General features: G+C 42.0%; 1 protein-coding gene across 4 annotated transcripts; it reads left to right on the plus strand.

Moving 5' to 3' along the window:
* Window positions 1-8,686: 8,686 nt before the first annotated feature.
* On the plus strand, window positions 8,687-91,807 carry SMAD1 (SMAD family member 1). Of its 4 annotated transcripts, XM_070386603.1 has the most exons (8): window positions 8,687-8,966; window positions 39,406-39,625; window positions 43,912-44,488; window positions 71,721-71,978; window positions 74,712-74,828; window positions 80,002-80,223; window positions 85,906-86,162; window positions 90,454-91,807. In XM_070386603.1, exons 3-8 carry the CDS (start codon window positions 44,089-44,091, stop codon window positions 90,595-90,597), a joined length of 1,398 nt encoding a protein of 465 aa, XP_070242704.1. In that variant the 5' UTR covers window positions 8,687-8,966; window positions 39,406-39,625; window positions 43,912-44,088; the 3' UTR covers window positions 90,598-91,807. The 4 variants fall into 4 exon arrangements, with proteins under 4 accessions (XP_070242704.1, XP_070242703.1, XP_070242706.1 ...); XM_070386602.1 differs by lacking the exon at window positions 39,406-39,625; XM_070386605.1 differs by lacking the exons at window positions 8,687-8,966; window positions 39,406-39,625 and adding an exon at window positions 9,936-10,087.
* The last annotated feature ends 48,145 nt before the right edge of the window (window positions 91,808-139,952 follow it).

A 139,952-nucleotide genomic window follows, 5' to 3' on the forward strand; every position in this document is an offset into this window, starting at 1 on the left:
AGCAAAAACAGGACTTACCTAAGGAGTCTCCTCTTTTAAGGGAAACACCATCAGTTCCTCCTTATAATCAGGAGAAGAAAATGTTCCCCCGTACTGTTTTTCCAGGAATACATTTTGAAAGAAGAAATTATTTTAAGACATTTTTATACCTCAGTAGAGTTATACCTTAACTCAGAAAATCTGGTCTGTCTTTGTGACAGCTTGATATGATAGTTCTCTAAACACAAAACGCAGGAGCTGATTCTGCACGTGTGTGAGTCTTACCAGAACAGAATATTTTTACATAAAACTTTTTCAAGTTCCAGGACAGAAACTTATAAGTGTTTTATGACATCCTTAGTTTAATACCAAAGAAAAACTTTTACAATTTCTAGGAAAATAATAAAACCTAATATAAACGGATACACCTAACATCTTTACACGGAGAAGGCAATGGCAGCCCACTCCAGTACTCTTGCCTGGAAAATCCCATGGATGGAAGAGCCTGGTAGGCTGCAGTCCATGGGGTCGCTAAGAGTCAGACACGACTGAGCGACTTCACTTTCACTTTTCACTTTCATGCATTGGAGAAGAAAATGGCAACCCACTCCAGTGTTCTTGCCTGGAGAATCCCAGGGACGGGGGAGCCTGGTGGGCTGCCGTCTATGGGGTCGTACAGAGTCGGACACGACTGAAGCGACTTAGCAGCAGCAGCAGCAAGGTGTTCAAAGCAATGCCTGACAAACAGTAAACACTAAAGAAATGTTAGCTATTATTAGCATGATTAATATTCCCCACAAACGCTGTTGGATAGGCACTGTTATTACCAGCAGATGAGGGTAAGGGCATCTGTTTCATAGGACGTTGTGAGCCCACCAGGAGACGATGCCTTTCACGTGTTTAGCACTGTGCCAGGCAAACGCTCAATAAACTCCAGCTATGACGAGTTCAGTACAGAACAGCACTCAGATGAGACTCTTCAGTGAGATCTGTGCCAAAATAGTGTGAAGGAAAAGAGTAGTTACCTGGGGATGGGAGTGGGTGGGGGGGGTGGGAGAGAAGGTTAATGTTATTTATCTATCCCTATGATGTACTTATGGTGCCTTGTGATAGATAATTAAGCTGTCAGAGGATGAGTGATATTTGACATGCAATAGATATGAAACAAACATATGGACATGGCAAGAAGGAAAAGCAGCAAGAAGGCCTCAGGTTGCGGGCTTTGGCATAGTGAAGACAGAACTCAGGCTCAGGGAACCTGGAGTTGGCCCTGATTCTGCCACTTACTGGTTTTTGACTTTGGGCAAATTATTTAACTTTTCACTTCCCTCATTTGTTAAAGTGAGAACTCTGAACTCAATGCACTCATCCATCCCAACTTTTTGTTGCCTGTTAATTAACTCATTTATGTATTTGGCTGCACCAGGTCTCAGTTGTGGCATTCGAAGTCTCAGTTGTGTCATGTGGGATCTAGTTCCCTGACCAGGGACTGAAACCAGACCCCTTGCATTGGGAGCACAGAGTTTCAGCCGCTGGACTACCAGGGAAGTCCCATTTCAACTATAAGTAGGAATTTTGTTTGTTTAGTATCTAGGAGGTGATGTTGGACCATAAAGAGTAGGCCAGAGCTGCTGGTTCATACACCAAGTATGAATGCAGGACATAATATTTAGATGCGTTGGTGTAATACTGTTGCAAATGTGCCAGCATGTTGCTTGAGAGTATGAGTGAGACCGGGAAGGAAATGTGAGCCGGGGTCATGCTTTGAGAACCTTGGGTACCAGGCCTTGAAGTTAGAAGTGTATTGGAAGCACTGCTAAACTAAACCTTTTTTTAATATTTATTTATTTGGTTATACCAGGTCTTAGTTGCTCCATGGGGAATCTTTGATCTTTGTTGCAGCATTTGGGATATTTTTTTTTTTCTCAATATGGCATTAGAACTCTAGTTGCAGCATGTAGGATTTAGTTTCCAGACCAGGGATTGGACCTGAGCCCCCTGCATTGAGAGTGTGGAGTTTTAGCCAATGGATCATCAGGGAAGTCCTCATTGAACTTTTCTGAGCAGGAGAATGACATGCCCAGATCACTCCCCTTGGGAGATTATTTCAGCAAGGAGAATTCTTTAAGGATCACCTGAGGTATGCAGGAGGGTTGGGGCACCACTCTAGAGGTTTAGGCATGAGATCAAAGCAACTGGGGGCATGGGAAAGGAAGGATATGAGACAGTGTCAAGAAGGATGGGAGTATCACATGGAAGGGATGAACCCATGGAAATTCTCCCATATGATTTAATTGGCAAGGCATTGATGTGACAGTTCAGCAGTTTAGTGCAGAGCCATTCATTCTTGGCACGACGTAGGGATCAGAACATTTGTTAGGTGAATTTGGAAACAACAGTTTGAACGGTAGGTGGTAAACTCATAAACTCAGGGGATCAGCCTTTGTTAATAATGGTTGAATTAACAGGTCAGATAAGCAAAGAGAACCCTATCGATTTATTTTAGTTTAGGAATTTGGTAGTTTTAATATTCACTGTGAGTTTGGGGGCATAGCAATATTGAAATTCCTTGTGGTAGAAAAAGGGAGGAAGGTCTTCAAAGACCTATCACTAGACCCAAATGGAAATGTGGTCTCAGAGAATAATCCTAAGCAAGGATTCCAGAAGGCCCCACACACTTCAAAAACTATTGAAATTCTTCCAAAATTCTACTGTCCCCAGGATATTTATCATCAAATGTCCACATAGAACTTTTACAGAGTGTACAGACTGTTTTGAAACTCTTACAGCCAACAGCTTTTGGGAAATTCTTAGAAGTATCATTAGATCTGAAATTTAGAGCTGAGAGTGAGGACCATCATGAGAAAAAAAGCATTACTGTGAAGTATGCTGTCCTCTGGGCTTCCCAGGTGATGCTAGTAGTAAAGAAACTGACAGCCAACACAGATAGACGTAAGACACTCGTTCGATCCCTGGGTTAGGAAGATCCCTCGGAGGAGGGCATGGCAACCCACTCTAGTATTCTTCCCTGGAGAATCCCATGGACAGAGGAGCCTGGAGGCTGCAGTCCATAAGGTCACACGACTGAAGCAACTTAGCATGCATGCACGCACACACATGCTCTACTTTAAGAAAGATGCCCATTGGAATTTTCACGGCCATTCTATTACAGACTTATTTCTTCAGCAAATATTTGAGTGTCTACTGTGGTAGGTCTGTGCAAACTTCGGGGATGTAACGGAAAACAAACTAAATAGAGCTCCCACCTTCATATTACTTAGAAGGCTGTAGTCTTCCCATGAATATTCAACAACACGCCTAAATACATCTGTAACTACAAGCAGTTCAAAGTTCTCTGGAGGGAAGGGTATGATGCGAGAAGAAAGGGACATCAACATCCAAAATGTATGAATCTCGCCACCCCATTCTCACTGGAACCCCCCCCTTTACTTTTGCCTCCTGCTTTTTTCCTTCTAGTTTTACTGAGATGTGATTGATACCAGCACTGTATAAGCTTCAAGTGTATAGCATAATGACTTGAATGACATACATCATGAAATGATGACCGAAATAAGTTTAGTGAACATCCATCATCTCTCCTAGATATAAAATGAAGGGAACTTCCTTTATTAATGTGAAGAACACCACACCAGTGATTCTTGGCAGGCTCCTTCCCGGGAAACATTCACTTCAATTCACTTAAAAAGCACAAACTCTACATTGCATTTATTTTTTCTGTAGAACCATCTCCTAACATAAGCTTTTGGGTTCATAGTTTGCATATATAAAATTTGCAGCCAATTTTAAGGGCCCACCTTTTGGTAAGTGATTAATGATTGATGGACAAACTGCTTACATAGCAAAATGAATTTGTCTTCTGTCCCATGATACCTGCTTTTCTGTGAGGATCTGGTCCACCTCCCTAGCTCAGCCCATCCACTTTCTCTGATCATACTGCTGAATCTTGCCATTATCCCAGACTGTCCCAGCTCCATGATTTTAATCTCCAGCGTCCCATTCTCAGACTGTTCCTCAGCTTTGGGAGTGGTTCCCAGCTCCAGCAATGGTTAGCGCTCTCCCCAACCCCAGACCGTCATTCCTTTGATCTTCTCACCTTTCCATCATCATCACACTCTCCTGTGTCCTCTCCTCCCTCCTTATCATGGCTTTTCAGAGTCTCTCCCTTGCCTACCCCCTCCGCTTTCTGACCCTGGTTCCCTCCATCACATCCACCTGCAAAACCCCAGCTCTGCCCCCTTAGGCCGACCGAGGCTAGAGGGAAAGCCACAGCCATGCTGACTGGCCTTGCTTTAAATTCATGACCACTAACCTCAAACAGGCACTTAATAGCGCTGCCTGGCAAATTTGCTCTCAAACTCTTCCTCAGAAGAGAACCATCATCTCATGTCTGCTCCTCTCTCTTTCAACCTCCAGCATCTCTTCCGCCCTCACCAATTCTCAGAAAGTAGGGTCTGTGGCTATTTCACCAAGATAAGAGAAGCAGAGACAAGAGAACATCCCTGTGTTTCCAGCTCTGCAGTCACCAGCCCGTCTGTAGCTGGCTTCACACACTGCCTTCCTTCCCCTGCTAGCTTCTCCCCGCTTCAGCACGGAGGCTCCTGGCTCTTCCGTGAAAGGGGAAAGAAGACTCAGCGTCAGGGTCCTTTGCACTTAGAAACTCTCACTGCAAATCCCATGGTAGGCTCCCTCTTCCTTTAGGACTTTTTGACAGGAAGGTTTTTCCCCCTCCATGGACATAGCCGGGCTTCTCAGGTGGCGCTAATGGTAAAGAATCCGCCTGCCAAGCTAGGAGACAACGCAGGTTCGATCACTGAGTAGGGAAGATTTGCTGGAGGAGGCCATGGCAACCCACTCCAGTATTCTTGCTAGGAACATCCCATGGACAGAGAAGACTGGTAAGCATTCTTGCAGATTGATTCATTCACTCATTCCTTTCCCCAACAGTGTCAGGCTCTGCTCTAGGCACAGCGAGTACAGCGATGAATAGACACAAAATCCTGCAGTTTTGGTGAGGGAAATACTTAGGTAGTGATAAGTGAAGTGTCCTCGCCAAGCAGGGAACGAGGATACAAAGTGTATGCATTTGGTGGAGATGTGGTAGGGGTGGGGTGAGATTTTAAAGTTGACCAGGGTAGGCCCCATTGAAAGAGGAATGTTTAAGTGAAGATGGGAGAGAGGTGAGGGAGACTCTCGTGTGCGCATCTGAGGGAAGGGCTTTCTGGGGAGAAAGCAGCTCGTGCAAAGGTCCTGAGGTGTGAGTGTAGCCTGGTTGATTCCAAGACTTGTGAGAAGATCACGGTGACTCAAGGAAGGAGCAAGAGATAGAGCAGGAGCACAGGTAAGGAGAGTAAAGGGAGGCAGGAAGGAAAGTTCATGAAGGGCCTTCTCCACATTGTGAGAACTTTTGAGTGAAATCGGGAGTCAAGGGAACATTTGGGAGCATACAATGATATCAAGGCAACCCACATTCAAGTTTTCACAACTGTCTGAATAAGGTCCTTTTAAAAACAGTTCAATTTTCTATTTCCATTGAAAGAAATACCTGGCAACCTGGGGCAAAATCAAATTTCATAGCATGTGTGGACATGAGTTTGGGTAAACTCCGGGAGCTGGTGATGGACAGGGAGGTCTGGAGTCCTGCAGTCCATGGGGTCGCAAAGAGTCGGACATGACTGAGCGACTGAACTGAACTGAACCGTGCTATTAGTAATTATCATTTGGGGCTACTAGGCTGGAGAGGGCGATGGCACCCCACTTCAGTACTCTTGCCTGGAGGGCTGCGGTCCATGGGGTCACTTAGGGTCAGACACGACTGAGCGACTTCGCTTTCACTTTTCACTTTCATGCATTGGAGAAGGAAATGGCAACCCACTCCAGTGTTCTTGCCTGGAGAATCCCAGGGACGGGGGAGCCTGGTGGGCTGCCGTCTATGGGGTTGCACAGAGTCGGACATGACTGAATCGACTTAGCAGCAGCAGCAGGCTGTGCTGGGAAAGGTCATCTATAGGTTAAAAAAATTAACAGCTCTATGTCTTTTTAAAGCTTTCCCCCAGAATCCAGGATCCAAACATGGGTTAATCATCAGGTCTTTTTAAAAAACAGCTTTATTGAAATAAAATGGACATGTCATATAAGTTGCCCACTTAAAGTGTACTGTTCAACGAGCTTTAGTATATTTGTATAGAGTTGAGCAATGATGATCACAGTCTAATTTCATTTTATTTATTCATTTATTTTGGCTGCACTGGGTCTTAGTTGCAATATGTGTGCTAAGTCGATTCAGTTGTGTCTGACTCTGTGACCCTATGGACTGTAGCCCGCCAGGCTCCTGTGTCCATGGGATTCTCCAGGCAAGAATACTGGAGTGGGGTGTCATCCCTTCTTCCAGGGGATCTTCCCAACCCAGGGATGGAACCCATGTCTCCTGCATTGACAGGTGGATTCTTTACCTCTAGCGCCACCTGGGAAGCAGTTGCAGTATGCAGGATCTTCATTTGAGGCATGTCGGATCTAGTTCCCTGACCAGGGCTTGAACCCTGGTCCCCTGCTTTGCGAGCATGGAATAGCAGCCATTGGACCACCAGGGAAGACCCAGACTAATTTTAGAACATTTTTGTCACCCCCTAAAGAAACTCCATAACCTTTGGTTATCACACCCTACCCTCAGCCCTTCCATTCCCCCCAAACATAGGCAACTATCATTCTACCTTCCAACAGGTGTGCCTGTCCTGGATATTTTGTATAAATGGAAGGTTACAATCTGTGGTCTTTTGTGTCTGGCTTCTTTCACTTAGCATAGTGTTTTCAAGTTTCATCCATGTAGCTTGTGTCAGTGCTTCCTTCCTTTTTATGACTGATGGGGAAACAGTGGAAACAGTGTCAGACTTTATTTTGGGGGGCTTTAAAATCACTGCAGATGGTAATTGCAGCCATGAAATTAAAAGACGCTTACTTCTTGGAAGGAAAGTTATGACCAACCTAGATAGCATATTCAAAAGCAGAGACATTATTTTGCCAACAAAGGTCCGTCTAGTCAAGGCTATGGTTTTTCCAGCAGTCATGTATGGATGCGAAAGTTGGACTGTGAAGAAAGCTGAGCGCCAAAGAATTGATCCTTTTGAACTGTGGTGTTGGAGAAGACTCTTGAGAGTCCCTTGGACTGCAAGGAGATCCAACCAGTCCATTCTAAAGGAGATCAGTCCTGGGTGTTCTTTGGAAGGACTGATGCTGAAGCTGAAACTCCAATACTTTGGCCACCTCATGTGAAGAGCTGACTCATTGGAAAAGACTCTGATGCTGGGAGGGATTGGGGGCAGGAGGAGAAGGGGACGACAGAGGATGAGATAGCTGGATGGCATCACCAACGTGAAGGACATGAGTTTGGGTGAACTCTGGGAGTTGGTGATGGACAGGGAGACCAGGCATGCTGCAATTCATGGGGTTGCCAGAGTCGGACACGACTGAGCGATTGAACTGAACTGAATGTTCCATTATATGGATGTAGCATACTCTCTTTATCAAAGGAGGGTTTGAGCAGAGGAATGACCTGATCAGAGTGGCATTTAACACGGCTCACTCCACCTATTGTTTCACGGAGTAGACAATGAAGAATTGTGTCAAATGTTGATTTTAGGGAAACTAAGACAAGCCCCAAGAATTGATCTATAACTGCTCAAATCATTTAATGAACAAATTAGCATAAATAGTGTGACTGTGTATAAACAGGGTTTACATATTTTGAGGGACTTGTTGCATTTCCTTTGAATAATTAAACATGGAATGCAGAAATAATAAAATAGCTAGTAAGAATTTTAAATGAATGTGCACATGTAAAAGTACATGAACAATTGGAGAGTACCATTAATTTTCTAAAAATACTGGTGGTAATGGTTCTTTTGGTACACGTGAAGTTTATTCCTCAGAATAATTATTCGCCTCTAAACATAACTCAGCATTATGGTAATTATCCAAGATTTCGTGCCAGCTTACAGAGAGCTGGCCAAGAGAAAAATTAAATCTTACAAAAAGACACTGTCAATGTCTATGCAGATCAGGTTGCTGGGAGTTCGTTTTATTTGGGGAAGTTCATGTCATTTGAAAGACTTAGAAACTGGATGGAAAAATTGTAAAGTTCTATTGTGGCATTTGTCATCTGGAGCAACGAGGTAACCAACTGGCATCATTAGATCCCGAACTGGCATAAAACACACGTATTGATTGATTCAAGGTTTGGTATAAACACAGGCAATAGTCATTAGGTTATCCAGTTCTGGGTACGAGCAACTTCTGGGGCTTGCAAATCACTGAGTAAGTGAGGGGCAAGGAAAATTAGACAGTAAAAAGGCGAAGCTCGAAAGGTAATTGTCAAAATGCACTCCGCGTTTCCATTGCGGTTCGGTGGGCACGGTGGGAGTGTGGATGAACATTTTGGAAATAAACACTGAAAGCGAAACTTCACCGGCAGGTAAGGCGCAAGTCCGCTCCCCCTGGACTCAAGGAGGCAGGGGCAGTAGTGTTTTCTCCTTGGAACAAGCGGGGCGTGGGGCTGGAGGCGGGGAGGCGGCGCGGGCCCAACGCTCGCGCCGGCAGGGCCGGGAATTTGGAGAGGATCCCTGGTCGGGCGGCGGCGGCGCGCGGGTGCGCGTGTGAGCGAGCGAGCAGGCGGGCGGGCGAGTGCGCAGAGTATTGGCAGCCGAGGAGTGGAGGCTGGGCGGCTCCGACTCCCTGACGCCAGCGCGACCAGATCAATCCAGGCTCCGGGAGCGAGCGAGCGGGCGAGCGAGCGAGCGAGCGGGCGGGCGGGAGGAGGAAGGAGAGGCCGAGCCGCTGAGCCCGGGCCGAGGCTCGGGGAGGGACCCTGCGAGCGCAGCGCGGCGCAGCGCCCGGCCACCCGGACCGGGGCCGCGGGGGACCCGGCTCGCCCGGCCAACTCGTGCGCCCGCGCGGATGGGCGCGCAGCCAACTCGGTAAAACGAAACAGACCCGAACCCAACTTTCCTCTCCGTCGCGTCCCCGCCCTCCCCTCGGCGCCCCGGTTTTCCAGCGCCGCCGCCGCCGCCTCGGGCTGGGGCGGGCCGGGTGGCCGCGACGGAGCGCGGGGCCGGTAGCGCGGGGCCGGTGGCGCGGGCTGCGGCGGGGAGGGGGTCTCTTCCCCGCGTGGGGCGGATCGGGGGACCCCCACCCCCGCCCATGATGGCGCCTCCCGGCCGCTCTAAAGAAGCAAACCTGCCACCTTTTGCCCTCGGCGCCGGACCAGCCGGGCAGGGCTCGGGCCGCGGTGCCCCTCGCGTCTTTGTTGGGTCTGCGGTGGGGAACCGGGCTCCCGGGCTCCCGGGCTCCCGGCCCTGGCTGCGCCCGGCCCTCCGCTGCCACCCTCCCCCTCCGCCCGTTTCCCTTTCCCTTCCTGCAGCCGGGCCTGGGCGGTCGGCGCGGCCCGCGGGCCCATTGTGTCCCGCGCCGGCCCGGGCGACCCCTGCGGGAGTCGGAGGGCGGCCGCCGGTGCTGCCCTTTCCGCGGAGCCGGGCTCGCGCCAGGGGGACACCCGGTGCCCTGGGTCCCTCCGCGTGCGGGGCGGGTTCCCTCCTCTGCCCCCACCAGCCTCTTGGGGGTCGAGGTCAAGGAAAGTTCGCACCGAAATTCCCTCTAATTTATTCAAAGGTCTGGCGGCGGCGGCGTGTTAATTTTTTTTTTTTCTCTTCCGCCTACCCCCCCTCCCCCCCGCCGAGTCGCAGTGTCGTCTCATTCCTTTCCCTTTCCCGGATTCGATTGCCTCACTGCATGTGTGTTTGTGAGTTCGCGGTGCAACAACTGTTCATTTACTCTGCGCTCGGTCTTTGTTAAGTGTTTCTCGGGGTTGTTGCTGCGGGAAGGTGGGGGTGGTGGGTGTGAAAGAGATGTGGGCTTGTTTTTCTAGTTGATTAATATATATATATATTTATATATGAAGGCTTCCAGGGAGAGCGTTTTCTTGATGTACTTTGGGAAGGGCGGGGGAACCGATGCCTGCAGGATCTTACAACTACAGTAGCTGCGGCTTTTGTTTATTTTGCGGCGCGGACGTTGTTTCCATGCACTTGCAAGATTGCCGGTAAGGCACTTCCCTTTCTGAAAATCCGGGCGCGTCTCCCAACCATCTCCCGAGAAAGCATCGTTGTCGTAAGGGCTGTGACAACCGGCCGCTTGTTTGTTTCCCCTGAGGGTCTCTTGCCGTTGTAGCTGAAGTTTCTTGAGTAGGTGGAATGACACAGAAGTTGCCTGATTTCTCGGTGTGCTGTTCTGCTGCTGAAACTTTGAGCACGCCGCTCAATCGCAGAATGCCTTGATTTCAGAACATTTCTCGCTCTCGTGGCCTGCCGTGGATAGCGTGCTTACATTCAGGAACACAATGAGAAAACTGTTGTCTGCGCTGTGTTGATTTTTCTTGTTTCTGATTACCGCCTGATGCTTTATTGGAGGTAGGAGAGCTGTACTGGAGCCACAATTGAAAAAGAATCAGGCCCGAATCAATGTTCACGGCCCCGCGATTTTTCAGTGGTATAAATATTTTGCATCAGTGTTATTCTGTTGGAGGGGCCAGGCCTGAATATGCTGTAACTGATTTAAGTGTTTGTGCTCTCCTCTCCCTCTGTCCTTCCCATTTGCAGTTATTTGATATTTCTGTGCAGGTGGTGTACATTTGTGCACTATTGCAATTCTTTAGGAAACTGTAACCAGGGTTTGGGAGATGGTTTTCTAGAGGTGGGTGATGCCAAAGCCTCTGGAGGATCCGGGCAGGATCGGGTTTCTTCTGAGGGTAGGGATTTGTCCTTGATTTAGTTTTGACCGCTCCAGCCATAGGTATGTAACGAAATACAATTTTCCTTTTTCAGTGTCCTTTGGTGTTATACCCCTGAAGAGCTGATGACCTTTGCATTTTAGAGAAGTGACAATTTTTAGGCCATTTAAAATGTTAACTTATACCTCTTGGAATTCAGTTTTCTACTGAGCTCAATGAAGCATTAAAAGGAAGTGTCTCATTTTTCCAAATACATTTATTAGTTGAAAACTAAATTGCAGTTTGTAATTTTGATTTCTAGTAATTCTGGGTTTAATAACTTGGTTAGATTGGAAAAAGAATAAACTTGAGTGTAATTAGATGAGTATATTTAAGCTGCAGTCGCCGCCATAATCAAGGCCAAGTTGTGTGTGTATAAAAGATCTCATTTGTGTAGTCTTACAAGGCTAATGGAGGCATCATTGAGGCTTTATAAATAATGTAAGTTGTGTATAATGTAGAGTCTCCAGAGACGGCACAGAAAGCATCATTACCAGCCTTTTCAACCTGCTTGAGATCTTAAATTGATTTACAGCACTGAACTGGTGCAAAATGATACATCAGGATGACATGGGGTCAGCCTGTAAAAGTCTATGATGTCAGCCTATTAGTTCAGTCATCATAATTAAACCATATTACAGGGGCAGCTGAGCAGGAGTCTGGCGTTATCCTTCAGATATGGGTGGTACATGGATTCTGTTTATAGCGGAAATGCGGAACTGCTGAGGAACTCATATTTCTGGAAGAGAAGAAAGGCTTCCAGAACTCTGAGTTTCTGAAAAGAATTGAAGATAAATTAAGGGATGTTAAGTCTGCGTTAAGTAGCTTTCCATTTGGTAGTGGACAAGCAGATGCTTTGGGGATGCTGATAAGGACCTTTGCAGCTTTGATCCCTGCACTGAATCATGCTTCATGTGATCTTGAATTTAACTTGGCCTTAGGGACCTTCTAAAATATCAGAGGACCACATACTTCGCATCTCTGATCCTTAACATGGAGTTGCACTATACTGATGTATCTGCTGATACGTTATTTCTTGAACTAATCAGTTACCAGGTCTCTATTGAAAACAGACACTAATATTTGAATTGAACATATGAACAGTTCAGGAAAAAAAGATCCTTATTTTTTGCTTAAATTTCTGGCACTCCTTATTCAGTGTATCTGTCATCTGGGGATGACAATCTGGTAGCCATATTGTGCTGTCCAATCTGGTAGCCATAACCACATGTGGGTATTTAAATTGAAATTAATTACAATGAAATAAAAATTCATCTTCCCAGCAGCACTAGCCACATTTCAAATGCTCAGCTAATGTGGCTTGTGGCTACCACATTGCACAAGGTATGCACAGAATGTTCGAATCGTCACAGATGGACAGTGTTGGGCACTGCTCCTCTAGAACCTTCGCCTCTCCTCATCCTTGCTTTCTACTCATCTTTCAGCTGCTACTCTGCCTGTTACGTCTATGGATGAGTTTGTGGGGTCAGAGACAAAGAGCTACATCACTTAATTTTGCTGTTTACTAGTTGCTTTTGTTAAAAAAAGCTTGGAAGTAACCATCGAAGCTGCTGCCTAAAATGAGGTTGACTTTTCTGTGGATCCTATTTATCATTGGTGTCATGGACTCTGATTTGGAGCTTTGGGTAGGAGAAATAATAGTAGCTGATTTCCGCCCCCCACCCCCCGGGTTTTTACCATATCCTTGTCTTTAACGCTCATATCTCATTTAAGCCTCAAAACTTGCCTAAATACTGTTGTCACATTTTACAGGTAAGGAAACTGAGTTCAGAGCAATTCATTGTCTTGCCTCAGGCTACGTACCTAGTGGTTATATTCTTCGCAGTGATATGAACAAGGCAGCCTCACTCTAGAGTCTGTCTTTTTTTAACTGTTCTCCCCCTTTTTACTTACTTTTTTAAATGGGAGGGTAATTGCTTTACAGTGTTGTGTTAGTTTGCTGTACAACAATGTGAATCAGCTTTAAGTATATATGGAATCTTTTCTCATAGCTCAGTGGGTAAAGAATCTGAAAGGCAGGAGACCGGGGTTTGATTCCTGAGTCGGGAAGATCCCCTGGAGAAGGAAATGGCAGTCCAGTATTCCTTCCTGGAGAATCCCATGGACAGAGGATTCTGGCAGGCTACAGTCCATGGGGTTGCAAGAATCAGACATGACTTAGCACCTAAACCACCACCATAATATATGCTTCTGTCTTGAGTCTCCCCCCACCCACCCATAGAGCCTCGCTTTTAAATATATTAATATATCTAGAGTACCTAACGCAACATTGTTCTGCTGGGCTTTATTATTCTGGTATAGACATAGCTTTACTGTTATTTTTACGCTTTTAGGCAAATTTGCCTTCTCTTATTGTGCTCTACTGGGTCATCTTCTGTTGTCTTTTAAGTGCTTAAGAAAGGAAATATAATGATCCTACGTATCTAAGCAGAACATAATTGGAGGAATAATTCTGGCATAAAAGTAATGCATTTCAAAGCCAAATTAGTTTTATCTCTGCTTTTCTGGAAACCGGTCACTTTCTTTTCCCTTGCTTTTTTCTTATATAAAAGCACAAACTGATGGTGCTAAAAAAATGTTCCAGTAGTTCTGTTTATCTCATTAAAATTAATCTCCCTTCAGTTGGTAAACACTGCATCTTGAGATGCAAATCGTTCACTGCAAATTCTTTGGAAAACTTTTTTCTTTACATTTAATGTCTACTTTAGTGTAGTCTTGTAGTTTAGCCATTGTTAAATTTGGGTAGGGGGGCAGGGCCATCAGGGCTGTTTAAGAAATCTGATGAAACCCTGGATCCTCTGTCTCACTTGCATCCTCTAATCCAAACATGCTTATTTGCTCTGGTAAGCTTGTGTGTACACAAAAGTACCCCAATTGCGTGATATTTCAGGTGAAGGACATCCATGGGCCTGCCTTGCCAAGTGTGCTCATAAACACAGGATTTGTAATTTCCTTTACAAAGAGTAGAGATACTGAGTGTTAAAAACTGCTCGGATGACTTTCTGCTCCAGTTGGTTCCTATCGAGTTGAGTTGAGCGATCGGGCGTCAGGGAGGGACGGCGGACTTGCCTGAAGTCACCAGCCAGTGATTGGAGGAGGGAAGCCCATGCTTGGATCACTCTCACTGTCAAGTTCCCAGGTGTTTGTTTTTTATCCACCATGCCTGCAGTGTTCCTGGGCTTCCCTGGTGGCTAAGATGGTAAAGAATCCGCCTGCAGTGCAGGAGACGCTTTATTCCTGGGTTGGGAAGATCCCCTGGAGGAGGGAATGGCAACCCATTCCAGTATTCTTGCCTGGAGGATCCCATAGACAGAGGAACCTGGTGGGCTACAGTCCACAGGGCCGCAAAGGGTCGGACACAACTGACCAGCTAACACTTTCACAGTGCTCCTGGGGCTTTTGGTCTGATTATATACAGCGTTAATTGGGGAGGGGAGGGAAGAAGCATTATTTGGCACGATACTGACTTTGTGTGCCCAACATTGTTTGAGATGATAAGGGATAAAGTCTGATAGCCTCACAGAGACTTTTTTACACATTAAAATTGATTTTTTTTTGAGAGAAGGAAAAGAAAATGCCTCATTTAATCAATGAAACCTTTCTAGAAAATGGGAGATCCAAGATACAAAGCTCAAATGAAATCAGGCAATTCTGCTATATGAATCTCTTTCAGCTCTCAAAAAAAAAAAAAAAAATCACATTTCCCACCAAAAGCTCAAGATTGAGGTATTTAGGGAAGGAGCTGGGGGGTACTAGGGAGAGAATTGGAAGGTCTAAGGAGAAAAGGGATATTTAAATATAAAAATGTAGAGAAATTTGCCATTAGTTATAAAATGACATTGAGGTTGATGAAGTATTCTCTGTTGTACTTCTGTTTGTGGTTTTTCTTTTCTTTTTGAATCGCTGTTATCGGTTTATCGTAAAAGGGTATGTAAGTCAGGAACAGCCAGATGGAAGAGATGCACAGGACAGTACCAGAAAAAGTGCTCCATGCCCTCTGCAGGCACCCCACTCTCATAGCATCTTTTTTTTTTTTTTTTTTTTTACCAAGGCTTGCTTATTTATTTGGCAGCATCAGATCTTAGTTGCCACACGTGGGATCTTAGTTGCCACACATGGGATCTTTGTTGTGGCACATGGACTCTCTAGCTGTGGCTTGCGGGCTTAGTTGCTCTGTGGCTTGTGGGATCTTAGTTCCCCAACCAGGAATTGAACCCGCGTCCCCTGCATTGTAAGATGGACTCTTAACCACTGGACCCCTGGGGAAATTCCCTTTAAAAGCGTCTTAATGTGTATTCACCAGCCTGGAGGCTCTGGTCTTAACATTTTGGTACCAAGATGAGCAGGACATGCTTTAATAGCAAATAGAGGCATCTCCGTTTTGCCTTGAACTGAAATCTCTTGACTCTTTATATCCGTTTTCTGTTATTACCTCGTAGTGCAGCTATTCCAGCTAATCTGGTGATCTGTCATCTGATTTGCTCCAAAAATACCTGAAGTATTTTTAATACTTCTTCTGGAGTTACTTTCTTTAAAAAGAAAACAAAAAAAGCTAAGCTAAGTTGCATGAATGTATTTACTTAAAATCTAAGTCTAATCTTCACTTTGTTGTTCATTATTTTTTTTTTACATTTTAATAATCATGTTATTAGTAACAGAAGAATCTCCACTAGTATTTACATAGTGCAAAAAAAGCTGTTATTACCCCTAAAATGTGATATAGCAGTCATCCTTCATAACAGCAAAAGAACAATAGGAAAATCCCTTCATGTTATAATTGACACTCATTTTGCTAGTTTTAAATTAGAACATTACAATGAAGACCTTAAATTATAAATTGATGTGGTATGTTTAGAAATTAAATTACAAAATAATACAAATCCTTTTAAAGTATAATGTGCCAACAAAGTTTAATTAGGATTCAGGTTTCAGATTAGGCAAACAGTTTGATTCTGTGAAGTATATAAAGTTTGGAAAGAAGAAGGTAGGAGGAAGATAAATTATTTCACAACCTTTTTTTTAAAGATCAAAAAAAGATACAGTGTTTAAACAGATAAGTTAATGTTCTACCTTATTGGCTGCAACATATAGAAAATACTTACTTTTTTTTTTTTTTAAGCAAACTGTGTTCATTATTAAGATAGTGTCAGTTTTAAAGACATACTGCTGATCCTAGGCAAAAAAGTAACATTTACAGCTATTGCTGGCTGACTTGCAGAAGTAGCAGGCCCTGTAGAACATTCATTTGCATAATGAAAACTGTCTTTCAGACGGGAAAAACCAATCTTTAATAAACGGTTCAACTCCAGTAACTGCATCAGGTTTCTAGGCAGATACTGGAAAGTGCAGTATTTGAGCAGTTTAACTTAACATCTTTGTGATTTTTTAATAAGCTAAAATGAGAACTTTAGGGAAGATTCTCTCTTGAAGATAAAGCTTCAGACTACGGTTTGAGGGAGTCCCTGCCTGGCAATTCTCCCAAATCTCTGCTTGGTTTGTGTGCTCAGATAGGAGCCTTATTTAGAACCCAGGTCTATGGTGCGTGGATTGATTACTTAACTAATTTTCTTGAGACAGACAAGCCTGTGTTTCAAGGAACACATACAACATACACAACAGTTATGCATTTATATGCTTTTAACCTCATAATGAAAATACAATTTCACTAATGTCATGTTTACGAAAAGGATGGAGGAGTCTAGCTTTTGATTCAAAAATATATGCATACTTATTTAATGCTTTTTTTGTAGTTTCCTTTTAATTTTAGGGCAGCTATATTGTATTTTTTCCTACAATCTCAAATAGTTAGGGTATAGTTACTCAAAGTATTCATTCATTTTACCTCTCTTTGTCTATCTTTTGTGGTTTCTTTGCGGTGTGCTTTTGCAAAGTTGAAGTATTTCAGACCTCTATAGTTTTTTTTTTTTTTTTTTTTTTTCGAATACCACAAGAGAAAAAGGGAACTAATTATCTTTCAAGTATTATAATTAGGCATTAAATTAAGTCATTATTTAGTTAGCTAAATGCAAGATCTTTTTGTTTTTTTTCAACTGAAAGAGAACATGTCTTTTTAATGGAGGATAAGGGTATGAAATGTCTCCTTACTTGATAATTTTGATGTAGTAATGAGCATATGCTTCACTTAGTCAGCAAATCTATATTAGTTCAGAGTGGCTCAGTAATTAGTGAGAAGACAGAAAAAAGTGAAAAATTGGATGCAACACTGCAAGAGTTGTTACATAGTGTTAATAATATAGGGGTAAGTTGTACAGAGAGCACACATGAGGTCTTCTGTGGTGTGGAAGGACCTGTAGGTTTGCATGGGCCAAAGGATGAGACCTGGGGGCAGAGGAGCGGCTTGGAAGACTGGAGGGAACATAAGCGTTAAGAGAACTTTCTGCCGTGATAGAAATGTTCTGTAACTAACGCTGTTGAGCATTTAAAATATGGCTAGTGCAACTGGGGACTACATTTTTAATTTTCGTTAACTTATGTTTAAATAGCTACCTAATTAACAGTGAGCTCTTTTTTTGGACAGCACAGATCTGGAGGCTAGCATGCAGCTCCAGAGGGTATTCCTACAGGGGGTATTCCTGACAGGGTCCTACAGGGCAGCGGTCCCCAACCATTTTGGCACCAGGGACCAGTTTCATCCAAGACAGTTTTTCCACAGACAGAGGTGGGGGTGGGGAATGGTTTGGGGATGCTTCAAGCACGTTACATTTATTATGCACTATCAGCGTGATGTGCACCTTCTGTTATCATTACATTGTGATATATAGTGAAGTAGTTATACAACTCACCATAGTGCAGAATCAGATCATCAGGCATTAGCTTCTCACAAGGAGCGTGTAGCCGAGATCCCTCACATGCCCAGTTCTCAGTAGGGTTCGCGCTCCTTTGAGAATCTAGTGCCGCCCGCTAATCTGACGGGAGGCGGAGCTCAGGCCGCAACTGGAATGCTGGGGAGCAGCTGTAAATACACATGAAGCTTCCCTCGTTCACCCGCTGCTCGCCGCTCACGTCCTGCTCTGTGGCCCAGTTCTTCACTGTGGGTTGCTGTGCCTGGAGTAGGGACCCCTGCTGTAGAGTGAGGTAGGAGAGGTGCTCCCCAAGGGGGAATTGGATGGGGATTTGAGGACCTCAGCATGCCTGAATAAGGAAGCATTGGGAAGTCACTGAAGGTGTTTGAACATGCAGTTTGCGCTGGAGAGGGTAAAGCCCATGTGCCAGCAGATTGATAAGAAAGCACTTTGAGTTGTCTCTCTGATGGAGTGGGTTTTGTGAGTGAAAAAAACACTTGGTAGTTATTTGACTATAGAGTAATGGGAAAGAGAGATGTCAGAGATTATGCTTAAGTTTCCAATCTGTGCGTGCATAGATACTTAGTCGTGTCCAGCTCTTTGACTCCATGAACTGTGGCCCTTTGGGCTCCTCTGTCCATGGGATTCTTCAGGCAAGAATACTGGAGTGGGTTGCTGTTTCCTTCTCCAGGGGATCTTCCTGACCCAGGGATCTAACCTGTGTCTTCTGCGTTAGCAGGCAGATTCTTTACCATTGGGTCAACTGGGAAGCCCTTCCAACCTGAGTGGGTAGAAAATTAATAAAGCTTTTACTTAAGAACAGAAAAGAACTGGTTGTGGAAGGAAGGTTGTATGAATGATAAATTAGAACTGACAGGTTGAATGTAACGTGGTGTACCCAAGTATTCTGCAGGCAAGTTAGAGACACATAGCCAAGCTAAAGTCTACGGAGGGGCTCGGAGCTCTCTGTGGGCTCCACGTAGTAAGCTGCTGGGAAGGACAGGGGAACATCTAGGAATGGATGGGCATTTGGGGAGGGTCACGAATGGAGACACTCTTCCGCTGATGCCCGCAGTTAAGAACTAGTAGAAAGGAGAGGGATGTTTGAAGTAGACCAAAGAAGGAACTGGAAGAAAGGTGTGGGGTCAGAGGAGTTAAGCCAGGAAGCCAAAAGGAGAGAGAACCTAGAGGAATCTCTGGGGCGCGTGTTGTATGGTTCAGGGTGAAGGAGAGGAGGTCAGCATTCATCAAGTGAATGCAGCTGAGGTGAAGAGTGCGTATATTAAGAGAAATAGTCTTGTACGCCCTCGAGTGACTTACGTTTCAAAATTGATGAGACTTCTTCATATTTGAAGTGGAAACAGTGTCAGATTTTATTTTTTGGGGGCTCCAAAATCACTGCAGATGGTGACTGCAGCCATGAAATTAAAAGACGCTTACTCCTTGGAAGGAAAGTCATGACCAACCTAGACAGCATATTGAAAAGCAGAGACATTACTTTGCCAACAAAGGTCCATCTAGTCAAGGCTATGGTTTTTCCTGTGGTCATGTATGGATGTGAGAGTTGGACTGTGAAGAAGGCTGAGTGCCGAAGAATTGACGCTTTTGAACTGTGGTGTTGGAGGAGATTCTTGAGAGTCCCTTGGACTGCAAGGAGATACAACCAGTCCATTCTGAAGGAGATCAGCTCTGGGATTTCTTTGGAAGGAATGATGCTGAAGCTGAAACTCCAGTACTTTGGCCATCTCATGTGAAGAGTTGACTCATTGGAAAAGACTCTGATGCTGGGAGGGATTGGGGGCAGGAGGAGAAGGGGACGACAGAGGATGAGATGGCTGGATGGCATCACTGACTCGATGGACAGGGAGGCCTGGCGTGCTGTGATTCATGGGGTCGAAAAGAGTCGGACACGACTGAGCGACTGCACTGAACTGAACTTCATATTTGAAGGTTGAGGGAAAGAAGTTAATGGACAAAGAACCAGCACAGATGATGGAGTTAGTGATCTGGAGACGGTGACGAAACCACAGTCATGGTAAGGAGGGAGACTGCGGAAGAGTCAGATTGGGGTCCATAGAAGAGAGGGAAGCAGATGGCGGCGCTCATGCCAGCTTGCGCTGGTTTCCCCAGTAGTGGAGGAGATAGGTCAGTCCCTCCACTGGGATAGTGAGCGGGCGTGGAGGATCAGAAAACGGTACTGAAAGTGTGAGAATAATGGAGACATTTGGGAATAACCGTCATCGGTGGCATGCTAGGAAGTCTATGGAGAACTTAAAGTTTGAACAGCCCGGGGAAGCCTGGGGTAAAGCTTGATGTGGCTGTAGAGCGGACTAGTAATTGTTGCTTTTTCATGTTGATACAACTTGGTGGCCTGAAAGTAAGGTTGAAGAGGAATGCTGGCAGAGATGACTCTGGCCTAGGGAGAGCAAACAGGTTAGGAAATGAGGCGTTGGAGTCAGGTCGCCTGGGTTTAAGTCCATGCTCCTAGCATTTACTTACCTTTTTTTTTTTTTTTTTAAGCTTTGAGAAAGCTACCATTAACTTTTGAATGTCAAGTTTCCTCATCTGAAAAACAGAGACAGTAGTCGCAGCCTCAGGATTGATATAGTAAGATGAGTTATCCTTCCATATTTCATCCAAGATGCTGCTAGTCATAAGATGTTATTTCATATGCTGCTGAGGAAAAAACCATCATGTGGGGACCACATACCATTGATTGTAAATTTTCTGGTTTGAAGCGGGTGCATCTTGCCGTCAGTGACGTAAAGAATACATGAAGGACTTAGCCTGGGACCTGGCACGTAGTGAGCATTCAGAAAATGTTAGTGTTCATTTGTAAGAGGCAATGTGATTTTGGAGTCTAGAATGTTAACGAGAGCAATATCGAATCCAGTCTAGATAAGGGGTCACAGGTTCTAAGGCATCTAATGCATTAAATGAATTGAAAAGGGTTAAGCAATGAGAATCCCAATAAATGAAATTGTAAAATATCAGGTTTGGGAATTTGTAGAGCACGTGTTTCCCTGACAATTCCAGATAAATCTTTTTAAGAAAAGTATAGTAATTGAATTAAGCAAAGAATCTCCTTTGATGATTATTAAAAGCTGTTTAAGTTGCCCAGAGCTTTTAAAAGTATTCTGAATTTATCTTTGTGCTTTTCTTACAGTGTTCATCAGTGTTAAAAAAATTTTTTTTTGAATCAGAGAATACATACTCAGTGCAGAAAACTTCTGGCATGGATTCTTGTCATAATGTCAGAATGGAAGGAGGGGATTGATTCTTGATAGTCATTGATTAAGTGAATTGATTGTCATTTTCAAAAGATAGTGGAAGGGTAGTATTAATAGCTACCTATAGAGCTCTTCTTTCTCATCATGGCTTCAAAGGCAGAAACCATAAAGGAAAAGTTTATACATTGAACATCTGTGTGACCAAGCACACATTCATGAATGAGCACACACAAAAACACAACCTTTCAAATCTGCAGCAAGTTACTTTTCTTTGTAAGAAACGTTTTAAATCAATAGGAAATAGACCCCTGCAGAAAATTGGTACATGTATCCAGAGAGTATCATACCAAGTCAAGTCAGACAGACAAAGACAAATATCATAGGATGTTATTTATATGTGGAATCTAAGAACATAATACAGTGGCCTTAACTGCAGAAGAGAAACAGACTCACAGACAGAAAATAAACTTATGGTTTCCAAAGGGGAAAGTGAGGGAGGGATAAATTAGCGATTTGGGGTTAACAGATACACACTACTGTATATAAAATAATCAGCAGGGGCCCACTGTATAGCACGGGGAGCTGTATTTAATATCTTGGTATAGTTCGTACTGGTTTGTTGCTGTTCAGTCTCTAAATCATGTCTGACACTTGTGACCCCATGGACGGCAGCACACCAGGCTTCCCCGTCCTTCACTATCTCCCAGAGTTTGCTCAGATTCACATCCATTGAGTTGGTGATACTATCTAACCATCTCAACCTCTGCTGTCCTCTTTGCCAGTGAGTTGGCTCTTAGCAGACTGTAGTCGGCCAGGCTTCTCTGTCCGTGGAATTCTCCGGGCAAAAGTACTCCGGGCAAAAGGGAGTGGGTAGCCATTCCCTTCTCCAGGGGATCTTCCCGATCCAGGGATTGAACCCAGGTCTCCTGCATTGCAGGTGGATTCATTACCATCTGAGCCACCGGGGAAGCCCAGTTTATAATGGAAAAGAATCTAAAAAGAATATAATCAAAATAATTCTGCTGTACACCTGAAACACTATTAACTAACTATGCCTCAATAAAAAGATAAATAAATTCTGATAAAGTTGGTAAAGGGCATGAGCAAGCAATTCACAGACAAATGCAAACTAATAGCATGAGATGTTCTGCTGTGTCCTGGATGAGACTCTTCATTGGAATGGGGACAGCGTCTTCTCTTTTACTTGACGGTATCATTCTTGTGGACCAGGAAGGATCAGTCTGGGGAAACTGCGCTTTTCTCACTGAAGGAAAGGAAGCCAAAATTTTCCTGCCCCCTGAGAGAAGCAGGAGTACAAAGAGGTACCTGATAAATCTAGGTTGGCGTTTTAAGAGACAAGTCAGCTCCATCCCATTTCCTTAATGTTGCCCCACGCCCCTCATGACTTCGGGCTCGGAGTCTCCTTGTTAGCACGTGAGGTGTTCCCAGCACTTCGGGGCTGCCAGTTCCAGGCAGTTTCTCAGTCAGCTGGCATGATCAGTGCACCTTAAGGATGCCAGTGCTTCATAGAGCATAGCGAGATGGGCCTTTCTCTCCCCGCTGAGTCGTGGTATTAGATTTGATTCATTACAGTGTCTTCTTTTTCATGAGAGACACAGCGATGGTCTTGAAACATGGTTGTGATTATTGAGCTAGACTGGCTCATAAGGTATTAAAAATAACAAGTTCCCTCACATAGTAAAGCCTTGTATAAAGTGAAAAAAATTTCAAGTTAGGCATCAGCATTTAATTGTCTCTTAAAGGTAATACTGTAAGTCTCCTACATACAAACAGGTTCTGAGAGCCCATTCGTAAGTCCAGCTTGTTGGTAAGTCGGACAAAGTTAGCCTAGGTAGACCCAACTGACACAATCGGCTGTATAGTAGTACTGTACTGTAATAGATTTATAATACCTTTCACATAAATAATACATTAAAAACATAATAAAGGAACCATTTTTAATCTTAGAGTACTTTGAAAAGTCCAGTAGTAAGGTACAACAGCTGACATGCAGGGGAACACTTGCATCTTGAATGTCCGCAGCTTGAAGGTTCGTGTGTAGGGGACTTACTATAGTTAAGATTGTGGGTGTAAGAAAGGCTTTTCATGTGACACCAGTTGGTGGTGGGGTCTTTACCTAACTGAAGTACACTCAGTCTTATCTCAGCATTCAGTTTTTACCCGGCCGCTGGACAGAAGAGAATTTGTTGGCATCTTCTGCCCCACCATCTCCTTTCTTTTAAAATGATCTGCAAATATTTCAGCATTTGGCAGGGGGCGGGGAGGCTTTTGAATCTCACCTACAGGCTTACCCCTGGGCCTGTTGCCTTTCCTCTTCATTCCTAAGTCCTTTTGGGGGTTGGTGACTCAGAGCAGGGGGCTTGAATAGGTAAGCATTAGGCAGGCACATCCCTCAGACTCTTTAAACGAAGTTGGGAAGAGCCATGCCGGCACCGAGACTTTTGATTTTATCAAAGTGTGTCTTTAATTTTATGGGAAGCCTTGCAAAGGGAGTGGTAACGCTGCAGTGAGTGTCTCTGTAGGAATTACACCTTCAGCCCTCTGCCGTCCCATCTGTTAGAGCTTCCTGTTGTGCTGTGTCCGTTGCTGGCTTTGCAGTCTGGTATAATTAATAACAACCTCTTTCTTTCCCCAGTGTTCGTGTTGTGTGCTCAGGACTTCTATTCAGTTTGTTCAAGCTCGAGAGAACGTTTGATTCGTTTCAAATGGTCGTCTGTTAAACTGTGAACAAAATTAACTTGATTATCGTTGAAATGATCAGCATTCAAACCGTGTTGATAGCGTTTATTTGCATGGAAACGCTGAAGACTTCTGTCTTGTCACGCTGTGCGCGCTGAGATATTGATCTGTAGTCCAGGAAAGCCTCCTTTAAAAATAGGTGCACCCTCACTGAATGGTTCTGCTTTTTGTTGAGCCGGTGTTAATCGATTCTGCAAGTATTTCACACGTCCAGCACTGAGTTCTGTCTCGGGGAGGGAGAGAGCAGCATCTCAGTCAGTGTTTTCCCTGCAGAAGCAGTCTTAACTACCGATAAGAGGAGACTATGATTCTTTGGTGGCTCAGAGGGTAAAGAGTCTGCCTGCAATGCAGGAGACCCAGGTTCCATCCCTGGGTTGGGAAGATCCCCTCGAGAAGAAAATGGCAACCCACTCCCGTATTCTTGCCTGGGAAATCCCATGGATGGAGGAACCTGGCGGACTACAGTCCATAGGGTTGCAATGAGTCAGACACGACTGAGCGACTTCACTTTCACTTCATGATCATACAAAAAGTTGAATAACAAGCCATCATTATTCATGTTATTGTATCTTTGAGGGTGTAACTCCAGTAATTGGGAAGGCCTTTTAGAATCAAGGGATTGGAAAGAAATTGGATGCAGTTGATAGAACTCCTGTGTCCTGCCCACTTCCAGCTTAGTGGATGGATTCTTTCAGCAAGTTTTTGAGAGTCTTTTATTTGTACTTCTGTTGTTAGTGTCTCTCTTAGCTTGATAAAGTTGACATAAGGAGTCATAAATGTAGGATTTGCACCAAGAGCTTGTAACTTTGGGGAAAACATAAACCTTGTGTAGTTCGCTTCTGTTTTAATAACTTTTATTAGTGTTATCTTAAAGAGAATGGCCACCCACTCCAGTATTCTCACCTGGAGAATTCCATGGACAGAGGAGCCTGGCGGGCTACAGCTCATGTGGGTTGCAAAGAGTTGGACACGATGGAGCGACTGACAGTTTCACTTCACTTTCATTCAGCTTATAGACTGTGTTCCTTGAGGGTATGTGGACCGTGTCTTTATGATTTTTGTGTTAGCCCAGTGATTCTCACTTTGCATATCAGAATCCTGTGAAGGACAGCCACTGCACAAACACCAGGGCCCATCCCAGGGGGTCTGATTTGGGGGTTAGGGTAGGGAGGGTTTAAAAAAAGCATCACAGATGAGTTTCAACTTAAAGCAGCATTAAGAATTGTCGGCTTGACACATGGTAGTTTTGAGTGAATTTTTTCATTTTGATGTCTTTAAATACGTGTCAGGAAATAGGACCTGTGGCGTGTTGTAGGTCCCTTGTGAGTACGAACGATGTCTTGATACCCAGCAGTGCTAGGTGCCGGGTAATACCTATCCTTGGTGCTCCATGCTCCCCAGGCAGTTCTGAGGGTTACTGTTTTCCACCCCCTTTTTTCCTCTGAGGAGAAAAGAGAATTATGTGTCTTTGAAAGCTTCCCCTTTTCCCTTCTTGAAGGAATCAGCAATTCCTTGTGTGCTGGAGTCTAGAGGTGAGGGCTCATAAAGACAGCGGTTGGGACCCGAGGCCCCAGGAGCTCACAAAGAGGAGAGGAGTGTTAGAGGAGAGCAGAGGCCGTCCGCGGAGTTAGTCTGGAGGAGAGCGGAGGCCGTCCGCGGAGTCCGTCCGGAGGAGAGCGGAGGGCGTCCGCGGAGGCCGTCCGCAGGAGAGCCGAGGCCGCACGAGCGCTTGGGCGTTCACAGCTGTGGGGAGGGCAGGGCTGTTACCACCAGCGTCTCATGGGCAGAGGCCAGGGATGTGGCCCGAGGGTGAGAAACCCTGGACCAGGGGAGAACCAAGGGGACCAGGAGGCCGATGGGACCCAGAAGTGGTTGTGTCCCTGACCGCTGTTGCTGCCACACCTGTCTGCTGTTGGCTGTGTCCTTATCCCCTCCCCCAGATCCTCCAGAGTTGAGAGTGCGGTGTTTTGCCCCTCTCTCTAGATAGCATTGTGACTGCCATCTGTGTATGAGCCATTAAAATGAATATCTTAGTATTTTCTAGAATAAAATGTGATAGTTGGCAGAGTCCTTTAATTATTTTCCATCTCTACATTTACTTGAATGGAACAGTGTTAACCTCATGAAAAAAAAAAGAGCCAGTAACTTTTGTTCTGTTTTGTGTATATTTTCAGTAAAGGACCTGAAGTAAAACTGGAAGAAAGCATTAAAAAAAAAAATTTAGTCAATCTCTGAGAAAATCAGAATGAAAGACTTTACAATCTTAACAGAGGCTGGCTACTAAAAACTTATTTTTTTAATGTTATTTCTTAGTAAGTTAAAGTTGCTCAGTCCTGTCCAACTCTTTATGACCCCACGGACTATACAATCCTGGAATGAATGGGTAGCCTTTCCCTTCTCCAGGCGATCTTCCCAACCCAAGGATTAAACCCAGGTCTCCTGCATTGCAGGCGAATCCTTTACCAGCTGAGCTACCAAGGAAGCCTAAGATTACTGGAATGGGTAGCCTGTCCGTTCTTCAGCAGATCTTCCCGACCCAGGAATCAAACCAGGGTCTCCTGCATTGTAGGTAGATTCTTTACCCGCTGAGCTACCAGGGAAGCCCAAGTTATTTCTTAGAGCATCATTTATAAAGGAAAGGTTTGAAATAGCCCAAGTGTTTCCCTTTTAGGAGTGGATAAGAAAATACAGCCTGTACTTCTTCTTTTTTAAAAAAGAAAAAACCTTGAAAAGTTCTGGAGATGATGATTGTGATGGTTGCATAATGGTGTGAACATACTTAATGCTACTAAAGTGCACATTTAAAATGGTTAAAATGAAAATGTATGTTTCGTATATTTTCACACAATAAAAAAGTGCCATATGAAAGAGAAAAAAAAGACTACACAGTAATTGGTAAAAATAAACTAGATTTAAAAAAGAGAATAATCAGTGAGAATGTAAAGAAAATGAATTTCTTAAGAGGAGTTTAATTGTAATGTTCCGCAGACTCATCACAAGAAAAGAATATTAATACTCAAACACATAACGTGGGCTGTTAGTGTGAAGTAATAGTGCTAATTGCCTTGTGTCTTTGTTGAGTTACAACTTCTTATCCCTATTTTAGGCTCTTTAGATGAAAATGGACTTCATCTCGTACTTGCTGCCCTGGTAAAACTCTTGGTTTTTCCATGTTCTAGGAAAGTGGCAAGATACCAAGAAGGAAGACAACACCAAAAACAAAAGTTGGGGTGGGAAGGAGCTAGAGGGATTAAAATAAAACTGTAAGCAAATCCTTGCTTGTCTCATGCATCCTTTATGCATGAGACAAAGGAGGAGGTTATTCAGGAGAAGCAGGATGGTGGAGGGGGTGCCTTGGCAAGCCCTTAACCTTTCTGCACTTTGGTTTCATCATCTCTGAAACAGTGTTTACGTCATGGGATTCCTGTAAGGATTAAGAGAGTTAATAGGTATAAGTGCTTGGAACACTGCTTGGTGCTTCATTGTGGTGGTGGTGGTGGTGGTGGTGGTGATAGCAGAAGGCTTTTCTTGCTCTCTCTGAATACTTGAGCTGTGTTGGAAATTGACGGCGACCATGGATACACTCTTGCCTGATGTTTCCCATAGAACCACTGGCTTGACAGCCCTTTGAAGTGGGTGGTGAGAGTTTATGGAGTCCTCGAACTGGGATATTTCAGATATTCTGTAAAGACTGCTGCCAGTAGGATGAATTTCGAGAGGAGGACTAGAGTGATTTCTGTGACGGAATAGGTTTTTAAGTTTTTATAATAAAACCATAGTTAACTCTCTCATCTATATATTTTCCACAGCAATATTAGAATTTTGAACGGGCATTTCTTTAGAATTTGCTATGTTCTCAAGAGTATAGAATAGTGTTATGATTAGTGTAATAAGCAGAATATGCTAAGGAATGAAAAACTTCTTAGACAAAAGTATAATACATATTTGAGAAGTAATGGTTAATTTTTATTAAGGCTGCTTTGGATTATCCATTCTGTAGTTCATCCCCACTAATGCACGTGGTTGATAGCTTAAACTCGTTTGGATTTCTGCATCAGGATAGGTAACAGAAAGCCTGGGGTGCACAGGAGATGGAGTCGTGGTGAAGAAATGGCACAGGTTTTTGTCCACCCTCCCTTAGATAATCACAGAGCCTGAAGACGTCCTGTGACTCTCACCGCAGTCAGCCTGATGGCGTGGCTCTTCCACCCTCCACGCCTCCCCTCCACTTAGCAACTGTGAGCTTGGTGGTGCTGGGAACTGTAGCCTGCCCAGTTTTCTTCTACTGTACCTTTATGTAAGCCCTTACAAAATTTTTCAGTTAAATAGTGAATTAGTGGAGAGTAAAGTTGCTTAGAAAGTTGAACATACGGAGGAGGAGAACTTGCATTCGGAAGCCTTCCAAGTGCACTTTGTTTACTGGGCTTTTCCATCCCCACTGGTAAATACCTGACTCTGGGGAGGCTAACAGGTAGAACTGGACTAAACAACTGACCTGAGGCGAAAGAGGTCTAGGTTTGGGGTACAGGTCTCACCTCATTCTGTAGGTGACCCCTGCTCGTACCCACGGCATCATTTCCCTAACCCGATGAAAGACAAGCGCTTCTGCTGCTTTTTTGCCCTTAGCTGGAGGGAGCTCTTGCTGAAGGGTAAAGCGGGCGGCCGCTCTTTGCTCAGTTTCTCCTCCTGAAGGCCTGTTAGTCCAGCTTGGGTTTTTGGCAGGTTGAAAACAAGATGTCATTGATTGTGAAGCGGAGTGAAATCTGGCTGATCTCCATGTTTGTTTCAGCGGTTATGTAAACTTAGATTTTGAGGAGTTATTTTATTCTTCCAAATAACAGATTAACATACTGGGAAAGGACAGGACCGAATTGCTTTTGAGGTATCTGATTAATACAGAACATTTCTTTGGTAAAAAAAATTCATGCATTGAAAAATGTGAAGGATATTTGAATTATTAATGGAAGGGGACTGGAATGGGGAGGAAACTTATTTTTTGTTATAATATGCCATTTTGTAAAATTGAGTTTTTTGATCATGTGGTTGAACTGCTTAATAAAACAGTACATTCCCATCAAATATCCTGTTCATCCAGAATTAGGTCATATATCCCAAATCCATATATAGGAATACATTTCTGTGAAAATCCTAGTTCAGTGATAATTCTGTTCTATACAGAAACACTTTCAATGTTTTTTTTTTTCTTTATAAAAATATAAATCTTGCCACCTGTTAGTCATAATATTGTCTTCTGGGGCCATGTAGAACAAATCTCTTAACCTGCTTTCAGTTTTTATTTGTTTTTATTATTGGGGTTTTAAAATTGGAAACAGTTATTGGTTGTAAGTAAAAATGGTCTGCTCACCTCCTCTCCTCTCCACCAGCTCACTCCGTAAAGTAACTGCTTGTTCAGATTTGTTTCTTTCCTGGCTTTTCAAGGTACACGTATATTTCACATGTACAGGTTTTGTTTCTATTCGAGTTTTTAAAATGAGATTGTACTGTGTGTAGTGTTCTGCAGCTTTTTTTTTAACTGAACAATTAGCATGTGGTTTTTTTTTTCCATGTTAGACATGAAAGGCTGTCCTCCCCCTACTTTTTTAACGGTTAATATCATTGTCGGGTGTACTATAAGTTACTCATTCCCTTATTGTTAGACCTCTGGGTTATTTAGTACGTGAGTGGTCTTGAACGTAGATCATGCTCATCTGAGGATGCCGCTTCCCTGGGAGCTGTTTCTCTGGCTGTTCCCTCATAACCCTCATACCACAGGGTCTACAGGAGTGGGGGTCTCCGCACTGCCCCCTTCAGACGGTTCTTCCAGCATCCTCCATAGAAACACCCAGCTTTGACTGTCACGTCAGACTGTGCCACGCTTCCCCTCCTTATTATTCACTCCCCATCCTCCACCCTCATCACTGCAGGATTTCTGTTCTTATTCCCAACATTGGGGCTACCTCAGTGGCTCAGACAGTAAAGAATCTGCCTGCGGTGTGGGAGACACAGGAGACATGGGCTTGATCCCTGGGTCAGGAAGATCCCCTGGAGAAGGAAGTGGCAACCCACTCCAGTATTCTTGCCTGGAGAATCCCATGGACAGAGGAGCCTGGTGGGCTACAGTCCATGGAGTCACACAGAGTCAGACACGACTGAGCGACACACACACACACACACACACACTCTCTCTCTCTCTCTCTCTCCCCATCTCTCCCCGTCTCCCCTTCCTTTCTACCTCCCATGATCATTCTTGAGAGAAGCCTGCTGGGCTTCAGTTCCTGGGGTCGCAGAATCAGACATGACTGACTCACACACACCTACTCCCTTTCTACCTCCCATTATCATTCTTGAGCTACTTCTTTGGTGACCTTTGACTCCACCTCAGGTACGCCATCTCATAGGGCTGTGATACGGGATTTTAACAGGTCCCAGAATTAAAAATTAAACAGACATCACCAACTTTGTGGTTAAGTATTTTCTTCATAAAATGTATTTGTTCATAGCCATAACTTCAGAATGTGTTAGTCATTCAGTCATATGACTCCATGGACTGTATAGCTCTCCAGGCTCCCCGGTCCATGGGATTTCCCAGGCAAGAATACTGGAGTCGGTTGCCATTTCCTCTTCCAGGGGATCTTCATGACCCAGGGATTGAACCCCAACCTTCTGCATCCCAGGCAGATTCTTTACCATTTGAGCCACCACAGCAGCTAAGGTCTGACCATTTCTGCTGGACTGATCCAAACCTTTATCATCTTGAACTGCAACAACTGCTGTAGCTTCCTCACTGGTCTCCGTACTCCCTCCTACTCTGCCACGCCTCTTCCTCCTGCTCCCCCACCTTTCAGCCTGTTCTCAGCCCAGCCACACCATAGTCACCCCAGGAAGCTGGCGGTGGGACCACACTGGCATCTCTGCTCCCAGCGCAGTTGAGAGGGAAAAAAGCTCCAGAGTCCTGTGGCTTTGCTGTCTGCTCCTCTCCCTTCCCTCTCTCCACCTGGGCCATGCTGGACTCTGTGCTGCCCTGGGATCATTTCAGGCACATTCTTGCCTCTTGGCCTCTGCTCTTCCTTGCCCCCCCTCTGCTTGCCATGTACATCCTCAGACTGGCTCCATCCCGCACCTTTTTAGGCTTCTGTTGGAAGATCACCTTCTCAGTGAGGTGACCTGACCACTAGAATGTAGGTCTCAGGAAGGCATGAACTTTTTTATTTAAACTGTTTTTTTCCCTCTTATTCAGTGCTGTGTCCCCGTGCTTAGAATAGTGTCTAATAAAGGGGGCCCGGTTTGATTCCTGGCCAGGGAACCAGATCCTGTATGCCGCAACTAAGACCTGGAGCAACCAAATAAATATTAAAAAAAAAAAAAAAAAGAATAGTATCTAATACATTCTGGGAGTTTGTCAAATGAGCTAAATGACTGCAGTGGTTATCAGCTTTTCTTTTTATCATTTTCTTTGTACAAAGTTCAAACTTCACTGGACAGACAAAAACTAAGACACAAACTTTTGTTTGTGTAAACAGAATATTGAAATTAGCTTACTGTGAACCCACTCTGTAAATGTGTTACATTTCTCAGCATGTTAGAATTTTCAGATCAATTTTATGTATTCCTATTTAAGGCTGGTAACAAACCCAGTGGGGTAGGTGGTGAAATCAAAATTTCACGGAAAAGCAAATTGAGGCTCAGAGGTGTTTTATTCAAAGAGCAGCTGCTAAGTGGAAAGCTTCCCTTTAGACCTGCCTTTTTTCATTCCAAGTGAAGCTCCTGTTTTCTCACTTAGAAACGTCTTAAAATGACAGAAACGTGGTGAGGATCTGATCTGAAAGTCTGGAGACTGGGTCTTGATTTCTCCCGCTGGATTTTGGCCCTGCCTTTTGCTTCTGCTTCGCAAGCACATGAAATCAGTGGTTCGCTTTAAAATTCCTGACTATGACAGAGCAACAAGTTTTATTTCTCTCACCTGTGGAGGAAGTGGCCTCCACCCAGTTTTACTGAATTAGGAGGGAAGTGATTTTTTCAAGTGATAAAAAGAAATAAAATTCCACGTTCTTCCCAGAGGAGGAGTTAACAATTGGGAGAGTGGCGTGAGACCACATGTTGGTTTGTAAAAGGATATAACTTGTAAAGATGTTTCCTTTGATGCCTGTGATGAATATGGATGTGTTTCCCTTTTAGAGGGTTCTGATTAAATGACTCAATTAAGAGCAGAGCTGGAGGATCTAAATATAGGGAGAGGGCTCAGGCGGCCCTGCCTTGCGTATGTCACTCACCCCTACAGATGTGCGTGTTTGTGGTCATAAACAGCACCTGTGAGATCGCTGGAGAAGGAGCAACGTTCCAAAACCTGAAATACAGCAGGGTTGGTTTTTTTTTTTTTTTTTTTTAAGTACAAAGGATAGTTTTTTTCCTCCTCTGGCCTATTCCGTTTTCATCTGTGAATTTAGTATTTGAATTCCTTACTGTTTTAACCTGATGAATAGACTTCAGTATCTGTTCTGGTTTAAATTGTAGATCTACCGCTTACTAGAAAACGATCTGGAAAAAGTTACTTAACCCCTGACCCTTAGGTTTATTAGTAAAATGGAGATAATGATATGCATCTTGAAAAGTTGGTATAAAAGGTCAACATGAGTGTAAAAACTACCAATACAATCCTTCCATAGGGTAATAGCCCAACTAAAATAGTTTCTTCCATTTGTTAATGATTGAATCATTCATAACTGGTCACTTAATGGAAATTTACCACATTTAGCACTCTTTGCAAGCTGTAAAATTGCTCTTTTATGATAACTTAAAACACTCAAAAGAATTTTTTTCTAAGAGACAACTACTGCAGACCTTTTCCTCTTATAGACAGACAGTGAAGTTTGAAAATGCCTCTGCTCTTCCGTCTCCAGTGTTTGAGGCGTAAGCAGTTGCAAGCCAGTAACTCTACAGTTCTTGAGTTGAGGTGACTACAGATGAGATTTATCAGAGTGAGGTCTTTCAGTTCAGTTCAGTCGCTCAGTCGTGTCCGACTCTCTGCGACGCCATGAATTGCAGCACGCCAGGCCTCCCTGTCCATCACCAACTCCCGGAGTTCACCCAGACTCATGTCCGTCGAGTCGGTGATGCCATCCAGCCATCTCATCCTCTGTCATCCCCTTCTCCTCCTGTCCCCAATCCCTCCCAGCATCAGAGTCTTTTTCCAATGAGTCAACTCTTCTCATGATGTGGCCAAAGTATTGGAATTTCAGCTTTAGCATCAGTCCTTCCAATGAACATCCAGGACTGATCTCCTTTAGAATGGGCTAGTTGGATCTCCTTGCAGTCCAAGGGACTCTCAAGAGTCTTCTCCAACACCACAGTTCAAAAGCATCAGTTCTTCAGCGCTTTCTTCACAGTCTGACTCTCACATCCGTACATGACTACTGGAAAAACCATAGCCTTGACTAGACAGACCTTAGGACCTGGATATCTTGAAAGGCTTACCACGTACAGAAGGACAGTTTTCCATTATAAGCATAAATTTGAGGAGGGGAATTCAGGGGGATTAAAGAATGCTGTACAACTTTTAGAAACTTCGCTTTAACTCATATGGTAAGGAATCTGCTTGCAATGCAGGAGACCCGGGTTCAATCCCTAGGTCAGGAAGATCTTCTTGAGAAGGGAATGACAACCTACTCCAGTATACAACTTTTAGAGGAAGTGGCAAGGAGATGTAGAAATAAGCCAGGTTTCTTGGTTGAAGTTGAGGACAGTAAGGAAACTCTGCTTTAAGCATCTGCCTAACTAAACAAGTATCATCTAGTGAAACAAAACCAAACTGACACTATTCTGCAGGGATTATCTGTGACTAAGAAAAATTGACTAGGTGCCCTATTGGCAGCCTGAATTTGTCAGGATAGAAGCACTTGTGTATGCAGAGCAGAACCAGAAAGAGTTCTTGAAGAATTTTCCAACACAATGAACATACATTGAATAGCATACTTAGTGCAATTGAATATGTAAACTACAGCACTGTCATTAGAGACACATCTAAGTGTGACATCCATAAGTCCTTGATTCCTTTTCATTGAGAGGATGCTGCTGCTGCTGCTAAGTCACTTCAGTCGTGTCCGACTCTATGCGACCCCATAGACGGCAGCCCACCAGGTTCCGCCATCCCTGAGATTCTCCAGGCAAGAACACTGGAGTGGGTTGCCATTTCCTTCTCCACTTTTGAAATCATTTGGCTGAAATATTACAGCCTGCAGTGAACTTCCAAGTGGCAGGTGGTAAGTGCATCCTTTTCTTTTTGATTCCTATGATTCCCGCTCACTTAACACTCAACACTCCATTGAGAGAGACCACATCTCAGCAGCTCTTGCTGGCTTGTCCTTCAGATCACACCTAAGGGACTGGAAGAGAGGCTGTTGGTGCCTGTGTTTTAAAGGCACCAGTACCTGCATGATTGCATGATGAAAATTAGCTTTCAAGAGCTGGTCCTCTCTTCCACCTTCACCCCCTAGTTTCTCCAGATTTGGAAAATTAATCTCTGAAAAAAATTTTAATGAAAAAGAGGCAGACTAGCTATTCTGTGTCATCAGTCTCACATTTAGAAAGTGGGGAAGGGTTTGGAAGTAACTGAAACGGGCTGAATAAGAAACTCAGGAAAGTTGAAGTCTGTCTTCTGGGTGTTTGGGCTTCCCTGGAGGCTCAGCTGGTAAAGAATCCGCCTGCAATGCAGGAGACCTGGGTTCCATCCCTGGGTTGGAAAGATGCCCTGGAGAAGGGAAAGACTACCCACTCCAGTATCCTGGCCTGGAGAATTCCATGGACTGTATAGTCTGTGGGGTCGCAAAGAGTCGGCCACGGCTAAGCAACCTTCACTTTTCTGGGTGTTTGTGCCAATAGGGCATTGCTGCTGCTCCAAGACCAGCAGGATTCCTCTGTGAGCTGCAGTGGGCATTCATGTTGCTTTCTTGTATAGGAGCTATAAATACGTATATTTATAGCTTATAGATATATACACACCCACATATATATACACACTCGTATATGTATTTCCCCCCTAAGGACTCAGTCAAGGTAGAGTTCCTTTTAGCCCAACTTCTGAGCAAAGAAGTAGGTGGTTTAAAAAGTGCTTTCAAGTCTGTCGAAGAGATAGGTTTTAGTCATCTAAACAAGAACATTTCTTGTTCTAGATTTTTTTCCCTTCCTTTTGATTAGTGGCAAGCTTTATTTAGCTGCGTTTGACCTGTTTGGAATTGGGAAATGTTGAATGAAAGTTGAGGGCTAACTTCTTGTTTGATATAAGAAAAAGAAATGCAGAGGGACTTACAGGACAAGTATCTCAAAAACCACGTGAGTTCCTAGTTGGAATAACCGGGAAAAGGAAACATTTGAACAGATGATTTGTTGAAATCAGATCACAGATCATTGTTACTTTGGGGTCTTTCTGAGACTGAGATAGCTAGAGAAAACCCGTCTCTCTCTCTCTTTTTCCTGATTGGGATGTCATTGTACTTGTGTAGAACTTTATTTTCCTCCCCCTTGCCTTAAGAGTAGATGATGGTGTAGCATTTTCCTTAAGGAGCTGTGTGATCGATGCTCCATGATGCTTTTATTCAGAGCTGTTTGGAGTTGGTGCTGCTCCGGTTGTATCCTGTCTGTTCCCAGAGTACTCTCTCTGCCTGTCTTCATTACTGGTTTTCCTGGTCCCCTTCCTAGGGTTGATTTTCCAGCTGGAAATGTGAGTGTGTGTGTGGCTTCAGCCTTCCTGTTCAGGCAGTCTGTGGGGTGTCTTTGGTTCTGCTTTGAAGTAATAGGTATTTTAGCTTTATCCAAAGCTTGTAGTTTCCCAATTCTTCATAACTTTTCATTAATTCTGTAGCCTAATTTTATTTAGGCCTGTTTGGTATGGTTCTCCCCTTCTTTCTGTGAATTCTCCATCATACTCTTCCCAGCAAAGCTCATGACAGTTCTTGGATTCTTGGCTTAAATGGGTTGCTCGTTATGTTTTAAAATATATGCTAGCATTGAGTCTCTGGAATATTTTTCTTTGCGGGCCTTCATCTTTTTAAGCATTTTCAACCCAAATCTGTAGTGTCCAGTCTGTGATTCTGTGGTTTCTATGAGTGTCAGGAATGTTTGGGTGTCTGTTTTATCCTTCTTGGGAATCATCATTTGTTTTGAGGAGTCTGCTCTTGGTTAGGAGTATATATGGAGAAGGAAATGGCAACCCACTCCAGTATTCCTGCCTGGAAAATCCCATGGACAGAGGAGCCTGGTAGTATATGGTCCTATGGGGTCGCAAAGAGCCAGACGTGACTGAGCAGGAAGTATGTCATTGACATTAGTACCTAAATGAAATAAAGCAGGTTAAAAAAAATAGTCCATTTTGGAGTAATGAAAAGTTACATTACAGATTTCCTGGTATGTTCACTTTTTGACCCTTTTTGATGTTTTAATTCAAGTATCTCAGGAGGTAAAAGTTCTCATCGGACCTTGAATCCTATCTAAAATTGGATGTTAGGATAGAAAACACCTTTCTACAGTACTAATTAATATTGCCGCCAGTCACTTTATGCAATACACCTCTGAGGTACTTCCCATTTCCATGGCATTCTAGTGAGGTGTATGGTGAAATAATTTAGACATGAGAACTACTAAACTACAGGAATCATATAGTTTGCTTATGATTTCTCAAAAGCCCCTCAGTCGCTCTTTGAGAACTGGAGTCTTTTTCTGTTTCTTCACAAGATCATCAGTTTAAGAAGAGCTGGTGGTATAAGTCAGGAAATACACATGCAGTTTATTTAGTTACTTGGAAGTACTTTCTCTAGCAAAATGGATCAGACTTTTTCAGAGAAAGATAATCTTTACAAAGTTGTCTTCTTTCTCAAGTAACTTATCCAACGGTTAAACAGTTCTAAAGCGAAGTTAATCAATATCCCATACTTTTAGTTCCTTGATTCTTTTGATTTTTATGCCTTGATGTTTTACCATTAGAGTTAAGACAGTAATGAACCAAAGAACAAGAGGTTGGGGGCTGGGGTGAGTCTCTTGCTTCACTGACAATAGACCATTTATCTACTTTTTTTAAGGTACCTGGAAGGAGTCTTTGATACTTTCCCCCAGTGGCTTTTGGAGCCCATATTTTATGCTGATTTTGTTGAACAATTCAGTTATTCCTCAGTATTTAAAGGGATCATTTATTTTGTCTAGTTCACTGAATTCATGCCAGTGCACAGATTGTAACAGCACTAGTCTGAAGCTGCAGAGGGCGACTGGCCATCATCTGTCCCCTCTTGTGCTTTTCTTGATTTGTAGTGCTTGGTAGCTTGTAGTGCTTGGTAGCCCCCAACCCCTACCCCACCCCACCCCCATGTCTTTTTATCGTATCTTCAGATACAAATTAGAATAATTTTCCTTTAAAACTTTCAGTGGGAATCTGGGATCTGAGGTATTGCATGGCAGAGAGTGTATTTTGTTGATATTCACACAGTTGGATAATTACATGTTTCTTCACTAGATGAGGCAGAGATGAAGAAAATGCTCCTTGTGCAATTGGCTAATGAGGGTTCCTTTGAATGTAGAGCAAGTTCACACAGCAGTTAAAGTTATTTTACAGCTTTTTGCTTTTTTTCTTTTCATGTTAAGGAATACCACATAAGTTGCAGAATTCGATAGCCATGTCAAAAGGAGCATTATAAGCGTATTTTTCGCATTTGGTTCTGGTAGTGCCAATAGAAATCCTTTCCATGAGTGAGACTCCATAGGGAAAGGTACTGACTTTAGAAGCCTGTCTTAAACTGCATTTTTATTACGTCCTAAATCGGGTCACACTGTAAGTCTAATCTGATTTATAAGTAGACTTTGTATGTGGCTTGAATTAATGAATTGAGGTGGGTTTTTTTGTGTGTCATTTGCAAATATTTTTGTATAGAGGCTTTTTAAATTTTTTAAAGTTACAGATTTTCATTAAAGAATGTCTGAAAAGTTTTAACAAGTAGGAACGAGAGAGACTTAACCTTCCAAACCCAGCCACTGTTAAATAATATATTTACATAGTTGTTCAAGCTATATACACAGTTTTGTATTCTGCTTAGGGTTTTTTCCAAGTTATCATTTTTATGAACATAATTTTTAAGGACTACATAATATTCTTTTGAGTGGGCTATACTACAGCTTCCTTAACTATTTTCCAATTTTTAGATATTCATTTTTTTTCCTTACAGTAAAGAATACTCTGATGAAAATCATCGTGCAAAAACAGTTTTACATTTTCAGTGCAGAATATTTCCTTAGTGTTCATTTCTAGAAGTGAAGCTACTGGAACAAATCTCACCCTTTTTTTAAGACTTCTTGGGGGTTCTTTACCAGTTGAAGTGCTTTTTCTTCTTTGTCAGTGTGAAATGTTTGTATTTGGAGAAGAGGGAAGGAAATCTCTGTTTGCTGACTCATGTTTTTATTTTGCGCTTTAAACTGATAAGGCCACTTAGCTCTTGACATAAACTAAAGCAGGAAGTACCAAAAGGGGCAGAAAAAAATGAGTTGTCTTGCCAAGGCCATCGTGTCATGGACTCTTGAGTTCCTGATGGGAGGTGGGTTACTTGTTTCACTTGAATATAAAAAAAAGTGCTTAACCCAAGGAGGCAAAAATCAGTCATCAACCTGTGTTTTGTTTCATATGCACATTTACATGCAAGAGTTTATGATCTTGTCATTTTTTAATTTCTTAATATTTTTAGTGGCATCAACCCCCCGCCCCCAACAATTGGCCCCAACAGTGTTTGGAGGCAGTAGCAGGGTTTGTTGTTGTTGTTGTTACTTTACAGGGAGGCCTGGTGTGCTGCAGTTCATGGGGTCACAGAGAGTCGAACACAGCTGAGTGAGTGACCTGATTAACAATGTTGTGATTCAGTTTTTTGATGTTGTTTTTGTTCCCTGGGCGGAGAGGCCTTCTATATTGAGGATGTCACCTTAGCTGTCTTTCTAAAACATGAATCTAAACACACTGGTGCTCTGATTTAAAACCTTCCGTTTGCCCACGGGATAATAGGTATCACAGGCCCTTCACAGTCTTGCCCCGCCCTTATCAGCCTTGTATCATCTACATCATCCTTGAACCCTAGCATTTCCCTGATGTCTGTTAGAACTACCAATTTAGAAAAGTGGTTTAAAAATTGAGGCTCTAGAGCCAGAAACATGGGTTCCCTCTCTGGCCCCACCACTTAAAACCGTGCACATAAACCTTGAACAAATTAATTAACTTTTCTGTATTTCACTTTCCTTACCTGTATAGTAAGGAACGGAGAAGGCAATGGCACCCCACTCCAGTACTCTTGCTTGGAAAATCCCATGGACGGAGGAGCCTGGTAAGCTGCAGTCCATGGGGTCGCTAAGAGTCGGACACGACTGAGCGACTTCACTTTCTCTTCTCACTTTCATGCACTGGAGAAGGAAATGGCAACCCACTCCAGTGTTCTTGCCTGGAGAATCCCAGGGACGGGGGAGCCTGGTGGGCTGTCGTCTATGGGGTCGCACAGAGTCGGACACGACTGACGTGACTTAGCATACCATAGCATAGTAAGGAAAACAGAATGCTCCTTAAAGAGGCTTTGTCACAAAGTTTAAACTAGGTAATAAAGGGAACAGTGTCTCTCATGTAATGATGACTCCAAATATTAGTTCTATTGTTTTGCAAAATTCTGCTCATCCTGTAATGATATTTCTTCTTTGGAAAAACTTCCTGAAATCCCTGGAATTAATTGTTCCTTCCTTTTCTTCTCTCCTTTTCTGCTTTTATGTATAGTCGTGCATCGTTTTTCCCTGCGGTAGAGCTTTTGTGACACAGCGTGGTGGTTGGTTCTTGGTTGGCACATGCGCAGTACAGGGGCCGCCTCTTCTGTTCCTGCACTCAGAGTTCACCTTGTTCTACTCGTGGAACTCCTTTCCTGCTGAGACCTGCACTTGCCTCAAGACTGCTCAGCACAGTCCTTGAACTTGGCATACGGGGAGCCAGTTCGCTAACCGTGAGTTCACTGTTAACACAGTGGCTCTTCAGGATGGAGCATCTTTGTCTCTGGCCTCAGTGGGGTAGCCAAAGTACTTAGCAGGCACTCAGTGCAACTTCGTTGAATGAATGTCGATTCCAGTAGTTAAAGCAAAGGTCTGAAATTGTGGTCCTCAACCCCCACCTCCACCGCCACACACACACCTTCTATGATAAATCCATCAGTTCTAGAGTTTAAAATAGCCCCAAGTGATTTTGATAGAAACTCACCCCCTCAATTTGAAAACTATTGACTGAAATATAAAAACGCAGCTTTTGGAGTTGAAGAAGAGGACATACAGGGTAAGGAGAAATGTATTCTGTTGATAAATTGTTACTAGAGGACAAGGAAAAAAAGTTGTCTTTCTCGTTCTTTTGCACAATTAACCTTTAGTAAAAGTAAACAATTATTTCAGGAGGTACACTCTGACCAAGTGTGACTCTTGATGATAGCATAGTGTTTTGTTTTCTCTTTTATTGTTAGACAAAAATAATGCCACTTTCAAAGAACTGATAAATCTGAGTAAAACTCTTTACAGAAGGGAACAACTGAGTCCCTGTAGCCTATTAAGTAAAGCTCCACCCTTGGCCTTCTAATTCCTTCAGGGAGCTAAATCATTCATCAAACATTTATTGAGACTCTGATGTGTGCCAGGTATAGGGCTCTGCTCCAAAGACAGAAGACAGTCAGATAGAATTCCTTTTTCCTCCAGTGAGGAAGTAACTGTTGGCATGTGCAGTTTGCTGTGACAGCAGTCCATCATAAATATCCCTTTCAGTTCTCAGAATCAGTAATGCTTTCCCCCTTTTATTCCTGTTACGGGTAATCTGTGCCTTTTCTTTTATTGATTAGTTTTGCTAGAGGAATATCTGGTTTTATTAGTATTTTCAAAGAGCCAACTTTGATTTTATTTTCCTATTTTATATATATAGATATATTTAATTTTTGCTCTCATTTCCTTTTACTGTCTTTGGGTTTAATTTGCTGTTCCTTTCTTTTTCTTTTGGTAGATACATAGAAAATTAGTTTTCAGCTGCTTTTATTTTCTAATATATGCACTTAAGATTATAAACTTCCCTCTAAGCATGGATTGAGCCACATCCTACAAGTTTGATGTGTCAGATTTTTATAATCATCCCATTTAAAATACTTTCTAATTTCCCCTATATTTTCTTCTGTGACTCACAGGTCAAAGAAGTGTAATTCTTTTCAATAACAGTATTTGGGCATTTATTCTTAGTTGTATGATGATCAAAGAGCATATTCTGTATAGTTTTATCCCTTTGATATTTGTTGAGATTTGCGTAACGGCCCATTATATGGTCATGTGTTTTTTAAAGTGCTATGTGTGGTGCAGTTGCTGGGTGCATACATGAATTGAGTCAAGTTTTTAAACATACAATCTCCTATATCTGTCAATTTTCATTGGCTTGTTTTGTCATTTACTATGTTGATCTCCCACCAAGACTGTTTGTCATTTTAACTATGTCAGTTTCTATTTTATGTATTTTGAAACCGTTACTGCTTGGATTAAAAAATTAGGATTGTGATATATTCATGGTAGAGCACCTCTTTTAACATTATGAAATGTCCCTCTTTTATCCTTGGTGATACTTCTTTCTTTGAAGTCTCTTTTGTCTGATTTGATAGCTCTGTGAACTTTTTTGTTTAGAATATGCACAGTACAGTTCTTTCCATTCTTTTTCTTTCAACTTTTCTCTGCCCTTGTATTTGATATGTGTCTCTTGTAAGTACACTATATATTTTCATTTGGCTCATTTAGTCTCTTGATTTGTAAGTAATTCTTGAGACGTTGAGGATTATATCTGAATCTTACTGTTTTCTATTTGACCCACCTATTATGTACTCCTTTTTGTTCTGAGGTTTTTTTGGTTAATCATATCTTTAAATAGAATTCCATATTTTTAATTCCTCTATTACCTTTTTATTGCTTTTAAATTATTCTTTCAGTGGTTGCTTTATTATGATAGGAATTCATAATTTATATCAGTACTAATAGTTTAATGTTTTAGCATTGCCTGGGTAGTATAAGGACCTTAGAACTCTAAATTCATGGATCCCTTCTGCTTTTTTGTTATGCATTTTAATTCTGTATTTTAAACACCACAAGATGTTCCTCTAATTGTTTTGTAAAGTCAGTACCCTTATGGAACTCTTCGTTCTTTCCCGCAATTTCTTGCTTTTCCCTTGTGCTTGAGAATTCCTCCTGGAAGCCAGTTATTTCAGATTTTGTTTGTTGTAAAGCACTTTTATTTCACAATCATTTTTGAATGATTTTTTCCCCACTAAGTGTAGCGTTCTGAGTTACCAGCTATTTATTGCATTCGGCATGCTAAAGATACCATTTTACTGTAGTTTTGTTTTCATTGTTCCCGTTGAAATGTCAGCTGTCATGCTTATTGTACTCATTTGAAAGTATTGTGTCTTTTTAAAGATTTTTGTTGTAGGTTTTCAGCAATTATACCATAATATGACACATTAAAACTTGTGGATTTCTTTCTATTTCTCCTTCTTGGGACTTATAAGGCTTCGTGAATCTGTGGCTAGATGTCTGTTGCCAGTTTTGGAAAGCCTTTGGCCAGTAACTTTCAATATGCATATGTCCTCTCTCACAGTTTTTCTCTCCTCATTTTCTTTCATCTTGATCTAGTCTAGTACTAAGATGATCCTAGGCTGTGTTTCTAAACACTGTCCATTTCAGTTTAGCCCTTGCACTAGGGCATACCTCTCCAAGGGTCTCAGCGGAAAACCTGGCATGTTTACCAGAATTTCTCCTTCTTGGCAGGCCCTCAACTCTGTTTTTTTTTTTTGGAGGGGGGCTCTCCTCAACACTATGAGACTCCTGAAATCTCTGCTTGGTCTTTTAGCTTCTTTCTACTTGGCTTCTTACAACGTAGCTTTGGCAAATGCCTTGAGAAGAAAAGCAGTGAAGAATGTTCAGCTTATCACTTCATCACTTTTCACATCTTTCCATATGTGGCCCCTCGTGTCCTGAGTACTTTGATTGCTCATTGATGCCTTTAAAAAGTTGGGCTTCACCCCCACCTCGATTTATTCATTTGTATTTTATTCACCTTTTATAGTTGTTTGGGGAGGAGGTTGATTGGATACCTGCTACTCAATCTTAGCTGGAGTTGGTGCAAAGTTATCTTTAATCTTTTTCGCCATTTGCATTTTTATCTAGTGAAGAGTAACTGGAAGGTTTAAATGAAACAACTTGACTAAAGTATTTAGTACAGTACGTGCTCATGTGCTTCATTCATTTCATGTCAATAAAAAGCATATTTGAAAAAGCAGGGAATGAATTTCCTACCTTAATTGCCTGATAGTCCAAAGGCATAGACTTATTTACTGAATAAAGACCCTAAAATGTTGCTACATTTATCTAGTATAAATAGAATGAACTACCTTTTCTTTTAGCATGAGATACTTGAGCAAAAGAAAAACAGATGTTAAGGCTGTTACAGTTTTACTTTGTCTTGTCGCTTTTAGTTTTTGTTGATTGAGGTGTACTTTGAAATAAATATTTTAGAGCCCATGAGTGACTATAAATATAGAATATCACAGTATCTGTTGAGAACTTGAATTTTTTTTGCACTAAGGGGAATATTGCTTCTACCTCATAACTCATATAAAGAGTAGCATACTTCTTTTTAAATTGCATCTCAGTTTATTCATCTATAAAATCGCAATGATTGTATTACCTAGTTGAAATAATTATTTAAAGGGTTAAATACTGTGCTAGTCTGCTGCCATAACAAGATACCACTGATGGAGTGGCTTAAACAATAGAAATGTATTTCTTACAGTTCTGGAGTCTGTGAAGTCCAAGATGAAGGGTCCAGATAGTGTGGTTTCTGATGAGAGCTATCATCCAGGCTTGTAGGCAGTGGCCTTCTCTCTGTGTCTGCAGGTGGCCTTTCCTCAGTGGGTGCACACGTAGGGCAGGAGAGAAATCTCTCCCTTCTTCTTATGAGGCCACTAATCCTCTCATGTTAGGACCCCACCTTCATGACCACATTTGACCTTAATTACTTCCTTAAAGGCTCCAGGTTCCATCTCCAAATACAGTCACACTGAGGCTTCAATATGAGTTTGGGGGTGGGGGGTGCATAATTCATTCCATAGGACACTAATACATAAAATCACTTAAAAAAATACCTGACCCATGGTAATTGTTTAATAAATTGTGATTTTATGGTACAGATGATTTTAAACACCTTTTCCCCTTTTTTCTTTTCTAGGTGCTCGCTTTGGGTTCCTTTTGGAAACACCAGGAATGGTCATTTCTACTTTTCAGGACCTCCGCACAAAGAAGCTAAGGAGAATCTTATGTAGATAAAGTGAAGCCTCTTTCACTGTCCTTTCACATTGGGGACGTCTATATTTCTCCCTCCTCAAGGAGCGTGCGTAGCGCCATCATGAATGTGACAAGTTTATTTTCCTTCACAAGTCCAGCTGTGAAGAGACTTCTTGGCTGGAAACAGGGTGACGAGGAAGAAAAATGGGCAGAGAAGGCCGTTGATGCTTTGGTGAAAAAACTGAAGAAAAAGAAGGGTGCCATGGAGGAACTGGAAAAGGCCTTGAGCTGCCCGGGCCAGCCCAGCAACTGCGTCACCATCCCCCGCTCCCTGGACGGCAGACTGCAGGTCTCCCACCGGAAGGGGCTGCCTCACGTCATCTACTGCCGCGTGTGGCGCTGGCCCGACCTTCAGAGCCACCATGAACTGAAACCATTGGAGTGCTGCGAGTTTCCCTTCGGCTCCAAGCAGAAGGAGGTGTGCATCAACCCCTACCACTATAAGCGAGTAGAAAGCCCCGGTGAGTGAGTCCTTTCCTGTAGACGCATTTAGCAGATTTGTGTTGTTTCTCGAAATCGTCCCTTTCCATGTTTTTTTTGTCGTTGTTGTAATTTCTAAGTATTAGGGGGAAAGTCGTGTCAGTCAGTCCTTGAAAGGGTCGTACGTTCTAACGGCATAGTCTCTAGTTAACTTTATTTCTTAGGAGCAGGGCTGTGAAAACTGTCATGGAGGCATTAATGCATCTACCTTTTCATAAATTGTTTTTTTGCTGAATTTATTTTTTGTTTCCCTTTGGTTCTGTGCATTTCTCGAGACAGAGTTAGCTATGATTTTTATTGCAAGGGAAGAAAATCGAGAAAGAAGCATGATGTTGCTGTCTACATACTTGAGGATGGTTGCCAGTGACTTATATCACTTTATCCTTAAAAATAGCATTTTTTATCATCTCCAGTAGAATTTTGCTATGGCATACTCCCTGTGGAGGATATGAAGGAATTATGTTCTGCTGTGGAATCATTTGATACTATTACTTTATATGAGATACTCCTGGTTTTTACATGTGTGACCTTGGAGGGGGTGGAGGAAGCATAATAAAAGATATACTTTTAACATTTACTTGGTTTTGACTTAAATTAGAGTCCACATTCTAGACAGTGGCATCAGCTGGAAAATGATTAGGCAATCTCAGGCACTTAAATATCTCAGCGTCAGATTGGAATCAAATTTGTTGATGGATTAGTTATTAATAGCTGATGGTTACCAGGTGTTCCCAAATGAGGCTGTGTGTTAGATTCATGTGGCTCTCTCCCAGAAATTCTTATTCTGGCAGAGCCCAGTGATCCGTGTTTGGTTTTTTTTTTTTTTGACCCATGTTTAACATGTACTCCAGATAGCGTTGATAGGGGCTATTGGATTGGTATTTGGGAACTATGCTATATCCCATAATAACCTGGTTGTCAAATAAAAAGCATTCTGGTTTCTTATGGAATATTTATGCCATTTAAAAAGGGAATAATAAACATCTTTGTATCCACCACCCAGTTGCCTTCAGTAACTACTGTTCTGAATTTGATGGTCAGATTTGATGAACATCATTCCCAGGCATGCTTTTTACTGTTGTTTTATATGTATGAATCCTTGACAGGATGTACTGTTATTTTGTATATTTAAAGATATTGTACAGTGATATTAGAGTATCCTTCTACAACTTGCTGTATTCATTCAACATCATGGTTTTGTGATTTCTGTATTACATACTTTAGGGTTACTTTGTCAAGGCCTGTGAAAAATCCTCAGGAGGTTTTATTTGAATTTCATTGATTTCATTTGGGGAAGGATTGACATAGTTGTGCTCTTGAGCACAATATTTTTCTAAATTTATTTAGATTTTTAAGTTTTCTCCTTGAAAGTTCTTGCACATCTTTTCTTAGATTTATCAGTATTTCTAGATGACCAGGTTTTATTGTATCCTTTTAAAAGTTACATTTTGTTACAGTGTTCATGGCTAGAACTGTATTTGATTTTTTCCAACAATCTTGATGAATTCTCCTTGTTGTAATATAGACATTCTTTTACTGCTTGTTATATCCACCATGATGTAAATTTTAATGTATAATATATACAACAGGGGTCATTCAGGTACATGGCTTTTTGATTCCCATAGTAACTTTAAGAGGTACAGAGGGAAGATTCTAATCCCACTTTACAAACGGTGAAACTGAGGTCCCTATAAATTAAGTGACCTTTGTGTCAGACAACTGAGAACTGTATTGAGAAAACATTGTGGATCATTTTTCTCCAGACCTCTCCCTCGATCCTATGACATTTCATCCTGTGCAGCAGCAGTTGCCTCCCGACTGGTGCCCCCTGCAGGGGGACTAGTGCACTACAGAGAGTGTTCTTTGGGATGCATGCTCTAGCCATCTTCCTGCTTCCCATTCCTTTACACACAGCTTTGTGTTCTGGTCCTCGCCTACCTTGCCAGCTTCTTCTCCCACCTTGATTCTTTCATGTACTTCCCTGGTGACGTAAGTGATAAAGAACCTGCCTGTCAATGCAGGAGATGCAAGAAACACAGGTTTGGTCCCTGTGTTGGGAAGACCCTGTGGAGAAGGAAATGGCAACTGGCTCTAGTATTCTTCTTGCCTAGAGAATCCCATGGACAGAGGATCCTAGGGGGCCACAGTCCATGGGGTCACAAAGAGCTGAGTGTGACTGAGCACACACACGCTTCGTGTGGTTGAGTCACGTGGGGACACTTGAATGCACTCCTCCTACATGCCTCATTTCCTCTCCTTCTCCTTGGTCTTCTTGCAGGATAGTAAATCAGGCTCCAAGATGGCAGGAACCACGTGTGTAATTAACATCTTTCCTTTTAATAGTGAGCACAATTCAGTACATGTCTGATGTTAAAGGCAAACACTATTTTTAATTTCTCTGTTGGGCCATTTTTTTCTTTTTTGACAGATGAGTTTTTGGTTTGTTTGTACCCTCTGACCATTATCTTCCCTTTTGTTTCATTTCATTGCCATTACTATCTGACATTAGATGGATATTAAAACATATTAAAAGTTAATACGGAAATGATTTTGTTACTCTTAATAATTTAAAGACCCTGATGCTGGGAAAGATTAAGGGGATGACAGAGGATGAGATGGTTGGATGGCATCACCGACTCAATGGACATGGGTTTGGGTGGACTCTGGGAGTTGGTGATGGACAGGGAGGCCTGGCGTGCTGCGGTTCGTGGGGTCGCAGAGTCGGACACAACTGAGCGACTGAACTGAATAATTTACATGTAAAAGACTTGACAGGTAGGAGTTGGAAAACCAGCTAAAATAAGGCATTTTGACACTTTATGGATATCACTTCATCCTCCCCTCCCCTTTAGCCAAGAATCTGGGGAGCCATATGTAGACCAGTTCTCAAAACTACAAGGCCAAGATCTGGTGAATTTGAACATGTCAGGATTTTCCTTATATTTTTCATACTGTGAAGAGGATTGAGAACAAATGGACTTTTTCAGAGACCACCATGAAGCAATCCCTGCACTTTGTGGGGGAAAAGCCCCACTAAATCAAAGTGTGGGGGGGCCTCAGCCCCACACACTCCCAGTTACACAGGCATGCGGCAGGGCACACTCCTGGCTGTTTCTGCGAACTGGGAAACAAGGCAGAGTTCTAAGCTGCAGAGGCACAGCTCAGCACTGCATTCCTTTAAACCTTCTTTTTACCTCTGAACTGTTTTACTTCAGATACAGTATTTCAAAGAGCAGTTCAGCAGTTGAAGCATAAGTTAATCAGGTCTCCCAAATTTGTTGTTTTGTGCCAAGGCCCCTGTTGAGACCCCAGGAGGAAAACCCAGGAGAAACTGCAAGTGTCTGGAAGGTTTAGAGCAGAGGTGTTTCAAAGTGTGTGGTCCCCAGACTAGCAGCATTGGCATCACCTGGGAACTTGGTTGAAATGCATATTTTTAGATCCTTGCACAGACCTACTGAATCAAACTCTGGGGATGGGGCCAGCAGTCTGTGTTTGGACAGGCTCTCCAGGTTATCCTGATTCAGGCTTAAAGTGTGAGAACCACTGGTTTCCAGGCAAGTCATCAAGTCCAGTTGACAAGATGAGGTCTCTTATTGAAAAGAGATGCTAATGAGTTAAGAGTTTGAAATCCCTCTTTATTTAGAAAGTTGCATTTTGTTACGGGTATAAAATTGACTTGCTTGCTCTAGAATGTCCCTTCCTGCTGATATTTATAAAGATTAGAATCCTGATACAGTGAGTCTTTAGCGGGGTGGGAGAGTAGACGGGGAGAAAGGAATGCTTTGTTATTTGACCCATAGACATTTTCTAATTGTTCTTTTGGGTATCTTTTACTATCTCTGTTTCTTTGGCCAAAAAGAATTTTAATGGATTTAAGTAACTGCTGTTTTTCTTTAACCTATGCCATTTGTTTTGATTTTTTTAGACGCAAAAGAGTCTAAAAATTGTAGTGGTCTGGGGAAGAAACCAAAAGTTATAGGAACACTTGTATTCATCACAGTTAACAATGGGATTTACCTGTGGCTGATTTATTTTGTGGTTTGACAGAAAACAGCAAAATTCTGTAACGCAATTATCCTTCAATAATAAATAAATAAATTAAAAAAAAAAAAAAACAATGGGATAGGGTGTGAGAGGCAAGAACCTTTGGGGCTTTCCTGGTGGTTCAGATGGTAAAGAATCTGTCTGCAATGCAGGATACCCAGGTTCATTCCCTGGGTTTGGGAAGATCCCCTGGAGGAGGCATGGCAACCCACTCCAGTATTCTTGCCTGGAGAATCCCATGGGCAGAGGAGCCTGGCGGGCTAGCAGTCCATGGTGTCACAAAGAGTTGGACACAGCTGAGCAACTAATTTCTTTTGTTCTTTTTTTGTAAGTACTTACCAGAGCTAGCACCAAGGTCCAGAGTAACTTGGCCATTAATGAAACATGCATCTTTGGGAAAAGTATTGATAGAAAGCAATAAGACTTGTCTGCAAGTGTGTGGACAGTTATAGGAAAGAGGAAGTTCTTGCGGCTTCTGAAGACTCTGACCCTGCTGATGATGTAACAGGCGGCTGTTTACTTGGACCTTCGGTAGTCTTTAGAGTCCAGGCTACTTATTAGTGGTTGGGTTAAATGGCGGTCTTCTTTTTCTTGACCAAAGAAAATGCTGACGTGATGAAGTCAGTCGTCTCGCTGTGAAGTGAAAAGCCATTCCGTTGCTCTCTGCCGCCATTAAAATGCCTTCGTGGAGATTTCCTGTCATTTTTTTTTTTCCTTTTTTAATGTTTTTCATGTGATTCCTGAGAATTATCTTCTGTACTTTGAACTTCAAAGGCCATATCGAATCTGAGCTTGAAATTCTGACATTTCAATTTTGATTTGGATCTCTCAAGTAACACCCTGGTGTTCGCTTCCTGGTTGGTGCTTCTTTCATTTTCAGCATCATAGCTCCCAGCCGTTTAAAATTCACCTAAAATCCTCTTCAGAATTCACCTAAAATCTTCTTCATCTGTTGACTGACTGCAACGTTTGCCCCTTTGGCTGCCTCAGTCACCGGTAGTTCCTAGCTCCGTAAATTTTGCCTTAAAATCTTAGAAATGGACAGTGCATCGGTGGTTACTGGGATCTGAAGGGGAGTGGGCGTGGCTGTAAGAGGCAGCGTGGGGGAGGCGCCCTTGGGTGGATGGAAGGGTTCTGTGTCTTGGCTGTGTCTATGTCAGTGTCGTGACTGATCCTGTTCTAGTTTTGCAGGCTGTTACCATTGGAGGGTACTGGGTACAGGGTAGACAGGAGTTCTCTGTTACTTCTCACAGCTGCATGTGAACCTGCCATTATCTGAATCTAAACACGGTGATCCCTGAAAGCAGCAGCTAGTCTTGAATGAGTCACCTGAGCGCCCCTCCTCAAGACAAATGGTTGTGTCTGGCAGGCAGCAGAGGTGCTCCGCGAGTACTTTCATTTTGTCACACAGAATATTAAAAAGATGTATACTGAAGGCTCAAGATTTAATAAAATTAATATTCAAAAATAGAATCAAAAATTTTAATGCATTTCTTCATGTTGTTAATGTGATTTTTCTTGAGCCAATGATGACAAAAACCTCTATGTAATTAAAGTGCCTTTTTTTACAGTCTTGTATTAGTATATCCATTTGGAGGATGGGGAAGGGTAGGGGGGAAGTATTGACTCTTCCTCCAAGTTTATCTGAGTGATGTGGATATCTAGGAGTCTGGTAACTGAAGCTGTAAGCCAGATACCAAGATACAGCAGTTAGAAGCAGAAGCAGTTAGAAGCAGTTGTGAAGATTTGGGATTAACTATCAATAATATCAACTATAAAAATTAAAGCTTTATGACCTGTGCATTGTAGTCAGTGTTCTCCAGAGAATCAGAACCAATAGGATAGATATAGATCCTATGTATTTATAAGATCCTATTAAATTTAAAAGTTTATTAATTATCCTACTAATAAGTCTACTATTGGTGCTTCCCTGGTGGTCCAGTGGTTAGGATTCAGTACTTTGTGATGAGGGCCTGGGTTCAGTCCCTGGTTGGGGAACCTAAGATCCCATAAGCTGCATGGCATGCCCCCCTCCAAATAGATTTTTAAAGGTTTAAAAAGAAGTCTAATATCTGTTATAGATTTATTATGGACGTTGGCTCACATGAGCGTGGAGGCCAAGAAGTCCCACAGTCCACTGTCTGCAAGCTGAGGAGCCAGGCAGGCGCTTAGTGAAATCCCAGTTTTAGTCCAGCAGCCTGGGAACCAGGACCACTAGTATCCGAGGGCAGGAGAAGACAGGTGCTCCAGGCTTTTTGCTGGCAATCAGCATTTGGGTGCAGCCCACTCACATTGGCAAGGGTGGTCTTCCTTACTCTGTCTGTCATTTCAAATGCCTCTGTCCTCTGGAGACAGCCTCAAAGACACAGCAAGAAGTACTGTTTCACCAGTTCTCTGATCATCCTTTAGCTCAAAGTAACACACAAAATTAACCATCAACACCCCAAAAAAAAAAAAAAAAACTCAAATAGAAGCAATATTGTAACTAATTCAATAAAGACTTTTAAAATGGTCCTTGTAAAAAAAAAAGAAAGGAAATTTCTTTTCACTCAAACATCTACAATTCATGTACAACTCCCCAGGAACTGAGTCTGCCCCAGAAAGACCGTAAAGAATCTGCCAGCAGTGCAGGAGAGCCAGGTTCAATCCCTGGGTCCCCGGAGAAGAGAATGGCAACCCACTCCAGTATTCTTGCCTAGAGAATCCCATGGGCAGAGAAGCCTGGAAGGCTACAGTCCGTGGGCTGCAAAGAGTCAGAGACGACTGAGCGATTAAAACACACACACACACAGGAAAGACAGGCACGTGCGTACAGCACAGTGTGCTAAATTGAATGATGCAAGTGTGTATGGGGGACACAACCAACTCTTACAAGCCTGAGGTGGCCATAGAGCTCAGCTCACCTGACTCTAATGCGTCGGACATTGTGTTCCAGTCTGCGTGGTGGTTCAGATATATGTGTATTAACGTGTGTCTGTGTATATTTCATTGTACAAAGGATTTAAATCAGTTTACGAGGAGACTTATAGAACAGTAGAGAGTATTACTAATAAAGTAGGCTAGGGGGAAAAAAACTTCATAAGGTCAAGACTAAGGAAAATCAACACATGTGTGTTCCAGGGGTGGCTGTGATACAGATGTGCTGCCGTGCAGAGTTACTGTGTGTGTGCAGTCCTAGGCTGGATGCTTTGCTCCTACTTTGGGTGTGGGAGAGAGATGTGTATGACCCTGAGATGAAGGAAAAGTGCGTTAAAGGTTGTAGAGCATTTGTGCCTGAGGGTGGATGGTGGGTGAGAGCCACTGAGGCAGTTTGCAGAGACTTCCTGCTGGAGGGGATCCTTGAGGCAAGAACGGTGTCCTCAGACTTTGCAGTTCCTTTTCCATCTAGTCTCTATTCTCAGGGCTCTATTCTCCCATCTGTGTGGAAGTTTTGTTTCGCAAAAGCATTTCGCTACCACTGCTTCCATCCAAGCTCAAGGCACAGCCAAGTGGACATGGACTTTAGATGGCAAACTTTTTTCCCCTATATTATCATTGGCATATGGCTTGTGTCTGATAATTTCATCACTGTCATCTGCAGTTTTATTAGAAACGGATGAAGTAATGTAATCGTGTGTAGGACTTTATACCCAGATCTCTTAGTGGGTTCCTTTATCTTAAATCCAAGACAAAATATGAAGTTTATTATTTTGCTCTTTTCTTCTTTCCTTGAGCAGCTGTTCTTAGTGCGTAATTTGGGGCACTGGCTTTGTGTTATTTATGAATGGATGAACTCATGGTAAGCATTAGCAGTTACTATGTATTATTTGTATATAAAATATAAAAGTACATAAATTACATAAGTTGAAGCAGATATCTAGATAATTATTATGTGACTTGTTTCTGGGTAGAGTTTTTTTATTGCCAGATCTTTCCCAACTTGAAATTTTAAGACTGTGATCCACAGATTATACAAAGCATCTTGCTCATACTTTGGTTTTCCTGGCCATTATCCTCTACTTCATTCCTTTTCTGTCTGTGCAACAATTAGGTGGGCTAGAGGAGATACATTCAGACCTTTTGGATTCACTCAAGGTTCATCACCGTTGCATTGTTGCTCCTACAGTGTAGGAAACTAGCCAGCCAGCAGCTATGAAAAACCAAGCACACTCTCAAAGAACCAAGGCTGATGGAAAAGCAATTTTGAAAACCACAGAGAAACAGTTGTAATAAAGTAGTTCCCTGATTGCAGTTGTGAGGTAGTAACGTTTTCAATCAAAAGGAAAAGCCTAGCTCATAACTTCCAAGACTAGCTTGGGGTGAACTGACGTTGAGACCTGTGAGTAGTGTGTTGGGGCTTTTGATCCCCACGTGTGGCTCCTCCTCAAACAGCAATTTCTTGTGGGCCTGGGAGTGTTCTGTGTGGTTGTGGTGGGGACGCTGCAGGTGACTTGCCCTCGGTTGCTGTAGCGCCTTAGGCTCTTGATGGACCCTTGAAAAGTGAGAGAAATGAGGGGGAAGATTGGCTTTTGTAATGATCTCAGGCTGATTCTCTTGGTTTTACTTTCAGCCTCCTTGGTATTAGATGTTCAAAGCTTCAAAGAAAAGACTGGACATTTCTTTCTCCTGAAACTGTCCCATCTCTTTGCCTTTTTCTACTCTCAAATGCAGTGATTTCTCAAATGGCCCAGCATCATGCCTGACAACCCTGAGTTAGCCAAATCATCAGACCTCAGCCCTGATATTTGGAAAAACGAGATTTGTTTGGGGAGGAGATAGGGAAGGAAAGAGTGGAGGTTTACAGAGCAGGGCTAAGGGACTTCTGGCAGCTGGAGGCTACCCTGACTACTGTGTTAAAAATCTCAAGAGGGCCTGGAGAAAAGGAGAACTAAAAAACAAATTTTGTTAATTTGCTAGCGTGGCACTGTTAGATGCTGGTCTCGGGACTGGTTTGAAAGGCTGCACACTTGCTTCCCCTGCGTTTAGTCTGGTCTAGGCACTCACGACGTCGACAGCAGTTCTTCCCTGTGGGTGAAGATGTGTTAAGGGCCTGAAACTGTCCGTTAAACCCATTTCACCTTCCTAATTACCAGTGCCCTCAACTGAGCTTCTCCATTGTCGTGAGCTTCAGCACCGAAGCCTGCCCTTGAACATTCCATTCAGTCTGCTCGTCATGACACTGGTACGGGCCACATGGGTTGTATAACTAGAAGTAATGTTCGCCTCTCTGAGAAAGGAAGAAATCTGGAACCAGAAACTTTGTTTAAATAGAGATTTAGATCCACAACGGACTGTTTGGCATTTTTCTCCCCTGGTTAGTTCTTTATTTTTCTTTTCTTTTCTTTTTTTTTTTGTTTTTAGCTTTGCTTTATTAGCTATGTGAGGAGTAGACTTTTTTTTTAATTAAAAGTTTTTTTTAAAATTATTTATTTATTTTTGACCTCACCAGTGGGCATGTAGGATCTTAGTTCCCTGTGTGCATGCTAAGTCGCTTCCGTCATGTCCAACCCTTTGCAGCCCTATGGACTGTAGTCCGCCAGGCTCCTGTGTCCATGGGATTTTCCAGGCAAGAATACTGGAGTGGGTTGCCAGTCCTTCCTCCAAGGAATCTGCCCAACCCAGGGATCAAACCCCCATCTCTTAAGTCTCCTGCATTGGCAGGTGGGTTTTTTACCACTAGCACCACCTGAGAAGCCCTCAAACCCATTCCTTGCATTGGAAGCACAGTCTTTCCACCACGTAAGTTCTGACCTCTGCCCCCACCCATTCTTTAAATGCTTGTTTTTATGCTCTGGAATCCATTTAGCAGACCTCACAATGCAAGATGAGGTTTACATCCTACTACATCATGATGTCATTTCCAAAGCAGCTCTCTGAGATGCTGCTGTTCTCAGGTCCCTGCTGTCTCTCACAAAGCAGCCGTTTCTTATCTGAGTTAAGGGTATGGCTCACATGGTCACACATCACCCGACCACCTGCCCACTTGCCTGGGTGGGATCTTCAGTCAGGAAAAGGCAAAAGGAGAGACTGTGACTCTTGAGTATTATTTGGGCGGCTTTCTGTAAACTGAAGGTAAACATACATATGACAACAGAGTGAAATTAATTGCCTTGTGTGTTTTTTCCTGTATGTTTCCCTATAATTCCATCTAGCTAGCTCTGTAGCAGACTCAGCAGTATTTTTTCTGTAATGGTGTTGTTTCTTCAAGCATGTAAAAAATGTCTCCAGGGTATGGTGCTGTATTGGACAGGTTTTTTGTTTGTTTGTTTAAAGAAAACATTAAAAACACTTTTTTTTAATTGTAGGAAAATTGCTTTACAGTGTTGTGTTGGTTTCTGGACAGGTATTTAGGTACAGTGGTCAAGTTAGGAAAGAGTTGTGGGCAAGTGCTTTTGAAACATCTAACTACAGCTTTTCAATAGGAAAAAGAACAGCTGATGTTAAAATGAATTATTTTTCAAAGAGAAGACCGATGGGAACATGTCCTAAGGACTCGGGTCAGCTTGAATTGGCTGTTCCTGGCTAAAGCAGATAGTACAACCAACAAGATAATTAAGGTCAGAAATGAATTATCAGCCACTGGAGGAAAAAAACAGGGATCCAAGCTGATAATGACTGAGGGAGAGGGCTTCCCAGGTGGCTCAGTGGTGAAGAATCCGCCTGCCAATGCAGGAGATGCAGCAGACGCAGTTTCGCTCTCTGGGTCAGGAAGATCCCCTAGAGGAGGAAAGGGCAACCTACTCCAGTATTCTTGCCTGGGAAATCTCACGGACAGAGGAGCCTGGCAGGCTACAGTCCCTGGGGTTACAAAGAGTTGGACACGACTCAGTGACTAAACAACAATAAATGAGAGAGGAGGGCTGTTGCTGACAGGAGAACGCTGACTGGTAGATGTGGAGTTCTCTAGGAAATTCAGGACAAATGGGAACTGTTAAAGGAGATACTTCTCTGTAGTTGTAAGGTTAAAACGTGGTGGGGTAGAAACTCGGGTCAGAAGGCTTGGACTAAAATTTGGCACTTGGTAATTTTGACCTTGGGCTGGTTCCTTCTCCTCTTTGAGCTTGTGTTTGCTAACCTGTGAAATGGGGAGTGATAATATCTACCTTCCAAGGTCATGCTGAGGATTAAATCATGCACGTGAACAGGCTTTCTGCACTCTGGGAACGTTAAATGTGGCTGAAACAGTGATACAAAGAGCATAACTTCTGTGCACATCTTCTTCAGAAGAAGAACAAAATTCGTAATGTTACGTTTTTCACCAAACACATTCTTCAGAAAACTATAGTACAGTTGATTAATGAACAACTCGGAGTTTAGAGCCCTCCACACTGTGGAAAATCCATGTATGAATTTAAAGTCAGGCCTCCATGTCCACGGTTTTGCAATATGGGATTCAACCACCTGAAGATCATGTAGTACATATTTGAAGTAAAGTGAAGTCGCTCAGTCGTGTCCGACTCTTCTCGACCCCATGGACTGTAGCCTATCAGGCTCTTCCGTCCATGGGATTTTCCAGGCAAGAGTGCTGGAGTGGATTGCCATTTCCTTCTCCAGGGGATCTTCCCAACCCAGGAATCGAACCCATGTCTCCCGCATTGCAGGCAGACGCTTTACCGTCTGAGCCACCAGGGAAGCCTTTGCGGAGAGAGGGGGAGGTATTCCATGATTGTGGATCTGTGCAGTTCAGATCTGTGTTATTCCAGGGGCAATATTTATGGTATTAATAACAGCAATAAAAATTAAAACAGCTGCTTTTTATGTGCCAAGCACCATGCTCATGGACTCACGTGCATGCTCATTTCCTCCTGACCTCAGCTGTAAGAGGTGCAGAGAGATGCCAAGCAGCTGGGCCTCTGAGCTGCTGTTGTGTCACGTGGCTTTAAGGGGCGAGGCGGCATTCAAACTTCAACTTTGTAGTTGAAGTCTAACCACAAAGTCCATGCTGCCACTCAGCACACTGCTGCTTCCCTAAAGGAGTCATTCCCCACACTCAGCCAGTTTTCTTTCTTTGACAAAGGAGAAAGGTATCCAAAATTTTCAGTGGCAGAGGATTTAATCCAAAATATGTGCACCAGCTGCTTGAGTTTGGGATTGATAGATCAAATCAGTCAGTTCTAAAGGAAATCAACCCTGAATATTCATTAGAAGAACTGATACTGAAGCTCAAATACTTTGGCCACCTGATGGGAAGAGCTGATTCACTGGAGAAGACCCTGATGCTGGGAAAGATTGAAGGCAGGAGGAGAAGGGGACGACAGAGAATGAGATGGTTGGATGGCATCACCGACTCATGGACGTGAGTTTGAGTAAGCTCTGGGAGATGGTGAAGGACAGGGAAGCCTGGCATGCTGCAGTCCATGGGATCAAAAAGAGTCAGACACGACTGAGTGACTAAACAAAAAATGGTAAACTGAGAGTCTACACCTGTGCTTCAGATGTTTCTGGAGGTTTTATTGGTATTTATTTCCCATCAGTCAGTCTTCATCATTAGATAACAAGTGTCTGTTTCCTGGAATATATTTAACAATCAAATTTGATCTCAGAATAAGAACTGATTGCATGCTGCTGCAATTACAAATGACTGCCTGCTGTGACACCTGGGGAATGACCATTTCCATATCAATAGCAGCCGATAGATGCTCAGGCCCACTAGGCCAGGGCTGACCAGAGCCCAGGAACTTGTTAAAACTGACCTGAGCAACATCAAGAGACTACCTGTCTCCACTCCTGCCTGGTTGTATATTCATGGGCAAGTTAGGTAGTCTCTACCTCAGTATTCACCCTAGGTCAGCGTTGTTATGAGGATTGTTACTGTTCTTCAGTCGCTAAATTGTGTCCGACTCTTTGTGACCCCATGGACTGTGGCACTCCAGGCTTCCCTGTCCTTCACTATCTCCCGGAGTTTGCTCAGACTCATGTCCATTGAGTCAGTGATGCCATCCAACCATCTCATCCTCCACCTCCCCCTTCTCCTCTTGCCCTCACTCTTTCCCAGCATAGATTAGTTAACATTTGATACAGTACTTGACATAAGTCAGCACAATATACATGTTTAAATACAAAGAAACCTGTGAGAAGTACTAATGTTCCCATTTTACTAGTAAGAAATGAGGTGTAAAGAGTGAATTCCCCATCAATTGGCTCCGAAGTAATTGAACAAGACTTCCATCCAGAAGTCCAAAGCTAAAGCTTGCTTCTAACTCTTTTAACTTCCTGTGAACCTTATGAAGGACCTTTTCCTCTCCTGATATTTTAAGCTGACACCCTGACTTTTTTTTTTTATCTCTAACAAGCTATGAAGTCTCTGATAACATAGCACCTTCCTTCTGTGGGAGTTAAGCAAATAAATATTGGGCAGAGGAAAGGAACCTGGAATAAGGATGGAAGCAGAACTGGAGAGAGCCGGCCACGTTCGGCCTCCCAGAACGGGGTCTCTAGCCCTGGAGGGAAACGGAGGCTCCTGCGCCTGAATTCACCCCGCCAGGACCCTGGGCTTCTTGATCTGAAGCCATTGCCTTTTCTGTGGCTCTAAGCCTTCTGACCAAAAAACCTGGACACTGAATTTTCTTGTCAGCTTAGTATAAAGCCATGCTGGTCTTCTCTGTATCATTCTAACTTAATCTACATACCCGAGAATTGAGGCTGATGCTGTATCAAGTTTTAGAGGTGGAAGGGATGCTGCTTAGACATCTAACAAGGTGAGAAAATTGAAGTCCAAGTTCCACAGCTAGAGACGGAGACAGGACAGGAAGCATGGGGCTGCATTGCCAATAAATACGGTAACCCCTCACCTTCCCCACCCAGGCTGCGTTCACTCAAACCCCAGAAGGTCGTATCTGTTGTGTGGGGGTGAGGTAGAGGAATCTTCCTCGAAACAACTGTCTTCCTAATTGAGGACTGTGCTTCGAGCAAGGTCTATATTAGTCAGCTTATAATAACTAATCCAAAAATAGTAATATAGTTCACAAACATAAATTAATTGAAAAAAAATTTTATTAGGGACCTATTATATACCAGGCGCTGGACGATACAGAAGAAAAAAAGCTCAATTCTCTCCCGAAGGGGCTGGTGGTCTGAGTGAGGTAAAGTCAAATTAGCAGTAAAATGTTGCTGATGGCATGATAGTCTAAGCCGCAGTGGGGCACAAAGGAAAGAGAAATTCGTTTCTTCTGGGGGTGGGTAGAAAGAATAGGAAAGATACCCTAAAGGAAATGACTCTGAACCTGAGATTTGGGAGTATATCAAGTGAGTGAAAGTACAGGAGTATGAAACCAGCAGATGGAAACTGCTGGAAGCTTGGGGTGCTGGGTAAGGAGCAGGGTGAGAGAGTTATCCCACAGGGTAGGTTGGAGCCTGTATCTGCAGTAGGTCATGGAGTCTTAGAGGACATCCTGTGGGCACATAATCTTGCAGATGTGTTTCAAGGGGATCCCCTTTGGTATTTGGAAAGAGGGAATCCCCTATTACTTAGGAAGTTGGGTTCTCAGAAGTTGATTTCAATTTAGGCCCTTTTAAACACATTATCGACTGGGGAATTTTTGCAGAAACTTAACTCCTATGGCACTAATACGTGTCTGGTCAATAATGTGTTAAGTAAATTTAACCTTTTTTCACAGATACTTTTGTTGAATACAGTTCATTTCTTTGTTTATATTTAAGTTTTGTTCACATGTTCATCTTCTGTTCATGTATGTGTACTCAAGAGTGAGTCAGTTCTAATGAGGTAGATGAAACTGGAGGCTCTTATACAGAGTGAAGTAAGTCAGAAAGAAAAACACCAATACAGTTTATTAATGCATATATATGGAATTTAGAAAGATGGTAATGACGACCCTATGTGCAAGACAGCAAAAGAGACATAGATATAAAGAACAGACTTTTGGACTCTGTGGGAGAAGCTGAGGGTGGGATGATTTGAGAGAATAGCATTGAAACATGTATATTACCATGTGTGAAATAGATCACCAGTCCAACTTTGGTGTATGAAACAGGGCACTCAAGGCTGACGCACTGGGACAACCCTGAGGGATGGGATGAGGAGAGAGGTGGGAGGGGGGTTTGGGACAGGGGGACACATGTACACCCATAGCTGATTCAAGTCAGTGTAGGGCAAAAACCAGCATGATATTGTAAAGCAGTTAGCCTCCAATTAAATTAATAAAAAAAAGAGTAATTGATACATTCCTCAAAAGTAAATACTACAAAGTGAGAGGAAGTGAAGTCGCTCAGTGGTGTCTGACTCTTTGTGACCGCATGAACTGTAGCCTACCAGGCTCCTCCATCCGTGGGATTTTCCAGGCAAGGGTACTGGAGTAGGTTGCCATTTCCTTCTCCAGGGGATCTTCCCAACCCAGGGATCGAACCTGGGTCTCGCGCATTGCAGGCAGACGTTTTACCATCTGAGCCACCAAGGAAGCAAATACTGTAAAGTTGCTATCTTTAGACAAAAATCATCTTAACTTTTAAAAAGGTGTTCCCTCCAAACACTAAGCAGAAGAATGAAAAGAGTATGTTAAATACACAATCTCTTTCCAGTCTTACAGTACTGAGTACAGTCGTCTGGTGGTTATTATGAGTAGACCTTGATTCAAACCCTGGCCCTCCACTTAGCAGCTGTGTGACCTCAGACGTTGTCACAGAGCTGGGCTGAGCCTGCTTCTGCGTCTGCCATGAGAATTCGGGATCTGTTATAAACTCCGGGTGGGCAGGGGCAGTGACTGTCCCACTGATGTCAGCATCTGCCATGTCCCCCCAAGCCTGGCCCCGGGGTTCTCTGAGTGTATATGGAGTGCCCAGTGAACATTAGCTAATGTTGCTTCACACCCTGCCTTCTGCCTCGTCACTACCAGTAAGCACACAAGATAAAGTGCCCCCGTTCAGGGACTTGGGGTTCTATTTGCGTTAAAATTTAACCTCAATTAAGTGTCCTGAGAATCTTTTCTCCAGTGTAGACCTCATATCCTGAGGTCAGGAATTTTATTTCATAATTGCATATACTATTAACTTTTAAGTAGTTTTACCCTCTCCACCACTCTCTTCTGGAAATGTTTCTATTTAGGAGGTCACGAACACACACCGAATCGAGGGACATGTGCTTGGTACAGTTATGATACTGGGCACAGCTGCTCTGGCAGGTTGACTACCCTCTCTCTCCTCACCACCCCCCACCTATTTTCAGATGAGAATTGAGGCCGCGGGACCCGATCTCAGGGACCTAAGCTCCCATTAGCCCTGGACCACCATCCTGCTCTCGGGTGACCTCACTGACTGTCCTGAGCGAGGTGTGGTCTGGCACTTGGGCACCATGATGCTCCAGATAAGCACAGCAGCAGCAGCAGACTTGCCCACTTCAGGGCTAGAAGGGCCGTCAGACCCCTTGCTCAGCAGAGTGAGGAAAATTGAGACCCTGGGAAATTAACTGACTTTCTCAGTCACAAAACTAATAATTATCATCATCAGGCTAGAACTTGGGCATCTCCACTGTACCCTAAACTCTTTTCCACGTCTTCAGAACTAAAGAGTGTTATGTACTGCTGGGTCGCAGCCAGCTTATTTGCCATCATGTCTGTGTGGACAGAGGCAACAGCCTGGCAGCTTTGTTATCAGAACTCTCGTGTGTGTGAAAAAAAAATTTTTGTCCATGAACATTTGGCATATCGTAGCCTCATCTACCTTCATCTGGTTACAAGACTGCTTTATGCAGATGACTTAGTGATAGAATTTCAAAATCTGAAAAACGTTCACCGATCTGGAGGGTATACAAGAATACTTTGCACAGCCCAGCCCCCGTCTCCGGGTTAGCTGTTTCTTGCTTCTTTTTCATTCCTTTTCCCTGTGCCCTGGTAATGCAGAAAAGCTGAGTCCAGTGGCAGAATACCAATGGCTGCTTAAACTCGGTTCCGGAAACAAAAATACATCCTGAGCCTTTCTTAGTTTGGTTTCCCTATTGACTAGAAAAGGGATTTTATTTCTTTTTTTAACTGAATGGTGCCCGTGGGTTTAGTTGCTACGTTGTATCCGGCTCTTGCAACCCCATGGACTGTAGCCCACCTGGCTTCTCTGTCCATGGGGATTTCCCAGGCAAGAATACTGGAGTGGGTTTCCATTTCTTTCTCCAGGGGATCTTCCTGACCCAGGGATTGAACCCACATCTCCTGCCACTAGGGAAACCCCAACTGAAATAGATGCATAAATACTTCAAAAGGCAGAAATTTGACTTTTTTCCTCGTGAGCGATTAGGAAAAGATACGTACGCAGTTACTAGGAGTTTTTGAGTAGGTGGAGGGAGGTGTCGTGAAATTATCTAGGAGCCTTCCCCCTCACCCCCCAAACTAGAATCCACCTGAAGAGATAGTGTGAAAACAGCTCAAGTTTTTTGTTTATTTTAACCAAGGTTGAAAAGTTGAAAGTTAAGTCGCTCAGTCGTGTCCGACTCTTTGTGACCCCGTGGACTGTAGCCCACCAGGCTCCTCCGTCCATAGGATTCTCCAGGGTTGCTGCTGCTGCTGCTGCTGCTGCTAAATCACTTCAGTTGTGTCCGACTCTGTGCAACCCCATAGATGGCAGCCCACCAGGCTCCGCCGTCCCTGGGATTCTTCAGGCAAGAACGCTGGACTGGGTTGCCATTTCCCTCTCCAATGCATGAAAGTGAAAAGTGAGAGTAAAGTCGCTCAGTCGTGTCCGACTCTGTGTGACCCCATAGACGGCAGCCCACCAGGCTCCCCCGTCCCTGGGAGTCTCCAGACAAGAACGCTGGAGTGGGTTGCCATTTCCTTCTCCAATGCATGAAAGTGAAGTCCCTCAGTCGTGTCTGACTCTTCGTGACCCCACGGACTGCAGCCTACCAGGCTCCTCCGTCCATTAGGACTCCTAAAATACAAGGATGATACAACACATTCGGAATTTTAAATGATTCAATTCAAAAAGAAATTTATGGGTGTAAAGAAAGTGTTTAAACATTGGGTCCCTCTTTTGGAGGAGATTCTCACAATTCAAATGAACCAGTAGGAACAGTCCTTAAAGGGAAGCTGCAAACGTAAGTCATTCTCTCAAGTTGCCAGGTAGGAGTAGTTTCATCAGTGTGCCGAGGAAAAGGGTTCCCAGAAGAGTCAGTGCTCCCCTGTTTCTCTTTTCCCTAAACTAGAAACAGACTAAAACATGGAAAGAAATACTAAGAGGAGGATACTCCTCACCCTCTCTCCCTTCCAGTTTCTGGCCTGAGTCACTTGTAGAGTTTGCACATCTCACTCCTCTCGCCTGGCTCATCAGCCTCTCACCCAGGAAATAAGTATTTCATAGAGGTTTGTTTACACGTAGATCATTGGCCTGAGTATTTTTTATTTTCTCTTCCCCCAGTAGCAAACATAGCTTCATATTGAAATATTGCTGAAATGAAAGGAAGAGGAACTGGGGGTTGGGTAGACTCTGGGACAGAGCATGCGTCTCCTTGTCCTTCAGGAGTCAGCCCAGGCGAGGCGCCTGGGCCTTGTTTTAGAGCAGCTTGTGTGTGTGGACATAACCCTGCCTAGCTCGCTTCCCCCCATTCCTTCTCTTTCACATTAATACTTCATTCCAGGTCTAGCAGCTGTTTCAGACCCCCATACCATTCCTAAATGTAATCAGTTATTAATAGTTTGGATGACCATAAGATTTTCTGTCCAAACCAGAACACTTTTGAGAGTGAAAGTTGCTTCAGTCGTGTCCGACTCTTTGCACCCCCATGGACTGTAGCCTGCCAGGCTCCTCTGTCCATGGGGATTCTCCAGCAAGAATACTGGAGTGGGTTGCCATTTCCCCACCCAGGGATTGAACGCGGGTTTCCTGTTTCCTGCATTGACAGGTGGGTTCTTTACCACCAGCGCCACCTGGGAAGCCCTTTTGGGAGTGACATTGGGTCACCTATTAATAATTCCATCAGAAAACAACTACAGGCTGGGACTGTCCCAGGCAAGCCAAAATATACAGATACTTTATTTATAATCTTCAAGCTATACGAATCAGATTTGATAGTGATTCACCTATTAGCATCATCAAGGAGTTAGAAGTGTTTCATAATTGAACTTATTTGACTAGACTGGAGTTTTCTCCTGTCAGTTGCGTGACCTTAATTTGTCCAGAAACACTTCTAGAATTTATTCTACTCACTTATCCCTTAAACATCCCTTAAACCGACTATATCAGACAGAATTTAACATTCTTGGAAAGTTGGTCATCAAGACAGCAGAACCTCGGGTTGAGAGTGCCCGTTGCCTTTGTTTGAATCCCAACTCTCCACCCTTTCTCTGGGACCTTAGGTAAGTTATCCCTCCAGCTTTCTTATTTGCAGGGTGTGATAATGTGCTCAGCATGGTTCCAGGCTTAAATAATTAAGTATTAATTAAGTAAGGTTAAGTAAGGAAAAAGTGGAAGACATTAAAAGATACAAATAGAAAAATCATCATATTACAGCAATATAGAACTATGTTTAGAGTTTCCTTTTTAAAATACACAGAAGACAAATAATTACACCACTTAGAGAAGTACAGTAAATATAATAAATAACAAAAAATAACATGAGTTGATACCAAGCATGAGTCTTATCAATAAACATAAATAGGCTTAATCACCTATTAAAATTAAGAGATTTTTAAGTTGGTTCAGAAAGCAAAACTTTATGCTGTTTTCAAGAGACCATCTCTCCCCCCCAAGAAAAAGTGATTAAAAAGCTAAAAATCAAGGAATTGGTAAAGATATATCAGGCACCTGTAAACAACAAGTGGAGGATTGTGATTCTGATATTACACAAAATAGAATTCAGAAGACCAGAAGGCACTGACCCAGGGAGACACTTCAGCACGTTATTGACTGGGGCGTTTTTGCAGAAACTAACAGGGTGGGTGATTGTTTTGTAAGTGAATATTGAAACACCCTCATTTGAGTAAATAACAACTTTTTTTGCACATAATGTGTTTATTTGAAACTTTGTATGTCTCACTAAAGCATTCTAATACTTCACTGGAGTGTGATAGCAATATAGTTGCCATCTCCGTGGAGAAGAACAGAATGTCTCTTACAAATATACCATGATCACTGCACTTTCCCTTAGAAGAGCAGACTCCACTTTTTCGCAGCATTTTTCTTTTCATCCTCTGGGCATTATTTCCTCTAGAACATGTTCTTTCATTTTACTCGATAGTCAACAAGGTGGATTTCTTCAGGGGCTCTTTCAGAAATGAGAAATTTTGTGATGTGTCATTTTTTAATATTTTATGGTAATAAACTTGCATTTATCATATACACAGGATTGGGACAAAGACCTAACAGTGAAATGTGAATGATTATGACAATCATAAGTTGTATAATGAATGCTGGATCGATCTTAAGCTGTAAAACTTAGTGATACATATGGTCAATGATGTGTTAAAGTGAACATATATGCACCAAATATCACAGCAACCTCCTGTATAAAGTACAGTATGGCAGGAAAAACAAACAGAAACACACCCAATAATAGGAACTTTAATACACCAGTCTAAATATATGACAGGTTATATGGGAAAAACCTAAGTAATCAAGCAGCCAGAGATTGGAAAACTGCCCACAGGCCAAGTCATATCTGCTAGCTGTTTGTATAAGTAGAGCTTTTTAACACAGCCACACCCAGCCGCTCTCCAGTCGCGGTGCCCAAGCTTCTCGTGGCCGTGACCGCTTTTGTTGCGGGGCTCAGGCTCTAGGGCTCACGGGCTTCAGTAGTTGTGACACATGGGTATGGTTGCTCTGCAGCATGGGGAATCCTTCTAGATCAGGGCTTGAACCTGTGTCTTCTGCATTGGCAGGCGGATTCTTTACCACTGGGCCACCAAAGAAGCCCATTTCCATTACTTTTGAACATAGTATTGGCACTACTGATCAGTTCAGTTAGGCACAGGAAAATAATTTGAAAGGAAGAAGTAAAATTAGCTGTGGGAGACACGATTATTTGCTGGAGAACTAACTCTACAGTGAGTCAATGATAAAAATAGCTGAGACAACAAGGGAGACAGTAACATAGAAAATAGAAACATCAATAACTAATATATAAATAATTACCAGATAGAAGGTATAAGTGAAAGTGAAAGGTATAAGGTAAATGTGAAAACTCCATTTAAAATAGCAACAGAAAAGATAAAATACTTAATAAACTTAACGAGAAATGTTTAAATCCTAATACAGTGTTATAGGTTAAATTCTGTCCCCTGCAAAATGTATCTGTTGAAGCCTCAGTCAGAAGTACCTAAGAATGTGACTGTATGTGGAAATAGGGCCTTTAAAAAGTTAAAATGAGGCTGTTGGGCTGGACTCAAAACCAATTGGTATCCTTATAAGAAGAGGAGATGGGGAGATACATAAAGAGAGATACCAGGGAGGTAATATGGAAGAACCACAGCAAGTGGCCATCTGCAAGCCAAGAAGACAGGCTTCAGAAGAAACCAACTTGCCAAACACCTTACTCTTGGACTTCCAGCCACCAGAACTTTGAGTAAATAAATTTCTGTGATTTAAGCCCCACGGTCTGTGGTACTTTGTTATGGGCAGGCCTCGCAAACTAGTACAGATCGTAGCTATGGAACGATCCTGAAAGATGCAAAAGTAGACTTGACCTTCCCAGTTCTTGAATAAAATATTTTAACATTATAAGATATTAATTCTTACTAAGTTAATGTTTAAATACAATGTGATCCCAGTAAAAGGATCAGTAATCTTTTTTTTCTGGAGGTCGACAAGGTGACCGTCAAAGTTCATATGAAAAAGTAAGCATGTGAGTAAAACTGTGAAGTGGACTGTGAGAGGGGACTAGCCCTACAGATATTAGCATACACTATAAAGTCCCTACGGGGCTTCCCAGGGGGCTCAGTGGTTAAGAATCCGCCTGCAGTGCAGGTGATGCAAGAGACGCGGGTTCAATCCCTGGGTTGGGAAGATCCCTTGGAAGAGGAGATGGCAACCCACTCCAGTACTCCTGCCTGTAAAATCCCATGGATAGAGGAGCCTCGCAGGCTACAGTCTGTGGGGGTCGCATAGCATTGAATACGACTGAGCACGCATGCACACATAAAGTCTCTATAATTAAACCAGAGTGACACAGGGCAATGGACTAGAATGGAATGGGATGGAACATCTGAAAAATAGACCCTAACATATGTGGAAGCTTATGAGAAAGGTGGCATCTCTGACCACTAGGACAGAGGTGGGCTTTTTAATAAATGGTCTTGGGGCAGCTGGCTAGCCGTTTGGAAAGATAAAATTAGATCTACTCCTTATGGTATAAATAAACTGAACTCCAGATGAATCAGAGATTTAAATAAAATACGATACCTTACATGCATTGGAAGAATGCTTGGATGAATTCCTCCTTACAACCTGGGTGTAGAAGAAGACTCTATGACTCAAAATCCACATGCAATTAAAAAAAATTTTGACTACCAAAAAATAAACTTGCACATAAGCAAAGTCAAGAGGCAAAGTGACAGACTGTGATAAGCTATTTGGAACATAATATATCATGGGCTGATATCTCTAATATATATAAGATATATAGATAAGATACAATATTTTATATATAGATAATGTATCTTATATAAGATATTATATCTTATATAGATAATATATAATATCTATAATATGGATAAGATATATTTGCCTATATATTTATATGATTTACTTATTTTAATGAAAAATGGAAAGACCAAAAGTGAGCAAAAGGTACAAGCAGACAGTTCACAAAAGAAGACTAAAATAGGTCTTCTGAAGTACGTAAGAAGATGATCAACATGAAAAGACATCTATAGAAATGTAAAAGGGCACTAAAATGCCTACCATTTTTCACGCATCCAATTGTCAAAAAAATAAAACATTTGACAGAATAGTCTGTTCGGGAGACTTTGGGGGAAAAATCACTTTCGTTTATTGCCTGTAGCTATGCAAAATGGCACAACCCCTCTGCATGGAGACTTGATGATAACAGAATTATGCCTGTATTTACCCTTTCACGCAGTACTTCCGCCTCGAGGATACACCTTCAGCAGTATTGCCGTATATGCATGGGGTTAGTCATTGCAGTATTGTATATAATGGTTAAAATATTGCAGACTACCTAAATGCCCAGATATTGGAGATAGGTTGAATAAACTATGGTGCTGTTAGCTATAAAAGCAAGTTAGGAAGATCTCTATAGGTAGTATGAAGTTAATTCTAGAATATGCTAAGAGCCATGTCATTGGTAAAGATGCTGGGAAAGATTGAAGGCCAAAGGAGAAGACGATGAGATGGTTAGATTGCATCACAGGCTCAGTGGATGTGAATCTGAGCAAACTCCAGGAGATGGTGAAGGACAGGGAGGCCAAGCACAGTCCATGGGGTCTCAAAGAGCAGGACACGACTTAGTGACCAAACAACAAACAGTTGAAGAAAGCAAAGTGCAGGGGCTGCCTTTCTTTTTATTCATAAAGATGAAATAAGAAAGCAAACATTTATCTGCTTAATTTCCTCAAGAAGATGCACAGGAACCAGAAAAAAAAAAAAAAGAAATTGATTATCCTCTGAGGAAATTAGATGGGCAGACTGAGTAAATAAATTGTAATACATACATATAATGAGGTGTTACACGCAACATTGGATAAATCATACAAACATCATGTTGAACTAAAGCCAGACACAAGGGTGTATATGATTCCATTTATATGAAGATTTATACATTTTACTATAGATGTGTGATACCTCCATACCTTTTTTAAGTTTATTAAAATATACCTTGTACCTACATCAGGAGTGGCAAAATCATCTCACCTTTTGTCAGAGGTGAGAAAAAAGGTATTGATCTTGTCAAGTTCATCTGTAGAGTGCTGCTTTGTTGTAGCTGGTGGTTCACTTCCGAGGTCACGTACAAAAGCTGATTGATCTCGCCTGTGGTGTACACCAAGGGCAGCCCTGTGCTTTAGAGCCAGACCACTGCACACCGAACAACAGGTACACGGGGACACGTGCGCAGAGCATCCACCGGAGGTGCAGAAATACATTGCCTTCCCCTGCCTTCCCTTGCAGGCAACGGGGAAGAAAGAAATGCCCAGTCGTAAAACTGTTAGGCAACAGGAGTCACTGAAACAGGAGCCCAAGTAAGTGGGGAGGGAAGGGGGAGAGAAGAGAGACGGAGAATTGATTTTTCTGTTGCTGTCTGTGCTCCTGTTGGTAGGAGGGTTTAGAGGCCAGTATTTTCTAGCTTTTAAAGGTAAGCATCAGAATGGAGAAGTTATAGTAAGGTGACTATAAACACAAATTGGGAAGCAGTAATTCAAGTTGTAACAGCTGAAAGAAAAAGGGAAAAAAGTGTTTGGTTGTGTAGGTAATTTAAAGATATTGCACTGGTTCAGAGCATGTGTCTATTTTGGAATATATTGGGTTGACCAAAAAGTTCATCTTATGGAAAAACTCAAACGAACCTTCTAACCAACCCAGTAGATTTCTGTTGGTGTCGGGAAAGTGCTTGTGACTATTGGGAACTTTTTCTTCAACCAAAGTAGTTTACATTTCAAGTGATTACTGAAAGGTAAAAGGAAGAATTATGTTTTTTCGTTTTCTTTTTTTCTCTTTGTAGGTTTTTTTTTTTAATTGGAGTATAATTCATTTCAGTGTTGTGCTTGTTGCAGATATACAGCAAAGTGATTCTGCTGTATACATATATATATATATACACACATACATTCTTTTTCAGATTCTTTTCCATTATAAGTAACAATCATGCTTTTAATTTGGACAAACTCCATCACTGTGTGAAAAAGGAAATACATTTATTACACTAAAAAGATTTGTTTCTAAGGGATTAAGTTGTAGGGAAATCAGTGAATTTTATGGAGGATTATGGAGACATTTAAGATGCAGTATATGAGACATTTTAACACCTTCAGAAACCAATTTTTACTTAAACAATTTTTAGCTCATGAATCAGTTATGATCCAAGTGTTAAGAGCACTTTTTCCTGTAGAAATGATATAAGCCATGGATAGATTCACTGGAAGGCCCTCAAAAATCTGCTTAATTCCTAATGCCACTAAATACAGTTTCTTGGGGAAAATGTATTCTGAGTCCTAACTCCCAGTAACAATAACAGATTTTAAATCTCCTCCTTTCTCCTCTCATGCAGTTTACCAAATGGACTGTTTTTCTCCTTCTAACCAAGGCCACAAGAGCAGTAGGGATTCCAGGGACCTTTATTTTTCGGGAGGAGCCATCTGGTGACCCTGGCAAGAAGCTTAGGAACAACCCAGTTAGGGTTCTGGTAGCTGGCCCGCCCCTTCCCTTCTCATCGCCCTCGTCGTTGCTTTGCCTCTGGAGTTTTCTGGAGATTGAGAACAGCCCTGCTAATTATTGACTCCTTAGGTTCCTAACACACGGAGCTTTGGGGAGTGATTTGACTTGTTTGATTTCCTTCTCTACTAGGGCGTACATTTTTTTGACCTTTGTACTTTGAGTGTTCAGTTGGTAAGATGCTGATTGTATTGCTTCCTTTGCCTATCAGGTGGTGATAAGGGTTGCTGAGAAGTGGTAAATGCACTCAGATCCTTAGAGGAAAGTGTTCATCAAGTGTGACTACTGGGACACGCTATAAAGCCTGTCCCACAAAATATCGCATTTTTATCCAATTAATAATTTTCATGGCGTTTGGATTTTATACTGCTCATTGTATTTATCCTCTCAACCTTAGTTACTATCAGCACACTTGCTTTGGTTTAAAGTGAGCTAACGTGTCCATTTAAAACATCTGTGGAGATTCCTTAAAAAACTGGAAATAGAACTGCCTTATGATCCAGCAATCCCACTGCTGGGCATACACACTGAGGAAACCAGAAGGGAAAGAGACAGGTGTACCCCAATGTTCATCGCAGCACTGTTTATAATAGCCAGGACATGGAAACAACCTAGATGTCCATCAGCAGATGAATGGATAAGAAAGCTGTGGTACATATACACAATGGAGTATTACTCAGCCATTAAAAAGAATACATTTGAATCAGTTCTAATGAGGTGGATGAAACTGGAGCCTATTATACAGAGTGAAGTAAGCCAGAAGGACAAACACCAGTACAGTATACTAATGCATATATATGGAATTTAGAAAGATGGTAACGATAACCCTGTATACGAGACAGCAAAAGAGACACTGATGTATAGAACAGGCTTATGGACTCTGTGGGAGAGGGAGAGGGTGGGAAGATTTGGGAGAATGGCATTGAAACATGTGAAATGTCATGTATGAAACGAGATACCAGTCCAGGTTCAATGCACGATGCTGGATGCTTGGGGCTGGTGCACTGGGACGACCCAGAGGGATGGTATGGGGAGGGAGGAGGGAGGAGGGTTCAGGATGGGCAAAAAACAAAACAAAAACAAAAACAAAAACTTCTATTATGTATGGTTAAGAATTTGAAGAGAATGGAAAGAATGTTGTAAGAGAATGGGAATTCTATCCTTGAATAAAAATTATGCCAAAAGAAATATAAAAAAAAAATAAATAAATAAATAAATAAAACATCTGTGGTGAGTAGGGACCACCCTGGTGGTCCAGTGGCTGGGATTTTGCCTTCAAATGCAGGGGGCACGGGATCGCTCCCTGGTGAGGGAGCTGAGATCCCACGTGCCTCACAGCCAAAAAAATCAAAACATTAAACAGAAGCAATATTGTAACAAATTCAGTAAAGAATTTTAAAACATTTGTGGTGGATAATTCACAGCATTCAATAAATATTATTAACTCTTAAGTGTGAAATCTTTTCCGCCAGGGAGGTAAACTGGAATTGTCAATGGCAATGTATGTTCTTAGTTGTACCTTGGTTTTTAGTGGGTGAGAAAATTAAGAATCAGGGAACTTTAACATTTTTCACGTAAAAGAATGTGTTTTGCAGACTTTGCCTGGGCACTTGGTTGATGCTGCAGGTCTCGGGCTGGCCCGTCAATGATTCTGAGCAGACCATCATCATTTTTACGGCATTTGTTGCCAAGTGGGAAATGGCTTTTCATTTGAATGGTGCTTTTGAGTTGGCAGCACGACAAGGTTCAAATAACTTGTTGTGACTTACAGATTATGTTTCAACTTGGTTGTGTTTTAGTGTGACCTTATTAAAAGATTTTCATCATTCTCACTTTGGTCCCTCTTTTTTTTTTCCCTTTCCCCTTTTCCAGTTCTTCCTCCAGTACTGGTTCCAAGACACAGCGAATACAATCCTCAGCACAGCCTCTTAGCTCAGTTCCGCAACTTAGGGCAAAATGAGCCTCACATGCCACTCAACGCCACTTTCCCGGATTCTTTCCAGCAGCCCAACAGCCATCCGTTTCCTCATTCTCCCAACAGCAGTTACCCCAACTCTCCTGGAAGCAGCAGCAGCACGTACCCTCACTCTCCGACCAGCTCAGACCCAGGAAGCCCCTTTCAGATGCCAGGTAGGTTGCTGCATTCAGTAATGTCCTGTGGTCAGTGAGACGCGTCATCACAGTGCCATGGAGAAGCCGGGTTTCCTGGAATGGGGAGAGCTCGCAAGCCTTGGGACATGGCGCTGTGCTCTAAAACTCAGGATACAACTTTGAATGGAAGGAGACACCTCGTAGCCAAGCAAGGCGGTGTTTTATTTGTCCGGCACAGATGCTTGAATACGTTTTCGTGTTTGATTTTTGAAAGGTTTTGAAACAGCTGCATCCTTCTGGGAGTGGCATGGTCGTTCCAGCCTTTGCTCTTGATAAAAGCGAGCGGAAAAAAAATAGCACGCCGCACACATTTGCTGTTTTCATGCAAGGAAAAAAAAAAAAACCCTGTCATAAGTGCAGCCTCAGAAGAGATATTTCCTGGGGGATCTCACACACACACACCCCCACACACACTTAATTAAATTCGTTTAAGTGGTGATGTAATCCTGAGAAACATAGACTTGAACAACAAAGGACTTGCAACAGAAGTACCGGTAACCATCTGCTTGTTTAACTTAGCAAAGACAAAAGACCATTATCCTTCTGTAGGCTTCTCTGAGGGTGTAATGTCTGTCAATTAAATGATTAATTAGGACATTATATTTTTCGCGTTATAGGTTAATAAGCCAGCATCTCAGAACAATAAAAATGATTAGTGCCAGATTCCTAGCCAGTCAGCCTCACAGAGGGTACATTAAGCAAAGATACACTTGACATCTATTAACATTTCAAGAAGGGAAAATGAGTGGGCAAGCATGTTTAACATATTGAAATGTTTGGAGGCCAATTTGAATTCGATAGCAGAGCTAGTGTCTTCTCAAAAATTGAAAAGTGGCCCATACTTGATATTCTTATCTTTTATTTATGTCCTTAGTGCTTTTTTGCATTTTAAGCCTGTTTATATTGAACTGGCTTGTTTTTCAATCAGAAACTGTTTAAGATGAGGAGGATGGGAGACAGATTTATTTCAAAATCCAACTCATATCATCTGGTGATTTCCTGTCCCCTCCTGGACCCGTTGAGTTTGAGGAACAGGTTGGAGTCAAAGTTAGATGTTTTGGGTGGCTTTGAAGCAGTGGCAGACTCAGGGTAGCCCCAAGAGTGGAAAATACTGAAGATCATTGCTTGAATTTACACTGTCCCTGGCTGTCAGGGATTGAGGCACAGGCCGAGTAGAGAAATGTGGAGCAGAGAAAGCTGAAGGGGTGGGAGGAGGGCCTCACGGAGAGAGCAGAGCATCACCCATAGGATGTGGTCCTTCCCACCGGAGCTGAGGCCACAGGAGGGTGATGAAGTTTTCACCAGTCTGCTTGCAGAAATTTATTGGATTTGGTCTCAGAGGAGGCTCTTTGTCTTCGTTTTTGGCTGGAAATAAAACAGAGGCAGTGTTACAGCTGCAAGGAAGAAGCTGAATTTTAAAAAAGCGGTAGAAAGAGTAGAAAAGGCATCCGGATCAGGTCCCTGAGGTCCTGTCTCTGTGCTTGGTAGCAGCTGAGGGACGAGGGGGTGGGGGGGTGGGGGAGACGGTGGAAGTGGCCAGGGTATGATTCAGCTGGAGAGTCAGTCTGGGAAATCACTGAGAAACTCTGCAAGAGCCGTGTTAGCTTTTTCTATTTGACGGTTGCCCCGAGTGGTGTCATCCAGGCTACTGGTTAAGATGAAGCTGTGTTTCCTGCTCTGTCATATGTGCCAGATGGTACCATGGGCTCGCCGTGGCCCTTGAGAAACTCGTTTTTCCATCACAAAGAATTATTTGTGGGAAAACCATACCCTGTATTTTACTTAAGAAAGTACAAGACTGGGACTTCGCTGGTGGTCCAGTGGTTAAGACTCCTTCCAATGCAGGGGCTGTAGATTTCATACCTGGTCGGGGTGCTGAGGTCCCACATGCCTCGTGGCCAAAATAACCAAAACAGAAGCAATGTCATAACAAATTCAGTAAGGACTTAAAAATTGGTCCACGTCAAAAAAAAATTAAAAGTGAAAAATGCAAAAGCACAAGACTTGTGTTAGTGTTGTTTCAAAAATCACGATGTTTGCATCTTATTTGCCAGTTGATTGTGAACTTTTCCAGAAGAAATGTATACAAAAATTCTGAAATAGAAGATAGTTGTGACAAACTGATTTATTTCCTCTAATTCTGTTGCTAGAGACTATTTGAGTGGATAGGAAGTTAGGTGGTCCTAGCGGACTTCTTGAAGTCACGGGAAATTCAGAGTTTGAGTCAGTAAGTTGGCTGTCTTGAAACTCAGTTGGTAAATTCCTAAGAGCCCATAGATTTAATGCACGAGACCCTGAAGCTCCTTTTCTGAAGAAGTCCTTGTAGCTTTCAAAAGTTTTCCATCCACCAGGGAAATGACAAAATGCAGAGGTCCTTTGAAGGTGGGTCGTGTGCAAGCACATTTAAATACTCCTCTGATTGTTGTAAAAAGGAGTGATCCTGGGTAGGCAGACAGCTTCCAGAACTGGTATACGATGCTTTCCTCCCACTGAGTTTTCACTGCAGTCATAGAAGAATATGAGATGGTAGCCATCTTCACAAAGCATACCCCAAGCCCAGTGTTCAGTATCATCTAGTCTTCAGATGGGGACAGTGAAGTGGCCACTCAATCTCTTAAGAATTTCAGCATGGAAGAGAATATATGTTTTAAGCTTGTTTGCTTGTGTGTTTACTAAGGATAAACAAATCTTTTTTTTTTTTTAATTTTGTAGCAGATACACCCCCACCTGCTTACCTGCCCCCTGAAGACCCCATGACCCAGGATGGCTCTCAACCCATGGACACAAATATGATGGCACCTTCTCTGCCTTCAGAAATCAACAGAGGAGGTAGAATGAACTGCTGCTGCTTCTCTTTTTAGAGTCTGAAGTTCTCTGTCCAAATGTTGCTTTCTCTCACAAATTTTTTATTAGTCTTGAAAAAGATAGCTATTTGAAGCTATAAAATATATAAGGAGCACTTATAAGAGAATTTCAGTAGAAAGAATTCCTTGGATTAGAAATAAGCCTTTTATATGAAGAACAGACACACTGATTTAGCTAATGAAAGTCTAAATATAATTGTGCAGCCATCTGTTTAGAGCCTTAGTACTTAATACTTCCAAATTGGTGATAAAAGAATATCTTTAAGTGAAAGACAAAGGGATGTTGAGGGGAAAAAAAGTGAGTATAAAATTGAAGTAGAGTTTTCACTGGTGATTTCCAAAATGAAAAGATCATATAACAAGGCTTTCCAAAGGCTTCTTTTGTTGTCAGGATAAATATTCATAAGCCTCGTCTTCCTTCTGGCCCTCATCTAGAATAGTGGCAGCGGAACCAAACTAACAGCATTTGTTCCCTGCGCGCATGCTTCAATTAAGGCAAGTGGAAGGACTTCACAGGTGGCACAGTGGTAAAGAATCTGCCTACAATGGAGGAGACACGGGTTCAGTACCTGAGATCCCCTCGAGTAGGAAATGGCAACCCACTCCAGTATTCTTGCCTGGAGAATTCCATGGACAGAGGAGCCTGGCTGGCTACAGTCCGTGGTGTCACAAAGAGTCTGACATGACTTTGTGACTAAAAAACAACAACGCAAATTGAAGTTAAAATACAAGTTCATTACTAGGTATGTGTTATTTCATTCTTTCAGTTCAGTTCAGTTCAGTCGCTCAGTCATGTCCGACTCTGCAACACCATGAATCGCAGCACGCCAGGCCTCCCTGTCCATCACCAACTCCCGGAGTTCACTCAAACCCATGTGCATCGAGTTGTTGATCCCATCCAGCCATCTCATCCTCTGTCGTCCCCTTCTCCTCCTGCCCCCAGTCCCTCCCAGCATCAGGGTCTTTTCCAGTGAGTCAACCCTTCACATGAGGTGGCCAAAGTATTGGAGTTTCAGCTTTAGCATCAGTCCTTCCAACGAACACCCAGGACTGATGTCCATTAGAATGGACTGGCTGGGTCTCCTTGCAGTCCAAGGGACTCTCAAGAGTCTTCTCCAACACCACAGTTCAAAAGCATCAATTCTTTGGCGCTTGGCTTTCTTCACAGTCCAACTCTCACATCCATACATGACCACTGGAAAAACCATAGCCTTGACTAGACGGACCTTTGTTGGCAAAGTAATGTCTCTGCTTTTGAATATGCTATCTAGGCTGGTCATAACTTTTCTTCCAAGGAGTAAGTGTCTTTTAATTTCATGGCTGCAGTCACCATCTGCAGTGATTTTGGACCCCAAAAAAATAAAGTCTGACACTGTTTCCACTGTTTCCCCATCTACTTCCCATGAAGTGATGGGACCAGATGCCATGATCTTCATTTTCTGAATGTTGAGTTTTAAGCCAACTTTTTCACTCTCCTCTTTGACTTTCATCAAGAGGCTTTTTAGTTCCTCTTCACTTTCTGCCATAAGGGTGGTGTCATCTGCATATCTGAGGTTATTGATATTTCTCCCAGTAATCTTGATTCCAGCTTGTGCTTCTTCCAGCCTAGCGTTTCTCATGATGTACTCTGCATATAAGTTAAATAAGCAGGGTGACAGTATACAGCTTTGACATACTCCTTTTCCTATTTGGAACCAGTCTGTTGTTCCATGTCCAGTTCTAACTGTTGCTCCTGACCTACATACAGGTTTCTCAAGAGGCAGGTCAGGTGGTCTGGTATTCCCATCTCTTTCAGAATTTTCCACAGTTTATTGTGATCCACACAGTCAAAGGCTTTGGCATAGTCAATAAAGCAGAAATAGGTGCTTTTCTGGAACTCTCTTGCTTTTTCCATGATCCAGCGGATGTTGGCAATTTGATCTCCAGTTCCTCTGCCTTTTCTAAAACCAGCTTGAACATCTGGAAGTTCACAGTTCACATATTGCTGAAGCCTGGCTTGGAGAATTTTGAGCATTACTTTACTAGTGTGTGAGATGAGTGCAATTGTGTGGTAGTTTGAGCATTGCCTTTCTTTGGGATTGGACTGAAAACTGACCTTTTCCAGTCCTGTGGCCACTGCTGAGTTTTCCAAATTTGCTGGCATATTGAGTGCAGCACTTTCACAGCATCATCTTTCAGGATTTGAAATAGCTCAACTGGAATTCCATCACCTCCACTAGCTTTGTTTGTAATGATGCTTTCTAAGGCCCACTTAACTTCACATTCCAGAATGTCTGGCTTGTAGGTGAGGATCACACCATCGTGATTATCTGTGTTGTGAAGATCTTTTTTGTACAGTTCTTCTGTGTATTCTTGCCACCTCTTCTTAATATCTTCTGCTTCTGTTAGGTCCATACCATTTCTGTCCTTTATCGAGCCCATCTTTGCATGAAATGTTCCCTTGGTATCTCTAATTTTCTTGAAGAGATCTCTAGTCTTTCCCCTTCTGTTGTTTTCCTCTATTTCTTTGCATTGATCACTGAGGAAGGCTTTCTTATCTCTCCTTGCTATTCTTTGGAACTCTGTATTCAGATGCTTATATCTTTCCTTTTCTCCTTTGCTTTTTGCTTCTCTTCTTTTCACAGCTATTTATAAGGCCTCCCCAGACAGCCATTTTGCTTTTTTGCATTTCTTTTCCATGGGGATGGTCTTATCCCTGTCTCCTGTACAGTGTCACAAACCTCCGTCCATAGTTCATCAGGCACTCTGTCTATCAGATCTAGTCCCTTAAATCTGTTTCTCACTTCCACTGTATAATCATAAGGAATTTGATTTAGGTCATATGTGAATGGTCTAGTGGTTTTCCCTACTTTCTTCAATTTAAGTCTGAGTTTGGCAATAAGGTGTTGATGATCTGAGCCACAGTGAGCTCCCGGTCTTGTTTTTGCTGACTGTATAGAGCTTCTCCATCTTTGGCTGCAAAGAATACAATAAATCTGATTTTGGTGTTGACCATCTGGTGATGTCCATGTGTAGAGTCTTCTCTTGTGTTGTTGGAAGAGGGTGTTTGCTTTGACCAGTGAGAATTAGCACTTTTTAAAGTAAAGGACTGGAAATAACCTCAGACTTTGTCAGAAGTCGCTGATATTTTTTTTAAGGTTTTCGCAGTTGATGATGAATTCAGAGAACTTTACTTCAATGTTCAGTGGAAGTTAAATAAATTGGAAGTTACACCTTTTTAATGTGTAAACATTTCTTATATCTTTTTTATTGGCTATGTGTTTTTTTACTGACTCTGGATTTTGATAATCTGTAAAGCATCCTCTCAAACATATGAGCTGACCAAGATTCTGGTTGGGGAAAATAACTATCTCACACACCTTTGGAATGTGTATTTGGGGAACAGAAGGGAATGGGCATAGCCTGAAACGGTTACGAGCATGTGGACTAGCAGCCATGGTTGTTAAGCCAAAGTGTCTGATTTCAGAAAACAGACCTTTAATTGGCTTTCAGATTTTTCCTTTAAATGGCTAAAAATTGCTTCCCCATTAGAAAGTAAGTTTACCATTAATGTTTTTCTAAGGACTGCTGGCTTTGTTGAACCTTGGTGGTTTTCCTGGAGCAGGGGGTCAGCACACTGCAGCCCACAGGCCACGTCAGCCTGCTGCCTATTTTATAAATAAAGCTTTATTGGGACGTAGCCATGTTTATTCATTACATATTATCTGTGGATGTTTTTGCACAGCTAGGGCACAGTTGAATAGCGGCCATAGAGATTGTGTGGCCTCTAAGACCTTACTGGCCTTTTACAGAAAAAAATTGTCAGTCTCCAAGCTAGATGAATAGTACTTTGAATGATCCTGGTAGCTGATTAAAGCCTTCTCTTAATGACGTTGCAGCCTTCTTTAAGATTTGGCCCCTGTAAATCTGAAAGAACCTTGCTGATTGACATAATAGCTGATTGACATGGGATGACACTTAGCAATCATGGAAGATGGTGTTTGTTTTCAACTCACCTGCTTAAGTGTATAAAGCAGCGAATGTATGGATGGATTTTTTAATGATTATTTTTCTTAATTTCTTTACCGTATTCTAAAGTAAAGGGTGTTTTAATATTCATGGAGGTTGATGTTCAGAACACAGAGGTCGTTCTCCTTTAACAGAGTTCATGCTTCCAACATGGATTTTCTTTCTTTTTTTTTAAGTGATTGTATACTCCAGGCTTCATAAAAACTTCAGATCATTACATATTGGCACAGTGGAAATATATGGTTTGTATTCCTGGAATCTCTAAAAGCAGTGATATAAGAGGTTTTACTGCAGAAGGAACTTATCTTTAGAACCTTTTAGTTGCAAATGTTTAGAAGCATGTTCTGTTTGGAGATTTGTTAGTCTTAAGAGATTTGACTTAACAAGCTGCATCCTGTCAGTAAAGTTGGGTAATTTCCATTGTTGGCCCATTCTGGGAATGGAGAGACAAAACACACCTGCTCTGCATGACTTAAAGCAAATATAAGGAAGTTAGCATGAAATCTGGGTGAGAGAGATATGATTCATCCAGGAAGAATGGCCAGCTGGCAGGATTTCTTCCTGAGTTTGAGGACTGGAGCAAGGCTGTGAGAGTTACTGGCAACGTGAAGTCAAGTAACTTTTTATCAATAATTAGAAACTGATTTTTCATTGCTTTGGAAAAGCATCGGCATACTGAGGCATTGTCCAGAGTCATTCCTTTTTTGTGCCAGCACCTCTGGCATATTTCCTGTCCTCTATTGTTCTCTCCCCACTTGTTTTTTTCACTTGCCACTTGTTGCCTTTCTTTAGATGGTGAGCCAGGGTCAGTGGTGGGGTCATTTCCATTTTGGCAAATTATAGAGCCAGCAGTGTCCTGGGAGTGTCCAGCACATAACTGCTGGCGTGCTTAGCTGCCGTCTTGTTGATCCGATAGCCATCAGAGAAAATTATCTTCCAATGGAAGGTGAATGCCCCACTTAGCAAGGAGTCCCTGCTCCCGAGATCAGAGATAAACTCTGTACCTGATAATAGTGGTGGCTGTGTCACATCTTCATTCCATGACCCTGCGCCAACTTTACGCCGCAGTCTCAGTTTTCGAACGCCCGGGGCACTCCCCATGGGTGACTCTAAGCTTTCCTTTCTTACAGATGTTCAGGCGGTTGCCTATGAGGAGCCGAAACACTGGTGCTCTATTGTCTACTATGAGCTCAACAATCGTGTGGGCGAAGCGTTCCATGCCTCCTCCACGAGCGTGTTGGTGGATGGTTTCACCGATCCTTCCAACAACAAGAACCGCTTCTGCCTCGGGCTGCTCTCCAACGTTAACCGGAATTCCACCATCGAAAACACGAGGCGGCACATCGGGAAAGGTGAGCCTTCGCTGGAGCTTCTCTTGAACGGTCTGTCTGTCGCGTTCTACTTCCCCCAGAACTGACCGGCAGTCATTCTGGAGCCAACACCAGATAATATACGCCTGCTTCAGTTTGTAAATACTTTTTTCAATTTGTGTCGTCAGGAAGTTCTTCATTTCCCAGTCAGTGATTTTTGTGGTCTACGGACTCATAATTATTATTTAATTAGTTGAAATTGTGATTTGCTATTTGGGGATACTATTCTATCATATGTTTTGCTGCAGAATGAAATAGCTGTTAAAAATTCTTTACAACCTAAAACTAAAAGCAAATGCAAAGAAGTAAACGCTAATGTATTTCAAGTGGAATACATTAACTCACTGGGAAAAAAAACTTCAAGATAACTTATGAATATAGTAGTAATTCAGGAGACCTGGGTTCAATCCCAGGGTTGGGAAGATCCCCTGGAGTAGGAAATGGCAGCCCTCTCCAGTATTCTTGCCTGGGAAATCCCATGGACAAAAGAGCCTGGTGAGTTGCAGTCCATGGGGTTGCAAAGAGTCGGACACAACTGAGCGACTAACATGGCATTTGCATATCCTTGGCCTGGACCAGGTAAGGGAGAGTGCCAACAAACATATCCTGAACCCTTTTGAGTGCTCTTGATTATTTAGTGGCAGAATGAAGGAAACAGTTATGAAACTTTAAGATGTATTCATATTGTAAAATTAAGCAAATGACTAAATGTGGATGCTGTGGGGAACCTGGGTTTTCACTGTGGTATAAGAGACATACAGGTGTGGAGGAGGGTAACAATAAACCCTGTGGAAGTTTTAGTGTGAAGTTATGATTTTAGTAGTGTGTATGTGTGTGTGTGCATGCATGTTTGTGGTCTCCGGTATATGTGTGTGTATGAAGGCCTATGTATTGGGTTGGCCTAAAAGTGCGGATTTTTTTCCATGTTACAGAAAAAGCCGAACGAACTTTTGGACCAATCCAATAGATGTGTTTCTGCGTACATATAGTTTCTGATTATCTATTGGGTTCGATCTGTATGCATATAGTTTTCGATTCATATGCTGAAAGGGTCAAGAGGCAAAGATACCCAGCAGTAGTAAGCACATACAGTGATCAGATCATCATTTCTTGACGCCATGCTGCTAGAGAGGAACCCAGACTTTGGAGAAAGGGCTGACTTCAAGGCTGGAACAGGTGGGCACAAGATAAGCGTAGAATGTTTTGTTACGTCTGAAAGTAAAGAAATACTTATGCCCGATGGAGGCATGTCACAGGAGCCAACTTGGAGTGATTTCCACTGCCAGCTTGGATAATTGAAACACTGAAATAATTAAATACAGTGATGAGTTTTAAACCACTGGAGAACAATAGTAATTCATAAGTCCATACCGATAACAGGTAAGTAAATGAATGGCGAAGGCTGATGGCTAAATATAGTGTGAGTTGGTGGAAAGTCTCCATTTTGCAGCCCATCAGGCAAGAATCATCAATGGATGATAAGTATAGAGAGAATTTTTTAGTGAGAATCGGGCTATTTATATGATTTTTAAGTGTCTCCTCATAGACTGCCTGTTACTTACAAGGGAGAGTAAAAATCAGTTATTGTATCCTGGAGAAATTGGAGAACAACTTGACTAGGTGATCAAAATGACCATCACCAGTGAGAGACAGGTGGCTATCATTATGTCTGCAGCTGTGGTACCCTGATGAGGAGGTAACAGCACCTACAGAGAATCCCCATTGAGAATGCAAATCTGAATCTAATCACAGGGTACCTTCAGACAAACCACAGATGAGGCACATTCTATTAAAAAGGGTGAGGAGGGACTGTATTCTTCCAAAATATCAATGTCAAAAGACAAAAATGTGAAAATATTCCAAACTAAAAGAGGCTAATGAGATACCACAGCTCTGTAGTAATCTGACCCTGGACATAATCCTGTACCAGACAGGGGAAAAAAAATACTACAAAGATTATTATTGGGGTTAGCAGACAAAGTTAGAATTTGAGTGGTAGAAAGGATAGACGTGGTGTATCGATGTTAAGTGCACTGGCGTTGCTAACTGTACTGTGGCTTGTAAGAGAAAACTCCTGATTTTAGGAAATACACACTTAAGTATTTAGGGGTAAAGGACCATCGTGAAATGTTTCAAGAAGAAATTATATATGTCTTTTATATTTATAGATCAATAGAGAGAGCTGTCTATCCATCTGAGAGTCCTGTGTCAGAATATATACACATGTGTGTGTATGAGGGTGTGTGTGGAAGAATAGACGGAGGGCGGTACCCATGGTGAACATATGGAGCAAATTGTCACAACAGATGAATCTGGATAATGGTTCTATGGGTGTTCTTTGTTCTGCTTTTCTTTGTTGTTTGTTCTGTGCCTATATGTTTGAAATTATTTCCAGAGTAAAAACTTTTTAAATGACCTCTTGTGAAATTTAAACCAAATTAAAAGGTTATTTAATAGATCCTTAAAAGACATTGGAGATGCAGTTGAGCATTTAATCCTGGAAACAAGAATAACTCCTCATAAAGCAGGAATTGATAGATAGTTTCTTAGTATGGTTAAGGCAAAAAAAAAAAAAATCTAAACTACACATTTAATGATAGAATGCCAGAACTTAGGTTCATAGCATATAGATACCTTCCTGTGGTCTGTAAACCCCTGGAACTATATATAAACCCAGTTTTGCATACATTTGGGACAGAGGAACATATTTTTAATTCTGTTCTAAAGTTGACCGTTACTGCACAGTAGTAAAAAGCCATTGTACTCTGGAACATTGCTAATGACAATTCGGAAGAAAACACGGATTCTGGGGATGCTGCTAAAATTGTTCCAGATGCCTTGACTAGAAGCACTCAAATGAAGATTTATAAATAATGGAAATAAGCCAAAATTATCATTATTTGTAGATGAAATGATTAATTGATATTAAACGATAATATTCTTGGGATCGGCTCTTGAAGTGAAATTAGAAGGCCAAAAATTCTTCATGTATTTTGCCAAATTACTTTCCAGGAAATTTTTGTTAATTTTCAGTCATACCAAAAACTTATGAGTGTCCTTCCATTTTTACTCATTCAAAATTACTTACAGTGATTGTGTCTAGTAAAATGATAGGATTGTTTATCTAGAAACTACTAAAGAATCTATTTTTAGAAATTGTATGTCAGTTCTCTTTAATCTGGCAATAACTAGTTAGAAAAATATAATGGAGAGGAAAAAAAATCACATTTTCAGTAGCAACAGAATGCATAAATAACCTGAACCAGCGATATATGAGAATTATATAAAGAAAACCAGATTTAACTGAGAAAGAAAATTTGAATAAATAAATGGCAGTCAATGTTCCTAAAAGAGAAGACTTAATATGGTGAGAGCATTATAAGGATATTCTAATTTTTCCTAATTTAATTCATAGTTTAAAACAATCCATGTCAGAATTACAGTGTGATGTTTTTTGAAAGTTGGAAGATGTATATTCTGCATATTATCTGGAAGTATGCATTAAAGAGGCTTCCCTGGTGACTCAGATGGTAAAGAATCTGCCTGCAATTTCAGAGACTCGGGTTGGATCCCTGGGTATACGTTAGTGAAAATAGCTATATTTTTCATTGAAGGAGTAAAGAAAAGAATCTTGAGGTGGGGGTTAATAAAAGATTATGAAGCTACAGTTAAATCAATGTGTAGACAAAGCAATAGAATACAATAAATTCAGACTGGACTATATATAAAAGTTTAATGTGTGTTAAATGAAACAAAACAAATTGGTAGACTGTTTCAATGGTCCTGTAATAACAAAGTTAGCTTTGCAGGGAGGCTAAGAGTTCGAATCCTGACCTCATTCCACACATGCAGGTAGACTAATGAGTTGAATTATTTTATGGAAAGCTATTGAAAAGTTTGAAGAAAATAAACTGATCAGAGAGGCAGAGATTTGCTAAGCGTAAAAAGCAATAGAAGAGTTTCCAAGAGATTTGTCTGCTTAGAAATTTCAAACTTCTGTGGGTTAAAGAAAAACAGTAGCATGAACAAAAAAGACAAAGGACTAGCAGGGAAACAAATAGGAAATAAATTATTTATATCTTTCCTATGTGTGCAGCTCATAAAAAATACTAAAATACTGGAACTCCAATGGGATAAATAGGTAAGAAATATGAACAGTAAATCCACAAGAGAAACACAGATGGTGAGTAAGCAGAGCAGCACTATCGAGACTCAGTGCAAATTAAAACAATATTGTTTTCCAGCTATAAATTAGGGGAGTTTTGTTGTGTTTGAAACTCAGACTCAGTACTGGCATGGGTGAAATAAGAAAGGCGCACATCTACTGCTGGAGACTTGCAAATTGATAATTGCACTCTGGCAAAGTGAATCAAAAGCCTTCGATCCAATGACTTAACTTTCAGGAGTCTCTCTTAAGAATATTATCAAGAATTATGCGGCAACATTGATCATGGCATTGTTATAACAGAAAATTGGCATTGACAGAATGGTCCAGTAATGGGACAATCCTTTAAATAAATTGTTGTATTTATTCAGTCATGGAAATGTGTTAAATGTTTGCAAAGAAAGTTTGGTGATACCCAAGACCCACAATGATGTGTATTCATAGTTATTACCTCTGGGCCGCTAAAGGAGTGATCATGTGTTCTGCTTCCTTATATTTTGCTTCACTTTCTAAATTTTCTAAAATGAAAATTCCTCATTTTTATAATCAGGAAAAAGTAAAAAAACAAACACACACCCTCAAATTGTTTTCTCTACATCAGACAGAAAAATGGGCTTCTGCTCCAGCGGCGGTTTAATTGTTACAGGAACCTTAGCCATTGTGTATACTTATAAACACAGCACACAGTATTTTGGATGAGACAATAGCTTTAGCACTGACTAAGCCTTGCCAGAGTTACCTGCAAGGTCCATTGTTGAAGGCCACATGGGATGGGACTCTTGTTTGCTGGGTGGCCTGGAATGCTATGGGGCTTTGTCAGGGTGGGTTTTTTTTCCCCCCTTTCATTTTTTTTTTAAGGATTGGATAAGATCAATTTCCTACACTCCTGGCACTCAAGATCTCACCGGAAGAAGTTTGGAGCAGATGATAATTCAGCGAGATCATATTCTACACGGAATTATTTTTTCTGGGCTGTTTTCCCTGGACCTTTCCTTCTTTCCGCTCTCAGCAATACTTCCTCCACCTGTGGTTTTCTGGTTCCTTTACTCCTCTTGATCCTCCCTTTCCTTACCCTAAAAGTTTTTGAACAGCTTAGCTGCAAAATAAACACGAGAGAGCTTATGTGATGAATATGTGTAGGATCCCATAATCAAGTCCAGCTTTCTTATGCTATATTTTGTAAGTGAGACTGTGCTCTCAATCCATGGCCAAATAGGGCATTAAATGCTTTTGAAAATGAAATTGCTGTCCTCTGTTAACTGATTTTTAAGTTAACACACTTTGCTGTGTTATTAAATATTTTCTCGAAATTGTCTAGACAGGCATGTTGGCATACGGGCTTTATATTAACTGATATCGTTAACTAAGATTTTATCAATTGTGTAAGACTTAGGGAATGTTTATCTAATAACCGTGTAAATTTACATTCTGAAGCTACCGCGATGCTTGTCAGCTGTGAAAAACAATAATAACCACACTCTATGCTTGTCTTCCTGCAGGAGTTCATCTTTATTATGTCGGAGGCGAGGTATATGCCGAGTGCCTCAGTGACAGTAGTATTTTTGTGCAAAGTCGGAACTGCAACTACCATCACGGATTTCATCCCACTACCGTTTGCAAGATCCCGAGTGGGTGTAGTTTGAAAATTTTTAATAACCAAGAGTTTGCTCAGTTACTGGCACAGTCTGTGAACCACGGCTTCGAGACGGTCTATGAGCTCACAAAAATGTGCACTATTCGCATGAGCTTTGTGAAGGTAAGTGGTTCTGGTTCCTCTGGTCAGGGTTTAATGCACTTCTGCATTATATGTAGATCTGTATCCTCTTGATATATGTCTGTAGACACCAACTTATTATCTAGCCATTTTAACCTTTAATAAGAGGTTAACTATTGGGAAAATATCATTGGAATGTAGGAGTGTTTGTGTTAAATGTTAATAATAGCAGGTTTTTAAAAACTTTTCCTTATTTGAATAGTGCTATTTTATCTATTGTAATATTATTAGAATATGTTATATATATATAACATATATACTCTAAATGCATGGTTGTCTTATGAGATCAATCCTGTAAGCACAACCCTCTTTTTTTTAATTCTATATTTGTTAGTATTTTTGTGATGATAAACACTTGGTACTTTTGTTTCAACAGTAAGCAAGTGATTTTTTTGTAGAGTCAAAGGTTTTTTTGAAAGTGAAAGTTTGCCACACTAGGATTTATTTTTGATTGGTCCAGGATATTTTTTAGTGGTTCCAGCAAAGCTTGTGATTTTGTTATAATTCAAGAGTTTAATAAGGCCCTTGCCTTAGCACTAAGATTGTGCTGTTAGGTTTGAGGAGGGTCAAGGTTACAGACATTGTTCACTAGAAGTGACCTCTTTGCTGCCTCTTCTTCTGCCACTGAGAAGTAAAAATTTTAAGATGCCATCAAAGTATAAAAAATAGTTCAAATATACGATTAAATTTATAAGTCAGTAGGTGGCTCAGTAAAGAATCCATGTGCAACACAGGAGACGTAGGTTCGGTCCCTAGGTCAGGAAGATCCCCTGGAGAGGGAAATGACAACCCACCCCAGTGTTCTTGCTTGGAAAATCCCACGGACGGAGGAGCCTGCCAGGCTTCAGTCCATGGAGTCACAGGAGAGTCGGACACAACTTGGCAGCTAAACCACCACCAGCAACTTACTGTGGCTGACTTGTCTCTGAATTCTCAAACATAGACTTTCCTCCTCTGTTACCCTGAGTAGCAAAACTAATTATATATTTGGGCGAGGCAATCACCTTTCATGTCCTCTCCTCAGAAGCTCACTGAACTTGTTGTTAGACCTGTTCTGTGATGAATTTATTACAGAGGATAATTTCAGAACCTTACTTTGTTAATCATCCTTTACATCAAAGATAACTTTCCCTGAAAATCATTTTTTCCCTACTTCTCTGAGTCATGTTAGGAGAGTTTCACTGTGTTGTCTTAGTGTTTGTTTTCTTGAAACATAATTCAGCAGTTTCTTATAGCCAAGTCTGGTACCTTTCAAATATTAAAGGAGATTTTCTACCTTTTAGAGAGGTTTTCCTATATGCTGTATACCTAGGAGACCACAAAGAGCTTTCTCATCCATTATTAATATGCATGGTTTAATTTTTTTTTAACTTTTTAAAGGTTTTTTTTTTTTTTTTGAACCATTTTAAACATCTGTATTGAATTTGTTAGTATTACTTCTGTTTTATCATTTGGTTTTTTGGGTCACAAGTCATGTGGGATCTTGGCTCCCTGACTGGGGATCGAACCCATAGCCCCTGCATCGGAAGGCGAAGTCTTAACCACTGGACCACCAGTTGTAGTTCTTCAGTCACTAAGTTGTGTCCGACATTTTTCAGCCCCTTGGACTGCACCTCGGCAGGCTTCCCTGTCCTCCGTCTCCTGGAGTTTGCTCACACTCAAGTCCATTGAGTCGGTGATGCCATCCAGCCATCTCATCCTCTGTCATCCCCTTCTCCTCCTGCCTTCAGTCTTTCCCAACATCAGGGCCCAACAGGGAAGTCCCTGATTTCTGACTTAGCATTTTGACTAAAGTGAATTTAAAATTAGGATGATGACTTGCCAGCATTGTGTTTATTGTTTTTGTTGATAGGGAGGAAATATAATAAAACATGAAGATCCATGTTCTTACTCTGTCATGTGATTAAGGCCCAGAGATTCCTTCCTGACCCCCGTGTTCATTCTCTTTAAAATGGGTGGCTGTAGTTAGGGAACTGGGGTCCTTCGATGAGTCCATTATTACTATCAAAGGACCACTCTAAGAGAATTTACGACTGTAATGCTCCAATTGGCTTTCTTCTCAAACTTATCTCTTATTGATTACCCAATCAATTTTAATAATTTTACTTTTACAGATTTTTAATTATTTACTTTTACACAAGTGAAAACCACCTTTACACTAATAAAGAGTGTTTATAATCAAAGATATGCATTAAAAATAGATTAGCATTTCATTCATTCAGCAAACATTTTTTAGCACCATTCCAAAATAGCAATACAAAGATAATAAAACACCTAAAGTCTCTAGCTTCAAGATTCTGATGGCTTAGTCTATGTTTAATTATAATATAAATTGATAAATACTGGAATGAAGGGTTATACAAGCTATAAAGGACAAGGCTGAGAAGCTGGATTTGGAGAGTTAAACATTTTAACCTCTTGCTGACATGATAAAGGGCAGCTACTTACTACATTAGCAACAAAAAATGTGATCACTGTACAGCCTTGTTCTTTATTAGCATAAGCACTACATACTCTTCCCTCAGCATCTTGGAGAAAGGATAGAAACTATTTTAATAATGTTAAGAGCCAATTTTGCACTATTTTGTGAAGATGATCAATTTTGGCCTTTAAGCGTGTATTTTATAAATTATTTGCACAGTAAACTCCCCATATGTGAAAATTCTAAGTCATTTCATCTCAACAAGCATCTCTAAAGCTTCTGCTTTGTGCCGATCACTCTGCTAGATGTTTGAGAAGAAAAATAAGTGAGATCTGGTCTCTACCTTCAAAGAACTTACTGTCTAGTGCAGGAAACATGGACTTAACCTTTTCATTAAAGTTAGCAGTATGGTGATATGTTTACAGATGCATGGATGTTTATATCTATGCGGTTCATATATTTCAAGTTTCTTCTGAAAGTTCTGATATTCAGATATATTTCTTGAGATTTCTGAGATAGATAAAGAGAACCCAGCCTTCTCTGACATCTCTCAGGAAACAAGGGTTTATCAGTATCTCATATGCCCTCATCCACCACACCTGTAAGGATTTGATGTTTGCAATAGCAAAATTATTTTTCTCTTTTTCATAGAGACTTCTGTCAACTTTCATGTCCTAATTCAGTAATCCTGAAGGTCTCTGGCAAGCTACCCTTTTGTACAAATAATCCAAGTCACTGGTTGCTGCTGCTGCTGCTGCTAAGTCACTTCAGTCGTGTCCGACTCTGTGCGACCCCATAGACGGCAGCCCACCAGGCTCCCCCGTCCCTGGGATTCTCCAGGGAAGAACACTCGAGTGGGTTGCCATTTCCTTCTCCAGTGCATGAAAGTGAAGTCGCTCAGTCGTGTCTGACTCCGCGACCCCATGGACTGCAGCCCACCAGGCTCCTCTGTCCATGGGATTTGCCAGGCAAGAGTACTGGAGTGGGGTGCCACTGCCTTCTCCGAAGTCACTGGTTATGTGTTACTAATAGATTTTTGGATACTTATGTGCTCCTGCCAGATTTGCTTAGAGATCAAAAGGTCAGGAGCTCTGTGTTAGCAAAGGAACTGTCAGTGGCTGAATAGGGAGAAACAGAATGTCAGTTTGTCTTGCATGCCTTTTTTTCTTATTTTCTTGATGATAAGAGTTTAACAATCCCTGTCATCACAGTATGAGTAACATAATGGACAATGAAAATGAGAGCTACAGAGTGGCTATTACAGCAGCCTTGTAATGTACTTTGGGCTTCTGTGGTGGCTCAGGCTGTAGAGAATCTGTCTGCAGTGCAGGAGACATGGGTTCAATCCCCGGGTTGGAAAGATTCCCTGGAGAAGGGAATGGCAACCCACTCCAGTATTCTTACCTGGAGAATTCCATGGGCAGAAATGCCTGGCGGGCTGCAGTCCTTGGGATCACAGAGTCAGACACAATTGAGTTGGACACTTAATAATGTAGCTTAAAATTTTCATTCCCCGAGACTTGTACTCTTTTTTTTTTTTTTTGGCCATACTGAATAACATGCGGGATCATAAGTTCCCCAACCAGGGATCCAGCCCGAGCCCCCCACCATGGAAATGCGGAGTATTAACCACTGGACCACCAGGGAAGTCCCCTGAGACCAGTACTTCTTAATCTGGAATCCACATATGGTCTTTGGGGAGCTATAATTGTCTGGAAATCACGTGTACACATTTGTGTTGTGAAGAGAACCATATCTTTAATGGGAGCATCCGGTTGTGTGAGCTGTTTTTACTCCGTAAGTTGAACCACTGAGTCAAGCAGGTTCAATGACTCCCACTGTTGTTTCCAGGGCTGGGGAGCAGAATACCACCGCCAGGATGTTACCAGCACGCCCTGCTGGATCGAGATCCATCTGCACGGCCCCCTCCAGTGGCTGGATAAAGTTCTTACCCAGATGGGCTCACCTCATAACCCTATTTCATCTGTGTCTTAAACGCCTCAGGCTTCTGCCTCTGGAGAACTATTGAGCCTTGCATGTACTTGAAGGATGGACGAGTCAGACAACCATCTGAACTGACAAAGGAGCCTTGACAATACTTGACCTCTGTGACCAACTATCGGATTCAGAAATTGAAAACCCGGGCTAAACATACTGTTGATATCAAGAACCTGTTTAGTTTACATTGTAACATTGGATTGTAAAATCAACTAAAATGCATACTTTTTAGCAGGACTTTGTGTATAGTTAAAGGAGAGAAGGCCAAGCCAGGGACAAATCACCTATTGGAAAAACGATCCTAAGAGAGTCTTTTGTGTTTGGCACTTTAAGGTCATCGTTTGGCAGAAGTTAAGCATTAATAGTCTTTCTGACGTGTGTTTTTATCAGGTTTAGAGCCTGCGTAGAGTCTTCTCTTCGTGGGTTTTCATAATATTTTAAAACTATTCGTTTAGTAAAGGTTTTTGTTTGTTTTTTAAGTAAAGGTTAATCTTGGTGATATACATAGTAATCTTTCTAAAATCGTATGCTGACCATAATGCTGTCAGAATAATGTTAGACATAATGCTCTTTGCTAAATATATATGTACAGAATATTTGAAAGTTAAGAATTGATTAGACTAGTGGGTTTTAGGAGTATTGAAGGGGCGGGGGGAGAGGGAAATGCAAATGTAGAATATACTGTAAAAATTCAGTTTGTTGCTTTAAAGAAACAAACTAATGTCTGAATTTTGCTGTGTTTCAATTTTTTAGAGATTTTATCCTTTTTTTTTTTGCATCTTCTATCTCATCTTCTCCAAAAAAAAAAAAAGTTGTGCAGCTGGTTAATTCATGTAACTGTGAGAGCAAATGAATAATTCCTTCTGTTCTGAAATTGACTGCCTATGTATTTCAATACCAGTTGAATGGAGTTGCTTGAATTTAATAAGGAGTTTTTATGGAGTTTACAGTACAGAAATAGGCTTTAATTTTCAAGTGAATTATTTGCCAAACCTAGTAACTGTTAAATATTTGGAGGATTTAAAGAACATCCCTGTTTAAACCAATTTCAAACTTTGAAAAAAATTTTTTTGTACTATGTTTGGTTTTATTTTTCTTCTGCTAATCTTTTATATTCACTTACGCTCTCATACATTGAGTACTTTTATTCCAAAACTAGTGGGTTTTCTCTACTGGAAATTTTAAATAAACATGTCATTATTGCTTACTTTGATTAAAAATTTGTTGTTTCCTTTGTTCGCACATAAGATTTTAGGATTCATAAAATTCACTACTCTCTTGAGAGATTTTTCTCAAATATTCTTTGCCAAACATAACTAAATGACTAAAAAACTAAATTGCAGAGGCAGGGAGACTTAATCATGAAAAGAGCAGTGCATGTCTGCTCAGTCACTGAATCATGTCTGACTCTCTGCAACCCCATGGACTGTAGCCCGCCAGGCTCCTCTGTCCATGGGATTCTCCAGGCGAGCATACTGGAGTGGGTTGCCATTTCCTCCTCCAGGGGATCTTCCCAACCCAGGGATGGAACCCCAGTCTCCTAGGTCTCCTGCGTTGGCAGGCAGAATCTTAACCATTGTGCCACTTGGGAAGCCCAAAAAGAGCAGAGTCACTTTAAATCAGAAAAGAAAGGATATAAAGGAACTTTAAATGTGAAGAAAAAAACAGACTTGCTCAACTTGGAATTGCGGATCTAAATGCACAGCATTTTTTTATGTGAGGAATTTCAGCAGCAGCTGTTATTAGTGGGTACTTCTCAGTCAACCAGAAGTCCCAATTACTAAATTTCAGATGAGGATGCAAGGGTGACTATGAAAGGATGTGGGAGGAGGAAGGAAAACTGAAATTGCAACTGGACAGAATGATTGCCTCTGCCATCTCCTGGGGACTGGGCTGATCCCATTCTCTCTCTCGGCCCCACCCCACTACAAATGCTGAGTTGTGAAGGACACAAATGTGGGGAGACTCAGATTCTTCCCTGGCCAAACAGATCCCACTGCTTCTCCTGTACATTTGTATACCTCTTTCCCCGGGGTATTTATCAGCCTCATTTACTCCAAACTATGACCAAGCAGAAATTTCCGCTGCATCTTTCTGTCTCCAAACACATCATGGTGTAAGTGTAGAGAGTCAGATGGAAGACCTCCGTCATGACACACGTTCATACGTGCTTTGCTGGGTTGTTTCGTTGCTGTGAACCTCTGTGCCCTCATCTGTAAAATGGAGATAATGTTGTTGTGTCCTCACTGCAAAGGTGAGGAGAGGATCTTTTGGAAGAAAAATACGTGTGACTATACCTTGGAAACATAGCTGCCATGCAAGTATGTGGTCACTGTTTGCTTGGATCCTTTCTGTACTCTGTTTTCCCCCTTACCTACTAAGTCATTCCTGGCCCAGGTGATCTGGATACCCGATGGTGATTGGTATGCATTTGTGCTAAGTCCCTTCAGCAATGTCTGACTCTTTGTGACCCTATGGACCATAGCCTGCCAGGCTCCTCTGTCCATGGATTCTCCAGACAAGAATATGGGAGTGGGTTGCCATGCCCTCCTGCAGGGTATCTTCCCGACCCAGGGATCAAACCCGCATCTCTTACATCTTCTGCACTGGCAGGCGGGCTCTTTACCACTAGTGCCACTTGGGAAGCCCATGGTGATGAGTGAGCTATAATAAAGAGAAACTTCTCTGGTGGTCCGGTGGCTAAGAATCCACCTTGCAATGCGGGGGATGTGGGTTCAATCCTTGTTTGGGGAGTTAAGGTCTTCCTTGGTTGGGGAGCTAAGATCCTATATGCCATGGAGCAACAAAGCCTGCAAGCCACAACTAGAGATTGTGCACGCTGCAAGGAAAGATCCTGCATGATGCAACTAACACCTGACAAAGCCAAGTACATAATTAAAAAATGAAAAATGAACAAAGTTATCAGCCTTCAGCAATGAAGGGTAACTGGAAATTGTCTAAGAATAAAGAGCTCAGGTCAGGGTTTCTCACCTTGTTCTTCAGATCAGTCGCTCAGTCATGTCCGACTCTTTGCAACCCCTTGTTCTTAGTGGACAGCTATTTTTCACTTTCCTGTGTTCCTGGGGCTGCCTATTGGGACAGGTTTGCAAGTGGTGTCGCTATGCAGGCAGCCAGCTTGGAAATCTACCAGGTGAAACTCCCAGGTGTTCGAGGGCCCTAGGAGTTGGCAGTACGGAGCCTCTATCAGCGCTTCATGCTCAACTGCGATTATTTGTAGTTTTGGAAAAATCCTAGGACTATTTTCATCAGCCATGTGTGTGCTGAGTCATTTCAGTAGTGTCCAATTCTTTGTGACCCTATGGACTGTCGCCCACCAGGCTTCTCTTTGTCCCTGGGATTCTCCAGGCAAGACTCCTGGAGTGGGTTGCCTTTTCCTCTTCCAAGGGATCCTCCTGACCCAGGGATCAAACCCATGTGTCTTTACCACTAGGTGCCACCTGAGAAACCCTATGTCATCAGCCATAGGAGGCTTTTAAGTCTCCTGGAAGTTTTTCATTAAAGGAATAAAAAAGTCAAGCAACCGTTTATTTGGATTACGAGGAAAAAAATGTAAACTAGTTCAAACAAAAAATAACTAATGTGAAGTGTTTCATGGTAGCCGTGTTTTCTGCCCCTAAGAAACCACTAGATGGGATGATCAGAGGTGGGGGATCCTGGAGCCACTGCCTCACCCCACTACTTCACAGATTGGACTTCCAGCAAATTCTGAACTTCTCTGCACTTGGTTTCTCATCTTTAAAAATAGAGGCAATAAAGTCTACCTCACAGGTTATTGGGGCAATTTAGTCAACCTCTCATGAGTATTAGTATTACTGGTTAAATCTGGCTCAGAAGACAATCAGAAAGGAATTCAGTTCAACAAACATTTGATGAAGACCTACTTACCATTAAGCCATTTAATAGGGACAGTGGAAAATTCTGAATTTAAGGACTTTAGAGCCCAGCAAGGGAAATGGGAAGAGAAAAAACTAGCAATTCATGAGTATCGACTGAGCCAGGCTCTGTGTCTAGAGTTCCCATAGAATGCCTTCCATCCTCACAAGAACATGTGGTTTACTGTGTCCTTGACTCCTTAACTTTTTAAAAAATAAATAAATGAAGAAACTAGTTCAGATGTGAAATAACTTGTCCAAAGTCACCTAGGTAGGTATCGTTGTTGTTCAGTTGCTGAGTTGTGTCTGACTCTGTGACCCCATGGACTGCAGCAGGCCAGGCTTCTCTATCCTTCACTGTCTCCTGGAGTTTGCTCAAACTCACGTCCATTATGTCGATGATGCCACACAGTCATCTTATCCTCTGTCACCCCCTTCTCCTCCTGCCCTCAATCTTTTCCAACATCAGGATCTTATCCAATGAATTGATTCTTTGCATCAAGTGGTCAAAGTATTGGAGCTTCAGCTTCAGCATCAGTCCTAGCTAGGTAGCATAAGACTGATTTTAAAAATCTAGAGTTAGTTTCACTCCAGTCTGATTTTAAAATGTAGAGTTCGTTTTATTATATTCTTACTCTTGTCATTTTGCAACATGTAAACTTACTATAAAATAAGGCAAAATGAAAAAAGCACAGGGAGGCACAAAGAAAATTCAAAAAAAAAAAAAAGAGAGTTCAGACTTGGCTGAGTGGAGATCAATGAAGGTTTTACAGAAAAAGTTGTGTTTAAGGTTGAACCCGGAAGGCTGGAAGCATTTTGAAACTTTGAGGCAAGAGAACAGTCAGAGTAAAAGTCTGTATGATAGCTACCTGGTGTTTGAAACACACCAGCATCTATCTGTCCACCAATTTCTAAGACCGGCCTCCAACCCACAGGGTTATTGTGGGGTTTTCCATACAGTATAACGTGATATTCCTTCTGGCTACTATCACTTGGTCCAGGTGGGGGCCTGTTCAGGGACTGGAAGTAGGGAAGTGCCTGGCTGAAGCTATGGTAAATCTTAGCGGAGTGGCTTGCTGCCATCTCTTGTGCTATCTGAGCTGGAGATGAAAAATGAGAGAGACAGGGTTCTCAGGGAACCTGGGTTTCCAGGTCTAGGATTTCCCAAGTGCTGCCACAGGCCTGTTCTTGGCTCTCCGGGGACACACCAGAATTTGTAGAGAATCCCCTCTTCTGTTTCATGTACTTTTGATTTAGATTTTTGTTACCTGCCGACAAATGTGACTTAAGCAATTATTTGACTTTTTAAAGCTAGATCATTTTTATAAGTAATTTTGAAAGTGAAAGTTGCTCAGTCGTATCTGACTCTTTACAAGCCCATGGACTATGCTGCTGCTGCTGCTGCTAAGTCGCTTCAGTCGTGTCTGACTCTGTGCGACCCCAGAGACGGCCGCCCACCAGGCTCCCCCTCCCTGGGATTCTCCAGGCAAGAACACTGGAGTGGGTTGCCATTTCCTTCTCCAACGCATGAAAGTGAAAAGTGAAATCGAAGTCGTTCAGTCGTGTCCGACTCTCAAGTGACCCCGTAGACTGCAGCCTACCAGGCTCCTCCATCCATGGGATTTTCCAGGCAAGAGTACTGGAGTGGGGTGCCATTGCCTTCCCCCATGGACTATAGTCCAGGCCAAAACACTGGAGTGGGTAGCCTATCCCTTCTCCAGGGGATCTTTCTGACCTAGGAATCGACCCAGGAGACCCAGGGTCTCCTGCATTGCAGGTGGATTCTTTACCAACTGAGCTATCAGGGAAGCAAGGGTTAGTACAGGTGACTTTAAATTCTTATTTACTCAAGATTGTAAAAGTCCAACAAAAAGAAGAAAGTGAAAGTCACCTGTACTAACCCTTGATAAGTAAATTAAGTTTATCCTTGAACTAGGTGATTATGATAACTTAGCAGAGAGATATGCAGCAGGTGATGAGAAATTCAGGTCTGAAGGTTGATCTTCTTACAGAGATGATGATTGGCATTTATTAAGCAGTTACTGACACCAGACATTGTACTGGGTATTACAAGTGAATATATCATTATATTGGGAAAGGAGTACATCAAGGCTGTATATTGTCACTCTGCTTATTTAACTTCTATGCAGAGTACATCATATGAAATGCCGGGCTGGATAAAGCACAAGCTGGAATCAAGATTGCCAGGAGAAATATCAATAACCTCAGATATGCAGATGATACCACCCTTATGGCAGAACATGAAGAGGAACTAAAGAGCCTCTTGATGAAAGTGGAAGAGGAGAGTGAAAAAGCTGGCTTAAAACTCAACATTAAAAAACTGAGATCATGGCATTCAGTCCCATCATTTCATGGCAGATATATGGGGAAACAGTGAGAGACGTTATTTTCTTGGGCTCCAAAATCACTGCAGATGGTGACTGCAGCCATGAAATTAAAAGAGGCTTGCTCCTTGGAAGAAAAGCTATGACCAACATAGACAGCATATTAAAAAGCAGAGACATTACTTTGCTGACAGGGGTCTGTTTAGTCAAAGCTATGGTTTTTCCAGTAGTCATGTATGGATGTGAGAGTTGGACCGTAAAGAAGGCTGAGTGCTGAAGAATTGATGCTTTTGAACTGTGGTGTTGGAGAAGACTCTTGAGAGTTCCTTGGACTGCAAGGAGATCCAACCAGTCAATCCCAAAGGTAATCAGTCCTGAGTATTCACTGGAAGGACTGCTGCTGAAGCTGAAACTCCAATACTTTGGCTACTTGATGCGAAGAACTGACTAATTGGAAAAGACCCTGATGTTGGGAAAGATTGAAGGTAGGAGGAGAAGGGGACGCCAGAGGATGAGATGGTTGGATGGCATCACCGACTCAGTGGAGTTTGAGCAAGCTCTGAGAGATGTGAAGGACAGGAAATGCTGCAGTCCATGGGGTCGCAAGGACACAGACATGACTGAGCAACTAAACAATCCACTCTCAAGGAGCCTGCACTCTATGGAAGGAGGCAGAGAAGTGAGTTGACAATAACACAGTGATTGGACTGCGAGGGGTGGGGGTGGCACAGAGGGGACTAAACGGGGGTCAGAAGAGTAAGGAAAGACTTCTCAGAGGGCTTGGTGCCTCTGGGCTCAGTCGCAGTATGCTGACTGGGGATGATGCCAGCACGGGACGGGAGTTGGGGAAGACGCATACTGGCAGAAGGGGCAAGTTGAGGGAGAACTAGGCACATCTGGGGGCAGAAAATGCAGGGGAGCTGGACTATAGGGCAGTTTGCAATGATGAAGAAAAGAAAGGGAAAAGGGGGCCAGTCATTAAAGATCTTGTTTATGTTACACTAAAAAAATGAGATGTTTTGCCCCTAGGATTTTAGCTCCTAGAGACCTCAACCTGCACGTGGTTCAACAGTCCAAGGTCCAGGAGAGAATTTATAGTGAAGCACACACACAAGAGGCTACTCCGGTGGTTCAGTGGTAAAGCATGCAGGAGACGTGAGAGACACGGAAGATCCCCTGGAGGAGCAAAAGTTTACCCTCTCCAGAATTCTTGCCTGGAAAATCCCATGGACAGAAGAGCCTGGCAGGCTGCAGTCCATGGGGTCCCAAAGAGTCAGACATGACTGAGCGATTGAACACAGACCTACACACGAGGATGAGAAAGGAACTAAAAGTACGAAAGAATCACTGAAGCCAAACAGAGACTGTCAACAAGAGGGTTTAATGAACAACACGAAGAGAACAGATAGAGAATGGTGAGAACTTAAGGTTTACAGTTGTTTCTCAGTCCCTGGTGACCTTAGAAGTTTCGGCAAGGAGGGTTCATAAAGCCAATAGATAAGAGTTAGAGAGTCTAGACTGAAAAAGTGGAGGCAAAGAGTATTGATTGTAGAAAAGTTGAGTGGTGAGTGGGAGACAAGGAGAAGTGAATATGGTGAGTGGAGACAGGAGGAAGTGAGGAAGGCTGTGTTAGAACGGAGAGCTATTAGGTGCCCGTGAGATGATGTCTGCCCCCACTGAGATCGTCCCCTAAGGCTGGACTGAGGAAGCATGGAAAGGTCTAAACATGCTCTGAAGAGAGGATTCAATCAGCAATAAGTTGAACCCCGGGGAGAGAATCAGTGGCACAGCTGAGGTGGGGATGTGAACTGGAAGTAGATCCCATCTTCATGGTTCCATAAGGCTCTGGAATTGGGGGCGGGATTAGGGAAAATGAGCATGGTCACCTTCCCACATTTCCAACAGCTGAAGGAGGAGTAAGGTAGAAAGGATGACAGAGGATGAGATGGTTGGATGGCATCACCTACTCAATGGACATGAGTTTGAGTAAACTCTGGGAATTGGCGATAGCCAGGGAGGCCTGGCATGCTGCAGTCTACAGGGTCGCAAAGAGTCGGACACGACTGAGAGACTGAACTGAACTGAACTGAAGGTAGAAAAGCTGCTTGCCCACTGCCATTTCTAGGGAGCATGAGTGTGGAACCTTCAAGTAAATTCTGGACCGGTACAATACCAGCTGAATCATTTACAACCATAGGTATTTCTTAAGAGAATATGTTGGATGTATTGCCTGCATTTGATCTACAGTGTTTTCTAACACTAGCAGAATTTATTAGAGGAACAATTTGCCTAGTGCCTTGCAAATTACTATACTAGATTTAGGATTCATTACTGTTTCACCCAACTTAAAAGATGAGCTGTTAGCCTCGATGTTAGTTGATTCTTCAATACATATACATTTTTTTTCTGGAAGAATTGGGATTGGAAAAACTGTAGGCAGTTTACTGAAAAGCCTATTTTTATTGAGTCCAGTGATTATGTAAGTGTTGTACTTTTATCATTCTTAAGAAGTTTTAAGGCAGTGGTCCCCAAAGAGGGTGCCCCTAGGACTCCTCGGGGCTGCAGTTTCCAAGCACTGAAACTGGGAGCCTTTCAGCAGATCTGAAGCCCAGTGCTGGCAACTGAAAGGCTGTAATCCATGCCAGCTGAAATCTAGCATGGTATTTAAAAGGCAGGGCCGTATTATATTTAAAAGCTTGGGACTGACTTTGTGAAAAGCTGACAATGTATAAATTCCCCACCTCTGTCAGCAAACCAGTTAATCAGAGTAACACCGGGCTCTTTATCCCTTAACATAGAGTAAGTTTTAAAAAGAAGAAGAAAAAAAAATGAAATTGAGCTGCCATTACCCTCTGGCACCAGATGCCCTTTGAAAACCTAAGAGAGAAAATGTTCTTCTTTCCCTTGATCTTGGGTCAGGTGGAGTCACTTCCACCTTATTTCCATCGCATGCAGATGTGGCCATTGAATCAGGGCATCTGTGTTTTAGGGACCAGTTTTCAATGCCAGCTCCGTCACTCTTGAGCTGTGTGTTTCAGGCAAATGAATTAACGTCCGAGCTTTAGTCTCATTATCTGTAAAACAGGAAAATAGTTGCCATGTTCTTGTAGGTTGTGTGATTCACTCTGATTCACAGGCACACTATGAACACTTAGTGGTGGCTTGGTGGCACTGGGGATGCTCACCTAGCCAGCATCACAAACGCGGGCCTGTCCATAAAGGGGGGTGGTAGGGTTCTAAGTATCTCTGCGAGATGGGAGATAATTTAAAACTCAGAATTTTTCAAATCCCCACAAAATAATAAAACATTCTAGTAAAGAAATGGCAACTTTCTAGTAAACAATATTCTAGTAAATAACATTCTAGAAAGGAAATGGCAACCCACTCCAGTATTCTTGCCTGGAGAATCCCCATAGAAAAAGGAGCCTGGCGGGCTACAGTCCATGGAGTCGCAGAGTTGCACACGACTGAGAGACTAAGCACACACAAATAAACGTGTAGTGAGTTCTGGCAAAGAAAAAATGAAGGGAAAAAAACGTAATGCCCAGTTAACCATAACTAATGTTAATAAAACAAATCTTGTTCTTTTTTTTCTGATGCTTCCAACAAGAGTCCCATCTGTGGATTCTTTTTCTGTTTTGTTTTTCTGCATTTTTTTCCTCTTTTAGTTGAATGAAAGGTTCTTTGAATTCTATAATGCTTTACAACCTTCCAAAGTTTCACACCTATGACTTCATATGTGCTCAGACACTCAATCGTGGCCAACTCTTTGCGACACCATGGACTATAGCCCGCCAGGTTCCTCTGTCCATGGTATTTCCCAGGCAAGATACTGGAGTGGGTTGCCATTTCCTCCTCCAGGGGATCTTCCCAAACCAGGGATCGAACCGGCATCTCCTGCATTGCGGGCAGATTCTTTACCACTGAGCCATGGAGAAAGCCCTATGATTTCATATAATCCCATAACAACCCCCTTTTCCTCAACCCCTGTGCTACCCCCTGCTTCTCTCTCCCCAGTGGTAATGGCTAGTTTGTTCTTTGTATCTGTGAATCTGCTTCTTTTTTGCTTTATTCACTTGTTTGTTATATTTCTTAGATTCCACATATAAGTGACATCCATATATCAATTCTTGACTAAAGAATCTCGAGATGACTATACTGCAAGTTTTGTCCTATTTACTAAAGAATTTTGCCTTCAAAGTGCTTATAAATACTGATTTTCCTTTTTTTTTTTTTCCTTTGGCTATGCTTCATGGCATGTGGGGTCTTATTTCCCTGACCAGGAATCAAACCTACACCCCTTACAGTGGAAGCCTGGAGTCTTAACCACTGACCAACCAGGGAAGTTGCTGGTGAAATGAAAATAGTGAAACAAAGTGAAAATATTGATTTTCATTTATATTGCTTCCTGCTGCTGCTGCTAAGTTGCTTCAGTCGTGTCTGACTCGGTGCGACCCCATAGACGGCAGCCCACCAGGCTTCCCGTCCCTGGGATTCTCCAGGCAAGAACACTGGAGTGGGTTGCCATTTCCTCCTCCAATGCATGAAAGTCAACAGTGAAAGTGAAGTCACTCAGTCATGTCCGACTCTAGCAACCCCATGGACTGCAGCCTACCAGGCTCCTCTGTCCATGGGATTTTCCAGGCAAAAGTACTGGAGTGGGGTGCCATTGCCTTCTACATTACCCCTAATTTAGAGACTAGCTCCTTGTTAGGACATCTCTTACCCTGGCGATTTCCAGTTCTACAACCCTTTCTTTATTCCTGGCTCCCTCCTGGGCTATTTGACATGGATGTTTACCACACCGGATCTCAGACCTGTAACTTGCACCACCAGTCTTAGGGGGCTGCTAACCCCAAAATGTTCAAGCCACTCTTCCGTGCTCCCTTTTCCCCTGATTCTACTCCCTCTGCTGAAAGAACACCCCACAGGGAATTCTCACCCAGGGTACCCCTTTGCCACAACCTCAGCCGTTGTTCTTCTGCACAGTGCCACATTCCACATTCTTGTTTATCCCTTTGTAGGCAAGGCTTTATTTTGGTGGTGTAATTCTGTCTCCACTGGTCAGGACATGGACACCTGCTGTCCCCTGCTTCTGGAAGATATGATTTCTAACTGAGTAAATTGGCGGCCACTCTGCCTGGGCGTCTGCCTAAGTACACAGCAGATTCTCCCCTCACCAGTCACCAGATATTAATAGCTCATTTGTATCTCGTAAAACCCATTAACTCAGGGCCCTACCAATTTTCCTACTCCACCCAGGCACTTGCCTAAATATATTTAGAAACTTCAATGAACATAGGTCCTTTGGAGAGGAAGGTGACAAGATAAACCAATTTAACCTTTATAGGATACGTAATTCTACTTAAGTATAAGGCATTAAAGGTAACACCATTAAGAAATGTTTCTGAAGTTAAAAGCCGTAGGACAGTGAAACACTCTAAAATTTGAACCATTGAGAAGCTAATCCTCATGGGTCGTGACATTGATCTATCTTTAAAACTGGTAGATGGTTTCTACGTATATTCCAGGATCTAGATTCTGGCTTTCGGGAGACTGGGAGCGGGATGAAGTGAGGGAGAGGGAAAGGCTTTGAGTCAGAGATTGTGTCCCCATCCTGCCCCTGATCTCCCCTCATGGTGGCCTCTATAAAGTTCTCCAGATCCTCAGAGGCTGTATTTTCTCTGTAAAGTGGGAAGCATTCCTCAGAGATGTTGTAAAGATCAGGAACAATTCTGTAAAATGCTACTTGCCATACCTGTCACCTGAGTTGATGCCCAATAAACAGTAGTTGCCATTATTATGTTTACTTAAACCAGTGGGGTAATCTTTTTTAATTGAGGTATAATTGCTTTACAAAATTGTGTTAGTTTTTGCTGTACAACAAAGTGAATCGGCTGTGTGTACTATATGTATACATATATCCCCTTCCTCCTGGGCTTCCTTCCCACCACCCACCTCGTGGCCCACCCATTCAGATCATCACAGAACACCGAGCTAAGCTCCCTGTGCTATACAGCACCTTTTAACTTACATGTTTATTTGACAATTCACCATAACTGCCTTCAAATTCAGAACTATTAAAGCTGTATGGTATGGGATAAAGAAGTTGCATATGCGTGCATGTGCACTCAGTCGTGTCTGACTCTTTGCAACCCCATGGACTGTAGCCCACCAGGCTCCTCTGTCCATGGGATTCTCCAGGCAAGAACACTGGAATGGGTGGCCATTTCCTCCTCCAGAAGATCTTCCCGACCTAGGGATTGAACTCGTGTCTGCTGCATTGGCAGGCAAATGTTTTACTGCTAAGCAATGGAAGATGAGACGGCTGGATGGCGTCACTGACTCGATGGACGTGAGTCTGAGTGAACTCCAGGAGTTGGTGATGGACAGGGAGGCCTGGCGTGCTGCGATTCATGGGGTCGCAAAGAGATGGACACGACTGAGCGACTGAACTGAACTGAACTGAATGGAAGATGTATACACGTCTCAATAAAGCTACAAAAAAGAAAGGTTTTTAAAATTTAGAAAATGGAGTCTATCAAGTTCCATTAGGAAATAGGTGATTTTTAAAATGAAAAGTCTCAGGACCTATTCTGCAGGTGACCTGTAAATATTGATTAATGTACTTCATCTATAGTTCTTCATGAGGATACAAGCCAAGTTCTCCCTTATATAGCCTGCCCTTAATCCAAACATTAATGACTATTTTTCTATCATAAGATTGTTTTGATAATCAGACTTTACTCATTGGAAAATAATTTGAAATTCATGATAAAATACATCCTCATGCTTTGATAAATGAGTATAATTGTTTCCAAACTTTTTGTTCATGAGCCCAAAGTGGTGTCATCAATCATTAAATATTCCCATTTAAATTAATGGAAAACATCAGTGTTTCTCCTAATGGAATAATAAATAGAGTGCCTCATTTAGCAGTGTTGGAGGACCCCAAGGTTCTGTCCTGACCCCCCTACCTTCCTCCACCACCCTCTTCCGCCAGGGAGACCTCCTCCACTCTCCAACCTCATGGCTTTGGTTGCCCTTTATGGACCACAGACTCAGCTCCAGCCAGAGCATCTCTAGGAAACTCACACACCTAACTAATCACCTGACGTCTCCACATGGGTGTCACCATAAACCTAACATGGTCAAAACCGAACTCACAATTCTCAGACCACTTCCCCACCACCTATGTCTTCTTTTCCTTCTTTGTAAACAGCATTATAATTTTCATTCTGAAAGAGATGGGAATACCAGACCACCTGACCTGCCTCTTGAGAAATCTGTATGCAGGTCAGGAAGCAACAGTTAGAACTGGACATGGAACAATTCCAAATAGGAAAAGGAGTATGTCAAGGCTGTATATTGTCACCCTGCCTATTTAACTTCTATGCAGAGTACATCATGAGAAACGCTGGGCTGAAAGAAGCACAAGCTGGAATCCAGATTGCCGGGAGAAATATCAATAACCTCAGATATGCAGATGACACCACCCTTATGGCAGAAAGTGAAGAGGAACTAAAAAGCCTCTTGATGAAAGTGAAAGAGGAGAGTGAAAAAGTTGGCTTAAAGCTCAACATTCAGAAAACAAAGATCACGCCATCTGGTCCCATCACTTCATGGCAAATAGATGGGGAAACAGTGGAAACAGTATCAGACTTTATCTTTTTGGGCCTCCAAAATCACTGCAGATGGTGATTGCAGCCATGAAATTAAAAGATGCTTATTCCTTGGAAGGAAAGTTATGACCAACCTAGATAGCATATTCAAAAGCAGAGACATTACTTTGCCAACAAATGTCCGTCTAGTCAAGGATATGATTTTTCCAGTGGTCATGTATGGATGTGAGAGTTGGACTGTGAAGGAAACTGAGCGCCAAAGAATTGATGCTTTTGACCTGTGGTGTTGGGGAAGATGGAGAAGGAAATGGCAGCTCACTCCAGTGGTCTTGCCTGGAGAATCCCAGGGACAGGGGAGCCTGGTGGGCTGCCGTCTATGGGGTCGCAAAGAGTCGGACACGACTGAAGCGACTTAGCAGCAGTAGCAGCAGCAGTTGGAGAAGACTCTTGAGAGTCCCTTGGACTACAAGGAGATCCAACCAGTCCATCCTAAAGGAGATCAGTCCTGGGTGTTCTTTGGAAGGACTGATGCTGAAGCTGAAACTCCAATACTTTGGCCACCTCATGTGAAGAGCTGACTCATTGGAAAAGACTCTGATGCTGGGAGGGACTGAGGGCAGGAGGAGAAGGGGACGACAGAGGATGAGATGGCTGGATGGCATCAACGACTCGATGGACATGAGTTTGAGTGAACTCTGGGAGTTGGTGATGGACAGGGAGGCCTGGCGTGCTGTGATTCATGGGGTCGCAAAGAGTCAGACACGACTGAGCGACTGAACTGAACTGAACTGAAAGCCAAAACCTTTTTCTCATTCCACAGCAGTTCAATCAGTAGATACCGTTACCTCTCCTCTGAAAACACGTCCTCAGCCTATCCATTTCTTTCCACCTTTGTCCCTTCCATCCTAAGCTCAGGCACTATCATGTCTTGCCTAGAATACAGCCATCCCTTCCTGACTGGTCTCCCGCTGCATCCTCACCCCTGCTGCATTGACTCCCACATGGCATCCAGAACAAGCTTTTAAAAATGCTAATAGTTTTTGTCACTTCCTAGCATTTTCAGTGAGCTCCCCCTGGGCACATAGAATCACATTCAAACTCTTTCCACTGAGGGCCTGCCTCAGTGGTTCTTGTTTCTGGGGAGTGATTGGAATTGAATAGGAGCATTTTTGATTGTCATACTGATTATGAGCGGGGCTGCTACTGCCATTTAATGAGCAGGGTAAAGTAATCCCATGGACAGGATTTTCCAGGCAGGAATACTGGAGTGGGTTGCCATTTTCTTCTCCAGGGGATCTTCCCAACCCAGGGATTGAACTCAGGTCTCCCACATTGCAGGCAGACTCAACCCTCTGAGCCACCAGGGAATCCCTAAAGTATACCAGATGTCCCATAATTGTGGGCCTCTCAATTCTGCCTGCTGATCTATATCTGAGCCTGGATGGTGACTCAATATTATTTTTATTTATTTATTTATTTTGTTATTTTTGGTTGCAGTGGATCTTTGTCCCTGCTGGTGGGCCTTCTCTAGTTGTGGCTAGCAGAGGCTCATTTTTTTGGAGTGCATGAGCGTCTCATTGTGGTGGTTTCTCTGGTTGTGGAGCACAGGCTCTAGGCATGTGGGTTTCAGTGGCTGTAGCCCTCAGGCTCAGAAGTTGTGGTGCAGGGGCTTATTTGCTCAGAGGCATGTGGAATCTTCTGGAACCAGGAATCAAACCCCATGTCCCCTGCATTGGCAGACGGATTCTTATCTATCATACCATCAGGGAAGTCCCTGACTCAGTATTATACATTAAACACAAAGTAGAAAGGATGTGCTTTGTTTGGCTCTAAACTTTATCGAAAGATGTTGATCATTTCAGAAAATCATCCATCTCTTGGAGAAGTCACTGGCTGTGTCTGAGTCACTATGGCAAACTTCCTTGATGTGCACAGTGATCCTACTTAGATGGGCAATCATTCATTTACTTCATATCTTCCAATAGAGCTGTGCCTAAGCATTTACATGTTGAAATACAAAGTGCTTTATTATAAATTGCCTTTTAAAATTATTCCTTTAGCAAAAATTAGATTGGTTAATTATGCCAGTCCAGGCTTTAGAGGAAAACTTTTGGACTAACTGTGTTCACCCTTGCCTCTATCGCCAGCCACATCCACAACTGGGTATTGTTTTTGCTTTGGCTCCATCCCTTCATTCTTTCTGGAGTTATTTCTCCACTGATCTCCAGTAGCATATTGGGCACCTACTGACCCGGGGAGTTCCTTTTTCAGTATCCTATCATTTTGCCTTTTCATACTGTTCATGGGGTTCTCAAGGCAAGAAAGCGTCACTACTAACAAAGCTAGTGGAGGTGATGGAATCCCAGTGGAGCTATTTCAAATCCTGAAAGATGATACTGTGAAAGTGCTGCACTCAATATGCCAGCAAATATGGAAAACTCAGCAGTGGCCACAGGACTGGAAAAGGTCAGTTTTCATTCCAATTCCAAAGAAAGGCAATGCCAAAGAACGCTCAAACTACTGCACAATTGCACTCATCTCACACGCTAGTAAAGTAATGCTCAAAATTCTCCAAGCCAGGCTTCAGCAGTACATGAACCACGAACTTCCAGATGTTCAAGCTGGTTTTAGAAAAGGCAGAGGAACCAGAGATCAAATTGCCAACATGCGCTGGATCATGGAAAAAGCAAGAGAGTTCCAGGAAAACATCTATTTCTGCTTTACTGACTATGCCAAAGCCTTTTACTGTGTGGTTCACAATAAACTGTGGAAAATTCTGAAAGAGATGGGAATACCAGACCACCTGACCTGCCTCTTGAGAAATCTGTATGCAGGTCAGGAAGCAACAGTTAGAACTGGACATGGAACAATAGACTGGTTCCAAATAGGAAAAGGAGTGCGTCAAGGCTGTATATTGTCACCCTGCTTATTTAACTTCTATGCAGAGTACATCATGAGAAACGCTGGGCTGGAAGAAGCACAAGCTGGAATCCAGATTGCCAGGAGAAATATCAATAACCTCAGATATGCAGATGACACCACCCTTATGGCAGAAAGTGAAGAGGAACTAAAAAGCCTGTTGATGAAAGTGAAAGAGGAGAGTGAAAAAGTTGGCTTAAAGCTCAACGTTCAGAAAACGAAGATCATGGCATCTGGTCCCATTACTTCGTGGGAAATAGATGGGGAAACAGTGGAAACAGTGTCAGACTTTATCTTTTTGGGGCTCCAAAATCACTGCAGATGGTGACTGCAGCCATGAAATTACAAGATGCTTACTCCTTGGAAGAAAAGTTATGACCAACCTAGATAGCATATTCAAAAGCAGAGACATTACTTTGCCAACAAAGGTTTGTCTAGTCAAGGCTATGGTTTTTCCTGTGGTCATGTATGGATGTGAGAGCTGGACTGTGAAGAAGGCTGAGCGCCGAAGAATTGATGCTTTTGAACTGTGGTGTTGGACAAGACTCTTGAGAGTCCCTTGGACTACAAGGAGATCCAACCAGTCCATTCTGAAGGAGATCAGCCCTGGGATTTCTTTGGAAGGAATGATGCTAAAGCTGAAACTCCAGTCCTTTGGCCACCTCATGCGAAGAGTTGACTCATTGGAAAAGACTCTGATGCTGGGAGGGATTGAGGGCAGGAGGAGAAGGGAACGACAGAGGATGAGATGGCTGGATGGCATCACCGACTCAATGGATGTGAGTTTGAATGAACTCTGGGAGTTGGTGATGGACAGGGAGGCCTGGCGTGCTGCGATTCATGGGGTCTCAAAGAGTCAGACAGGACTGAGCGACTGAACTGAACTGAACTGAACTGATGTTCACCCTTTGAGGGACAAGATGAGGGCCCTTAGATATGAAGCACAATTTGTTTCCCAGTATGTAGAGTATGGTGGTCATAACAACCTTATAACCAAATAAACTGTAACTGACATGGGACCTGTAGGAGTGGCCTTACTCTTCTCAGGACAAAAATTGCAGATGAGGTCCATTAATCTATGGACCACCCACAAACTTGGGGCTGTAATTTCAGTTTTAATATTTCTTTTGTTTCCTTGGAATTGGATAGATTTTGTCTTCTCAATATGTTTTTAAATTTAAAAAACAGTTAAGGTGAAAAGTGAAAGGGAAGTCGCTCAGTCGTGTCTGACTCTAGCGACCCCATGGACTGTAACCCACCAGGCTCCTCCATCCAAGTAATTTTCTAGGCAAGAATACTGAAGTGGGTTGCCATTTCCTTCTCCGGGGGCTCTTCCTGACCCAGGGATTGAACCTGGATCTCCCACACTGCAGGCAGATGCTTTACCATCTGAGCCACCAGGGAAACGGTCTAAGGTGAAAAAGGATCCATATCATCTGGGAGTTTCATTTTAGGGCAGGTCCATGGGGTCACAAAGAGTCGGACACAACTGAGCAACTGAATTGAACTGAACTGGAGGACCACTACAAAGTATATTTTTTAAGGAGGCATCAGGTCTCCAGTTTGAGAACCACTGTCCTGCGTGCCAGTATTGATGGGCTTCCCTGGTGGTTCAGATGGTAAAGAATCCACCTGCAATGCAGGAGACCTGGGTTCGACCCCTGAGTTGGGAAGATCCTCTGGAGGAGGGCATGGCAACCCACTCCAGTATTCTTGCCTGGAGAATCCCATGGACAGAGGAACCTGGTGGGCTACAGTCCATGGGACTGCAAAAAAGTTGTGTCCAACTCACACATGACTGAGTGACTAAGCACGCACATATATCCTGCGAGCCCTGGCTTCTGCTTACCTCTCCAGGCTTGCTTCATCCCACCCCAACCCAAGTCCCCAAACACACCACACCTTGTTGCCCCTGAGCACCTCTGCCCCAGCCACTGCCTCTTCCTCCAGTGTTCCTTCTCCTGCTGTTTATACAAGCACACCTCCTCGAATTCTTCCTCCAGGGTCCTTCCTGACCGGCAGGCGTGGTCTTGAGACACTCGGCACTCACCATCACATCACCTACTTGAATTCTCTTTAGCCCTTGTCATCACCTGATGAGGAACCTTTTCTGTCTTTTCCCACAATGTGCAGTAAGTCCCCTCTTCAAGTTGCAAACTTTCAAAGATGCACACATGTATTCCATCAATGTGAGGCATGAGTGAAATTGCAGCTTGCCCTCCATCTCCTATTGCTGACGATCCTTCAGCTCTACCATCTCCCACCTTCTCTCCCTCCTCTAGTCCTTAACTCTTCTTGCCTGTTCGCTCCATGCCAGCCCCTGTATGCCAGCTGTTGTCCTCTACTACTGTACTTTTCACTTCACTGTAAGATTTAAAACGTTTTCTTAATTTTTTATGTTTGTTTTCTATGTATTACTTGTGTGAAAAGCATTATAAAGCTATTACAGTGCAGTACTATAGCCGATTGTGTTAGTTGGATATCTAGGCTCTGTGTTGGAGTTATGAACAAATTTGGCTCGTTCATAGGTAAGGGCTTCCCTGGGGGCTCAGATGGTAAAGAATCTGCCTACAATGCAGGAGATCCAGGTTCAATCCCTGGATCGGGAAGACCTCCTAGAGAAGGGATTGACAACCCACTCCAGTACTCTTGCCTGGAGAATTCCATGGACAGAGGAGCCTGATGGGCTGCAGTTCACAGGATCACAAAGAGTCAGACACGACTGAGTGAGTAACACACACACATAGGTAGAGGACATATTGTATTCTCTGTGCCCTGAACATTGTCTGGGATATGGTAGGGGGCCTAGTAAATATCTGTGGAATGAAAGAATGAATAAGATAATGCAAGATGAAGCAGCTTGGTGGTGATATATAAAAAGCGTTCATCATTTGATCATGTCTAAAACTATAAATTTTGCATTAGGAAATAAAATGTTAAGACACTTGAACCCATATTGTGGCAGAGGTGGTACCCAGACTCACCATTTCAAGACTGCACGTTAGTGCTAACTGAAAGTGATGTTCACAATATTTTGCACGCCTTTATTTTCCAATTAGGTGTGGTGTTTCTTATGCTCAGTTGCTTCAGTTGTGTCTAACTCTTTGCAACCCCATGGACTGTAGCCACCACCCCCAAACACTGCCCACCTACCCCCAGGCCCCTCTGTGCATGGGATTCTCCAGGCAGGATTACTGGAGTGGGTTGCCATGCCCTTCTCCAGGGGATCTCCCTGACACAGAGATTGAACCTGTGTCTCTTGTGTCTCCCTGCATTGCAAGTGGGTTCTTTACCATGAGCACCACCCCGTGTTTCTTAGTTAAATTATATTTGTGGGCACGTGTGGAGGACATAAAAGCTCATATATGTGAGATCTTGTTCAAATTGGGATGGAAAACAACATCATAATGGATGAACATGAGGTTAGATAATTCCGGGAAATGGTTGTGTGTCCGTGTGTGTGTGTGTGTGAGAGAAAGAGAGAGAGTCACGTCCGACTCTTTGTGACTCCATAGACTGTGGCCTTATAGGCTCCTCTGTCCATAGGATTTCTCAGGCAAGAATACCGGAGTGGGTTGCCATTTCCTTCTCCATTGGGTTGCCATCTCTTCCTTCTTCCCTACCCAGGAATCAAACTCACATCTCCCTCACTGGCAGGCAAATTCCTTACTACTGAGCCACCAGGGAAGCTCAAGTGGACTTGCAGATTTCACTAAATTCTCAAAACCATATGTGACCAATAAAGGGTTAAGATACAGCCTACTATCCCCTGGCCCTTTATGAAATAAACTGAGGCCTGAGCAGCTGGGTAATTTGTCGAAGGCCTGGCAGCACCTTGATGTCTTAGCTGCATCTGGAACCCAGTCTCCAGGGATATTCTCACCCCTTAACCATGTTGCCATCCTATCAGAGAGGGCTGATGCTCTGACAGTTTTCCTAGCAAGGTTTCTTAAATTCTTAAACTGATGTCAAGATCCCACTTGTCCTAAATTAAATATAATATGAAGAGGTACCGCTTTAAAACTGGGTGTAAATGTCTATTACATTGGTCTCTGTTTTACACCCAGACTACATAACTGTACTACAGTTAAGTGCTATTGAATACTCCATTTTCTTTTTTCCTGCGTGCGTTTTGGAGACACTGTAAAATTTCATTTAAATTTGTCTTACAGGTCAGAATGCAAATTTTGTAATAAAGTTACTGAACTGTGTTTGAGCTTTAAAACTGCAGTTGCACAGGCTTTTGGTTTCTAAAATTGAAATGACTTGCTTTATTTATACATGAAGCAAGTTTTTAACTCTTTTAAAGGGACCATGAATTTTATTACTTTGTTTTCTCTGTTGGAAATGACCATCAGAAGTTCCCTGGAAAATTCTTATTTTGACTCCATTTTTATGCTTTAGAAAGAGGAGCGTCACTGCTCTTTGACTGCGGATGGTAAAAAGAGGTTCTGTGTTTCCTTTCCTTGTGGAATGGGACCCTCTTTAGAACTACTGCTGCTGGTGCTGCTGCTAAGTCGCTTCAGTCGTGTCCGACTCTGTTCGACCCCATAGATGGCGGCCCACCAGGCTACCCCATCCCTGGGATTCTCCAGGCAAGAACACTGGAGTGGGTTGCCAATTCCTTCTCCAATGCATGAAAGTGAAAAGTGAAAGTGAAGTCGCTCAGTTGTGTCCGACTCTTCACTATCCCATGGACTGCAGCCTACCAGGCTCCTCCACCCATGGGATTTTCCAGGCAAGAGTACTGGAGTGGGGTGCCATTGCCTTCTCCATTAGAACTACTAGCTTTGTGCAATTGCTGTCAAAAGCGACAAAAACAGTCTATTTTCACATGCCTATTTTCTTAACTTTCTTAAAAAATGGAGTATAGTTAATTTACAGCATTGTTTAATTTCTGCTGTACAGCGAAGTGATTCAGTTGTGCATATGTGTGTGTGTGCTCAGTTGCTTCAGTCATGTCTGATTCTTTGGGACTGTAGCCCACCAGGCTCCTCTCTGTCCATGGGATTCTCTAGGCAAGAAATCTGGAGTGGGTTGCTATGCTTTCCTCTTCCCAACCCAGGGCTTGAACCCATGTCTCCTGTGTCTCCTTCTTTGCAGGCAGATTCTTTACCCACTGAGCCTCCTGGGAAGTTATACATACATATGTATTATACAAGGACTTCCCTGGTGGCTCAGTGGTAAAGAATCTGCCTGCCATTCGGAAGACGCAGGAGACCCGGGTTCGATCCCTGGGTAAGGAAGATCCGCTGGAGAAGGGCATGGCAACCCACTCCAGTGTTCTTGCCTGGAGAATCCCATGGACAGAGGAGCCTTGCAGGCTACAGCCCATGAGGTTGCAAAGAGTCGGACATGACTGAAGCGACTGAGCATGAGCATGTATTATACATTCTTTTAAAAATTTCTTTTCAATTATGGTTTATCATAGGATATTGAATATAGTTCCCTGTGCTATACAGTAGGACCTTATTGTTTATCCAAGCTATTTATAATAGCTGATATCTGCTCACCCCAACCTCCCACTCCACCCTCCCCCAACCCCCTTTCCCTTGGTTTTTAAATAACACTAAAGAACAGGAGTTTCTTCCCAGGTTGCACAACTGCCTGTGCCTGCAGTGATTCTCCTGAGATCTTGGAATTATTGCTGAAAAAGTCTCACTTAGAGGGCTCAAATCAATCAGGGGTGGGAGAGGAGGGAGGGGAGAGAAAGCTCCGGGCTGCAGGAGAGCTCTGTGAGATATGTCACTATCATTCTGAAACACCTGTCCTCTCTCTGAAATCCCTAAAAATGACTAGATGGTGTGGAAGAAGAAAGGCCGGAAAGGAAATGATAAGAACCTTATGTAAATATGGAGAAATATAGCATTAGCATCACGTCTGTAGGAGGAACAGCTGGGGTACATTGCAAATGGAGAACAGAATGGAGTAGAGCCAGAGGGGCCCCCAGAAGCCTAGACCAGGGGAAAAGCTACCCAAGGCAGGAGACAAACAGGAGCGGAGTCCAGAGCTGAAGCAAAAAGAGGAAAAGGAGAAGACTGTAATCTGCCCTCCACTCCCCATTCCCCACAACACCTGCCTCACATGCTCACCAGGCACCCCCACCCTCACAGAAACACCCTCAGGTGCCCACTTGCTGCCCTGCTTCTTTCCAAACCCCACATGCAAGCTTCTTCCTCATTCATTCATGTATGCGAGCATCTACCTAGCAAATGTTTACTGAGAATGGCTTCTGGTAAAAGTCAAGATTTCATCTAGCCTTGGAACAGGGCTGCCAGTAAATTGCAAAGAGGAAGTAAAACCTGGGATGGTTCCAAGGAGAGCATTAATCAACTGCAGTATGGGGTGATTCTCTGATAGAATTGGGGTCACTGGCAAAATGGCCCCCCCTCCCCAGGTTCTATCACACAGGAGTCAAGTATTCGTTTGCTTTGAGCTGACCATAAGTGTGAGCAGCCAACAGGCAGATGACCTGATGAAGCCTGGCGATCAGAGAAATGCCCTCCAATAGTGATTAGGGTTCAGATGCCAGGTGGTGTTAATGATAAAGAACCTGCCTGCCAATGCAGAAAATGTAAGAGATGTAGGTTCCATCCCTGGGTTGGAAAGATCCTCTGGAGGAGGGCTTGGCAACACACTCCAGTATTCTTGCCTGGAGAATCCCATGGACAGAGGAGCTTGGCAGGATGTCCATGGGGTTGCAGAGAGACACAACTGAGCGACTTTGCTCGTTATGGTATTGGACTTCCCAGATGTCTCAGTGGTAAAGAATCCACCTGCCAATGCAGGAGGTTCAGGAGACTAGGATTCGATCCCTGTGTCAGGAAGATCCCCTGGAGAAGGAAATGGCAACCCACTCCAGTATTCTTGCCTGAGGAATCCCATGGACAGAGGAGCCTGGAGGGCTACAGTCCATGGGGTGGCAAAGAGCAGACACAACTGAGCACGCACACGTTTTGTTATTACGACATTATACTTGACTTATTCTCTGGTGTTCTTCCCCCGTCTCCAGCCCGGTTGTGTGCACCACCATACTGAACGTTGACCCCCATGAATCTTCAGGGGCCTTCAATGAGGACACAGGCAACAGAAGACTAGGTGGAAATCCTGGATTCCCGTTGTAAATACTGTGACCACCAGAGTTCTCTCTTGTGCCTGCGCTTCACCTCTTACAAACCTCATGTGACCATTTGCTTTGGCTTGAGATTTTGTTTACAAATACAATTATTTAAATTCTTCATAAAGATAATGTGCACATGGTTGATTAGCAATCAAAGAGTACAGAAGGACCCATCATGCAAAGCAACTGTCTGGACTCTGCTCTCCTCTGTCTTCATTTTGCTGCCCAAATGCAACCATTGTGCCATCTGTTGTTTCCTTTTGGTTGCCATCTCCACAGCTCTGAATAATAAGCTTATATGTCTAGGTTTTCATTTATCAATTCTGGACCTTGTGTATTGATTCCCTCCTGTGATAGAAGATTTAGCTAATCTGTATGGCTCCTATATCCCCTTCCTGCCTCCTGCTGTCATGGATTCCAAGTTTGTGCTTCTCTCTGCACTGAGTTCAGTTCAGTTCAGTAGCTCAGTTATGTCTGACTCTTTGTGACCCCATGAACCACAGCACACCAGGCCTCCCTGTCCATCACCAACTCCCGGAGTTCACCCAAACCCATGTCCATTGAGTCGGTGATGCCATGCAACCATCTCATCCTCTGTCGTCCCCTTCTCCTCCTGCCCTCAATCTTCCCCAGCATCAGGGTCTTTCCCAATGAGTCAGCTCTCCGCATCAGGTGGCCAAAGTATTGGAGTTTAAGCTTCAACATCAGTCCTTCCAATGAACACCCAGGACTGATCTCCTTTAGGATGGATTGGTTGGGTCTCCTTGCAGTCCAAGGGACTCTCAAGAGTCTTCTCCAACACCACAGCTCAAAAGCATCAATTCTTTGGCGCTCAGCTTTCTTTACAGTCCAATTCTCACATCCATACATGACTACTGGAAAAAACACAGCCTTGACTAGATGGACCTTTGTGGACAAAGTAATGTCTCGGCTTTTTAATATGCTGTCTAGGTTGGTCATAACTTTCCTTCCAAGTAGTAAGCACCACAAGCCAATAAATTGAGAGACAAGTTGTTGGGGGCAAGAACAGTGACAGTATTCAGAAAGCCAGCAGACCAAGACGATGGTGGACCAGTGTCCCAAAGCATCATCTTGCCCAGGTTTGGCTGCTAGTATCTTTTCTAGAACAAAGAGAGGGAAGTCAGGAGGTAAAGTAGACGAGGTGATGTTTAGTCACTAAGTCGTGTCTTAATGCTGTCTAAGCTATAGGCAGCATCCCTTTAGGGATTGCGTGCGTGCTTAGTCACTAAGTCATGTCCCACCCTTTGTGACCCCATGGACTGCAGCCCTCCAGGATCCTTCTGTCCAGGGGATTTCTCAGGGAAGAATACTGGAGTGGGTTGCCATTTCCTTCTCTAGGGCATCTTCCCAACCCAGGAATCAAACCCTCCTGCATTGGCAGGCAGGTTCTTTAGCACTGAGCCACCTGGGAATCCCTGTTTACTGATTAACTTGTAGAAAAAGCAATAGCATACAAAGGTTAAAGTAAAAGAAAGGGGTCCAACATGGAGTCAGATTTGTTCTTCCCCCTTACACTCCCAGTGTAGCAGTTTCACAATTCGTGTCTCTTTCACTTTGCCCTCAACTTCTCCTCCCAGCCTTGTAACCTGAACCTCTGTTTGTACAATATCAAGGTTGAAGCATTTACACTGTGTTCCTTAAACAAATCAAGCCTCCTGTGATTTGCCCACAGGTTGATTCCACATGTTCCAAGCCAGTAAACAGTGTTTACTATCATCACCAGGTAAATAGTATCCACTTAGAGCCAAGTGCTGAGCGTAGTGGTAAGACTGCCCAGCCTCCTCAATGGCTCCAACATCACAACCATGCCCCTCAATGGAAAATGTCTCTATGGTTAAGTTCAAATGGATTCTCCTCCTCTGTGTTCTATCATGTAACCAAAATAACATTTAATATTAGTTTGCTTTTTACTTAGACATACCTTTTTTTGATTATCAAAATTTTATATTTTTAAAAATTTGTATTGGAGTATAGTTGGTTTACAATGATATGTTAATTTCAGGTGTACGGCAAAGTGAATCGGTTATACATACACATATATCTCTCCTTTTTCAGATTGTTTTCCCATATAAGTTAATACAGAAAATTGAATATACTTCCCTGTGCTGCACAGTAGTGGACTATAACTTTCTGATGAAGGAAATTTTTTTCTTGCAGTTTCTGATTCCTTTTCTTCCCTTTTCTTTTGCCTACATGGGATGAGGTTTTTGATATGTCAGCTTGTCTAGTCTAGAGTTCTGATATTCAAACTCTAATCAAGGTGTTGCTGTGAAGAGCTTTTGGTGATTAAAGGCCCCAGTCAGTTGATTCTAAGTAAGGAGGATTAAAGTGGATGGGATGAAGTTTCTCTCAAAGAAAAAGAAGACATTTCTCTGGACCTGTGCACAACAGCTTCACCTGTGCCCATGGTTTCAAGCCTGCCATGATGTTTTCTTGCTGATAGCCTGGCCTATGGGCTTAAGACTTGTGTAGCCAACCCCACAATCAAGTAAGTCAATCCCTTGGTAATCTATCTATCTGTCTATCTATCCTTTCATCCATCAATCTTCTATCATCTCTAACTGCTTCTGCTTTTCTCTTTGAACCCTGCTGCTCTTTTATCACAATTTCAAGATTTACCAGTGTTTTATCATACTGTTTAGTCCACCGAATCCCCCATTTTCTGGAGCTGTTCCCCCCACCTCCAATCCACATACATCATTCTCTAGCCCCAACAGACAGCCACTTTCTCAGGACTTACCTTCACTGCTCTCCCAAGTTGAACTTAAGTTTTCTGGATTCATATCATCCTGTCTATTGGTTTACTTCCTCATTTTGTTGGAATTCAACCAAAAGTTATTTCCTTTAAAAAAAAAAAAAATGAAGGTAAATTTTGAGAAAATGTTTCACATTTTGCTCTCCCTGTTGCTGGACAGTTTGGGTACAGAATTCCAGGTTGAAAATGACTCCCCTCTAAAACCTTTGAAAGCACTGATAAGAGTTTATCTTTGCTCTCTAGGATTGCTGGTGAGAAACCCGTACCAGCAGATTATCAATCTGTTTTTAGATGACCTGTTATCTTTCACCACTGGAAGCTTTTAGCTTTGTCATGCTAAATTCAAATGATAGTTCTCATTGTTATTAAAATTATTCCACCAATTTTGCTAAGCATACCCTGTTCACTAGAACCTGTGAATATGTTATCTTACAAGGCAAAAGGGACTTGGCAGATGTGACTGAGTTAAATATCTTGAAAGGGAGAGATTATTTGATGGTCCCAACGTAATCACAAAAGTTCTTATGAGGGAAAGAGGGAGGCTAGAGAGTCAGAATTAGAGAAGGAGATGTGACAATGGAAGCAGAGGTGGGCACCATTCAAACTGTTGAGGATCTGAATACATTAAAGAGGCAGAGCAAGGGGATATATTCTTTTCTGTTTGAGCTGAGAGATCCACCATCTCCTGCTTTTGGACACTGGTGCTCCTGGTTCTCAGATCTTCAGATTGGGACCAATTATACCACCAACTTTCCTGGTTCTCCATCTTGCAGATAACAGATCAAGGGATTTCTTGCACCTCATAATGCATGAGCCCACTCCTATTATATATAATAAGAATATATATGTGCATATATATATATAGAGAGAGAGAAAGAGATAGAGAAATGCAGATATATAATTACATGTATAAGAAGCACAAGCTGGAATCAAGATTGCCAGGAGAAATATCAATCACCTCAGATATGCAGATGACACCACCCTTATGGCAGAAAGTGAAGAGGAACTAAAGAGCCTCTTGATGAAAGTGAAAGAGGAGAGTGAAAAAGTTGGCTTAAAGCTCAACGTTCAGAAAAAGAAGATCATGACATCTGGTCCCATTACTTCGTGGGAAATAGATGGGGAAACAGTGGAAACAGTGTCAGACTTTATCTTTTTGGGCTCCAAAATCACTGCAGATGGTGACTGCAGCCATGAAATTAAAAGATGCTTACTCCTTGGAAGAAAAGTTATGACCAGCCTAGATAGCATATTCAAAAGCAGAGACGTTACTTTGCCAACAAATGTCCGTTTAGTCAAGGCTATGGTTTTTCCTGTGGTCATGTATGGATGTGAGAGTTGGACTGTGAAGAAAGCTGAGCGCCGAAGAATTGATGCTTTTGAACTGTGTTTGGAGAGGACTCTTGAGAGTCCCTTGGCCTGCAAGGAGATCCAACAAGTCCATTCTAAAGGAGATCAGCCCTGGGATTTCTTTGGAAGGACTGATGCTAAAGCTGAAACTCCAGTCCTTTGGCCACCTCATGAGAAGAGTTGACTCGTTGGAAAAGACTCTGATGCTGGGAGGGATTGGGGGCAGGAGGAGAAGGGGACGACAGAGGATGAGATGGCTGGATGGCATCACCAACTCGATGGACATAAGTTTGAGTGAACTCCAGGAGATAGTGATGGACAGGGAGGCCTGGCGTGCTGTGATTCATGGGGTCTCAAAGAGTCGGACACGACTGAGCGACTGAACTGAACTGAACTGATGTTAACTCAGCATTAATTTTTTCAATCATTAGCAGAAATGTTCACCACTCATTCAATAAATAATTAAGCATCAATTTTGTGCAATATAACATAATAAGATCTATTTTGGGCAGGATGCTTGGGATATAAAGGTGAGCAAAAGTAGATATATTTTCTGCTCTCATAGAGTTTACAGTCTTGAGATCACACAAGCAAATGTAAAATTACGTCTGTGGTGAGTGCATCAAAGGAGTGGCACAATTGTCTATGACTGAATGCGGGCTTGCTGACCAAGTCTGAGAAGTAAGTGAAGGTTTCTGTAAGGAAATGACTCGTGAGTAGCATAATTTTCAGTAAATGCCATTTTATATTTTATAAACATTTATATACATATATATTATTATTGCCTATATAGATTTCACCAAACATATAGCACGTGAAAGATGATAGAGTAGCACATGAAAGATGTTTAGACGTGAGTCTGAGTGAACTCAGGGAGTTGGTGATGGACAGGGAGGCCTGGCGTTCCACGATTCATGGGGTCGCAGAGTAGGACACGACTAAGCGACTGAGCGACTGAACTGAACTGAATTGATGGGGAGACCTGGGAGGCCTGAAGTCTCTCAGTGTGAGCTTTGCCAGCAGATGGCTGTATAGCCTAGGGCAGCTCGACTTGGCTTCCCTGGGCAGCAGGTTTTCAGCTATACAGTGAAGGAGTTGGATAAAATGATCTGTTATGTCATTTCCAGATCTATAAGTTTGTCAACATTGGTATATTTTCATTGAAAGTCTTGTCTCTCTTAAGTGTTTTGATTTAAGAAATAATTCTACTCAGATCATGTAGAATTTTGCAAGGAAAGATCATTTGTCCAAGAAATATTTGGGGGTTACTTGTCTAATTGTGTGTGCGTGATTATGTGTGTGATGTGTATGTGTGTGTATAGAGAGAGGGGAAAACATGTAAGATGGGTCATTTTAAGTGAAAATAGAAATATATTTCTATGTTGACAAATACATATTTTTTGTTTCTGGGAGATGCATTGACTGAAGAACAGAGTTTCAATCAACAATTACTTTTTGGAGCATTAATGAAGTATTCCTTTGGGACTTTTTATATGAATCCTGACTTTGTTTTCAATTGTAAAATGTCTTAAATGTTAGCATGCAACACTGTTAACACCTGCTCTGAAAATATTATTGGAAACTGGATGAACAGTGCATGCATGTGTGTGTGTGTGTGTGTGTGTGTGTGTGTGTAGTTCATTTATTGGTAACAAAAGCCCGCTTGGGGGGAAACACAAGATCTATTTTCTGATTTCATAGAAATATACTTAGAAATGGTTGCATGATTTGGAAAATGCAAAGGGAAAGTTATATGTAATGAAAAAAACTAAAGTAGATTTTAGAATTAGACTAGCTCTGTTTCTTGAAGTGAGTGATTTTTAATATTTTGTTTATCAGTTTGTACTTATTCTGGTGTGTGATTAGAGATGCTTATGGTTTAGAAACAGTAATGTAATCCAAGTGAATCAATTGCCCATATTTTTTAAAGATAATGACATATGCTTCCATTTTTTATTTAATTTAATGTCAAAATACCCTGTTCATAATTTTAATTTCTACTTTGGGCTTCAAATTGCAGGGAACTTGTTCTCTCACCACTGAAGCAGTCCTTCTCACCTAGGACAGCGTGGGAACTCAGCTGAACTCACAGGAAGCGTGAGTCTGCCATGATGTCTTCGGGTACTGTTGAGTCAGTGAGGAAAAAGGAAACGTAAGTGACAGGGGGAGGAGCCTCACTGGGGTTACTGAAAACAGTCAAGAGAGAAATGGCTCGTTTCACCGACACAGTCTTTCCTTCCTGAGAAACCGAGGTTCGCCAGCGGAATGCAGTCCTCAATCCCTTTCGATCTCGGAGGGCCTTTGAAACGCGCACATAATTACAAAAAGGCTTTGGGTGGCATGCGGAAATGCTTAGGCAGCATCACCTTCGGAAAAGTGCTGGTGTCCTCCTTCCACAGATCTCAATTCAAAAGCCGAATTCCTTGCCTGGAAAAAGTTTTGTATTTTTCCCATTTTCCGTTATGGACTTTGTGTTTCAGTTGCTAACTACCATTTATAGTCTGGCCTGCACAATGAGATGACTATTAATGCATAAATAAATACATGTGAACTACTAACAGGTGTCTCTAGAAACTAAGGTCCCTTTCCACAATTCATCTGAGAGCTATAGTACAGGCAAAAATAGTAACACACAGAACCTTGATCAGCTGTGGGTATATCCAAATAGCCAAAATGCAGCTGTGGGGGGATTAGGCCACATGCGCTAAATCCTTTCTTTATAATTGTATTCAAGTGTAAGACAGAAGAGATAAATGAAGGCATTTACATATTTCCTAAAACTACAAAGTCTGTGCCAATAGTTCAGAGATACATTTTATTACTTCGCATATATATTTGTAAATATGGAATTTTTTTAGCCGTTAAAAATTATACCAGTCATTCCTAAAGGAAATGTACCCTGATTATTCATTGGAAGGACTGATACTGATGCTGAAGCTCCAATACTTTGGCCATCTGATGAGAAGAGCCGACTCATTGGAAAAGACCCTGATGCTGGGAAAGACTGAGTGCAAGAGAAGGGGTGTCAAAGGATGAGAGGGTTGGATAGCATCACTGACTCAATGGATATGAGTTTGAGCAAACTCCAGGAGATAGTGAAGGACAGGGAAGCATGGCATGCTGCAGTTCATGGAGTCTCAAAGAGTCAGACATGACTTAGTGACTGAACAACAAAAATTATACTGTGGATGAATATTTGTTGCAATGGGAAGAAGTTTGTGGTAGACTGTTAATTTAAAAATCAGATTTTTAAAAATGTGTACTGAATGGTCTCTTTGTAGTAAATAAATGTATAACATAATACATTTTTATAATAAAAAAAGAGAGCTGAGTTGATAACTAGTAGTTGTTAACAATGATTGCCCCTCAGTTCAGTTGCTCAGTCATGTCCAACTCTTTGCGACCCCATGGACTACAGCACACCAGGCTTCCCTGTCCATCGCCAACTCTCAGAGCTTGCTCCACCTCATGTCCATCAAGTCAATGATGCCATCCAACCATCTTATCCTCTGGCTTCCCCTTCTCCTCCTGCCTTCAATATTTCTCAGCATCAGGGGCTTTTCCAATGAGTCAGGTCTTTGCATCAGGTGACCAAAGTATTGGAGTTTCAGCTGCATCATCAATCCTTCTAATGAATATTCAGGACTGATTTCCTTTAGGACTGACTAGTTTGATCTCCCTGCAGTCCAAGGGACTCTCAAGAGTCTTCTCCAATACCACAGTTCAAAAGCATCAATTCTTCGATGCTCAGCTTTCTTTTTGGTCCAACTCTCACATCCATACATGACTACTGGAAAAACCATAACTTTGACTAGACAGACCTTTGTCAGCAAAGTAATGTCCATGCTTTTTAATATGCTGTCTAGGTTGGTCATAGCTTTTCTTCCAAGAAGCAAGCGTCTTTTAATTTCATGACCATAGTCACCATCTGCAGTGATTCTGGAGCCTAAGAAAATAAAGTCTGATTACCCCTAGATAGGTGTTTTATTTACTCTTTTTGCTGATCTGTGTTTTGCAATTTTTCTTCAAGAAGATTATATTGCTTTTTCTAATAAGAAAAAAACAATGAGTATTACTTTAAACATATTATATCACAAAAAGTGTTAAGATCATTTGAGAGCAACTGAGCCACTGATAGATAACATGCAGTGATCATATAAGACATGAGTGAGAAGCAAATAAATAACAGTATAAATGATTTTCTTAATTCTGAGACTAATTCCAATGTGTGGGTTGTGCCCTCATCACCAAGAATTTCTCTGACACCAGCTAGGTGTGCTGGAATTTAACTCATTTATGACACTTACCTACCAAGAACCCACAGGTGAAGGGCTCAGTTCCTCAAGACTGGCTGTCACCCCAACATACGCACACACGCATACACAAACACATCACAGACACATACATACCACACACAACTGCAAGTCTATTTGTGCCCTGTGCTTCTTACTGACCAGCTACATGGAGATTCCAGTGACCCCCTCTTTGGATTCAATTAATTTGCTAAAGTAAGTCACAGCACTCAGAGAAACACATTACTTACCACATTACCAGTTTATTATAAACAGGTGTAACTCAGGAACTGCCAGAAAGAAGAGATGCACAGGGCAAGATACAGGGAAAGGACACAGCTTCTGTGCCCTCTGACAGCGCCTCTATCCCCGAATCTCTGCATATTCACCAAGGAAGCTCTCTGAATATCATCATTTCGAGGCCTCGTTACATAGGCATGTGTGTGTGCTTAATTGCTCAGTCGTGTCTGACTCTTTGCAATCCCATGGACTGTATCCTGCCAGGCTTCTCTGTCCATGGGATGCTCCAGGCAAGAATACTGGAATGGGTAGCCATTTCCTTCTCCAGGGGATCTTCCCGACCCAGGGATCTAACCTGGGTCTCCCACATTGCAGGCAGATTTTTTGCCATCTGAACCACCAGGGAAGCCCCATCACATAGGCACGGTTGATTAAATCGTTGGTTATTGACAACTGATGCAATTTCCAGTCCCTCTCCCCTCCCCAGAAGTCAAGGGATGGGCCTGAAAGAATGATAAACTGCCATCTGAAGCAACATGGATGGATCCAGAGAATATTATGCTTAGTGAACTGAACTGAAAAGGTACCAACTACTACATACAAAATAGATAAGTGTATACTGTATAGCACAAGGCATTAAACCCGTTATCTTATAACCTATAATGGAATATAATTTGCAAAAATATTGAATCATTATGCTATCCACCTGAAACTAACATAATACTGTCAATCAACTATATTTCAGTTTTAAAAAAGATATCTTTATCATTCTTATCGGTTAGAAAATACGAAGAGTTTTAAGAGTTCTGGGTCAGAAATGGAGGAGAAATCCAAATAAATGCTTCTTATTACAGCATCACAATTCCTTAGGGCCAATCTTCCCTGGGGTGTGCTCCCCAGAACACACGTGCCACAAAACACTCTGTAAAAAGTACAAAGGAGGTCAACTTTAAGACCTACTACAATATCAGCAACATTTAAGAAAGGACTAACTTATACTACTGGGTGTAAGACAGGTTCAGTGACATATTTGGAGAATAGAGCTAATAATACTTTGGAGAATAGAGCTAATACTATTGAGAATAGAGCTAATACTTTGGAGAATAGAGCTAATAATTTGGAGAATAGAGCTAATACTTTGCAATAAGTGTAAATGAAAAGTAATCTTTAAAACTTGTATTAATTTTTTTTTAAATAAAAAGAAAGGACTAACTTTTATTGGGGCTTCCCCAGTGACTCAGCTGTAAAGAATCCTCCTGCGATGCAGGAGATGCGGGTTCGATCCCTGTGCCCAGAAGATCCCCTGGAGGAGGGCATGGCAACCCACTTCAGTATTATTCTTGCCTAGAGAATCCCATGAACAGGGGAGCCTGGCGGGCTACAGTCCATGGGGTTGCACAGAGTTGGACACAACTAAAGCGATTTAGCTTGCACGCACACTCTTTTATTGATTCAAAAAACACTCTGGAAAGTTCTGCAGTGGAGAAACCTGCAGCAACTACTACTTATTGGACCAAAGATACCTTTTCTCATAAAACCCTTATTAGCATTCCATGGCTCACTTTAGGAGCCTGTCTTCCGGTTAAAGCCAAGGAGATGCTCCTCTTTGTTTTAAGCCCCAAAGGCCTCTTGTTTCAATTACTGAAATTGCCTAAAGAAGAAATTCCGTAGCCAAAGGTTTTCAGCTGAACGCGTCTAAATGAGTTAAAGTGCAAAATAAGGGACTTCCCTGGCAGTCTAGCCCATATGCTACGAGGTGCAGCCAAAAGTAAAATAGAAATTTAAAAAATTATGAAGTGCAAAATAAATACAACTGCCAAACAAAGAGCAATCCGTGTCCTTCTGTTGCCTGACACTGACCAGGATTCTCCTTGGTGAGAAAGACACCAAACATTTAATTTCTCTTCAGACTTTAGAGGAGAGTGGATTCTCCACAGCAAACTATGGAGGGCTCCAATGTTCACCTCCAGCCATCATTCAAGGCCTCCTCTTGGCTTCTGCCAATCTGTTCTCATTTCCTTTATTCTGTAGGAATTGATGTTTCGAAAGGATGTGATGAGAATTTCCAGAGCTGGCTTCCAGGGTGCCCAGGTGCTTGTTGGGTGTTTGGCTCACTGGGGTATATGTTAAAATTAATTTTTGTTACAGTTCTAAAATAGTAATAAAATATGATTTTTCACTGTGGTAAAATATATATAACATAATATTTACCATTTTAACCATTTTTGAGTGTAACAGTTCAGTGGCATTAAGTATATTCACTTTGTTATGCAGTTATCATCACCATCCATTTCTAGAAATTTTTAATCACCCAAGCAGATACCCATGCCCGTATGTGTACCCATGAGACACTAACGCTGCACTTCCCTCCTCCCACCCCCACAGCCCTGGTAACTTTGAGTTCACTTTCGGTCTCTACAAATTATTCTTATACTTCGTATAAACAGAATCATTAATATTTGTCCTTCTGTGTCTGGCTTATTTCACTTTGCATAATATCTGCAAGGTTCATCCAAAACAAAATAGTTTTCTATGAATGATAATAATTATTATTTTATATCAGTGAAAGGGACAATACTGTTCATCATCTTTCACCAAGATTTCTTTAACCCACTAAAAGAGGGAGCGCTAGAGGCGCACATCTGGTCAGGTTTTTTTTTTTTTTTGTCCACACCAGGAGGCTTGTATGGTCTTAGTTCCCCCACCAGGGACTGAACCTGGGCCATGGCAATGAAAGCTCAGAGTCCTAACCGCTAGCCCACCAGGGAACCCCCCAGATTTGTTTCTTACTCTATTTCGACTGAAATAGAAAATCCTAACCATAATTACTGGTCATCAGAATTAGTAAAATTGTTCATGAGCTCTGATACTCCTAAATCTTTGTCTCAAACATATACCCAGAAAGTACATATTCTGGTTTCTCTCTCAGCAGTAAGTCAGTTGTTAGGATAAAATTTTTTTTTTAATTTTTCAGTTCAGATAAGTCCAGTCGCTCAGTTGTGTCCAACTCTTTGCGACCCCATGAATCGCAGCACGCCAGGCCTCCCTGTCCATCACCAACTCCCGGAGTTCACTCAGACTCACGTCCATCGAGTTGGTGATGCCATCCAGCCATCTCATCCTCTGTCGTCCCCTTCTCCTCCTGCCCCCAATCCCTCCCAGCATCAGAGTCTTTTCCAAGGAGTCAACTCTTCGCATGAGGTGGCCAAAGCACTGGAGTTTCAGCTTTAGCATCAGTCCTTCCAAAGAAATCCCAGGGCTGATCTCCTTCAGAATGGACTGGTTGGATCTCCTTGCAGGCCAAGGGACTCTCAAGAGTCTTCTCCAACACCACAGTGCAAAAGCATCAATTCTTCAGCACTCAGCCTTCTTCACAGTCCAGCTCTCACATCCATACATGACCACTGGAAAAACCATAGCCTTGACTAGACGGACCTTTGTTGGCAAAGTAATGTCTCTGCTTTTGAATATGCTATCTAGGCTGGTCATAACTTTTCTTCCAAGGAGTAAGCGTCTTTTCATTTCATGGCTGCACTCACCATCTGCAGTGATTTTGGAGCCCAAAAAGATAAAGTCTGACACTGTTTCCACTGTTTCCCCATCTATTTGCCATGAAGTGATGGGACCAGATGCCATGATCTTCGTTTTCTGAATGCTGAGCTTTAAGCCAACTTTTTCACTCTCCACTTTCACTTTCATCAAGAGGCTTTTTAGTTCCTCTTTACTTTCTGCCATAAGGGTGGTGTCATCTGCATATCTGAGGTTATTGATATTTCTCCCGGCAATCTGGATTCCAGCTTGTGCTTCTTCCAGCCCAGCGTTTCTCATGATGTACTCTGCATAGAAGTTAAATAAGCAGGGTGACAATATACAGCCTTGACATACTCCTTTTCCTATTTGGAGCCAGTCTGTTGTTCCATGTCCAGTTCTAACTGTTGCTTCCTGACCTGCATATAGGTTTCTCAAGAGGCAGATCAGATGGTCTGGTATTCCCATCTCTTTCAGAATTTTCCGCAGTTTATTGTGATCCACACAGTCAAAGGCTTTGACATAGTCAATAAAGCAGAAATTGATGTTTTTCTGGAACTCTCTTGCTTTTTCCATGATCCAGCGGATGTTGGCAATTTGGTTTCTGGTTCTTCTGCCTTTTCTAAAACCAGCTTGAACATCTGGAAGTTCACAGTTCACGTATTGCTAAAGCCTGGCTTGGAGAATTTTGAGCATTACTTTACTAGCGTGTGAGATGAGTGCAATTGTGCGGTAGTTAGGATAAGAAAGAATTTAGGATTAAAAAAATTCCCATATGTAATATCCAGAATGTTCTCTGTTGCAAATTCAGTGTTCTGGAGAAGAGAATGGCAAGATGACGGTAAATGGAGTAGGTCTCCACTTTGATTTCATTTGGCTCTGGAAAGTGTTTCTTCAGGTTTCAGGACGGCATTTGCATTAGTTTCTTTTATTTATCTTATTTTCAGGAATATGACATATAAGAACATCCCATAATGTCTTGAATTTCTCCAATAAATGAAAAAAATCACATGTTAAAATCAAATTTAAGATATTTATACCATAATTTGATCCTTTTAAGAAATCCTGAAGGCCAGAATATTTTATATGATAGAAATGTATACTCTGATATGATAGACTGAGGCTGTTAAAAAATAGAATGTATCATTGAAATATACTACTTGAAAAAACTACTTAAAAAAAATGGTATTACTAGTGTCATGGAGAAATGCTTTTATCTCATCCCTGATTTTAAAAGCTTGCTTACACACTTTTATCTCGATAAACAGTTTACTTCTGTGTGGAAAAGAAGGCTTGTATTTACTACCAATTTCTTCACAAAGCATGCTTAAAAGATAAACACTCGGTGACCACAGTTTAAATGTATTAACTACTTTCACCAACTATGTTCTGGAGATGAAGCAAGGGATAAGAACACAACCATTTTATCCAAATAAGTAAACACTTCCTCCTTGAATTCATAACCAATGCTGGCAGTATCTTTCCACCTTACATCATGGCTCACAAAATAATTGCCAACTACATGAAAAATCTCTAGCGTGGGGGTGGAGCAAGGAACTAACCAGTAGGTCACTGAGCACTTCCCTTTCATTTATTTCTGCACATTTCTGCCAAGCATTGATTGATACTCTGTACATCTTTGATTCTTTCCAAATGTAAGCCAAGTGTCTGCCAGAAAGCGCTCATGACAGACACGACCCTTCTATGCTGAATGGCATTAATATTATCTGATGTACAACAGTCCACTCGGATTATGAAATTCCCAGTGGCTAATTAAAGTTTCTTCCTGAGCATGGTCATTATCATTAGCCTTATAGTTGGATTTGTAAACTTTTCAGCAGTATGCAACTTCTATACTTTTGTTTGTTCGTACGTTTTGTTTTGTTTGGTGTACCACTTTGATGAATGTTTCTTTAGCTTTGGTCTCTTCTCCACCTTTAAATGACAAAAATTTATCAATTTCATATTAGAAAGCATTATTTTGTGCTTGTTCAGGAAAAACTCAATTGGTTTATCAGAAAGGTCACGATACTTTGAAAGCAATGCAAAAGCCCCTGTGGCTTCTTGCCATTCTTTAACCAAGTTTTGTAACAGACAATGCAATAGGGACTAGAGGCAAATTGATTGCTGGTCTGATAAAATCAAATTTTCACATATTCATCAAGATTCACTTGTTCTAACGTATATTTGCTCAGCCTCACATTTGCTGTTTGCATTGGACTCCTCTTCACTGTTTACATTTATACTGCTGCTGCTAAGCCGCTTCAGTCGTGTCTGACTCTGTGTGACCCCATAGATGGCAGCCCCCCAGGCTCCCCTGTCCCTGGGATTCTCCAGGCTACTGTGCTTCTATTTACATTACCATTTTCATCACTACCTTTATGTTTTACTTAACTACCTCTAAGCATGTGATTTCTTTCTGTGACTTGCCTATCATAACACACAATTAAAAATGTAGAATTAGATGTAAATAGCATTTAAATATATAAAATCTAATAGGGCAGGAGTGAACCATTAACTGGTGAACTAGTTGAGATACACATTTTCAGAACACAGTGATTATTAAGCATGCAACTAGATTCCTATCCAAATGATAAATCGATCTTAATGTTCAAACCTGCAAAATGAACAAGAATGCAAGTGTTCCCTTGCTCTTTCCTTCTGTAGCTAGCCTGGGAACACAGATCATCCACAGTCTGCCTGTGATCAAGAATTCCCCCTGGGGTGGGATTTCAGGGTGTTGGGATGGCTGTCTGCCCTCCAGAATAGCTCATCCTCTAACTAGCCTGATAGCCAAAGTCCTCAAGTCATTAGTGATTCCTCCTAGGAGCAAGATAGATCTGGCTCACAAAATTCAAGGTGAGTTTTATTAAATATCATGAAGCCCACAGCAGAAAGGTGGTTTAGAAATACAGGCAATATATGAAACAGACACAGTCCCTGCCTTCTGGAGCTTATGATTCAGACCTTAAATAAACACATATAAATTGCAAACTACTGATTACGGTAAGTGCCGAAGGAAAAGAAAGACGAAAGAATCATAAAGTGGCAGATGCGGGGAGGGGAGATCTAATTTAAATTGATGGGTCGAGGGCAAGTGCTGTGTGAATTATTCTCTTTGAGATCCTCAAAAAAGCAGAATAATCCGTGGGTACTATATATATGTACATTCTTTTTTCTAATAATATTTGTGTAGTATAGGAACAGCTAAGAGACAACATCCTTTGTTCTTTCAATTATTATTATCATTGTTGCTTTTAGTGTTTGCTATGTTCTAGGCACTGTTCCGGGCTCTGGTGTAGAGTTGTGGATGGGACAGACAAGATTTCTGTTTTCATGCAGCTTAAAGTTGAGATGCTCCTCAGAATATGAAAAGAGAAAAATATAACTAAACTCCGGAGCAATCTGTTAATAAAAAAAATATATGGAACTTCCCTGGTAGCCCAGTGGTTGGGACTTTGCTTTCCCATGCAGGGGGTGTGAGTTCGATGCCTAGTCAGAGAGCTAAGATCCCATATGCCTCGCAGGCAAAAAACCAAAACATAAAACAGAAATATTGTAACAAATTCTATAAAGAGTTTAAAAATGGTCCATATAAAAATCTTAAATAAAAAAGCTTATAAAGCATCATTTCATCAGTAATGCAAGATCACCATGGGGATAAGAAATATGCCCTTGCCTGACAACACCTGGCTGTAACCTGACTGCATGTTAAATCATACGTTTAAAAAGAGGCATATATCAGTCAAAACTAGAGAATAGCAATGTTGAAGATAAAACCCCCAAAATGGAGCTGCTGTATCAGGTTGTATAGATCAATGACACCAGTACACCAATACTCTTGTGATTGAAATTTGGACTCAAATGGAAATTGGTCTATAGAGAGAATTGTTGACAAGTCTGTGTTACATTTTTATAACTGATCAATAAATTGGCATTCTGGTCAATCTGTAGAAGTATGTTTAACCTGAATGTTTACAAGAGAGATCATACATCAAGTCTGCAAGGCCTAGTACCTGCCCGTCAGGGTGGTCCCAGGCTTTCTCCCTGAGACCACTGGCCTTAGGGTAAGTTCTCTTTCTGATCAGCAATTTGCATTAATCAAATGAGATATCTGGAAGCTACCTCATCAACTATCCCTAGTAAGGAAAATAATGATTTGGGATGTGAGGTAGGAAATGGTTATTTCAAGGTTTATAATAAACCATTTTCAACAAAATCGGCTGATATTCCTAAGAACTGTCGAATAGACTAGAAAACGAAGGAGCAATTGAACCCACAACTTCTGACCCTTTTGTAAGTGTTGTTGCCGCACTTATCAGTAGGAACAGGCTAGCACAATGGAGTGCAGACATTTCTCATTTATCCCAGCAAGCTGAAATAGTACATAAGATCAAAAAGGAAGCATTCAGCAGTTCCGTCTTGTCTCCTTTTTTTGTGAAACTGAAAAGAACCAAAGTAAGCACATTTGAATTTGGCATAAATGGGACTAAGAATATTTATCATAGACAGTTGAATATTAGTCATGAGATCAAAGCTGTTCCTTCCAAGTTTAGCAGAAAAGCACAAAGAATTTGATAAATATTGAATTATGCTATACGGCAACTGCTCATACTTTTAATATAATCTGCTTTTTATGAATTTCTTTCCTTCTACTTTAAAATCAAAGCCCATCACCAAATGCAATTTAAAAAATACTACATTGAATTGCTTTTTATCTCAGCTTAGGGAAGAGTTTTAGTTGCTTTCATACCATCATCTTTAGCAATTTTTCTCCTGAATAAGAGGGGGGAAAAGGCTTGAAGTTTCCAGAGAAATGTAGTGAAAAATAAGCTGCCTGGAGAATGATGTGGTCATGTCAGACATATCACATATATTACTCTTCAGTTAATGTATTTAAAGACATCAAATTAGATTATGGTAATTATTTTGGAAATTTGATTTTTCATTTTATGGAGCTTTCTATAAACTGGAGCATATTTAAGCACCTGTAAACACTGGTCAGTTTTTCTAAACTTTGCACATTAGGATCACTTGGCTGGGACACAGGTGGAGGTGGTGGAGGGGGTGGGGAAGGGTCAATTTTAAAATTACCTTATTCCCACCCATGAGAATTTAGCCCCCTAGTTGATCATAATATGCCATCAAAATTAAGAACTACTATTCTAAAAAAGAATTGTGGTAACATAGCCATCAAAATCAGAGAAGGCAGTGGCACCCCACTCCAGTACTCTTGCCTGGAAAATCCCACGGACAGAGGAGCCTGGTAGGCTGCAGTCCATGGGGTCACTGAGAGTCGGACACGACTGAGCGACTTCACTTTGACTTTTCACTTTCCTGCATTGGAGAAGGAAATGGCAACCCACTCCAGTGTTCTTGCCTGGAGAATCCCAGGGACAGAGGAGCCTGGTGGGCTGCCGTCTATGGGGTCGCACAGAGTCGGACACGACTGAAGCGACTTAGCAGCAGCAGCAGCAGCCATTAAAATTCTCGAAATTCAAAAGGCATTTAAGTTTAGGTTAGGTTGCCAGATGAAATAGAGAATGCTTATTTAAATTTGAATTTCAGATAAACAACAAATAAAGACACCCTATGTTTTTATTTACTGACAGCCCTAAATTAGGTCGTTTTTTCTTTTTTTTTGCTTAAAAATTCTTTGGAATAAAGTTGTTTACCTACTCTTGGAGCTGCTTAGAAACAGACTTCTTTGATTTAAAACAAAACAAAAATTATGTGATATCGCTTATATGTGGAATCTAAAAATTGATACAAATGAACCTATTTACAAAGCAGAAATAGAGTCACAGATGTAGAAAACAAACTGAAGGTTTGGAAGGGGAAAGACAGGGGTGGGGATAAACTGGGAGATTGGGGTCGACATATGCACACTGCTATATATAAAATAGGTAACTAATGAGAACCTGCTTTATAGCACAGGGAACTCTACTCAGTGCTCTGTAAAGACCTATATGGGGACAGAATCTAAAAAAAGAGTGGATATGTGTCTATGTGTAACAGATTCACTTTGCTGTACAGCAGAGCACATTGTAAATCAACGATACTCCAATAAAAATTAATTTTAAAATGAAAAACTAAACAGAAACTGGGTAAAGGTGTTAGATGTATTCCTTTCCTAGATCCTAAATCTGTTCGTCTCCTCCTAACACTTCCAAGTTCTCCCTTGGTTGTGTCTTGACTTGTGTCCTTAGCAGGGAGAGACAAAGCTACACCATCTTGTTGAGACCCCAAAGCAAAGTACATCTCTACTGTCGTGATTAGAAGTTACGTTTCATTCAGAAAAGTAAAAGAAGTGCTCTTTGTATATTAAGTGAAAACATCAAGACACTGGGAGATAGCTGCCTCTAACATTATGTATTCCTTTAAAGCTTGCGTGCGTGTGTGCTACATCACTTCTGTCGTGTCCGACTCTTTGTGACCCTATGGACCCTAGCCCACCAGGCTCCTCTGCCCATGGGATTCTCCAGGCAAGAATACTGGAGTGGGTTGCCATGCCCTCCTCCAGGGGACCTTCCCTGCCTAGGGATGGAACCTGCATCTCTTACATCTCCTGCATTGGCAGGAAGGTTCATTTCCACTAATGCCTGGGAAGCCTCTATTTCTTTCCAACTTCTAAATAAGTACATTAGATAGCTGTAGACCTAGGAATCAGTACTGGGAGATTTGATAACTGAGGCAGAAAACTCTCAGATCTGCTGTCTTCCCTGTTTTCTACCGTGTATCTCAAAGAGGAGGAGCAGTAACCATCTCAGCTTCACATACTTACTCGCTGTTTCTTCCCTGCCTAATTATCCAGTTCTCCCTAGACTATTGATAATGTAACTTTTCTCATTTATTTGTGATGCTGTCTTTCCTATTTACAAATTTTTGTTCATATTGTGAACCAGGTATTTTTTTATTGTGCCTTGTAAGTAATTTTGCTGTTATAAAGAAAAGTTCTTAATGTTTATCAATTTGTTTTATTTTGACTTCCTTAGTCAAGTTTTTAGGAAAGAAGCTTGTCAAATTTAGCAACCCCTTCTTTGATGAGACTTTATTCCATCTCTAGAATCTCATCCTAGTGAGTGGAAGTGTTTTGACAGCAGGACATAGGAGACCAATCAAGGGATTTGGGTCCCTTTTGTGTATGTTTGTGTGCTCAGTCGTGTCCGACTCTTTGTAACCCCATGGATTGTAACCCACCAGGTTCCTCTGTCCATGGAATTTTTCAGGCGAGAATACTGGAATGGGTTGCCATTTCCTCCTCCAGGGGATCTTCCCCACCCAGGAATTGACCCACGTTCGATTTCATCTCTTGCATTTGCAGGCCGATTCTTTACCGCTGAGCTACCTGGGAAGCTTTTTATTCCTCATCAGATACTATCAAGTACGTTCAAACAGTCCTCATCCTGCTTCCAGCCTTCTTGTGAAGGAACGGTTTCTTGGGACCACTGCCTTACTCCTCACAAAATGGGGGTATGCAGACCCCTGTTCCTACCTCCTCTGGGTCAGACCTGTGTGCTCAAGGTATCCTTCCAGTGATACATGTTCTGCGGTGATTTCCAAAAACCTAACTTTAACCTCATTAAGGCTAACTTGTATACCTACACACATTCTCCTGTATATTTCAAATTATCTCTAGATTACTTATAATACCTAATTCAATATAAATGCTATATAAATAGTTGCATGGCAAGTTCAAGTTTTACTTTTTGAAACTTTCTGGAATGTTTTTTCCCCAAATATTTTTGACCTGATAGTGGTTGAATCCAAGGATTGGGAACCCATATGGAGGGCGTGGAGACCAGACTGTACTGACTTTTAAAAAAACACTTTTCTACTTTTTTCCCTAGTCTGCCCACTCAAGTATTGATAATATCCATAAATACTATAGTTTCTTTTTAACTTCATAGAAATGGAATCATATAATGTGAAGTATTTTATATCTAGATTCTTTCACTAGATTTTGTTTTTGTGATCCATCAGTGTTGATCTGAAGCATTCTTATGGTTACAACTTTACAGAAACGGTTTTTATTTCCCACCCCTGCTCTGCTCCAAACCAAGGCAACCTACTGTGTACGTATGGCTGAGTGCCTTCTCTGTCCACCTGAAATTATAACAGCATTGTTAATTGGCTATATACCCCAGTACAAAATGCTTTTGGTGTTAAAAAGAAAATTAAAAAAAAAGAAGAAGTTGGGTATGTTCATCGCCAGTTCATCCTTCTTCTGGTATCTTGGCTTTAAGAAGGAGGGATATCCTCTTAGATCTTCACCTTGGGTAGACCCCGGGCTTTCATTTCTGTTTTTTATACTCTTCAAAGCTACTAAAGCCGACATTTGCCTGGTTTAGGAAATGTTCTTAGGGCAAAAGCAGTTCAAGTGCTCTGCTCGGGGTCCCTTCACTATTTAGATTTTGGCCTGGAAATTCACCATTTTAAATTGCTCTTCCCTCCAGCTGGGAGAGTTGGTCTAAGCAATGTAGCCTTCCATATTATGGGAAATGGAGGTCTTTTATAATAAAAAATTATATTCAATCTGTATTTCTATCCCCATTTTCATTCCAAATGCATTAATGTGTGCTTATATGTGTGCATTTCTTAATCAGAATTTCCTAGTGCATTTTTGTATTATGTTTTCCTCCAGAGATGTAACTTGAATCACTTACAGCTCTAATATTTTTTATTTCTTAATTCTTTAAATTCTGCTTTTATCCTTATTATCCTTCTCATTTTTTTTTTTTTTTTTAATTCTCTAACTTATTGAGTGGAACACTTAGTTCATTTACTGTTAGGCTTTTTTTTAATGAAAATTTTTAAATAATGAATTCCTTTTTGAGTTTATCTTTGTATGCATCCCATTAGTTTTATTATTTCATATCCTTCTTTTGTAAAGGGTTTGTAATTGTAGTTTTGATTTCCTTTATGATCTAAGGCTTATTTGGAATGATTTCCTTCCTCAATTTCCAAAGGATTGCTTTTTTCATTCTTGTTTGACAGCTTATTATTAAATTTGGATATATTTTACTATTTTTAGAGAATGTGACCTTTTAAGTTACAGATTTTAAAAAGTTTACTGAGTTTTTTGTAGCTTAATATATTATCATATATATTTATATACATATGACATATATATGTTTATATTTAACATATATATTCATTTTTATATATATACATATTTAACATATATTTTATATCTTTGTCAAAAAGAAGTAATGCTACATTGGGTCTAACATTCAAGATATACATAACATAGATTAGATAGATACACAGATACTAATTTTTAAAATTATACTCATCTAAGGCGATTTTTTTCCTACTTGATTTGTCAAGTCATTAATTCAAACGACCAGGTATCCCTGTCTTCTTAGGGATAATATGTTCAAGGCTGCTACTGCTAAGTCACTTCAGTCGTGTCCGACTCTGTGCGACCCCATAGACAGCAGCCCACCAGGCTCCCCCGTCCCTGGGATTCTCCAGGCAAGAATACTGGAGTGGGTTGCCATTTCCTTCTCTAATGCATGAAAGTGAAAAGTCAAAGTGAAGTCGCTCAGTTGTGTCTGACTCTTAACGACATCATGGACTGCAGCCTTCCAGGGTCCTCTGTCCATGGGATTTTCCAGGCAAGAGTACTGAAGTGGGGTGCCATTGCCTTCTCCAATGTTCAAGGCTATCCCTTTCTAAATTTGAAGACATTTTCCTTTACATTAGGGGCGTCCCTGGTAGCTCAGCTGGTAAAGAAGCCGCCTGCAATGCATGAGACCCTGGTTGGATTCCTGGGTTGGGGAGATCCACTGGAGAAGGGATAGGCTACCCACTCCTGTATTCTTGGGCTTCACTGGTGGCTCAGCTGATAAAGAATCCGCCTGCAATGTGGGAGACCTGGGTTTGATCCCTGGGTTGGGAAGATCCCCTGGAGAAGGGAGAGGCTACACACTCCAGTTTTCTGGCCTGGAGAATTCTGCTGGACACAACTGAGCGACTTTCACTTTCACTTTCCTATACATTACTTTAGAAAACAATATTTTCACTAACTAGTGATACTGGAAAGAGTGAAGCACATGATTATTGTCTGTTAAGTTTTTATTCCCTGTACCTCTTTCAGACTAAATGTATACCAACTATACCACAGTCGAATACATATCAATCATGGTCTTTATAGATCTTGTCTCTCCAATAAATAACATGACGACTGTGTTTTTTTCTTCATGCCTTGGACGGTTACTGTGTCCATTTTTTCCTAGTAACCATATGTTTGAGGGAGAAAATGAGCAAGAATGGTATATCTAACTAGTATTTTGACTTTGGAAAGTCTCTCCCTCTCTCTTTACTTCTTCCTTAATAATTATATTGATAAAGTATAGGAATAAAATAGGAATTTAGTAGGAATGAAATGACTTCTCATAGAAAATTTGAAAATAGTATCTGCAATATTAAAAAACAGAAAAAATGGTATGCAACTCCATCACTCCAACATTAACAACTGTTAACTAGTTTTCCTTGTTTCCTTCTTTTTTTTTTTTTCGAGAATTGTTTTTACACAATTGAGATCAATTTTGTGTCCTGACTTTTCTAGTACTTCTTTATTATTTTTTATATCATAGGCATTTTCCATTATTTAAAAATTCTCCATCAAACTTATGTTTAAATGCTTCAATAACATTCCACTATTTACTGTTTGTTTAATGATAGAGTATCATCTTTAATATCTTTGTGTTATAAATAACATTTTGATGAATTTCTTCTTTTTTTTCCTCCAGTAATACAGTGGACCCTGAAATTTCAAGTGCATCAGAAGCATCTGCAGAGCCCCTTGTCCAGAGTTTCTGAGTCAGTAAGTCCAGAGCAGGCAAAGAATTTACATTTGTAATAACTTCAGGTCGTGCTGATGGTGCCAGAACCACCGTTTGAGACTCACTGGAACCACTGTAATGAATAGAATGTGCAAGGATTTGCTTCAATAAGTTTCTGAGAAGCAATGCTTCTTCCTTCCACAGTAGGTTGTATCTTTGAGATTGCAGGGAAAAAATTGTAATGCTTATTCTTATTAGAAAAGGAAGTAGTGATGTCTATTTAAAGGTTCTCTTAAAGTCTTTTAGTCACTGGCTTGTGCTAACCCATTTGCATTTACTGTGGAATCTTACTGGAACACTCATCCATTTGACCCTGGAGCTCCATCACTATACAGCTGGTCTCTGTATTATTTTTTTTTTGGTAGGTCACCTGCTCTCATTTAATTCATTTCCTTTGGTGTTTTCCTTCCTGTGGGAAGTCTCTGACATCTGTCCCACATACTTCTCTATGAATACAAAGGCTCATCTTTTATCTTTTTATTTTTAACTTTTATGAGTCAATTACTCTTAACCTTTTTATAGTTGTGCTTTTTTCATGCCACATGTTTTAAAAAAGACCTTCTAGACTGTAATTCTTTATGGTTGCTTTTTTTAAAAAAAATGTTATTTTTTAACACCTTTAATTACATTCTGTTGACATTTATATTTAGGTCTGAGCCTAATATGTCAAATACTGGGAACACATGGCGTCTCACTTCATTGGCGCCATCATGTGGTGAATTTGTGTATCACATTGGAAAATCTGCTGTATATAGTGAGTCAGGGTGTCATATTGTCACATCCTTATGATGAACTTAGAGAGGTCATCATAAACTGGGGGATCTACAGTAATCCCGCTACTTTAGTAAATAGCAAAATGGGAGCTGATAAACATCAACCATTAAGCATGTGGACACTGGAATCAAAGACATGAACTCAAACCCTGGCTCAAACCACTTATAATGAATACTAAGACCATAGGTACCGGGTTAATCTCCTTGAGCCTCCGTTTTCTGCAGAGCATGAGGGTACCAGTAGCATCTATCTCTCAGGGATGTGAGAGGAGCAGTTAACATTATGATAACAGTTCACAATGGTCATGAAATAGTTTAATAATATTAGCTATCATTGTGTTGTGTGCTTAGTCGCTCAGTCATGTCCAACTCTTTGCAACCCCATGAACTGTAGCCCGCCAGGCTCCTCTGTCCATGGGGATTCTCCAGGCAAGAATACTGCAGTGGGTTGCCATGCCCTCCTCCAGGGAATCTTCCCAACCCAGGGATTGAACCCAGGTCTCCCACATTGCAGGCAGATTCTTTACCATCTGAGCCACCAGGGTAGCCCATTGGCTATCATTAGCTGTTAACAAACCCTCACGTTTGGTTTTTCCTTTATATTCCAACTCAATAGGAAGAGTATCAGGAAAGAATAATTCCCCTCACTTTTTAGAAAATTATGCCACAGTGGTATATTTTTAGAATGATAAGAAGTAGCTTGAAAGGGGCTTCCCTGGTGGTCCAGTGGCTAAGACTCAGTTCTTCTAATGCAGGGAGCCTGGGTTCGATCCCTGGTCAGGAGACTAGATCCCATACGCAACAACTAAAGATCCCGCATGTTGCAACAAAGACGGAAGATCCTGTATTCAGCGACTGAGACCCGGTGCAGCCAAATAAAGAAAGAAAGAGAAGCCGATTGTGAATAATTATATTTTTTTAAAGTAGCATGAAGTTAAAAACTGCAAAAGGTAGATACTGAAAAGATATTTAAAATAATTCTTTTTTTTTTTAGAAAAGAAGAAGGAAACTACTGGAAAAAAAGGTCTTCTTAACTCTACTTACAAAGTGAAGTTTGAAAAACATCTGGCTAAATTAACTATAATTTACAGTCAAAAGAAATAATTATCAAGGGAGCAACTTAACATTGTTTCCAAGGGTGGGAAAAAAACTTTCAAATATTAAAAACAATTTATAGCCTCAAATCTTTCCAAAGGTCTATTAAAGAGAAATGTTTACTTTTATAAATCCTTGAGAAAAAATACACTTAGGACAAATCTAGGTGTTGGAAATTTTTCCATTAAAAATGAATTTTAATTATTTGATTAGAAAAACAGAATGAAAAAGTTACTTAAGATCAGTGAAAATAAACCATGTGAGGTATTCCCTACCCCCTTAAAACCATACATCATGACTGAGTGGAATCAGGGATCTTGCCAGAACCAGTCTTACACGCAATTTCCAACTGTGGTTTCCTCAGATAGTTAGCATCATTCAATAAGTTTTTGTTACACCATTATGCAAATTTACTCTATGTTCATTATCTTTCTACTTATTAAATTCATCAAAAGCTATCCAGGACCAGATTTTTTGTTTTGTCAGCTACACAGTCTTGTTCCCATATTCTTCATCAGCATTTATAGACTGTGAGGGAAAGAAAACAAG

Source organism: Bos mutus, chromosome 17 (assembly GCF_027580195.1).
Source record: "Bos mutus isolate GX-2022 chromosome 17, NWIPB_WYAK_1.1, whole genome shotgun sequence".
NCBI classification, from domain to species: Eukaryota; Metazoa; Chordata; class Mammalia; order Artiodactyla; family Bovidae; genus Bos; species Bos mutus.

Coding starts and splice junctions, on each gene's coding strand:
- SMAD1 (XM_070386603.1), top strand. CDS start 44,089: ATGAATGTGACAAGTTTATTTTCCTTCACAAGTCCAGCTGTGAAGAGA. Junction 71,979..74,711: donor AAGCCCCTTTCAGATGCCAG/GTAGGTTGCTGC, acceptor TTAATTTTGTAG/CAGATACACCCCCACCTGCT. Junction 74,829..80,001: donor TTCAGAAATCAACAGAGGAG/GTAGAATGAACT, acceptor CCTTTCTTACAG/ATGTTCAGGCGGTTGCCTAT.